This window comes from Anoplopoma fimbria, chromosome 21, assembly GCF_027596085.1.
Source record: "Anoplopoma fimbria isolate UVic2021 breed Golden Eagle Sablefish chromosome 21, Afim_UVic_2022, whole genome shotgun sequence".
NCBI classification, from domain to species: Eukaryota; Metazoa; Chordata; class Actinopteri; order Perciformes; family Anoplopomatidae; genus Anoplopoma; species Anoplopoma fimbria.
The window spans coordinates 20,942,714-21,064,609 of NC_072469.1; the positions used below are offsets into that span (position 1 = coordinate 20,942,714).

The 121,896-nt window shown below is 41.1% G+C and overlaps 3 protein-coding genes across 3 annotated transcripts; all 3 read left to right on the forward strand.

Moving 5' to 3' along the window:
- The first annotated feature begins 4,629 nt into the window (after positions 1-4,629).
- On the forward strand, positions 4,630-21,863 carry trpa1b (transient receptor potential cation channel, subfamily A, member 1b). The gene is made up of 27 exons (XM_054623418.1): positions 4,630-4,725; positions 5,181-5,343; positions 5,584-5,759; positions 6,704-6,811; positions 7,003-7,111; positions 7,680-7,825; positions 8,477-8,613; positions 9,714-9,762; positions 10,932-11,031; positions 11,120-11,220; positions 11,694-11,869; positions 13,014-13,178; positions 13,426-13,540; positions 13,740-13,906; positions 14,468-14,558; positions 14,698-14,757; positions 14,870-14,962; positions 16,592-16,662; positions 16,818-16,974; positions 17,120-17,209; positions 18,865-19,034; positions 19,118-19,247; positions 19,712-19,894; positions 20,026-20,094; positions 20,962-21,063; positions 21,148-21,266; positions 21,650-21,863. The coding sequence occupies exons 1-27, from the start codon at positions 4,630-4,632 to the stop codon at positions 21,861-21,863; spliced, it is 3,357 nt and encodes a 1,118-aa protein (XP_054479393.1).
- Positions 21,864-24,955: 3,092 nt separating this feature from the next.
- On the forward strand, positions 24,956-25,372 carry LOC129111045 (transcription factor 21). Its single transcript, XM_054623338.1, has one exon. The coding sequence runs from the start codon at positions 24,956-24,958 to the stop codon at positions 25,370-25,372; it is 417 nt and encodes a 138-aa protein (XP_054479313.1).
- A 26,719-nt stretch (positions 25,373-52,091) lies between these two features.
- On the forward strand, positions 52,092-111,565 carry eya1 (EYA transcriptional coactivator and phosphatase 1). The gene is made up of 18 exons (XM_054622587.1): positions 52,092-52,355; positions 56,430-56,492; positions 81,860-81,987; positions 84,072-84,149; positions 86,118-86,184; positions 86,564-86,709; positions 87,579-87,701; positions 92,095-92,177; positions 92,705-92,891; positions 93,606-93,748; positions 94,465-94,548; positions 97,963-98,052; positions 107,219-107,277; positions 107,397-107,557; positions 107,778-107,892; positions 108,177-108,298; positions 109,129-109,229; positions 111,379-111,565. Exons 3-18 carry the CDS (start codon positions 81,864-81,866, stop codon positions 111,457-111,459), a joined length of 1,764 nt encoding a protein of 587 aa, XP_054478562.1. The 5' UTR covers positions 52,092-52,355; positions 56,430-56,492; positions 81,860-81,863; the 3' UTR covers positions 111,460-111,565.
- The last annotated feature ends 10,331 nt before the right edge of the window (positions 111,566-121,896 follow it).

Below are 121,896 nucleotides of genomic sequence, written 5' to 3' on the forward strand. Positions count from 1 at the left end.
CGGTACAAGTGAAACGTCAAACATGCTGACTTTCTTTTTAGCAGGGGGAAAAATAAAGTGTGAAAAAGCAGGCAGGCCGTCTGCACAGTCCCCAAGGACAGCAGCACTCTTAAGAGGTAACCTCATTTATAAGTAATGGAACACCAACGCAGTGCCACATGTTGCCAGGACCACACACACCCATACACACCCACACCGACACCACTTAGGCTGTTGTGAACTTCTGATTGACAGCTCTACGGTTAAAGCACTCTGCATATTGCTGTTCTCAGCCACTTTTATGTACTGCAACACGTTCACCTGTCCGTTTCACACTTTGTAAACCAATAAGAGGCTTTTCTACTACAAGCAAGCTTTAAATAACTCTTACGGGTGACGTGCATCCACCAAAAAAACACTCAGTGTGTAAATCAGGACAAATGTGTACATTGGAAATAAAGTTTTTATGTGTATTTGTAATTGTACTATCAAGTGCAAGGGTGAAAATGTGAGGAAGCAAGTACGAAATTACATATTTTATGCAGTGTGCTCTCTGCATAATGTCATGGATGCATAATTTAAACTTTCAGCACCAGCGCTGTTGGTGACCGACTCGTCAGCAGTTGCGGCATCATTGGACAGGTGCAGTGGAACATTCCACTTCTCTGCAAAAAAAACATGTCCTCCTTCTGATCGAAGTATTCAAATCCTCTTGTCATAACATAGACATTACATACATAGGAACAGTGGTTAAGTCTGTCTCTGAAACAAATTCAGGCAAAACATACACATGCTACTCACTTCGTCTTCCTCACCCTCTCTTTCATATCCGCCTGAGTGCGTTAAATCATCATCCTACGCACATTTACAAAACAAACACGGCCATATTGTACTGGTTCTACTTGTGTTTATTTATCTAATACAACCTGATCCGGGCAATTCATCAAGCTCAGATAATACTTGCTTTGTGACACTGGCTCCGCTTCTGCTGCATGTGCATGGCTTTTCCGCAAATATTGCTTGGACAATAACACATCTCAAAGATAACCTGTGAGGACAATAACCGGGCAAATATTGGGTTTGAGCAATTAGATCTTTGCTAGGTTTGGATCTGAGTCAAGTATACCTCGTGCGTTTTTTGTTATGGACCATCAAAGATCTTCAGTAAAATTATAAAACGTTTTCTTGTTTGCGTATATATCGGTTCATTAATTATGGTGCAGCTGCTATAAACCAGACCTGAGTCATAAGTTGCAAGTCATGCTAGCAGCTCTGTGAGGCTGTAGCGAGCTAGGCACAGGAGAGCTGAATGCTAAAATCAACATGTTCACAATCACTATGCTGATACGCTGATGTTTAGCAGGTACAATGTTATCCGTATTCACCATCTTTGTTATTTACCAATTTTGCTCAACTAAGGTATTGGACATATTAAAATGTTGACCTGCTGATGGCGCTGCATGAAAGGTTAGGAAATCACCATAGTGGTTACAGCTCATCTGTAAATTTCACAGTAATCCATCCGCTTGTTGAGAGATTTCACCAAAATTTGAAAATAGTCAACCTAAAAATGCTGAGAAAAAAAGTCAAGGAACATCATGACATATCCCCTGTGGACACTGTATCCCTGTTCACATGTTCATTGCAATTCATTCACAATTTTAAAGTAATTTTCTTGCATGGTATTAACTTTCTTAAAAAAATGATGTGATGCAGGCATGGCAGCTAGAATACACATTTTGTGAAGTCAGAGACCAATCTACAATCTCAGATGATACTTATTCCCTTGATGATAATGCTGGTAGGAATACTAGTGTAATCCTTAGTTAATGATATACCTTATCTGATAATCCTCCTTGATAAAGATTCCCTGAGGAATATTACTTAATCCCTTAGCATCAACAATGAGGTCTTGATGGTCGTCTTTATTCTATCTTGTCACTTGCTTTAAGAGAAAAAAGCAGCAGAACGGGCCTCGTCACGGGCGGTAAACAAAATAGTTTTCCTCTACAGAGAAATGGTTTAATAAAGGATGTTCTGTGCAGGTGGGTGGTCAAGTTTGTTCTATGGTTTGATGAAATTGTCAGAGAGCCTTTGTAATACAAACATCAAGTTCAGCTCTGCAAACTTGAAATGTTGGCAGAGGCTGATTTGGACATGATCACTTGCTCAGGTTGCTCTAGTGGACAGAAATTGACACTTTTTCACCACGTGTAAAATCTTAAACAAATGAAATTATTTTCTCCAGATACTTATTGTGAGTGGTGCAGCAGTATGGTGTTTGGTGCGTAATGCATTGCTGGCAGTAAAATGTCCTCTCATATTACTGGACAACATGAGCTTGCCTTCTTCTCTGTGAAGAAATCAGGAGAGTCTTTTGGTCACAAGGGGCAGCGTCTATCCTGCAATAGGACTGGGAAAAAGCACGCTCACCACACTATTTAAAGCCCCATTGCAGTGGTGAGGAGAACATCCTGATTGCTCAGCTCATCACACAAATACAGTAAGTACATCATGTCTTCAACAATGTCTTTAATGTTTGGACTTTACTTCCATTTATCAGAAACTATGGGGGTAAATGAAAATATTGGGGATATTTTGGATGCTGTTGGATGTTTTCATTGTGGAAAATGTTTTTTTTTTAATTTAAAGTTTTAGGTGTTCTTTCACTTTAAAAAGTCAATTTAACTAAGTGTACTTGATGTAGTTGTATTAGAATCAGTTATTGTGCATTGTGAGTTACATCCAACAAGTGTTCGCACTGAGCGCAGCATAAACTTCCTCAATTAATATGCTATCTATTCATTTGAGTTCATCATTTATTTATCAGTTAATACCTAAAGTGTATCATCACTTTGTTTTTTTATGTTCAATGTTCATGTTCAATCATTATCTAATAGTCGGGTGAGAATTTTTTTTAACTCAATGTATTTCTTTTGCTGCAAAAATCTATTCATAATTAAGAATCCATCTATTATTAACCTCTGACTCATCATTATATGTAATTAAGTCTTTTTTTACTTAATGAGCACACATTTACCCCATATGTGTCAATAATAGTACTGTATACTGTTAAATATAAACATTTCGACACAAAACTGTGAAAGCATATCCTTTACATGCAGGGATGTCATAGTTAAATGCAATTATTTCTATGACTTGTTTGTCAGCGGTTTGGGAAATGTGCTCACTTGTGGCCATTAGTGCACTTCCTGTACACTCGGCTCCTGCAAACAAATGACTGGCAGTCTCAGTTACAAAAGACAACCACAACAACATTAATTTATTGCTGCTACTCGGAGACAATGACAAGGATTGCATATACAGTGGCTCATAATCAAATCAGAAGCAAATGAAGCTGCATTTTGGGAGCTATACTGTACTATGCAGTGAGCTACAGACTACTGGTGCAGTAGAGGCTTTCATTGTGAGTCATTATTTACTTTAGATTGGTCAAGATTTAAGAGAGCCTAATCAAGGTACAAGCAGCACTAAAATATTGATGGATCATAATGGAAACATCAATACTACATTGTATTGCATACCCGGGTCTTGAGCAGAAATGCTACATCTGTAACATCTTTATCACTAGTATATACAGTCTGGGAACATATGACGCTCATAATTGGTGGGAGTTCCCTGAAGCCAAGAACACATGTTCGAGAAAAAGCTTCAGCTCTACTTTATACTTCTTTTACCTTATTTACTAGTCAGAGGAATTTAATAATAATCTACACAGCTTCCTGAGGAGAAGTGAATTAAATTGATCGCCATGGTTACCGCAGCTCACAGAGGTTAGTTTGAGTTATTTATTGATCCCTCATCATTCTGCTCAGCTTAAGGGAGCCAGTAAAAGAGCAGGCCCTGTTACCGAAGAACCTCCATCCAGGTGAACTGACCCGTGCAATATTACTTAAAGGGTTGTTGTCAATAACAGAGATGTACTTTGAATCAAGTGTGCAATGGGAACAAATATACAATTTCCACGAAATGACTTTTATCCACGTGGGGTAAAGCTGCTGTTTTTGACCTGAGAAACAACTCTGATCAGTCACACTAAACACCAAAGGAATGCTGCTGCATAAGGTCGAGGGGATTTCTGATGAAAATACTCCATAGTAATTTGCCCACCAAAAATGTCATTTGTTGTTTGGCCTTTATGTCGACTGAGGGCCTCGTACGATACAATTACAAGGTCTCTCTCAATCCCCCGCTCGCCCAGGATCACCCAAGGACACCTGGGACTGACTCAAACAAGCAGCCCCCCAGCTGCGAAGAACATAATTGCTTTTTTCAACAGAAGGGCTTTAACCTCCAAACACTCGGCGGATCTGAATGTCCTTCCGGGTAAAGACAAAGTCATCTGTGCCCATATCCCTCATGGCGAGAGGAGCCAATGGCTTAAGGCGTTATCTGCCCCCTCGGTCACATAACACTCACATAACTCACATGCTTTACATAACACTCTGTGTTTGTAAAGCAGGTTTTTACGTACTCGGTTGTTCAAACTGCAGTGGATTTGTTTTCTTATTTTGCTGTTTTACTGTTGCATGCATACAGATATGTGCATCCTTGTGTGTGTGTGTTGTTATGTTTAGACACGTGTCATTGCCTCCACCCTTGATGCCTTCACTGAGTGTCAGTTAAGTGATGAACTTCGGCAGGGAAGTGGCCCGACAGACCAGTTGTTACACATACGTGGTAGAGGATGAGGATTCATCCCTGGCAAAACTAAATGTATTTGAGGTGAGGCTGTCACCAAATTTTATGAATTTCTTCATTTCTCCACAAGAAAAGCATTTTCAGCTGTAGGTTCTCTTCTCTGCAAGCATTTAAATTTGAGGAGTGTTTATGTAACACCCCATCAGTAATCCCAACCCTGTGTAACCTTAAAGAAAGTCAATGTGAGGAGCTGAATAGAGACTGAATGACAACTCAAGTGTTGTGTAACAATGTTATGTCAGCTGCAGTACTTAAACTGGCCTGAAAATTGAACAAATAGACATATCATATTTGAATTATTGCAGCAGTAACAAAAACCTGAAAGCTGTTAATGCCTATTAGCATCAATAACATGAATTCTCACTATCATGTTATCTGTGGTGAAATCAGACACAGACTAATGGAAACGTTCACATGGATTACGGGCTCTTCTCTTATCTTCACACTCCTATTGTATTACATTCTACATTACTGTGTAGCTAGCAGAGAAGGGTGACCTGGCTCTCCTGCAGAACCTGTTGAGGAAGAGCCCAGAGGTCCTGAGCGAGAAAGATGAATGTGGGGCGAGTCCCCTTCATCACGCCGCCGCAGGGGACCACGTCACCCTCATCCAATTCATCATCACTGCCATAAACTCACAGTGTAAGCATGCCTCCGTCATCCATCATAAATTGCTTTGCAGCAAAGGTGAAATATGTTTATTGTGAATCACAATAATTGTTTTTAAAGTTATAAAGTATATAAAGCAGTATGTTTGATAAGTAAGTTTCATTACAGAGTACTGTGTCTACGTTGACTGTATCTACATGCAGCCTTATGTGTTTACGTTTGTGTGTGTGTCCGTTGGTTTGTGTTTGTGCGTATTTTCATGTGCTCTCCCAGACCTGAACAGCTGTGATGAGCAGGGCAACACGCCGCTACACTGGGCAGTGGAGAAAAACATGGCAGGGAGCTGCACGGCTCTTCTGGACCTTGGTGCCGACCCCAACATCCTCAACACGGCCCTCCTCTCCCCTCTGCACCTGGCTGTCAGCCAGGGACACAACAACCTGGTGGAGGTGAGAAGGCCGAAAGTGCCTGGCTGAAGATATATGACTTGGTGGTTTGGTGCGTAACAGTAAACCCAGTGCAAAAGTGTAAAGACATTAGGTAAGATAAAACATTTTTTTATAGAATATGAAGAAATATTTGAATACTTAAAAATGAAATCTAAGTGTTTGTTTTTAAAGTGTGTAGGAATGTGCAACCGGTTGATGTAAAAACAGTAGAGTTGATAAAAAATTTTTATCATTGGAATGGTTAAAAAATTATTAATAAGAAGACCTTGTTTTTTACAAAATAAAAATAACAGTCACCAACCCTTCACTTTCAAATAATTGACATACAGTCCCCATTGGCGTCAACTGAATTACTCTTTTAAACAAAGCTTTATTTTGCTCTGATAGACCCAGTATGCCAACAGGAAGTACATTTGTTTCATCATCGAGACTTAATTATAGCAACTGCATGTTCACCCTGCTGCTGGCAACTTTACAGTATCCGCTGCTGTACCTCCAGACTACAGAGCAGCTTCTCACCTGAGTCTGCAAGACTACTCAACTCCACCTTATCCTCTACATTTCAACAAAAATGTTTTTGTTTTTTCTTATGTATGGGGACTACAACTGCATGTTGTTGTAGAACCCTGAACAAAAAACCTTGATAATAGAAATATGGTAGGCTTAAAAAAAGATAGTAGACAATCATATCATCACATCAAGTCTTTAGAGCTCAAGAACGTGCTACTTAGAGCAGCACTGCACTCGAAAGTCAACTGTTTATGTCGAGGTTTACTTGGAAAGACCTTGTCCCGTCACCCCCAGCATCCCCCTAGCATCTGGCTGCTGTCCACAAACTGACACAGTTGCGTTATGGTGGAGGATAAACGACGCAGGCTTATAGAGAGTTGAGGACAGAAACAGGATGGAGCTCCCTGTTAAGTTTTTATCTCTGCCCCCTGCAGCTGCTGCTATCCTACAGTTCTACAGATTGCAATCTTCAGGGGGACCTTGGGAACACCCCAGTGATACTTGCCTGCTCCATCAATAACTTTGTGGCTCTCAGCACATTGGTATGTACAAGAGTGATGCATTCAGGCTCATGTCTTCCTGCACTAACCCAGTAAATAATTACTTTCCATCTGCACAGAGCAGATTATGTAGCCGTCCTTTATGCTGACTGCCAGCCCTCTGCAGCTTTGTCTCTGACAAAGAATTGTCTCCTGTTTGTCTTCCTCTCCATCCATTCTCCTATCTGTCAAAGATAAAGCATGGAGCGCGGCTCTGCCAACAGAACAAGCTCGGCCATTTCCCGGTGCACGCAGCTGCCTTCGCAGGTGCAAAGAAAGCCATAGAAGTGATCCTGAAGGCCGGTATGACAAAAAGATTAATCTATCATCAGAAATTTAAAGTGCTGACAATAATGAAAAAGTTTTTACAAGGCCAAGCAACACATTAAACTGTGAGATAAGAGGAGAGTTCACCTCAGCCCCTGGAGACATTTACCAGAATGAGCTTCTTTGTACACAGGCCAGATGCCACAGTGTGTTTATTCGCACTGGGAGGTCTGCTTGACAAATCTTGTGTTGTTGGAGAAATATTTAGTTAGAGCACAAAATATTTACGACATTTCTGTGATTGCTCTGCAAAGGGAATTAATGGGTATTCACATTCTTGTGCTGTTTGGGAATTTACACTCACGGCACAACATGAATAGAAACAATAACTTATAAACTTCATTCCACTAAAAATGACAAAGAACCTAAAGATTAAAGTCAAAGAAGGATGGTATAAAATAAAGGCAATGCAAATGAAATTCCCTTGAAAGCTTGTCAGTGATAAAAACAAAGAAGCTTATACCAAAATGCATTAACTAATAAACCTTCATCGTGAGCCTTTTATGTATTCAGTGCATCTGTTGATTCGATTCTCTTCTGGCAGGAGAGAAGGTCGGCCACCAAATTGAAGCTCACATCAACTATTTAGATAAGTCCAGTAGCAGTCCCCTCCATCTGGCTGTACGTGGCGGGAATATCGAGGCCATCCGCCTCTGTATTGAGGTTGGGGCCAAAGTTGACCAGCAACAGGTAATTACATCCCCACTGTTTTTTCTTACAACTCTGAATCACATGGTCATGAACATGTCAAAACCCCACAGATAACAAACATTGCTTTCCATCTGTCCATTGCAAGCTTTATCTGATTTTTATTATGTGGTAATCCAGATCTCATTTGGCTACACCTGTGAGGCATTTCCCCGGCCAAGTATCGCTGCGATGTCAGAGCCTGTCAGTTGTAACACGCCCATCTGGGAATGATCGTTATGTCTAGCTCTGGGGTAGTGGCCAGAGCTACAGCCGAAATAGGGAGTACAGTAATAGCTTCGGTTGACTAAATTGATACAAATTACCTCCACTTACACTGTGGAGCTGAGTGGAGCGATCGCTGGCCTCCTCTTGCCAGTCCTAGTTATCTCATCAGTGTTCAGCCAGAAGGTCTGGGAGATATTTTGCTAATGTAACACTGAGGAAGTGTACAATATGTTTGTGTGTAAGTGAGTGCACGCATGCATACTAATTCCTGTGTGTGTGTGTTTTGTAATGTTCTGCTCTTACTCTGTAAGTCACGGCGTCTGTCTCTATGGAGCAGACATAATTCTGTTTGCTAAGCTTGTGAATATTCATTCTATTTATTCATAATTCATCACTCCTAATGAAACCATGTCTGATACTGTGCAGAATGACAGGTCCACACCGCTTCATTTGGCCTGCACCCAGGGTGCTATTGATGCAGTCAAACTGATGTTGTCCTCCTTTGACAAAGTGGAAGATATCATCAACCTAACGGATGGGGCTTTCCAGACCCCTCTGCACAGGTGAGCTTACACTCGTCGACTTTTTGTCCATTTTACTTTATATTAATCATGTTGGGGATGTTCATAGCTGGTCTGTATTGTTGAGCTTTGAGCTTTCCATTAGGACTTATAGGAATAGTTCGACATGTAACTGCTTATTTGCTTTATTGCCGATATGAGGGGTTGTTAAGTGTGGGACTATTTCTTGTACGGTTGCAGTAACTGCCTAGACTGCCATTATTGTAATGTTGCCAGGCAACCAATATAAATTCCAGTCAGTTACTGTGGCACATAATCACCCGTAAAACCACAAATTGACGCTAACACTTTTGTTCTTTGTATAGATTAAACAGACAGGATATAACATGTTAATTATTGAGCTTTAAAAGTGATGGTAGGTGGATTCTGTTACCTTTGGACAAAGCAAGGCTAGTTGTTTTCCCCTATTTCCAGTCTTTCTGCTAAGCTAAGCTATTCACAAGCTGGCTGTGCTGTGTTTATAAATTAATTATATTATATATTATAAAATGTGTTAATTCATGAATATATATTGTTTCAATTTAACTATTCATAGATGAGCCCCTTTGGAATGTATAATACTGTATTTATGCAAATGTTTTATATCTATGGTTACTATTTTAAATACTTAGTCATCCTGTGTACAGATCCATTTGACTGCACATTATCAAAACTATAACACTGAGAGAAAAAAAAGAGGAACAGATATGAAACTCTTGGGTATGGCTGACGGACTAATGAGCTTTAATTGTGGACAATAACAATGATATGAATGCATAATAAAGATATGCTTCCCACATTGATTTTTATCTAAAAAGCTATTTGTGTTGCCAGAGTAAGACCCGATACACGGACATGGGGAGCATACTGAGTACACTGTAGAAAAAAATCAGCCGAATACCAGGAAACAGTCATAAAAGTTCTTCATTTAAGTGAGCCATTACTATCCAGGAGATAAAAGATGTAACCACCAAGGAAAATCTAGGTTGCTATATCATGCTCTGACAAGGCAGAATTAGATTGAGATTATCCTTATTTCACATCTGACTCCCTAAGCCATGTGATGTGTGGCTGGTTTACAACAACTGTGTTTACTTTTCCAGGGCTACAATATTTGACCACACAGAGCTGGCAGAGTACCTAATTTCTTTGGTAAGTAAGGCACACACACACACACACACACACACACACGAGAACACACCCAACAGCTGTTACGCACAGGACACTCCCAACATCATTATCAGGGACTGTGTTATTAATCTCCTGCCATAAAGACAGCAAAACTGCATTTTGTTTCCATTTGTGCTGATTGTTTTCGCTGCTCCTTGAATTCCATTTCCATTTAGTTAGGTTCATTCTGCCATTGTACTAAATTTGCCTAATTTCAAACACATCTCTTGACTAAGTAAATGTTAAAGGTGCTACCCATTGCTTTTAGACAATCTCTCACCATCTGCTGACAGGATATAATAACCGATCTAACAGAACATAGTTCTGTTAGATCGTTTTAACAGAACTATGTTTCCAGGGAAAATATGGTCCAAGTCTAGCTCCTGTAAAATGTAAGCAAACACTGGCCGCAACAGGAGATTAAATTGTCCACACTAAGCGTGTTTACTTATTGAAATCTTGAATTGGTCTGCAGAGATTGACATCACTTGGCACCGAACACCAGCTAATTGCTTCGAGATGGTGGCTTGGCTTGTTGTTTGGTTTTAATATGCTAGAAAGACTAACAAATAAGGCCATGACAGCGATAACTGTGTGTTGTGTTTTTGTTTTTTTTAATTGTTGTGTATTTTAAAGCTTTTTCATATTTTACGTTCTTTTGAAAATACATGGTAAGTCTTACTTACTTTAGGGCAGATAAACACTGTTAATCAAGTCTTAACAGTTTTGCTCTTGTTTTTTTCCCATGCCTCGTTATGGCTGCTGACCTTAAAACTCTTCAAAATCAATATCTAAAATGTATTAAATGTACATTCCATTTAATTACCCATAAACCTGTGCCTGTGCCACACTACACATCTCATGTTACACATCTGAACTGGCATTATGAGAAATATAGGGAGCTTGATTTGTTCAGTAAAATAGCACCCTCCTCCTGGTTTACACAGTAAAACAATGCACACACATGCAAACTCCACTCTGGTTGAACAAACACATGAAATGCAGTGTATTTAATATAGATGCTGCTTGTTTTCCCATGGCCTCATTTGTTACTAGAGTAAAATCTAATTTGTAATTGCAACAATGTGTGTTAAATGTAATGTGGTAATTAATGAGGTAATTATAAGGTTTAAGTACATTCTCTTCCTAAGGGTGCAGACGTTAACAGCATTGATTGTAAAGGAAACTCTCCCCTGCTGCTGGCTACAAGCTGTGGAGCATGGAAAACTGTGGCTCTGCTACTGTCAAAAGGTGAGTTACTTTACTGTACTTCACCACCAGCAGTAATCATACCTGATGATGCAGCAGCACTCACATGCATATGTTTATGTGTTTTAAGGGGCAAATGTAAACGTGAAAGACAGATGGGGTTGTAACTTCCTTCACCTGGCCATTCTCCAGCCCAAGGGTCTGAAAAACCTCCCAGAAGAAGTACTGCAGGTCAATTAATGCAGCCTGTGTGTGACTCATCGAATGCACGGCACGCTGCTTGGACAAAGATGTCATTAAGATTGGAATTTCATTACTATAATCCCCTTAATCAATTTGCCTTGAGCCTGCATTCAAGGCCGGCTGATGAAGTGCATTATACTCTCACTAATCCAGATGATCCTTTAAAACATTGTAAGCTTTACCTAAAGCTACAATGATGCTTTCAAAATGAGCCACAGAGGGAGGTTGATATATTTACATTTGATGGTTGTTTACAGAAGGTGTATGAATGGGATCTCTCTGCATCTGTGTTCAAATATCACCACACTTAATTATTATTCATATGATATGTGCCCTTTATGAAGCATGACTGCAGTAGCATACTTAAGTATTCAGTGGTAATGCTTTTTTTAATACAAATGTTGTTGTACAAATAATAATGTATAAATATATAAATGTGTTTATAATGTGTCTAACTGTAGCTTGGCAGTGTGAAGGTGCTGCTGAGCTGTGAGGATAATGAGGGCTGCACCCCACTCCACTACGCTTGCAGACTGGGTATCCATGACTCAGTGAAGAACATGCTGGGCCTCTCGGGGCAGGTCGGCCTCGAATGCAAGTCGAAGGACAAGAAGTCTGTCCTGCACTTTGCTGCTCAGTGAGTTCGATTTGTCCCCGAGGGCATGACTTCCCATCCCATTGAGCTAAACAATACTGATTTGACCTGATTTTCCACTCAAAGTCGCACCAAGTTTGCAAATTTGATCAAAGAAGAGCCAGAAATGTCACTGCGGCTGACATTGGCCAGTGTGGGATGTGGTTCACATTCTTTTTTCCTTTTATTTTGTGTCTATTATGTTAATTTAAAGCTACAGCATTCAATTTGCAGAATGTGCACTCTGGAGCCATTACTTTCTACACAACAGATTTTAGATATTATTAGGAAGGAAAGGTACCTACACATACTCATTGTCTTAAACATTCCAGTAGTCCCTCTGTACTAAGTGTTATGTATTGATTAATGATACACATCAGTGTAAAACATTAATCAAAAATGGATCTCAAGGGGACTCTGACTTATGATCTTCCTCAGGCCAAGGCTTTTATCTCTGTAATTGAACAACAGTAGTCTGATGAAAAATGACCAATGTGCCTACATTTAAAACTGTCTCCTCACTGCTCAGTTGTTTAATCTTGTTAGCAATTTATGTGCTCAAAAGCCTTCCGCTTATCAATTGCGTAGCTATTACTCAGTGACCATAAAGGAACTTTCACAAGAAAAGATTTCAATTAGAGCAGCACGTATGAAGAAATGTCAATAATAGTGTGAAATGGGTGGACATTCAACTTTATTGTTATAGATTTCTCTATCATGTACACCAATTTCATTAGCACTAGAGGACAAATAAAGGCCATGCTATGATATCATACTTTAGCTCTTATAGACATCTCACTCGCTTTCCCCAGCGGTCCCACTGCACTGACACCGCTGACCTTCTTAAAAGGTTCGGAGACAAAGAAAGATCATAGCAGTATGTCACTTCTGTTTATGTCCTCTCACTCTTTGCAGCTGCCTTAGTCATTAACACTCCCCTACTCAGTTTCACCTGTATTTTACCTACAGGTTCATCTGTCTTTGGGCAAGATAGTCACACTCCCTAAGATGAACTGTGCTGTAACTGCCCCGAACCTCTGGCTTTGCTGTGCTGTGGTGCCTCTCATTTCAGAGATCAACAGATCTTAACAAGAAAATAAAATCTTCCACAACCTACTGCTTCTCCTCATCCCTTTCTTTTTCTAAGGTATGGGCGCATCAATACATGCCAGCGACTACTGGAGACCATCACAGACTCTCGTCTGCTAAATGAAGGTGACGAGCGAGGCCTGACACCTCTCCATTTGGCTTCAAAAGAGGGGCACACCAAGGTGGTACAGCTGCTGCTGCGCAAAGGAGCTCTCCTTCACAGGTAAAGTCATGTGCTTGTAGAGGAGCATGCACAAACATAAAAAGTACTTATACTGTACATGCAAAAGTACTATGTACTATGATTTTAGAAGTCAAATGTCCAGCAACACTTGTAGTACCAAGTGCAAGACTGTTGACAATAATTGTGTTGCTGGTGCTTTGATCTCTTAGCACTTTTTATCTACTCCATAGTCCTTATAAAAAGGGGAAGCAGTGCCAGAAATCCCTCCTCTGCTTCTTGTTTACAGTGATTACAAGGGCTGGACTTGTCTGCACCAGGCTGCATCTGCAGGATACACACAAACTATGGACATTCTCCTGTCAGCCAGTACCAAGTTACTGGATAAAATAGATGAGGATGGGGTATGAATTAATATAATTTCAAAAGGTTTATCATTTTTCCAATTCTGTATTAAATTTCCTCCTCTTTGTGATGACAATTTGGAGGCTATAGGCCCATTTTTTGCAAATTGTAAGATATTTATTATTAGTAAATACGTCAGACATCAGTGTTCAATGACAGATGCAAAGTACTGTCTCCTGTTATGTACTGATGTACTAGAACACTGCACTCCACATCGCAGCAAGAGAGGGACATGTGGCTGCAGTCAGTCTCCTGCTGTCTCGCGGAGCAGAGCTCATCTTAAACAAGAATGAAACTTCGTTCCTCCATGAGGCTGTGCAAAATGGGAGAAAAGATGTGGTCAATGCTATTATTGACAGTGACAGGTAATGTATGAATACAAACAGCTATTAAATTACGTAAAGGCACAACTTAAAACAATTTTAAAACTGCAGATGTTTTTATGTGCTTCCACTGTCATTCAATTCTGGGTGTATAGATTTCTGTTTGCAAAAAACTACCAATTAAGAACACTTAAATCCCAAATTCTTCTGAGCAAGTTGTAGTTACTTTGAAGCTGCAGTTAGTTACTCTAATCAAAAATATATTTTGTTATAATATATACTCAAACTGAAATGGTATATAACACAGATAATCTCTGAAATGTAGGTTTTTCTGACGAAGTGTCAACTACTGCTCATGAATTCCGATCAAAGTGTCAAACGTGCTGATTGATTAGGAATCAAGATAGTGTTAATCTAATGCCTTTTTCTCGCTAGGCAACTGTTTAGCTGGTAAATGAGAAAGTTTGTTCCGGTCGACTGGCAGTGCCTGGTTTTGGTGCAACAGTTTTCAACATTGAGACAGAGTCACGATCTTTTTACAGCTAAGCACTGTACTAAAATAAAAAGTAGCTTTCTGATTAATTTGTGTATTTCTTCTTCCAGATCTTCTGAGGCTTTAAAACTGTTCAAATCTGGTTCTGCCCAGCGAAGTCCCATTCTAGACATGATTGAGTTTCTGCCTGAGACCTACAAGGTTTGCCACTGGCAAAGAAAAGATGACCTTATAACTTGTCTCTTTCTGCACTTTCTAATGGTTCTAGTTGAGCATTTTTGTAAGAATGTGTAAAACACTTAGATACTCTGTCACTGTGTTTTTCTACTTTCTTCAATAGCACCTATTGGACCGCTGTGTGAGGGAATCTGATCATGATCACAACAGTCCTGACTATTATGTAACACACCTACAAAACACACAATAAAAACACCACAGCAGTCTATATTGTATGAAGCATATGATAGGCCAAAATGATCGCCAATTAATCAATTCTTTATACTTTTTTTTAGATTGAATACAACTTCAAATGGCTCCAAGCTCCCCTTGCAGCAAGGAAGATAATTGTCAAGGACATGAAAGTCCAGCCACTAGTTGCACTCAACGTAAGCAACTTTTGGTTCAGCAGAATGCACATGATCTACTACATGATTGATAAGAAGTAAAGCTGATTTGTAGTCACTGTGTTCACAGGCTCACATTTTGCACGTATAAGCTCATACTAGGGTCAGACAATTCATCCATAAGGGACAGTTGTGAATATTTCCTCTTTTCAAACCTTTGTCAAGTTTCCTCAGATTTCCATTACTCTAGCTAAAGGATAAGCAGTTAAAGATAATGGATGGATGATTGGATGGATGATGGATGGATGATTGGATGGATGGATGGATAGCTAAAGAGCATATACTGCTGCTGTCATAGTCCTCTATCTTTGCCTCCTTGGAGAGAGGCATAAAGGTGGCAGGCTAGCAGGGAACATACGTACAAATCTGGCTAGGATGCTATGAGTCAACTTAAAAAAAGGCAAGGCCCTGTGATCGCTGGTCAGTTATTCTCCGAGACCCCTACGAGGGTCCAGGTGGGAATAAACTGTGAGGTTAGTTACTGCTCTCCTCCTGTTATTGCTACCATGAGTTGGATAGGACAAGCTTCTAAATGTAGTTATTTGTAGTCAAGAGGTCTTATGATGCATTGCCATCATAGACTGTTCTTGATATTAACTATTTGCAGTGGATATATCAGGGGACAGCTCATTTGCGGGGCCACATCAACTCACCATTCACTGATTGCCATGTGGGACAGGTTATTTTGATTTCTGAAGAGGCTAAGCTGTGAGCAATGAACATCGTGATGTAAATCCATATTTTGATATTGTTGTGTTTTTTGGAGATACACCTAAACACAGACACAGACTCAGGAGTAGAAGATTATTAAAGAGATTTATTGTAGCAAAAGCTGAGGGCGGCGAATAATGATCAGGGAGACTTGAGCGAGGCGGATGAGTGAGAAGGGAATGGTGTGGATTGCTGGAGGTGGCTGGTGGAAAGCTGGTTGTATGCAGGCAGGAAGGTTTGCAGGCAGGTTGGCAGAAGAAGATGTTCCTGGAGCGCAAGAGAACAAGGTTAGACAAGGATATACACGAGGAACACTAGATAATCAAGAGATGCCTGAGGCTTTTACTAACACTGTAGCGGACTGAATAATATTGAGATGAGTGGATGAGCAACCAGGTTAGATAAACTGCAGTGTGATGAGCTTGATTGAAGGCAGGTGTTTGTAATCAGCAGGTAACCGTGAGGGAGCAGGTGAGGGAGCGCCATGCCCACACACAGCCACACACAGCGTTACAAAACTATGTAAAGCCCACTGCAGCTGACCTTACAAACTACCTACTGTTGAATGCAGTATGCATTCAATTGGGACATACTATTTCGTCATAACATTGCACTTTGAACTTTGATCCTCTTGTTCATGTACTGCTGTGAAAAGGATTGTGGGTCAGAATAGCCAAAAAAGCATGATGGCTTGCCTACTGCAAAATTGCAATCTCTTAGCGTACATTATGCAATATTTCACACAATCACCATCACTTGACTGACGTTGTTCTACATCATGCCTGTGATTCAAAACGATGCACATCATTTGAAATTGTTTGCTGCTATAGCTGTCAGGCTGTTATTTTCTGCTTGTAAAAATGTTGTGCCATTAACAGCAAGCTGTTACTTATTGTGCAGGCAATGGTGCAGTACAACCGCATCGAACTGCTCAACCATCCTGTCTGCAAAAAGTACCTGGCAATGAAGTGGTGTGTATGCACGAGTGAAACTTCTCATTCTGATATGTTGCAACTATACAGACCACATAAAAAAAAAATCTTCTGAATGCACCAAATACAAATGCATTATTAACTTTGAATGTTATACTTCTAGTGTTAAAACTGTCTTTTTTTAAAATCCACAGGTCTGCATATGGGAGCATAGCTCATGTGCTTAATATGTTCATGTACCTGTTAGGCCTGCTTCCCCTAACTCACCTGATGGTGACTCTGAGGCCAACTCTGAACAACACTGTCGCGGGCAAGCACAATATCATCATGGTGCAAGTGTCTTTCTTTGAGGTACTATTGACATTGATAATCATTATTAAAGAAGTTGAAGCTCTTACTTAGCTTATGTGTAATTCTGGTTCCAAATGCATCAACCTTTGTCATGATGATTCAATCTTTCTAGATAATGTCAATCTCAATATATTTCATTTCACAGCAAAATCTGTTCTTATCAATCTGTATGGCAATGGTCTTGGTCATGAACGTCTGCTCCATAGTGAAGGAATTGGTGCAGATGTCCCAACAGGTAATGTTACCCAAGTGTCGTTACCTAACATAAATCTGTCCAGCATCCGGTCTGTGTGGACACATTACCAATCAGGTGTGATGGATGAGCAGGGTCACTGAATCACCGCTGTCAGGATGTCACCTCCACACTAGTCATTTTGATCATAAAAAACGGAAACACTTCCACATCAGATGTTTAGGAATATAACGTGTTGTTTGCATGATTGTTTGAAGAGATCAACATAGACCAGATTTTTCCTTTTTAGGAGGGAGGACAGGCACTGTTTAGGGGGAGATAGCAGGTCAACAGTACATGTCACATTGAAGTGGCGTACACCATCTGAAGGTGTCAATTCTTTCTAGTTACAAATCTGCAATAAACATTGTGCTTTGGTTAGGCCCCTATTCAAATTTTAGAAAGGGCTTAGAACATTATGATGGAAGTGTAATAGGGCCATTCTCATGCTGAGGCTGTGAATATCCTAGATGTCACAACAGGTCACTTTATATAATGAGGTCAAGTTAAAGAAAAGCGTCTCAGTATGTGAAATGACTACTATGGGGACTAAACTTATCCCTAATAAATACAATTAGGCTTGTTGAATCCACAAGAGTGTTAACTTTCCAGTTATACCCAATTTATGCAATTCCAAGACTGTTAAGGGAACTGCTGCAGCCTCTTGAAGACAGTATTGTCCTACAGTTCTCACAAGGTTAAAGGCCCATTGTGTAAGATGTAATGGCATATAGTGGTGGTTTGCAGATTGCAACCAACTAAATACCCCTCTGCTCATCCCCTCCCTTTCCAAGCGTGTTAGGGATTTACTTTGGCCTTCAGGTATGGATACTTTTATTACATTTAGTAGCTACTCTTATCTTTTTAGTAGCTTACTCTGTTCTTCTACATTACTAAAAGATTGCTTTTAAAATAGAATTTTAAAAACAAACAAATTCAGAACAGGATTAGAATTTTTACTTTAAATATATCTAAATATTGGTATGGAGCAGCAACAGTTATGTTTACATCAACAAAGTAATTCATTCACATCTCACTGGAAACAAATGTAAAATTTCTGAGTGGATTTTATAAAGAATGAAGAACACAGACAACCACTAGTATCAGTCATTTCTCCTGTCTTTTACAAGAAATTTACAAGAACAAACTGAGACAAACAGTAAACTTAAGACAGACAGATTCTGTTTAAGTTTTTGGCCAATCGTGCTGTGCTTGTGTGAACATAGGGGCGGTGGGCGATTGAATTAGGTTTCACTTTTGTTTACATGTTGATGCTTGTTGCACAGATGTATAGATAAAGCATTGGGTTTTTTGTAGCGTGATAATAAATTACATTAAAGCACGTCACGTCAGTGTTCATCAATACACCAGTAACGGCACTGGGACCCGTTTCATACCCGTTTTTCAGAACCTATCCTTACCGAATTGTAGAAAACCTGAATCGCTCTCGCCAATGCCAGTGTCCCTTCTGTCCAAAAAGTCCAAATAATTTCCCCACACTGTTCATTTAAGTGAAATACTGGCGAGGCGAACATTTGGGTGCAAGTACATCAGGCAGTTATCTGTGCTGAATGAAATGTTGTGAAAAATCTGCAAGGTTGTTGGTCTGTCTAATTATTTTGTGTTTTTGGTGATTTTTCTTTTCTTGTCACTAAAAGCGCTGGAATTACTTCAAGGATTATTCAAACCAGAGTGACTGGATTTCCGCTGTCCTCGCTCTTCTGTTCATGATTCCCACCATCCTCAATGCAGAGGGTTCTTTACACTGGCAAGCAGGGGCCATGGCAGTTTTAAGCTCCTGGATTGGATTCCTCTTTTATCTCCAGAGGTACTGTTCACTCTGACTTAATAGCGCCACTTGGACATAATGTCTTTTTTAATGATGTATAAAGGTGACTCCTGTTTCTCCAGATTTGAGGGCATTGGCATCTATGTTGTGATGTTTTGGGAGATCATGAGGACCCTGGTCCGTATTGTGATGCTTTTCTTGTTCCTGGTGTTAGCCTTCGGTTTGGCGTTCCATGCTCTGATGCTAAACCAGGTAGGAGCAATTACTTATTTTTACCACACCTCTGCTTCATGCTTTAAACCTTAGTTCAAGCTATAGGCTTACTCTCATATCAAATAATACCGAAGGCTTTTCCTCTTGAAATGCACTATGTAAAGCTAAAGTAACTGGCTGCTGGCATTCATATTTACTGTACAGACATGAGAATGGTATCAATCTTGCAAAACTATTTCCTTTAAACTGATGTTGGCATTAGAAAAAAAAAATCCTCCTTTATGGATCATGAATATAAAAAGCACATATTAAGGGTAATTACCACAGTAGGTGACAAGGTATCTTGGCCTGGATCAAAGAGTTTGAGAGACTCACCAAAGGACAAAATAAACAACTCACTGTAATGGGTTGAACACATTTGTTAGCATTGTTTTGTCCCCAGCACATCACTTTTTAATTGACTGTGTGTTACATTCTCTTGATGCTATGTTTTTTACCTTTAGAAAGAGTTTGACAGCGTGCCGCTCTCTGTGATGCAAAGTTTTGTGATGATGGTCGGGGAGCTGAACTACCAAAATAACATCCTGGACACTTATCTGAAGCATGAACTTCCTTTTGGCCCCCTGACTTACTTCATTTTTGTGAACTTTGTTCTGCTCATGCCAATATTGCTGGTGAACCTGATGGTAAGTATGCTCTGACAGCCACTTTCATTGTGACCTTACAGACATCTACTGCTCACACAACTAATAGTAGTTGGTACTTTTAAATAAAGGAACAAATGGTATGGTTCTTATTAGTTTTTGTTGCGTTGTAGATTGGTCTAGCTGTTGGAGACATTGCTGAAGTACAAAGAAATGCAGCCCTGAAAAGAATTGGCATGCAGGTAAGTATTGAAATAGCTGATTTTTTGTTATGTATGTTGCATTTTCAAAACATAAAAGTTATCTTTTATCCTGTTTGTTTGTGCTTGCTCAGTCTGCCATGACTTAATGGACCAATAACTACACACAAGCCTAGTATAATGTTGTGGTATTTTGTCCTTAAAGCCATTTTACAAGTAGACCATTTAACACAGACATGAAAAATAAGATACTTTGGTAGACTGTATATAAGAAGTTTGTGGACTGGGGTTTTGAGGCCTCCAGTTAGTCAGAATATGATATTTTAGACAAGCAAACTATTTAACAAAAAAAAGTTTCTGCACACTCAAATCGATGCAAGAATTAAAACATTTTTAAATGTTACAAATAACTTTCACACATTTTGAAAGAGTTCTAAGAAAACCATAAACGAATGTTAACAATGTTCACTGAGGTGATAAATCAAGTGAGAAATAATTTTCTCATAGACTTCCAGACAATCAGACTGCTTTTTACAACAAGAGGAATTGCACCCTGGTGGCCAATAGAAAAAAGGTTTAAAAGTTTAAGCCATGTCATGTTATTGGCAGGAGACTACGTACTGTAATGTAATACTGTACTGTATACAGTACTGTAAAGAGTATATAGTATTACAGTATACAGTTCTTTTTCAAATAAGTAACAAAACCCAAATATAGCTATTACCTATATTTCATCACAAACACAGCCTGTATAGTTAAGGCAACATTTTTATGAAAAGTGCCTAATGTGACAGATGTACTTTAGAATATAAGTAATGATATTTGTTTAGTTTAAGAATGTGTCAACCTTAGGTTGAACATAACTTCAAAATTGCACCTCTGGTTTAAAATCTGAATTTCTGACCCCAGATTGATCTGCACACCGCTCTGGAAGACAAGCTGCCTTATTGGTTTATGAAACGAGTCGACAAACCCTCCCTCATCATCTACCCTAATCGCCACTGCTCCAGGGTAAATCAGATACTGTACATCATATTACTTAGTCTTTGTAACTAATGTCAGATCCCTTTCTTAAACCTTTCTACCTGTTAACAGAACTATATTAGGCAGATTTTCATCGGTGAGGAGGAGAAGAATGATGTCTGGAATCGACTGCAGGTCAAACCACCGGGCTGCACTGTGCTGGAGAACGAGCTCAAAAAGCAGAAGCTCAGGTAAACCACACCAGGTTGCTAATGAGATTTAACTAGAGTCAAATTTCTATTCCCTGGAATCATAAACTGTACTCACCCCTGAGATGATGGATATGTTTGTAATTATTACTCAAAATACATTCAACCACCATAAGGAATGCAACAATTGTGGTATATTCATAGGGTATGTTTAACAATTGTTGATGCATGAGCGGCCCCTAGTGGTTACATAGAAATATAGACTGTTACCAGGTCACAGAAAAATGTAGTTCACTGTATAACTTTCTATAATAAGCATAAGGAGCCACTCAGCAGTATCGCCCTCCAGAAAGCCTAATTATTATTCCATTGAAGTTTAAATGAAGACTATCTCTGAGCCACATCTCTGATGTTTTTCACCTCAGGCTTAAAGAGGTGTCAAGCACGATGGAGAAGCAGCACAACCTCCTGAAGCTAATCATCCAGAAGATGGAGATCACCTCGGAGGCAGACGAGTACGATGGCCCGGTTAACATCAGAGGCAACATGTGGCACAGCTTGAGTCAGGCTAAGCGAAGAGGACATGGCACGTCTCAGTGGGTCCCACTGATGAAGGCCATCAAGTCCAAAATAAACTGAAGAGGATGGGACACTTAAAACTCTCAACTATAACATTTAATGAAGTTATTTATCACAATATCATAAAAGTATAGGCATTAATGCTATAATTAAGTGACTACTTAGCTATTGTAACAGTCAATTGAATGAAGTGCTTTAAAGTTGAGTTGTCTTAACTATTGTGTGATTTGATACTGAAAAGTTTTGGTATGGTATTGTTGTAGACGTGTTAATTGTAGAGTTAAACAGTAAGTTTTACCACTGATGAACAAATGTATTTAGTTATTCTGTGGTGTGTGTATGCAATGTTGCCATATTTCTATTATGAACAAAGTGTAGCTGTTTTTGAAATGCCGTAATGTGTCTACATGTGCATGAAATGTTATATGTAAGTAAAAGTTCTCACTTTAAAAGTAAAATTGCTTTTTTTTTTTTTCATATTTTCGAGACACAATTTAAAGCTGCAATAAGAGCAGAGGGCACTTCCCATGTCTGGATGAATTTCTGTGGCATCTTAATTTCCTTAGTTTCCTTATTGCAGGAATGTTTCCTGTCTGGGCATGTTTTAATTAATGCACAACACAATAATAGAAAAAACGTCACAATGGTATATGGATCATTGCCTCTGATTTGTACACTGCCAACTTCACTATTGTCCCACACAAACCAGCTTAAGACTTCAGTGGCGAACATGGGAATCTTAGCAGGTTGGGAGAGAAAAGGAGGGTGGCCTCTGACATCATGAGCTTGCACCTGTCCCTCTGCTTCTCCAGCTCAGGGCCCAGATAGAGGTCACGACCCCTGAGAGTCTTTGCTGATGGACAAATGTTAGCTCCCCCTTCAAGTCAAGTTTTAAATGATATTTATTACTGTTGCCCCTGAATTTAATTATCCCCAGGGCAAATACAATAACCATGTAACCATCAATTACACAGATGTTTGGGACAATGTTTTCTGCTTTTAGTTGGGCAACTACATCTACAGGATGACTAATGAGCACAATAAGTTTTATCTCCACCTGCTACCCGCTGATAGTGAATGAAGCGGCAGGTTGAGATATGTGTCACATAGCCAATACCTTTTCATGTTATATATATATATAAAAAAAGATGACAGCTTATAAATGAGAAGTAAATCCAACAGAACATTCCCTTGCACTTTCATATTTGTCATTCGGGCAGTTCACCTGGCTGACGGACGCAGTGACAGAGGATGAGATGGCAGCTTGCCTGAAGCTCTGACCGTCTCAGCAGCACAAGTGGAACTCAATATCTCAGCCTCTTGACACAACCAAGGATAAGCTAGTTTTCATTCCAAGGCCCAGCTGATGTCAGGTCTTCTTGTGAAAACTTTATGGAATTGCGGGATTGGGTGAAGCATGGGAATGTGTCCTTGGATTAGGGAGCATTCTTGGTCTGTGAAAGAAGGAAATTTGAGCAGTGGAACATTGCAGAACACTTAAAAATCCCATTGACTTTGCATTTTCACACAAAAAAATGAATTTAGTACATCATTACAAACAAGTATAACAAGTTTTGCAAAGATTTAATGGATTAGTAGATTACTTAAATTAAATTGGAGCTAGCATGTTGGAAATATTTTTCCACACCAGTTTGGGAACAGTACAGCATTCAACCAGTGCAGAGTACAGTAGTGTTTTTTCTCTCTAGTGATCCTGGCATGGCCAACTACCAAAATCAAGCATGCATCTCAGCTGCAGTTAGGTAATTCTTGGCAGAGTCTTGCTATTGTCATAAAAAAAAAATCTCAGTTTCACACATATTATGTTGAGTAATAGTTTACAGGGACCTGGGATTTTCTGGGAATATTTGAGAGAGTGAAGGGGGGTTCCTGTAAGTACTGTATCTACACAGACCTTTCTATTTATTCATCTGCAAACACCTTCCACTTTACTCCAAGCTTGACTTGCATTTTTTGAGCGTAGTGTATAGTCTCTTCATCGTATTTTGGGGTGTTTGCAAATCCCAAAGATTACAACAGATAATATGTCTGAAGAGTAGAGTTGAGTACAAAAAAATACTTCTTTCTCATAAACCTCTCATGCAGTATCTTTGAGAAAACATTTAGCATTCTTTTAGCCTCAGAGGCCCAAAGCAATCTCAGTCTTCCCTTTCCCCCGCTGTTAGGGATGATCTTAATCCACACTGTTTTATCTCTATAGAAGGTTGCTCTGACTCTCAGAAAAGTTCGGGGAACATAAAAGAAAGGCAGAAACAGCCAAGTAAAAACTGTTTGGGATACTATGGGAATGAAGATGGTGCCTCCTCGCCTCTGCCACACCCTCGTCATGCCAACGCTCCAGATGTCATGGGAACCGATAACAGCTGGTGCTGGTGCACGCAGGCTGCGTGTGAAAGGCTGCTCCAGCTGCAGAAACCCAATCCCTCTGTGAAACCAGCAAAGGATTAGACACTTTTGATAAGGTCCTTAAGACATTTCTATTACCAAAACACATCTGTGGAACCGACAAAGTTGGGAAATGTTTACAATATATGTGCATTTTCAAAATGTTGTGCGTATTGTTATCAGGGAAGGTATTTATTTCTGAATTAGAAAATATTAGATGGATTATCTCTGTGTGGTGAAATCAATCCTGAAACATCCTCGTACATCCTCAGAGTCACTTTGCCATGTCATTCCATGTCCTAGTAGATTCCCCAATAATAAGCAGTTCATTTACAGGGTTTATTGTTATTATCAGGCTGCAAATGAGCTACTTTCTGTCTTTAACGGTATACAATAGGAGACAGAGTCGTGGTCTTACTGAGGTCATGGTGGCTTTGAGGAAAAGGGGAGGAGAAATGTTCAGAAAAAACTCTAGAGATGCCAAGTCCAGGACACTTAAATTAGAGGGGTAGCTACACAAGGAGGCATGTTTCAGTTTTAGAGAGATCTGCAATTTTCAGATTTGACCTCAAGTCTTTGTAACATTGTCAAGGGAGGACAAGTTGCAAGATGACCGAATGGGAATTTAAGTGGTGGTGCTAATTTTTTTTTTTTTTACTTCCAACCAAAATCTCATTAAGCTGAGAATCTACACTTTCAGTCACTGTTGCCCTTAAGGTGCCACTGGTGTCACAGGTGGAGCAGCCATGTCCACTGGCTCTGCTGCAAGTGATGCTGAGGACTATGAGACATGCACCAGGAGGACTGCCACCTCGTTGGACAGGAGCGGGCGGAAGATTTCCTGCTACAATCCCAACCGGTATTCAGATGAGGAGTTGGAAGAGGGGAGGACCAAACCCGAGAGCAAACTCTCCAGGACGCAGCAGAAGGAAGCACGACAGTCGCAGAGGAACGCGGCCAACGCCAGGGAGAGGGCTCGGATGAGAGTGCTGAGCAAGGCGTTCTCTAGACTGAAAACCAGCCTGCCCTGGGTACCAGCGGACACCAAACTGTCCAAATTGGACACGCTTCGACTCGCCTCCAGCTACATTTCTCACCTGAGACAGATCCTGCAGGACGACGCATTCGGGAACAGCTTTGTGCACCCAGTCAACCTGGTATGAAGATGTTAAGATGTGTTAAAGTGAAATATCTCAGTGTTTATGAACAACTTTAGAAAGGTTAAATAATACAAAATGTTTTATAGAGAACACCAATATGTTGGATGTGTTTCTTTATTGCTGAACCTGTTGTCTTTTGCTTTAACAGACCTGGCCATTTATGATGACAGGCCGATCTGAGGACAGCCAAGACATCTCATCCACTGTGAGACTATGTGGAGCAACAGCATAGGAGTCCCTCCTTCAAACACCAGCTCTGGTTCTTGCAGAGCCCGCAGACAATATGAAACCATCCTGTCCATCTTTGGAAAGCTGCCAGTGGCTCAATCTCCCCATGAATGTCCTAAACAATGACTTTGAACTCAAATCCAACTCAACTTTTAATACACTGAGGATCGTGTATTGCAGCATGTCAGAACAATAAAGATTACAAGTTGTTTTCAGATTTCTTGTGTGCATGATAATTAGTGTTATTGACTGGTCTTAGGGTGCCAAATCACCTCAAGACTCAACATGCTCTCCGTTACTTTGACCTGACTACATTGCAATCAGGGAGCTAAATTGTTCAACAGGATTCTTCTCTATTGTTTGTCTACAGTATTTATTGCAATTGTGATATGATTGTCCTTTTATATATTTGCATTTCAGATAATAAAAAAATACTCATAATGGCTGTCTTCTGTCTTTGCGATACATTAAATCATAGAATCTGCAGCACACTCATAAGCTGTGAGAGTAGATAAAACAGTCTGAAATTTGTTATTTATGCAAACTTGCATTTTGGAAAGGAGACCGTTTTGATATTTTATCAGAAAACTGTGTGGTTTGGTTTTATTGTGCTATAATCGACCAACACGTAAGACACAAAACAATGATTGTAGGTTATATAGAATCACATTTTTCATCTTTTAGTCATTTTTTCTAGCTGGAAAATACATACCATTATTAGTGTTGAATGTGCAAATCTCTAATACACTCATAAAAGGTTTGGCACCAACAAAATCTTGTGATGTTTCTGTAGTTTTTCTTTTTATTCAGATCAGATTTAACTACTGTACATTTGGATGACGTCTCTTATCTCCAGAGATCCAGAGATCATCAGATGGAATCCATTTGTTCATATTTAAGTCAAAATAAAAAACTTCACAAAGCATTGGTCAAAAGTTCAGGGAGAAACAGAAGTTCACTCACACCCCCAGTAATGCACACATACACAGCCAAATGCAGACAACACACACACACACACACACACACACACACACACACACACACACACACACACACACACACACACACACACACACACACACACACACACACACATACTCATATATATCTTCACTTAGTATAGACAGGGAATAATGGATGACAGTAATCTCTTGTTCTACGAGTCCTTTTATTCAGTTAAACCCCAAAACGATGTGAGTACAGATGGATAGAGATTCCAGGCCCTGGGGGGGCTGGTGATGGCACAAACTGACAAAGTGCTTGAGATGAATAAAGAGACGCAGAGAGTAGAAAGAGGAAGAGTTTTCATCAGGTCTGGGTAGAGTCGCAGCTGTTGCCGTGTTGGTAAGTTTCCCAGAACTCTGAACTGCTCTCCTGGGAGAAAACCAGCCCCTCTGCTGGACCCGGACAGCTAATGAGCTGCCTTCTCACACTCGGTCTGCCTCCGTTCTCGCTCCATCCACTCCAAATGTGGCATAGAGGGAAAGCAACTTATGCATGCCCGACGTGCATCTTGACTGCACTGAAAATGAGGTGCAATTAATCAAAAACATGGCATGTTAACAAAATGAGGATGTTTGGGGCTGGCCTACGCACATTCCACTGATCTCACTTCTCTATGAGTGAAGCTCTTGTATTTCACAAATCAAACAACAGAATGTGTGTGCCAAAATTATGGCAACGCTGGCTGGAGCACCAAAGACAGTCCTGCTAAGATGAAAATGTGTTTCTGCAGCAGGTTTTGTTGAAGCTCATGCAGTTTTTCATGTTACATGAGTGGCATCTAGTGGGGAGGAATGTGAACAGCAAACCCATGGTGCACCTCAAATTCAGCTCAGCACACAAAAAACATGATAAAAACAATGGTCAGTTAACCACTCCCCTAATGTTGAAATGACTTTCCAGAGTGGATGTCAATTACAGCCCTTTAATGGAGAAATGAAATCTTGTGTTGAAAGTCACATGCTGGTTATTTGAGTTACACATACAGCCGTCTCTGTGCAGAACTTGTTGTATAAATGCAAATGACGGTTTATTAAATTGAGTCTTTTACGCCTATAAAATACAAAGTTAGTGTCTTAAAAAAGTATTGTAAACAGTACTTCTATTATCCTTTTTTTTGCCATACAAAGTCTGCAAAGTATTTCCAATTGTTTTAACATTTCTCTTTGAGTCTCTTTTTCTTGATGCTATGCAGCAATCTGATTGTTCTGAAGTATGTCAAGATACTAACACTAATTACTAGAATGCTTCCAAATCAATACAATTTTATTGTTTTAAGAAATATGTTTTCTGGGTAAAATAGTAAACAGGGTGATAAGTAGTATGAGATGCAACATTTATAGAGACTTTTTGATATGTCGTGGTAGGAAAATCACAGGTGTAAGTGATAGCTGATTGTAGCAGAGCCATCGTTAGTGTTATTAGTAACACCTGTTAATAACTACTGTGACAAGTTTAAAGTGTCTAGTGTGAAAAAGTCCCAAGGATTTCTAAAGGTTTGGTTTTTAAATTACGTTGAGTACAAAACTGTTAATGTTTACAGGACAAGGACAATACTACGATTTTGTTTGTAGAAAAAGTAAATTACATACAAGTAAAATGAAGTGCATTTTACTTGTATGCTACCTACAGTAAGCAGGTTCAACGAAATACAAAGGTTTAAGTACAAATATGAGCTAGTATATGTCTCCTAGAGGACATGGTTACATTATGGCCTCAAACGAACACTACAGTATAGTTTATGTCCAGCAGAGGGTAGCATAGCTTCACACTGGTCAACATTTCCTAGCATTGTTCAGTATTTTTGGATTTGGGAGGCCTCACCTTTAAATTCATTTTTCCTGTTCTTTTAGTTGATGGTCACCGAACATCAATTGTTGGGTTACCTTCTTTCTTTTTTTAAATGGATGTTAATGAGAAGACAACAACAGTACCTTTTCCTTTTACTCCATTTGTACTTTTGTGCACACAGAAATGTTGCTTTGTTTATTATCATTACTCGTTTTTTTTTTTTTTAACGTTTTTAGATTAAATTCATTCAGGTGGAACATATTGCTTTGATACAAAATTGCAGCGTCAGCCATCAAGGCTCAGCATAATCCAACTTTTTTTTCCTCTTTTTTTGTACGACTGAACCATTTTTCGTTTGTAGAAGAATTTCCATGAACAGGAAGGAACTGTAGGTCCAAAGCCAACATCAGGGGGGTTCAGTGAGGCTGTCTGAAAAGCACCAACTTTAGGCCGTCCAGCCTGCAGGAATCCAGCCTGGACGCTTTGAGCTTTCCAAAACCCACTTTCAGCGTGTTTGTTATTCAATATCCAGTCACTCAATACCACTAATGAGAAAAGGGATATGTAAATCCTGAACTATTTCAATCACGTTTGCCTAATGTATACACTTCCTCCTGGGAAGATTAGTTCCTCTGCTACGTCCAGGCTTTGTTTAGAAAATACATTCTTTCCAGGTATGAACATTTTGACCCCTGAACCTGAACTGTCATCCTAAAACAGAAAATTAAGGTAACAGCTGGGCTGTTGATTTTCTACAAATTGCCATTAATAGAAATATTATAGTAGGATTATAGTGCACAGTGTTTTTCTGATAACCAGCTGTATCCACACTCACTTGTGTTGCAGAACATCTCCAGGAATCTGCCCATGAATTGCATCTGTTAGCATTACTTGATCATTTAATTTTTTTAAACACCTTCTTCTAATGTTATGACTGCTGAAACACAAACATTTGAACTTTTTGCTCTTATTGGGCGAGAAACTTTTTTCCAATTAATTAAATGAATATTCTCACTGATAAAACATATTAAATTATGCGATTTAAAAATAAGCCTGGCCACAACAAATCCCATGAAAAAACTTCCCAAGCCTGTGACACTTAACTCAAAGCCTTTTCCCTCTAAACCTCTAATCTTATATTTACACCTTCAGTTTACTTTCATTTCCTTAAACAGCTGTGCGTTGTGTTTTTTTGTCAATTGTCACTAACACTGGAGTTAACTTGTAGGAGACTTTTTTAAGCCACAGATTTGTTGCACTAGTGCATTTCTGGGCTCAGCACTAAATCAACTACAGTGCCCATGCTTATCTAATGAAGGAATATTTTACTGTGTGCAACAATGCAGGAAACAACAATGGAGGTCAATGGCACAGAGGAATAGACCGGATCAGACTTTGGCCGCACAGTCAATTCCTGTTAGTTTTGGTCTTTTTATTGGATTTCATGACAATAAAACAAATATAGAATATCAGCCTTATCTTTGGAGAATCAAATTATGTCATTTAAACCCACAAGTCAAGTATAAAAAAATACTCCAAATTCAAATGTCATGCTGTTTTGTCCAGGATATTGCTCATTTGCTGTTCATACAGGCATCATGTATGCATATGCCCTCTGGTGAGTAAGTGTGACTGAGAAGAAAAGAGAGGGAGAGAGAGGCAGAGGCAGGGAGACGGAGACGGAGATCTGACTTCCTGTTACTCTGTGGAGATGACACACTCTTCTGTTAGATAGGTGATTGGGTTACAGTGCGGGACTGGCAGCCTCCTCTCAGGAGAGAATGGAGGCTCTTTGTGGCTGGATGAGCTGGACACTGAAAGGGGAAGGTCGAGCCAAACGGGGGGGGAAAAAAGAAGAGAAGTAATAGACGTGAGGGAAGATGCATAAATTGGTGAGGAGGGGCAAGGCGGGCGCTAGGAGGGGGAAGGTTGACAAAACAACATCCACACATAGAGCCCTGCGGCCTTTTCTCGGCCTCGGCCTCCATTGTCTCTGTGCTGTTTGTCGGCTGAGACGGTCACCGAGCTGCTTGGGTGGTGTCCTGGTTCCAGAGCTGCTGCTGCCAATGGGAGCCCAGAAGAAACAGATATTTGTGTTTGTTCTCAGGCTATGTGGAGCTATCCCAGTCCTGTTTACAAGGGCTGGGCGTTGTCCCCCTGACCTATTATCTTGTCCTCGCCTTCCTGTCTCTCTCACAAAGAGATTAACACCGCCAGGTTCTTCCAATGGGCTTATTTTACACACACCGTTGTGTGTGAGTTTCTGGATATGTAAAGTGTGCTGCTCTGAGAAATGCTCCGGCAGGCATGCAAACAGGGTGATGCTGTTAAAATAAATGTAAAATCATATAATTTGTGAAAGATCTTTTTTTTATGCTCAAACTTGAATTTACACAGGGGGAAATTAAAGTCCACATACATTTTAAATTCCCTTCTTTGCTTTAATCTATTTTATTCAGGTGATGAGAACTAATAAATGGCACATTGCATCATTAATATTGTCTGGAAATTTGAAAAATCCAAAAATGTAAAACCTGAATATTAATTAAGTGATGAAAATATTTACATAAACACTTTTGTTATTTAACATTCCTTTGGGACCCTTATATATTTCAATGTGACAATAATGAGGTCAACAGAATTTGTTTTTGAGACAAGGTTTTACTCTAAAACCCTATTAAGCTGGCTGAATAGTGTTCACACAGTCTCAGTTGGCTCTATAGTCCCCCTCCGGTGGCATATTCTCCCCGAGTTCATCTTCTGACATTACAAAGACGGCCACAACCTGACAATGGAGATAATATTTTCCCTTCACAATGGCTCCCAGTCTCTGCTCTGGGCGAAGGCTCAGTGGCTGTAAGTAGCCTGGGTTTTCCCATCTCTGTCAGACAGCGGCCCAGCCCGGTGGAGAAATGAGTCCCCAGGTTGCTTAAAGGCCCAACCTGTCAGCGGTCCAGAGGGATTAGCCATTCACAGCCTCCATATTGTTCTCCAGGCCACAATAGGCTGCATGGGGCCCGGCCCTTTGTCATCAACTCTGTTGTGAACTTCTGCTGGGGCAACAAAAGTGTAACACACCTGCAACTATGGATTAGAACTTCTTTTTACCCTCTTTTTTTCTCCTCTCTTGTCCTTTTCTCTTTCTTTTCTGACACATTGCCCACGGCAGTGTTGGCCACATCAAACGTGAGCTTTTAGGAAAAAAACCCCAGTCTTTCTTGGTCAACACCCACAGAAAAGGTGGACAAGATATGTAGAGCATTATTTTCCATTTGTTAAAATGTATTATTGTTGTCATGTTTTTTTTTTTTACGCTTACGTGATTCTAACAAAAAGTATTTTTAGTTTTTTAGTTCCGTATTAGTATGTTGAAATAATTGTTTTCCAGGAGTCGATCACTCAATCAAGCTATGTAACAAATAAATGTCAGGAAGGATATCTATCAAGGCATCAGTCTTAATTAGACATGTCTGCATCACCTTTAACCTTTGGAGAAAAATGTTCTGTCGAAGTTCTCTGATGGCCAAAATCTGCAACTAAATCCCAAATCCAACCTTTTTTCTAAGAGGCTTGAACTTTTCGTGACCACATCAGAAATCAAAGTGATTTCACGGTCATCGTGTAGAACGTGATGTCCTAAAAAATCTCAGTGAAGGGGAGAAATTTATTGAGTTATGGTGCCTTTTCTTGTTTCTCTGAAGAACGTGCAGTCGGCACAGGTGCAACAAAAAAAACGTGGGTTTTGAAATTTTGAAAAGAGATTTAATGGTTTTGTGTTCTTGCAGTGATATTTGTCTGTTGCTTTACAAAGACCTCCTCGTCATTACAACATTTCCTGTTGTCACACATCAACCTTCTTTGATGACATAAAAAAAAAATGGTTATAATGGTTTTGTAACAGAGGTTAACCCTTGTATCTAATTTAAACTGCAGCATTACTGACTGAACACCACCATTCAGATATGGGAAAACACACCTAGTCCACATATTTCAAATACAATTTTAAATCAATCGGTATCCATAACAAAGACATTTTCATCTATTACATTTCATTTATTATCATGTCTTTTTGCTTCTAAAGGGATTAAACCATTTGCTAACAAGAACTAGTTAAGTTTTGGGGCAGTTTGACGGTTTACATTTTTTTCTCTCCACTCACCCAGAGTAAAACATGATTTTGATAAAGACAGTTTGTTCCTATAATTGTTAAGAAAGAAAAAAAAATGTCTCTATAGAAAGCATTTTTGTGTTTTGTGAATAAACATTTTGAATTAAAAAAGTTAACTTAATTAACAAAATGTAATAATAATAATAATTACTATTTTTTATTATTATTATTCTCAATAATAATAATAATGATAATTATAATGATACTACTACTACTACTACTACTACTACTAATAATAATAGTAATAATAATAATAACAACAATAATACGCTCAGCAACAGAATGGTTGTGTCTCATACTTTGAGCACTGAGGCTACTTGATCACAAACACATCTCACAAAGTTTGGCCAAGCACAACACATATTCAAAATTACATCCACCTGTTTGTGCGATTCTGAGTCAGTAGATTTCCCCTACACCAAACTATCCCTTCAGGGCAACAGTTAGAGACCTTCAATCAGGAATCATATCTTCAGGATAAATTTTATGGTGCATCCAATTGCAAATTGCTGAAGAGGGGATTGTCATTACGGCACATGATGGTCTCTTTGGGCTAACCTCAGGGTCACCATCATACAACGAGACACAGCTGACAGCGACACTCGGCCAGTTAACGCCGTTTGATGGATCACCTGTGCGTGTAAGCGTGCGAGTGTGCAGGCAGGTTTGTGTGTGAGATGTGTGTGAGATGTGTGTGTGTCCCCCCGGAGAGCCTCTATGGCCGGATGGTGTATCAGATGGCACGTTAATTACTCAGCCTTCAAAAGGGGGCTGTCCTGGGCAGAAGTGAGTGGTGGGCTGATGGCTGTGTGGTGGTCAGGGAGGCTTGCCCGTGGGGAAAAGGCGTGGAGATGAGTGGCACATGTGGAGCTCTACATGCATTCAGTGATCACACAGATATGCAACCACTCACACAGGTGAGCAGTCAGGTTCGACTCATAAAGAGATACAAGGCTGTGTATTTTCCTGGATGTTTCTTCTTCATATTTCTTAAACTTGACACATCAGTGGCACTATTAGCAAATGTTTCCTTATGGAATAAATTAAGATAAAACCAAGTGGAAGTCAATGTACACACCCAACAGATACTTAGCAATGTTAGCATTCAACTGGTTACAAATGTAACTCCAATATTCACTCTTCTTCCATGTTTTTGGTCTTCATCCTATGCCGAGGGAAATGTGTAACTCTTAAAATGCTAAAGGGTCCTCTAATGCTCATTGGTCGCTAACTTTGTCTGTTGTTTGGTGCTGGGCAGGTAGAGAAAAAGCTTTTAAAACTGAAAACAGCTGCTGTGCTGCCTGAGAATGACACTTTGAGGGCTGTGAGTGGATCAAAATAGGTAAGTTGAGGGCAAGGAAACCAAAACAATTGCTATTACAAATGCTATTAATTGAGCTCACTAATAATTATTTGTGGGCTCTTCACTACGAGTGGTACCTTTTTACATTGCACATAGTCATTTGATCCTTTGGTATTGTAAAAATATTGATGATAGCAGCTTTAAACTCTCAATTTTAGCATCTTTAAACTCCATATGTCTTTATATATCTGTTTGCGTGCGTGCTTGCTTGTTCAAATGTGTGGTAGCCGTTCTTCTGTAACAGGACAGTGTAGATGGACACCGGCCTTTGACCCCACCTGACCCTGACCATCCCCCTGCCTTTACCCCATCACACTCATACACACACACACACACACACACACACACACACACACACACACACACACACACACACACACACACACACACACACACACACACACACACACACACACACACACACAGAGGGCTGAGAGTTCCCAAAGCCCTCTCAGACCCCCTTCTTCTGTCCATGAGATCAAAGCTTGCCGGGGGTTGAGAGGGACCTGACCCGTGGGAGAGGCGGAGGAGCCTGCTGTTTGGCTAGTCGGCGGTGTGGAAAGAGACAAACAGGCAGCTCCAAGGACAGCCAGAGAGCCCTCCCCGGGCTGATGGAGTCCCAAATCCGTGGAGGTTTCTCAAGGCCATGCATGACAGAGGAGGTCGTTTGTTCTGTCATCATAGAAAGACATACTCACACACACTTGAAAGGACACACACGCACTGTGGTTCTCCCACTGTCTCTTCCTTCCTCTCTGAATCAGTGAGACACACACACACACACACACACACACACACACACACACACACACACACACACACACACACACACACACACACACACACACACACACACACACACACACACACTCTCCTCCTCTCACATCGCAGACACGCTCAGTCTCTTTCAGTGTCTTTCTCTCTTCCTTTATATGCGTCACATGCAGACATTTTTCGTCCATCATCTTTCTCCCACTGTCTCCCATTCGTGCCATACAACGTAGACACAACTGACACCTGAACGGTTCTGCAGTCCTTTACACATTGTGATGCAGCTGAAATACATTATAACACATGAAGAATACGTGAACTTTTCTCTGACTTTTATTAAAGCTTAAAAAAATAGACGCAATTCGAAACATTAATTTATTAAACATTAACCGTCTAATCTATCTATATTTAACTTTTCTGATCATCATAATTGATACAATAATCAGGCATTAGGAAGCATACCAGATGTAATAAAATACAGGCCAGTGAGCTGTGTGAGCCTCCACCAGATTTAGTGACCTGAAGTATTACATTTCATCACACTGAACAAAAGTTCATCAGCTAAACACCAGTAACTGCCTCACCTGCTTCCAGAGAGACCAGCCAAGCAGATTTTGTGGCAAACTATATAAATTCAATAATAAAAAATGTAAACATTTAAAATAATACTATTTGTTTAATGGATATTTTTAAGATTCCCTTCTATTTTTGTGTAGAAAATCTTGTATGATCTTGTTTTTCACCTCATTATGCAGCGTTCTTCCACTGTGAATATTCCCCCGGCCTGCTTCCTGAGCCTGCGGCGTTGATTAATCTGCGTGATAATGAAGACATGCCACAAACCCTGGTGGGTGTGTAATCACCATAATCATTTATTAATTATGTTGTATTCATAAAGAGCGGCTGTTTCATGATCTGTTTACTCGCTTTACCTCCACTTGATTAGATCTAATCACTCCTCGGTAATACAAAGTTGGTGTTTTTTTTATTTTTATAATAATTACTTGTAGATCTTGTTAATTTGTAATTTGCCCTTTCCTTTATGACGTGCCTTTATGGTGATGGCTCATTTGCATCTTTATTGCTAAAAAAGAAAACTAAATAATATCTAATGTCAACAATCATTAACTTGTATTTCACAATCTCACTTCTCTGAGAACCATAAAATACAGTTTTACGGCATGAAATTTCCTTTGAAATCCCAGAGACACCTGATGCTTGTTTGAGCTACTTCATGCGTCTCATACTAGCCTCCTCCGCGTTTTTATTAAGCACCGTGCAATTTCAGACCCCATGTTCCCCTTTCTGCTCCCTCTGCCTCTGGTGTGCAACAAAAAGACATACTGTAGTACCACTCATTGACTTCCCCGCACTTCCCTGTCTCTCCTCTTTCGTTTACAAGGTGACAAAGCTTGCCGTGGTGTCTCAGTGCAGCTGGCATCCCCAGTAAACGGAGGGCTCCCATGTGATCTATCTGCATGGCGCTCATGTTATCTCCAGTGAGGGTATTTAAAGCTCTATGTCTTTTCCACATGGCCCAGACTAGTTTAATTACCCCTGCCTCAGCTGTGGCTGTGAACGCCCACCACTCTGGTTTCCTATGTGGGAACCAGGATGGAGGAGGACAGGGGCCCTGCTGCATGTGCACTTTCACTAATATGAACTTAATTCACATTAATACAATATGTTGAAAGTACAAAAAAGTTTGGAGAGAATGGCAAATTGTATTGTATCATAATATATTCTATTGTATTAATTTAATATAGCCTACATATACATACCTCCATTTGTGTAGTGGACACTTATCTTTTTATATGATCTTTCAATAATTTTAGTTTTTTTTATATTTAATTGATTTTACTTTAAACATACAGTATCTCATCTTCTAGCAAATCACAAACAATGTATGGGAAAAAATAAATGATATGCATATATCTCCTTGCATACATCTGCTTTCAGATGTATGCATACTTAAATACATTATTGTGTTATTCTTTCAATATTATACACATATTATTTAACCTCTATAGTTTAAAATCTGTACAAAGTCCTACTGGTCCCCAGGTCTTTGTAGTTGCAGTAAAACCCTCAAAGAGACCTCTCCATTTGGTCACATAATGATCAGCCCTATCTCTCATTATGAATTAGATTTTTTCAAATGAGTCAAACGCGTTTTCTTTCTTTGTCTAAAACAATTACTTTAATTAATCTGCAATGATAAAAGCAATAATATTAGTCACTGGATCACAACCATTTTGGCTTGTGACTCTTTAAATCAAAAGAAAGTCAGTTCATGAATCTTTTTGAAGAGTTGCATATTTAAAGTAAGCAAAGAGAGATTTGTTTGAGTTTATTTTGAATAACTTTTGGAGGCCAGAGGTCAAACTATCAAGTATTTTACAACACAAAAAAACTAAGAGAACATCGTTAAAAATAACATAACTATATGGAGCAGAAAAAAGTTTTATTCTTTCTCCATAACTTTTGAATCACCTCATGACACAGATGTATCTATCTTTATTTAGTTTAGATGACTTTTGTATTTACTTAAAGTCAGGATTTTTGCATGCAACATGTAAACACACATGCATACATTTTATGTACAAAAGCAAGGGAATACATTTCAGAAAAAAAGAACGTTGTTTGCCTGAACAAGAACCACCCAGTGTTGTGTTCATACGATACTGCAGGCTTGGCTCTGCCTGTGTCAGGTCTTCTCTGGCTCTGAGCAGCATGAGAAGGTGAGACACTCTAATAGGATCAGCCAGTATGACCTTTTCACTCCTCGCCTCTGTCGCCCCCCCGCCCCTCCCCCTCCATTCCCTCTTGGCACCGTTGGCGCTGGGTGGCACCCAAGAGCCACTCGGCCGGCGGGTAGGGTTACAGCAGCAGAGGCCTCGGCTCACATGTTTTAACAATTTCCTCCGTACTCTGTGAAATTATGCAAATATTTTAGTCCAGTTTCCTTGAGTCTGGAACACCAATTAAGAGTGTCTGTTTGGTTTTCATGACAGCTGTAGAGGAGACAGTCGGGCCATGCGCTTGGGGTGAAGGGGCTCCCACCAAGCAGGCCTGGACCCAGATGTGCTGATATAAAGGAGAGCTGCAGTGCACACAGGGAAGCGCTACTGATGAGGTGAGATTGGTGCAAAAAAACAGGGGAAATGATGGGATAAAGAGGTTGAAAATGAAGTCTGTGAGATGGATAGGTGATGCTGACATTGGAAGGAGAAAAGAAAACGCAATGATGACAACAAGGACTGAAGGAGATGAAGATGTGGAGTGGAAAAAATAACAGACCCTTGACTGTGTTTATTTGAAGGAAACTTGTGGGTGGCTTCGAACGCAACGAGAGAGTAAAGGCTTATCAATCTGCCTTGATGATGTTCCAACACGGCTCCTCCAGCAGCAGGTAAGGTCATATCTGCTATTACTGCCATGTAAAAGCACTGAGGTCAAAAACGTTAACCGGGCCTGCTGCTGGGAGTACAGGGCTTCTTCTGCGTTTCTAATCAGTCCCCCACCAATGCTCTGTCTGACTTATTTTTATTCCATCTCTGTAAAGACTAACCACTGTTCATGTCCTTCACAGGAAAACGTGATATAAGGTCTAAAAGGCTATCAAATCGACTCTTCCTCCCTGGAAGTTCATCTTTGCTTTAAAGACTCGCCGACTCCAGAAATTCTCCATCATGCCGAAGAATTTGATCCAGGGGATTGAGCTGTCTGGATAAATGTTCAGTGAGCTCTTTAAGGGGAATGGATTGAGGTCACGGCACTAAAGCATCTTCATCAGTTCAAAGGTGGGCACGAATGCGAGTCCTGGAGACAGATTCATCTTGGTCAGCGGAAAACCTCTTGAAAGGAGGGCATGTAATCGCAATGTGGAGCGTGACAGACCCTATCGTTATTAAAAGGTATTGTTAAGGAAATAGGAGAGAGGTCAAATTTGATGTAAGCCGCCTTATTGTGACATTTGAGACAAGCCCTTCACTGATGGTGGTGAAAGACATAGGGTCAGCTTTGATGACTTATCCATCTCAATAAATAAAATGTCTTTTGGGGGTAAAAGGGTATTTTATATTATTCACGCTGACGTGACTTTTAAAAAATGTTCTCACTAAAATGTTCAAACTTAAACTCCTATTTTATTGTAATAACATATCTTAACTATATAGCCATGCTATTCAAAATGTTTTGCTTCTGGTATTATCCGATAGCTGTTAAAACTTTGGAGTTGCATACAATATTTTGGAAGCAAAATGCAAGGCAAGGTACCAAACCTGTTGGATTAAAGCAATATTGTAAAATTTGGGGAAAATTCACATTCTCTTTCTTGCTGACAGTTAGATGAGAAGATAAATACCTATCCCCTGTTTGCTGAGTTGGTTAGCCTAGCTTAGCACAAATACTTGGGCCAAGCTGGCAACAAAAATAAACACATTTTAAATGTATATGTAACAACCGAAGTGTAAAAACAACGTCTGTGACTCCAAGGGGACACTGCTCCTGGCAAGAAATAGTCCGGCACAAAATCACAAATTCTTATTTTTGCACACAAAGAACATATTGTGTGTCAAAGAGTGAGCTTCAGAGGTGCCAGTGGGCATATTTTGTTACCTTTGGACAGAGCAAAGCTAGCTGTGTCCCTCTTTCCAATTCTTAGTTAGGCTAACTGGCTGCCGCTGTAAATTTAAATACTGTACGAACACAAGAGTGATATTGATCTTCTATTAGTAACTCTCATTAAGCAAGCAAATGCATTTACCAAAATGTTTTTCTACTTCTTTATAGTTTTAACACATTTTTAGTTGTTAACTTAGAATAACAAATAACTTTCTTGAAGTTCCCCAAAGATGGCCTGCAACTTTCTGCAACTCTTTGTTTTTGTTTTCTGTCATTCAGTGCCTTTATTCCTATCCTTTGTTTGTCTGTTTCTTCATCCATCTCTTCACTCTGTCCCTCCCCTCACCGCCTCCATAATTTCTTCCCTCTCTTCCCCCACATTTCCAAACTGTCCTCTCTGCGGTGTCTCCTAGAGATCTTAGTGTGGCCCAGCTTTTCTGCTCCAGGTGGTCTGCAGCCAGCCACCTGTGTTGTCTTTGTGGCGCTGTCATCTGTCTCCGGGCAGGCTTTGTGGGGTTGCCAGTGTGAGGACAGGCCTGGTGAACGCCGATGATGGAGATAGTGCTCTCTGCTGCTGCTTCTCCCAGACTCTCACAGGACTCCGGTGTTGCCGGACACAAGGAGCAATGTTTACGCCCCCCCCATCCAGTCCCAGAGATAAATCCTGGGAAAATGTTTTACCGGTCTCCATACCTGATTGTTTGTGATGTCTTGTCTGTAATGTAAGGTGAAAAAAGGTTAACAGAGGTAGACTAGCTAGCAGAGAAGAGAGGAACCTTGACCAAGAGTAGAATGAATGTTCAACATCACTGTCAGACCATCCAATCGTTAAACTGTCACACTATCATACCTTCATACCAACATGCTATTGTAGCATAGCACCCAAACACAATGCATGTTAAGATAGAGACAATTTGAGGATCACAAATATGATCCCATTAATTCATATTCATGTATAAGTTATAAAAAAAAAAAAATCCATAAAGCAATAAAATCTGACTGTTCAGTGCATATATAGTTATAGACCCAATGCATTACATAAGGGACATTTGTCAGCCACAAACTAATGCATTTTTCTTAATATCCACTTGAGGGAAACATTATCCAACCTCTCTAACTCATCTGATAAGAAAAAGCTATTGCAGGGATAAAAAAGATGCCAAGAAACATATTTGAGGCATTATTGATTCATCTGTTGATTATTTCCTTGGTAATTCAATGATGATTTATTTGATCTATAAAATGTCAAATTCCCAATTTTCCCTAATGCCCAAGGGGATATATTTTTAAAAGATTGAACTAAATGTTGACAAATGTCAAAATGATTTAAATACAGTAAATGTTGAGTTAATTATCTTAATAGTTAAAAAGAAATCATCTTCCACCAACTGCCTATTAATTAACAGGTAATTAATGATTATTTCAGCTACGTAAATGTTTCTGCAGAAGTTATTTGTGGAGTTCCTATAGGTTAAAAAAATTTGAAGTAAAGTTGTGGTTAAACTCACTTGAGTAAAATCATTTATAGATTCAATGTACCATACATTATGTTACTTTTCTATAAGGTGAAAATAAAAGTAGGTCAGATATTTTAAGGGAGGATTTTTTTTTAAATCTCTTTTAAATAAACAAATTCAATTGATGACTGCTTGGAGGTCACAGTTTCTGCACTTCTTTATTTACCCTTACACCAGTGGATATGCTCAACATCCCAGGACACCGTTCCATATTCAGAGTTTTATTTACTCCTCATCCGGAGGGCAGCGTGTTGATAAATGACGGCGCTGCGCCCTGGGACTCTCCTGTTTAAGGAGCGGCGAGGCGATTTATGAGCGCGCTCTCGCAGGCTCCACTGTGATTAATTGACGCCGTCCTCCGCGGCCACAGGCGGGGCAGGGGCAGCCGGCCCTCCGCTGTTTGGATAGGCAGATAACATCAAAGCAGCCTGCTGCTTGTGTTAAGAAAATACTGCATTCTGGGTCAGCGCAAATGAATCCGGGAGGAGCTGGAAACTGTTTTTTAATGGCATTCCCATCGATATATTATCACTCTGCAGAACTTGAGCGTGGAGGTCACAAATGACATTTGCAAATGTCTTTGTTCTATAACCCCGGAGCTTCCTTGAGGCTGTGGTTGACGTTGATGATTTGTTTATGTTGGGCTACATTTATGAATGAGGGGGATCATAAGGTGAGTGTGTCGCCAGTGAGAGTTAACATGAATAACTGATATTAATTACCTTTAATTACTCAGACATAAGTAAGTGTTTTCCAGACTTAATCTCATAGTTGAAAGTTTAGACTTATACTCAAAAACCTCCAGATTTGTTCCCAGTAAGTAGATGAATGTGTTAGCCTCTGAGATATTTACCTTCTCCACACCTGCACCATTGATCACAGGTCACCCTGATGAGCTGGTTGCTTCGGGGCTGACACTGCTGCTCTTTTGATCTCTCTTCATGAATGACCTGCTAACCACCAGGCCCCAAGATCCCTCTTGTCTCATGTCAGACTAAAAAAACAAAGGTTGTCCTGAGGGATACAACACTCACATGTCGAGATGATTGTGAATGTGGCGACTGAATTTGTGTCCATACTGCAGTTTATGCAGTGCAAATTCACTAATAGTTTGAATTAACTGAAGGCACGATGGGTCTCTCTTCTATTAAAGCATGCAACAAAGTAAAGCAGTCATGGCCAAAGAGCCTTTATTCTTATCTCATTTACACATCAAAATAGTTTCTCTGCTTTCCCATTGTGAGAGCACCGTACTCCTCAAGCCAACTGGGAATCACCGGGCGAATTTCCGCTCTTTATTTCCTAGCTCCAACTGCTTCCCGTGGCTCCTAAAAGGATACCAATTTAGCTGAATTCAGGCTGAGTTGAAAGGCGCACTGTTACCTGTCCGCTGGGGTAGAACCTCTGCGGTGGCTGCCCTTTCCCATGCTTCCACCACGGGACCTCGACCACAGGCAGACAGAGGGGACACCTGTTCCCTCAGAGAGGTTGGCCAGCATCTGAAATCTTAGCGTCGGCCCTGCCTATTGAGAGCGGGCAGCACTATAAGGCCCCCGCGCCGTGATGGAGCGTAGGAAACCTGAGGAGAGAGCAGGAAAGGGGATGCCTATAGCCTGATGAATCTGGTGCAATTTGCCAAAACACAGTGCCTCCCTCCACAGGACGATTACCCACACTTGCAATAGAAAAGCCATTGTCTGGTGCGAGTCTCCACTTATCTGTGTATTCTTTATCGTAATGCAGAGATACAATGGTCTGCCTGTGCTGCACTAAAGGACAAAGTTTAGTGCTAAAGGGAAGAGGTGAAATTAAATGTTTCTGCAGCCATTGGTGTAAATCAGCACAATTATAGTCCGCTAGGAAAAGGTTTTGCTTCTTCTGGAAATACCTTTTCACAATCATAAATTATTGGTGCAAAAAAACATCAAACTTTATACGCTCTGAACTATTTGTGTGTTTTTGGCTCCACTCTGCCACTATTCATCTCCTAAAGAAACAAAAGACCAGTGAAGTTGATTTGAGACCCAAGAAGGGGTTCATGCCCCATTGAAGATGCTAACTTTTAAAACATGTGGTTTAACAGTGGCAGACTGAAAGATGAATGTGATCCTTGGCTGAGGTTTTCTAACCCTCATGCTTACAGTTTAACCCAAGGCTATTCCCGCAGCCTGACATTTTCCTGAGAATGGCTTCTGAGCCTCTTCTCTTCAAGAAAAAGCAAAATAACAAAATGCTGTGAGGAGCGTGGGTCACAAGGGCAAACACGGTGCAGTGAGAGTTTGTCCAAGAGGTTTCCGAATGAGCCCCTCAATGAGCCTCAAATCTCCCTCCTTACACCATATATCAGCCTTCCCCGCTGTGGGTGAGTCACCTTCCCCATACCACCTTTGATGTCCTGAAAAAACCTAAAGCAAAATTTGTGACCGCTGTTGGACCAAGCTGTGGTGCAGCCTCATTGAGGCCTGTAGCTGACTGTGATCTATAAGATTGTTTTAATCCTTCCAGCTTTTTATGGTTCACTCCTCACGTCCGTTATTGTAACATCTCACAAAGTGCCCCCTTGCTAGTTCGGTGGAGCTGCATAAGTTATGGCATAAAGATGTCAAGCGCCTCAGTCCTCAACTATGCAGAAGATGGACATTGGGAGACAGGATGGCCACCGAGGGGCCGTTACTGAGGCCTGGGTCAATGTGTTTGTGCTGCCTTCAGAAGCCAGGGGGAAATAACCAGCAGCTCTGCTGGAGGGAGGGAGCAGTCGGAGAGGAGCCAAGATGCAATCTTCAAAGTTTCCTTCCTTTGACTTTCACTATCAAACATGTGTGCAATAAGAATGCTTTATATGATGGTCAGATCAGTGAAGGAGGAAGAGTGATTTACACAACAGCAGGGTTTAAACAACAGGATGCCATTTCTTGAATGTGCATCTCTTGGATGACACTGTAGACCTACCAGTGGATGTTTCCTGTGGTGAAGTCTCTCCAGATGATGTGAGCAGAGATAGATGACAAAAATCACACTAAAGTAAATTCTTTTCTGAAGTTGACTTAATTTAGTCTGAAAACCACCATGTCCTGAAAAATAGTCATAAAAATCCTGTGCTTCAATTATTTTTTGTTTCAAGGCTTTTTATTTATGAATAAGGCTTCAAGTTGGACCACTTACTCAGTGTGGTCTCTGAAAAGCCTGCTCACATGTGGAAAGCTAGTCTGTGTTGTTCAAAGTCCTGGGTGACAGCTTAATGTGGCTTCCTAATTTATTCCTCCACTCATCCATTGACTTAGGGCCAAAGGAAAAAAAAATCTCTTTTAGAAGCAATAGAACAGGGCATGTTATTGGGGACAGTCCGTTAAGCTGTCCTCACCTTTCCACCTGACCTGCGCTTGCTTGGGATGTTTTCTAGCTGAGGCATCCTTCCTGCTGGAGAAGCTCAAGGAGTGATTAATGGCCCAACATGTCAAGAGGGAAATGTAAGGGCACCCTCCGAGAATTATCAATCCTGGGAATCAGCAGGGAGGGAGAAGTGGTGGAGAGGCACTGGAGGAGTGGAGCGAGAAGGTAAGAGAGAGACAGAGACAGAGACAGAGACAGACACTCAGACAGGAGAGACTGATACAGAAAGGGAAATCATTTTCAATATTATTTCCATGCATATGCATCTCGTGCCTTCAAACATAGCATGATTAAGTGTGCACAATACCAGAGTTTTAAAATATAGTATAAACTCTGCAGTGGTGGAGGAAGTATTTAGATCTTGTAATTTAAAAAATACCCCATTACAAGTAAAGTTAGTATTATCAGAAAAATGAACTTAAAGTGTCAAAAGTAAAAGTAGTCAAAATGCTAAATTGCTTAAAATAGTATTATACTGAATATAAGATTATTAGTTTATTCTACATACTTTTATGTATTTCGATCTATAAAAATGCATTATTTTTATAGGCCTTGCTTCGAATTTCAAATCTTATTTTGTTAAGCTGTCAAATAAATGCAGTGCAGTGAAAAGTTAAACTATTTCCGTCTGAATTGTATTGGAGTATAGGAGTCATGGTGAAGTGTAGAATTAAATGCATTAAATGTTAATTACCTAAAGTTTTAAGTTACGTACAGTAGCCGACTAGAATAAACAAAGTTACATTCCATTTCTGCAACTCAGGATGGAAGTTGTGATACGACTGCCCTCCTTTAAATGCCTGGCGCTCTGGGCCAATCAGCTGGTCTGGGATTCTCCCACTGCTCCCAATGGACAGTCCGGGCCGACATACTGTGTGCGGCGGAGGCCATTTAGTCTTCTCCTTTGTATACAGACCAGGCAATGATGGTCGCTCTCCGGCAGAAAGAGGAAGAGTGGAGCAGAGGAGGGGCTCTAATAGGATAACACCCCCATTAACCCAGGGGAGCCGCCTCTCAGAGATGCTATCAGTCCTAGCACACGTCTCCATCATGCCTACAACCCTGTCGCCATGCAACTGTGATACACAAACTCCAGGAGAGGCCGAATCTATCTATCATCCAATCAGACAACATGTACGTCAAATCTGCTGCACGGAGAGGACGCAGTATGATGGAATAGAATTATTTTTATTGTCAATCTTGAACATATATATAAATAAATAAAGAGGCAAAGTAGTAGAGGTGGCAATAGACTGCAGACCTTCTGGGTTTACATCATTCTAATATTCACTGTTTAGACTACAGACATATGCACCGAGCTGCCGAGCACTTAAGGAGTTGTGCCTCTAACAGGCAAAACGTACACTTGTTTTCCTAAAGTAAACATCATCTTCATGGTGAGTGTATTTTTTAAAAGGTAACTGACAGTGCCCATAAAACGTCATGTGATGCCATTCTAGCCCCCCCCGATTCAAATATGATGTAATCAGTGTCTAATTTGGTCTGTTTACTCTTCGCTCGCATACAGTGCAGCTCGTTTTTGCCAGACGTTTAACTGCAAAAAGGGGATATTTTGATTGCAGAGAGAGAGAGAGAAAAAAATATCCAATTTACTACTGAAATACTTTTAAATGCCAGATTTTCAGCAAAAAAATACTTTAAGAGATACATTTTATTTGAATGAAACTTCTTCACTGTTGTACCAACTTTGATTGTATAAACCCGTTACCCTTTTGTTTACTTGAAATGTATAAGAACGAGTGTCTCCGGACACCTTGAGTGGATAACCATATGCTGTCACAGTAGACCAGACGCGCCTCATATTGAGAGCTCTGTTGACCTGGGAATTGTGTGGGAGGTGGAGAGCGGGGGTGGAAGGGGCACGGGGGACTTGTGAGAGTTTCAAGAGGTACAAATCAAGGATTTAACTACTGCAGCCCTCTCTCCTACTCAAATGTATAGGCCAGTGTTCCAACTGTGTTTGTTATTGTGTGCTCTTTTGGCAGCTCACAAATAACATCTACAGCGCAGAAGTAATCAGAAAAGTGCTCGGTCGAGATGATGTTTTTTTGAATCGTGTTTGAGAAAAAAGAGTGAGAGACAGACAAATAACAATAGATAGAGACAGGGAGAAAGACAGATATTGCACCAGTGCCATTGGTCTTTATTGGGCCGCACATTAAATCCAAGGCAGATGTTCATTCTCTCTGACCAAAACCACATCAGCTGTCGCTCCCCTTGTTTCCTCCAGTCTCCCCAATTATTTCTCAAAAACCAAACCAACTATCAGTAAACATGCAGACTGCTCAACTGGGAAACCCCTTTCTGGTTCCGACAGAGAGCCACTGCTAGCACGCTACTTCGGGGGAAGTGTTATTATGGTTTAACGTGCCAGCAGTTCTCCCTCATCATGAAACAAACCCACCAGCCTGTCAAACAACTGTTGCCTTCGTAGGGAAGCACATTGTCATTTGCTCTGTTCAAGTCTTACTTGTGGTTGAATGTTGATACCGCAGAAAAGAGTCAGTTTGTGAATTAGCAATGCAACCGAACAAAATACAAATGTTCCTTTGTGGTTCAAAGTGGACTGAGAATATGCAGCGTTGAGGGGTCTGGGAGACTTTTACCTAACGTGCTCTTGCAGTGATCAAACATGCGTAACTTTGAAATGTGTTATCCTAAACTAAAACGAGTGTGTGTCGATAGCCCTCACATGGATTTGGCAACTAGCTGAAGCCGTTAGATTAGAGCTGAACCCCAAATTCATATAGAAAAACCTTCACAAATCCATTTTCCAATAAATTTTTCACGGGAGATAGAACTTGTTCTCCTCCATTACTGTGATTGCGTCTCTGGCCGTACGAAAATATAACATTTTGAGTGTGCTGCATATTTAGCTCTTGCTCGCCCTAATGGTGCCCAATCAGTTCCACCAGGTCCGTTCCAATGGGGTAGGCGGCCTCTACCCTGATTACGCTTGAATCGTGGGTATTTCCTGCCTCTAAGCCTAGCATATGGATTGAGTAAGGCAGTGGCTGAGGGACTACCGTTTCTCTCCACTACATCTTCATTTCTTTCTCCCTTGCTTTTTTTTCAACGGAAAAGCAAAACACTTTTGTTTTTTCTGGCTCTGCTGTCAAAATACTGAGCTGGGCCTTGGCTCAGTGTCTGCTTGCATGTAGCCAAGGAAAATCCCATGAGACAAGTGTGGCTAAATGCAGTTTAATCCACATGATCACAATCCGTCTGCGGACTCAACCACACCTATTGCTGACCTACTGCTACGAGGCAAACACATTTTCATTCAGTGTGTGTTTCCCACTCTAGGATATAGATGTTTTCAATACATTCAAGTCCTGGTAAAGGTATATGTGTTATGATTAAGTCAGTTCCACCAGATGGGCTGTGGCCTGTTTCTTATGGCAGCTGCCACTTTGTCTTCATTAAAAAACAGCAGGGTGGATCCTTTACAAATGCAATAAGTCTTTTTCCCTCTTAAAAGAAAATTATTTCATCATCATGAAATACAACCTTCTAGTAGAGAATGCTAGCACCTGTAAGTGACAACGCACACATAAGTGCTTTTAAAAAAAAAGTACCTAGTCTGCCAGCACTATTTTTTTACATGTATAATGTTTTTTTGAGCAAGTACTCTTGGCCTGAACATCTACCAGTAATTGTTTTATTATATAAAACCACAGATATGTAAGGCAAACCTGGCAGAAAATGGTGTCAGTGAGTGAGATTAAAGACGTTGGTTGCGTATGGCAGTTCAGTGGAATCATATTATATCCAAGAGGAGCCTCTCCAGTACTCCTCATGACATTTTTAACCTTCAAACAGATTATTTCCTCCAAAAGCAATTTTCTATTACGAACTAAAAGCATTCTGGTATGGTGATAATTCAAAAAAAGGTATCTCCCTGCAGTGGTTATCGACATGATAGAAATATCCCAATGCCAACTTTGGCAAAGTTTAGAAGATGCCTGATTTATTTAAAACAAATGATGTCCCATAAACCATCCTGACTGTGTGAAAGGTGAAGAAGAGCTTTCACATTCAGTGCCAGTTTTCTTCATGACATATTAAAAAGAATCCACACGTACTGAGTAATTGTACTGAGCAGTTTTGGAGGGCTAAAAATTTCCCATACTTTATGCTATCCCACAGGACCGGGGCTTCATAAGCTCTTTTTGTGGGGGATTTTGGCATTTGATGCCGGTGGTTGTATGTTTGTATTAAACATTTTTTGGAATAGGCGGCTCATTATTTTTCGCTCCATTCTCAAACACTGGCCATACTTCCTCTCCAATATAACCGCTGATAAAGGAAAGATTGAGCCGCATTTTTCAGGGTTTCACATACCTGCAGGGGTATTTGATTTGGCAACTGGTCAGCTGTCACCTCGAGGCCATATACCACCAGAGCAATGAATCAAAGTACTTTTGTTGTTATTGTATTTGTATGCTTTGGCAGATGTCCAGCCAGTCAAAAATAAAAATGCCCACAGATGGCAATTAATTACCACACTGGGTTTTATCAATTCATATTTTGTGTAATAATAAGCATAATTTCTTATCCATGATATCAGGGCTTGTGAAAACCCTTTGCTGGGTTGTCTTATAGATTAAAAAAAGGAACAATCTGTGATCTGAATGTAAATAAACGGGTGCTACCCCACCAAAATTAAAAGCAGGGTGCAAACAAGTTACTAACTTGGGAGGTTTTTGCGGCGGCTGTGGCTCATGGGGTAGAGCAGGTCGTACTGTGACCACAAGGTTGGCAGTACGATCCCTGGCCTCCTACAGTTCGCATGTAGAAGTGTCTTTGAGCGAGACATTGAACCCCAAGTTGCCCCCTGGGCGCCTTACAGCAGCCCACTTCTGCTAAAAAAAAATGCTTAGGATGGGTAAAATGTAGAGATCATATTTCATGCATGTAATGTAATGCAACATAAAAGACTACTGTAATTAAGTTTAAGTTTTTATACTTACCAACTTCAATACCTGAGTCTGGGGCACACACTTCAATGATGCTTCTCTAAAGGGGCCAATAGAGTATCACACTGTAATCATATAAAATATGTGTCAAATTCCTGTTTTTACTGCATATAAAATGCGTTGCTGTCTTAAATTGTGCGTGATTGTCATTCAGTGATTCATATAAACCACATAAAACGCTGCATATTGTGAAATAGGGAGGGAACTCATAATGCTTTTTATGTGCCCTTAGATCTTTGAAAAAGCATTTTGTTGTCTTCCTTCCCTCTCTGACTCCCACTGCTGTCCTGTGGCTAACAAAAGAGATAGTGTGACACCTCCCAAATTACTGGTGTACACTGATTGATTGACTTGTTGTTGGCCTGCCATGACCACTGGAATGCACCTCGTGTTAAAGGTGCCTCCAACAAATACACTGGTGCATACCTCCTCAGGTTACCTGCGCGGCACATCAGGTATTATAAATCTCATCGTGTGATGGAAAAAAAATAAACTGGGTAAAGAGAAAAAAACGTATATCTTAATAAAAATATTGCCTCCTTCCTTTCATATATCAAAGAAAATATGTGCTTTTCTCCAGGTGTGGGTTATTTCACATCGCGTGTAATGTGATATGAGACTAATACAAAACACCTGAAACTGAAATGAAATGCACCATATAATGTAATAAAGTGCATTGTCTGATTGGTTATGGTAATTTTTCATTTAGCCACAATAACCTTAAGCTCAGCTGCCTCAAATCCAGTAAAAGCACTTAAAACAGATGTGGCTCAGAGGTTCCAGATAGATCTATGAAAAAGAGGTACCACCAAAAACCTGGTCCTCAAAAGTGTAGTATCTTTAAGTGAAGAATCTTACTGGAGTGAAAGCATCGGTGCATTGTTATGTTTTACCGTATGGCATGAATCAAAAATTATAGAGGTGCTGAGAATAAAAAGCGTCTGACATTTTTAGCGTGACAGTTCCGCCCGTTCCCGTGTTTAAGTGGCGGTGGGAGCTTTGTGGCGCTAGGCCGAGATCTCCTCCTGTTAAGCACACATCCTGTAGGCTTTGTCCCCTGGCAGTGACCTGATCCAGCCGGGGGAAGCAACCAATCAGGAAAATATTAGATCACGCTCTGGGAAAAATTAATGAAAATTCTCTCAAGTCAGCCTCACCTACTGTACTGAACCATGAGATTCATACACAAGAGTGAAGGCGTGCACTTTATGTGCTTCATCAGAGCGACTCCATTAAACCCCCCCCCTCTCCAGGTTCAAATGATCTATGGGCATCATGATACGCTTGTGGAAGGTGTTGTGTTCCTTACTGCCGATGTCCAGACAAGGGTGGTCTGTGCAACCGGATCCTTTGACATCACGGAGAACATGAAAACATGAAACATAGTTATTGATCACAGCGTCCGCACTAATCAAATAGCACCCTGGTTTGTTTGAAGTTAAAAATGGTTACAGTGGGTGTTTACCGTTGCACTTCAGGACCCTCCAGCCGCACCCCTCTTCAACATACACAGACAGAAGTGTTATTTGTATTGTTAAATTTACATTAAGTCCATTTTAATTGCATCAAGCCACTAAGCAGATCTTACAATAATGGGCCTGACAGAGAAAATTGCAATCATCTGTGAAGAGCCTGCGGCAGTGTAATGGACAAACCTGATTAATTTAATCTTGTTGCACTCCATTATGGCTGCACTTTATCATTTCAACAGATGGAGCACCAAGAAATTAAAAAATGCTCTCAAGGATATGTGGCACTTTCCATCCACTCGAACCCCTTTATCGTAAGGTGTGTGGGCTGCTGTGTTGAAATGAAGGCCTCGACTGGAACCTTTGGATGAGTGCATTTTCCAACCCAAATGAGATTAGGTGAACAGTCAATTGATGCAACAAATCATCAGAATTGTCTTGTGATGTATTGCTGAAGGCTGTTAAGGGCTGTCCATCCAATCACGTTGTTCAATGAGTTGATATTATCAGAGGAGTAGAATGACAGATGCTTTACTATATGGAGGCCATTTGCGCAAGCATGAATGTAACATTCATTCAACTGATATATATATAAACTTCTATTTTCACACAGAAAACTGTTTTTCCAGCTCTGGAGGATCATTTTCTTGAGTTATTTCCGGTTGCGTTCTCCAAAGTGATCTGTAATTGTGTGTGTGTGTAATTTGTACTATGCTGTATGCAGGCCATAGATGAAGTTGTACCAGAAATCCCTATTCTATTCCCAACGTATTTTTTTATTTTTTGCCTGACCCCTTTCTATGAAGTAATATCTGCTTGTGACCCCTCAACACAGGTTACATGTCTATGACTTTTGAGCAGTTTAAAATTTCCACTTGCAGTTTGTTTAATTCTAATATGTCCAGAGGCCTGAAAGTGTACCGTATTTATCACAAAAAAAGCATAACCTACTTGGGAAATTATTTCACAACCCTTAGGGTCTAAACTTACCATTAAACATCTGATATATTAAGGAGTAAATACTCAATAAGAAGCATCATCATCATTCAACAATATTGATGGTTACATATGAACCTATAGGTGGCGCTCTAGTACATATACAGCTAGAAAGGAATATCTGTAGTTTACTTTAAACAAGCACCATAATATGGTGAACCACAGCAAACATACTTTTAATATATGGGCATCCTCAAAACATTTTAAGTGGTTATGAGTAATAAATGTAAATATTTAAAGCTTTATTTTTAAATTGTTCCAAAAACAAATAGCAGCTTTGACTAAACTAACCATATCCAGTTGAGTTTAAAACATATCATCAAAGTACACGTTGTCGACAGGTACAGTCAACCTGTGAGTGACCTGTGACCTGTGACCTGCAGACACTGAGCCTGCTGCATTGGACACCAGTGGTCAGCCAGCTCACAGACGCATGCAGATCCATGTTAAGTCACTGTAACTCTCCGACTTCCCCTTGCTTATTGAAAACAAAGATCCAGCTGTTAATGTCGGACATTGACAAGACATGTGTGCGGGTTTCCCTCCAGCACGTCTCGGACTAGTTTTCAAACAGGGGAAAAACAAAACAGAAACAGACGCAGACGGTAAACTTCATTATGGACGCAGAGACTTGTTGCATGTGGTGACAGCGGGGATTCAATAAGGTAGGAGACAAATGATGTGAGTTCTGATGACTTTTCTGTTACTTCTCTGTTAGTCTCTCACTTGAGGAACAATTGTTTTGCCATTTCTTTGTTGTTTGCCCTGTGTGGTGAATTGACAGCGAGGTATTTCCAGTATGGGCGTGGTCCCAGCCAGACAGTCATGCTGTGTGTTAATGTATCACTCCACATTAAAGCTTGGTAAATTAATGCTTTCAAAGGACAAACTTAACTGTAACTCGGTGTATTCATTTAAGTTAGTTCTTTTTCTTAAATATGTTTTTTTTTTCAATTGTAAGTTTGTAAAAACTTTCTTTTTCAGTTATTTTAAGTGTTTACTCTTCCTGAGGGTAATTAACCTCTGTGTATTCTGTGCATTAACAGTCTCACAAAGTAATCAAGACAAAATTGCATAATTCAGTTGTTGTTCCATCCAACAACAAAAAAAAAGCCATTGTTTACAATGCAGTAGACCAAACCGTGCATTTGCATAGTGCAGTAGTTGGTAACATGGATTGTCTGACATTTTCCTTCAATAGCAGAAGACTAACATGCTTTCACTGCCAGAAATAGGCTGGTGCAGGTAGTTCAAGTTGCATACAGGGCATTTATCAAAATATCATTTGCCTTAAGTTAACAGCAGTTGCACCTAGCTTTTACTCTCATTTATCCTGCCCCAGGCTGCAGTCATTTTTCTGTCTAATTATTTCCTTTTTAACTGTGCACCACACTTGACAGTGATGGATCGCAGGTTAAAAATGGACATTTTCTCCTCAGTTAGTGTATGTTGGATTGACTCAAGCATGCATGGTGTTCTTCCCTCAGACCGAAGGACCTTGGAAAGATTGTGTTCCCCTCTGCTTTTCCCATTCCAATGTGATACAGTTTGTCTTCATTTTCCTCTGACTTGGACTCATTTTCATGATATATAGCCGAAGCACATCATCAAGACAGAAGTGTAGGTTTTGTCAAAGTTATGTAGTCGTGATTACAGTGCAGGGTGCAGACGCAGGCCTTCTACCAGCGCAAAGGTACGGAGTAAGCAACAACTGTGTAAAGATGGTGGTTCTCTGATTGGATGTTTTTCTTTGTCTCACAGAACCAAGTTTTCAAATATCAGTAGTCCTTCAGTGTCTAAATGTCAATTCAAGAAGCTGCCATATTTATGCACCTGATTAAATGTTATGATGAAGTTGCTGCTGATTATTGGCTCCCTTCTGACTAGAGGTCATGCATGGGTCCATAGTAGCACAAACCATGTGGTGCTGTAATCACAATGGTAGAAAAGTGGAACACAGGTGATGTTTGCTTTGTCTGTCCCTTCTCCATCCTTTAAATGTAATATTTGCTACTACTTGAGTGTCCGGTTTACTGAGTCGTGATGTTGGCAATCAGACTGCTGTTCATGATACATAAGCCAAATGTGTATTATATTTAGCAACACAGATATTCAGTTTATGATCAGCAAAAACAAAGAAAAGCGAGCGAATCCTCACGTTTGAAAGTCTGGACATCTTTATTGACACTGTGGAATATCTAGATTTATTTTTCGCTGCATTTCGTATTTTCAGTCACCGACCTGAGATGGAGCAGCTGTGACCCAATGATTCGAGTTCAGAAATTCATTCCGTTTTTTAAAAAGTGTGGTAGCACAGCAGGAGTGCTGCAATGTATCATGTCTGCAGCAATGAGCAGAACAAGTTTTATTCACACATGTACCAGATTCCCCATACACTGTACATGTGCTTCACGTTTTCTTTAAGACTTGACTTCAGAGGAGAGTTCTTCAGTCTGTTCTCCTCACTTTTGAAGTTACATGCTCCTCCAATTACTGGGGCCATGCAGTCTCCCCTATGGTGTCCTTGGACAGCTCTTTGAGTGCCTGAAAATGTTGCGGACCATTAATTCTGGATTGTCTTCATCTGTTTGCATAATTTTCCCTCCCGTAACCATTGTCCTCCCCCATTTTCACAGTCTGTGTGAAATGTTTTTGTTTTTTTCGCTTTTATGAACGTTTGAGTCTACAAGAGATTTCAATTGTATATATATATTTTTTCAATACCACTGACAGTTGTTAAACTTTTACATCAGCATGTTTTATAGCACACTGCCTGTCAGCCATGTACTGTACACAGCATGTGTGTTTTACAGCCTGTGTGCTGATGTTGCCTATTGAAACTCTTCACCTGCCAGCAGATAGGTTTACAGATGTATTCAACAATATTTTTTATGCTTTTATTAAACTTTCTAAAGATATGTAAAGACATAAACAAAACAGAGCAGTCAGTAAACAGAAAATCTTTTTTTGTGGAGAAAAAAAGAGAAAAAAGCGTATGTTTTCTTTAACCTTATGCATTTTCTTCGTTTTTCAGTTAGACTAATTTGCTGTCAGGCAGGAGGTTGTTTTTGCAACTCAGGCAGACTCCAGAAATTAATTTATCCAAATAACCAAGTCCTCCTGGGCCATGGAGGTTGGGACACCGAAATGGCCCTGGTAGGCAAAGCTGCCTTTTGATGTCTGGAATGTTTTGGCTGACTTAGAGCAGGGGACTGGAGTGGAGGGATCATTTTCACTGACCCATGGGATTTTTAACCATTTTCATATACTGAGAACAAAACAAAGTGAGGAAAAATGCCTGAGCTGATTTGCATTGACTTTGCTATCAAAAACTGAGGGGGGGGGGAATGATTTAGGAGTTCTTTAATTTTTTTAGGATACAAAGTGTGACCTATGATGTTGTCATGACATCATGCATGCTTAAAATGTATTTGTAAGAGTTTCCGAATTGTTGCTATAAGGCTTGGCTCTTTGGCCTAACTTAAAAAAAATCAGCAATATAATAAAATGTCCTTCATTAATTCACTGAGTGCTAATCAGGTGGTCATTTGGACTGCAGGCAAAGTAAATACAAGGCCCATCCTAATAATACAAACACTCTGATTGTACACTTTGATTGTATAAAAGACCTCATTAGTTGCACGCACTGTTGGTGTATAATTTGTTATATCCAATATAAAAGAATTACCACAGTAGTTGCATTAATTAAATTAATTCCTATACGACCAAATGCTTTTATTAAACAAGCCTGAGGAAAGGGAAGTGAAGAAAACCAGGCGGTCTTGAGTAACGGGGCACTTGAGTTTCCAGCGTAATAAATAATTCACAGGTCCTGTGTGATGAGCTGCTGAGGACAGAAATCCCTAATGACAGCTTTTTATAACCTATGACTCAGCTGGCCATTATGCTTCTGACATCCTTACACAGACCACATTCCCTCTGCATGCTCAGTGCTCACTCTTCTCTCACTCTGCACCGCTTCGCCTACCGCACTGACAAAAAGGAGTTATATTACAAAGTACTATATACAGTCTCTTAATGAAGAAAATTGAATAGAAAACATATTAAAGCTAAATTATTGCATGTTTAGTGTATTCTTTTGAAATTGCTTGTTAAGGCTGCAAAAAAACAATTCTTTTTACTATCGATTAATCTGCTACATTTTTTTTGATTAATCGTTTGGTCTATAAAATGTAAGAAATGACTAAAAATGTCCATCCCATTTTTTCAAAGTTCCAGATGATGTCTTTAAATGTCTTATTTTGTCCGTCCAAAACTCAAAGATATTCACTTTTATATGATACAAAACAAAGAAAAGCAGGTAATCTCCACCTTTGAGAGGCATTTTTGCATTAAAAAAATATTATTCTTTTATTATTTGTAGATCGACTAATCGATTAGTCAACTAATCTTTGCAGCTCTACAGCTCATCCATGCAGTGAAAATATTAAGTTTGTTGCTTAACAAAGCCTATTTAACTGGTCAAAGCTGTTATAATTTTTTTTTTTTGCCGTTTCTTTGTCTTTTCTTTCTTCCTACACAATATCTTTTCACCGAATTGATTTATCATCAATCCCCATGTATTTTTTAGTAGTTTGTGGAAGTAGTTTGTCAAGTGTTTTAAAGAATGCGAAAAAATTGCAATGACTTTGTTTGTAAGCATGACAAAAGTTTGCTTTCAAAATGTGTTATAGTTGAACTGTGGTTATTAATTTCTCTCTTGTCATTTCCTGCTTTAGGGTCCATTCAGGAGGGATTGTGCTAACCTTAAAGCCTGTTGCTACTGCAGCGTATGCTGTGAGGTAAGAGACTGAATATTTGAGCTTCTCCAGTCGGCTTAAGGCCTGTGACTGATCAAGTGTTACAGTGTTTGATTGGCATAATGGCACCATACCCCCCCAGGTAAGGTCAGCCCGAGCAACATCTGGGTCTATTACGCATTATGCAACTCCCAGTATGAAAGGCAAGGCCTCATATGGTATTGGTTGATATCATTATTGTTATCATTTCCAAACCCCAGCTCTCACTAAGAATAGGTGGTTAATTTTAGATGCAAAAAAAGATCCAATTACTCAGGCCTCTGCTTGTGGTTGTCCCCAGAGTTAGTGCAGGGAAATAAATCTGGTGGCCTTGATTAAGTACCTGACAATAGAGTTAGCACAGCACTAGTGGTTTATAGTAATACAGCGGACATGGGCAATTAGGCCCACCAAGTAATTTACAGTACCGCTTGCAGGTGGTGACCTGGTATGAGCTTGGGACCACCTCGGTAACAAATTAGATCCTATAGGCAAGCAGAGTAGCAGCTCTGTAGGACTTCCAAATACAGCAAGGCAATCAAAGATTATAAAAAGCTTGACGTGTATTTCAAATTTGTTATGATTTTGTTCTCGTGAAAGGAATAACATATGGCTCTGTGTTTTTCATCCGTAATTTTCTGGAGAATGAATGATCACTTTTATACGTTGTTGATCTTTTTACGTCAGCGTGGACCGTTCTTCTCTCCCTGCTACCTATTAATTATGAAATACTGTAGGTCTTGGCCATTTCATTTTTACTACTTCTTCCTGCTGAACTTGGTGTGAAAGGCTGCTGTTCTTAAAGAGGTGTATTAAAGTAAGAGTGGGGAACGTTCCCCCAGCACCCACTCTCTCCTGCATTATGTCATCAGAGTCAAAAAGGCACGGCTGAAGAGAAATAGCTTGTTTCACACGTGATAGACACCTTAACACATGAAGCAAATGGAGCAAGGCATACGGCTTCTTCTCTACACACAGCTCCGGCCTTCATACACACAAATTCATACATTCATATAGTAGGTGCATTATGATCCTTGAATGGACCTAATGTCGTATTTAACATTTTAGAGAAATTTGTCTGTTATACTTAAATTAAATTTGTCAATATTCACTCTTTTCAAATAATATTTAACACTCAAAATACTTTCAAAGAGTATTTCAATGCCATTTATTTGAAAAAACTGTAATCATTGTATTGTAATGTGTGTAACAGTGAAGAACAGTGCCCTCTTCTGCCTGCACGCCTGTCTCTGCTGTCTTGCTCCCTGATTGAAACATTACTTCAGGTTTTGCTGTAGTTTACACTGTGTGGACAGTGGCACTCTGTGTCTGTGGCTTATCAGCCTCTTGTACAGGTCATCTACTGGACTGAGTGGCAGGACCCCTGGAATAACTCTGACCACCATCATCCCCACTGTCAGCACATAGGCCTTAGTGTGAGCTGATTTCATCAAGACCACCACAGTACGGTGGTTGCCCTGCTCCCCTTGATGGACCACTGCTGGGCCGGTTTCCTCAGGAAGCCTCTTTAGTTTAACATGAGCCTGTCCTGTACAGTCAATGCATTCTCTTCCCGTGGAGCCTCTTATTTGTGTTTCTGGTCCTACAACAAATTTAAAGTAGTTTTATCTAAATAAAAAAACAAATATAATATTGACAAATAAGTAGTGACATTTAAAAAATGAATAGTCCATTATTATTTCTATTTTTTTAAAGGGCAAGTGTTTATCATTTCGGGGGATCTCATAGCAGAAGTGGAATATATGTTTTCATTAGTGTATAACCACCATGAAACTAGTCAAGGAGCAGGTTCTCTTCACGGAGTCCGCTGTGTTGCTCAGCAATGCCTTTTAGATTTTTTTTCTTGACCTGAAGGCCACCGTAGTTCTCAAATGCGCATGTGAAGTTGCTGGATCATGACCCCGTGGAGTAGAAAATCATGCTAACACCAGCTGATTTCAATGTTCCTAAAGTAGTGTCAGTATGGTAAGGACTCGCACTCGGCGGCTTATGTTACCGAAGTCTTGGAAAGGGAAGAATGAGTGGAGGGGTTTTCAAGTGGTTGCAATCTGCAACCAAACTTCAAGATGCCAACAATCCTACACACTGTCCCTTTAAATATTTATTGCTATTTTTACTCTTTTATTGTCAGTCAGAGTAAGCAAACTGCTACGTGGCTGTGGAGGCAGTTCCATCTATTTTTATGTGTGTCATCCATTCATGACAAACACCCTGCAAATAGGGAGAACGGCTAATTGGCATAAACTCCAATGATGTAAGCAGCACCAGACCGCAGCTGTGTGTGATCCAGCAATGCTTGCACAGCTATTTTGGAGCTCCGGTCCAAAAGAAATACTGTTGTGCTACACCTGCAATGCAACTTGGTCTTGAAGACAGACAGCATAAGCAGTAGAACATTCTGTTTTTTTCCCTTGACAGAGAAAGGAATCGTTTTGTTGAGTTCAGATATTATTTCTGTAACCCCCCCCCCCGTCTAAATTATTGTCAACATGAGAAATAATTAATGTATGAAACCTGACTTTCCTGAGATGATTGCAATTTCTATTTTGATAGATCGTGTCAGTGATCATTCACTCCTGTTTTTTTTATGTATTTTTACAGCTGCTTTGTATAAGACTAGAGAGAAAATCCTTGAATAAGCTTCTAATTATGAGTGCTATTGCCATTCACCCAATAAGGAAACGTTCTCCCGGTTATTTCTACAGATGCAAGTGTGAACTCCTTGCTGGACTACTGGAACAATATTTTGTTCATTGCTGCTACCGATGTTTAATCTCTCATTAGCCTTTAGGTGACACGAAACAGCATCAGCCTCAATCTTGTGTTTGCCAATCAGAGGCGGGTTGAGTGACAGGCACAGAACAGCACATCCCTTATGTAAACCCTTCCTCTACCGCCACGAAATTAGAGTGGCTGTTGCTACACGCCGGCACCTCCTGCTTCTACACAAATGAGAAAGTAAGCACTCCGGTTCAGAAGTTCACATTTTGGATGCGTGCCGGAAACTACTTAAGGCCGGTGACGTTTTTTTCAGAGGAACAGGTGGTCAGAGTGACATAATTCTGGCTCACTGTTAAGATCCTTAGAAATTAGGCCCTGTTGCTCTGCCAGAAGTGTTATTACTCTGTCAATATGTATAAGCACAAGTTCATCTGACTTCTGACTAATGTAATCTGATAAAAAATGGAGAGCCAAAATGAAGATACTGACATGAATACTTCTTTTCACCTGCTCCTATACTTGATATATTAAGTAAACTGTTCTAAAAACAAACAAATCACAAACATATGCGCCCATCTTTGACATGTCTCGAGGCTTGGCTGAGAAAGCTATTTATTCTTATACGCTGTTAACTACTGACACGTATGCGTTCGAGTGGAATGCCATTCAGAATGCAGAAAATATATTTAGTTCTCGCCAACAGACAGCAAAAGGCACCAGTGGGTCTAGCCCCTGTGTGAGAACAGTTATTTCTGTCGCTGTATGGACTTTCAATTACAGTAATCCGCTGCTTGACTCTTTCAAGAACATCAGGGCCGATTAACTATGTAGATACATCAAATGTGACACCTACAGTACATATCACAAATGATCATAGCTTAATCTTTGCCACAATTTTTTTTTGTGTGTTCTTTTCTCTAGAAAGTGCCAAACTAGTGTGTTAGTTTGGGATATTACAAATAAGGAATTTACGGTTGCCTTGTTTTCTGCCTTCACCCATAGCTGAGTTGTTATCTCTTATACTGTATATAGCAAGGAAATGTCTCCTTGCATTTAGTTTGAAAATACATAATTGCATGTAAGAGTTACTAAATGAGCAGTAACAGTTTGTCAGATTTTAGTCAATATGAGAAACTTTAAGCCCATTAGTAGGTAGGTGCTTATGGACGGTGGAAATACCCCACAGCTGCAGTCAGGCTGTTGCACCATGTGTGATCCTCCTGTCAGACCCGCAGAAAACACTCAGACTTCACTACCATATAGACACCGTCTCAATTGCAGCCAACCACACATGTGTCCAGCAAACATTCTGGGTCCATAATTAATCCAATATTCTGCTTTTCCTCTCAAGTATATAAATCAAAAAATATTGTTGACAGTCCATTAAATTTAGATAAGTTTACCTTGCAGTTATGTAGTGCTGCATTTTGTGAACAATGCATTTCTTTAAGCTATTTCTACTATTATCAACATTTAGGGTCTCTAAACATCCTGCATGGTTTTATTTTTGGGAAACCCTGTGAGGTCTGTGCTTATATTTGGTGCGGGTTTTACCTAAAGCTGGGCAAATCTCACGGCAAAGCCATGTGATTGAAAAGGGATAAAAAGAGAACAATGGCCAGATAAGTGAATTACCTACCTGGTAGGAACACACAAGGGCTGTGTCCTGAAGCTAGGCAACTGGCAGGCCCTCTGTTTGTATTAGGAAACAGTTGAGCAGCTCCTGCAAACACTACTTATCCTGTTTAATTGGTGCGTAATTCCTGCAAAGTTGTCATACATGTCTGTTTTTCTTGACCTATACAAACAGTAGAGGGTATTGTGAATTGTCATTGAGTGGTTAAGTGGAGGCTTCTCTAGAGGGGCAAATAATAGGTGGCAAGAATAGTGTCAACACTTGAAAACCTTAAGTTGACAAAGTTGTATTGTTTATTTCAGAGCAATCTGAATGACAGCGTCAGACTTGACATGTGAAGACATACTCTGTCTCCATCTACCAGATTGTATTGTTTAATGCCAATATTCTGTATTTCAGACTATTTAGAATGTTTGAATTGTAAAATTGTACCTACAATTGTACTACAAGTCACCCAATTTTATTTCACTGATTAGGCATTAAGTTTATTATGATTTAGAAAATAATTGTACAAATGAAATGCAAATAGGTTAGTTAATGAAACACAGAAACAAAAGACCTGTTAAAAGCTTAAAATGAAAATGTATGCACTTAATGGTTAATGTGACTGCTATTATGTATCAGACTTTCATTCATTTAATTAACTTTATTGGATATCTGTCACTCAGACCCTAAATATCTTTCTGTTTTGCTGCCTTTATGAATTGATCCACTGAAGTATATAGTATATCTGAGAATGCTGTTTTTCAGAAATTGTACATTGAAGTTGCTGAAATATATTGAGCACAAATGGATTCCAAGCTAAACACAAAAACATAGATGACACTGACGACATTTTTACACACTCCATATTTGTGTCTCATAGCATCTACCTCAGCTTAAGAACTCCATCTGGTTTAAAAAAAAAAAGTCATATTGCTGATCTGCTGCCATGAATGAACAATACCTTTACCATCCCTCAGCACTCAAACTTTTTAAATGTCCTGGAGGAGTTCTTGTTCGAGTCCCAAACCCACTGAGATCTCTAATGAAGGCTTTACCTTCCAGGCAAGCATATTTCTCCGAATGACAGTAATTTACATATGATGTATTTAGAGAAGAAGAGGGCAGGCTAATTCTATTTAGAGATTTTCCTTTGTTTTAGGAGTCATTAGCAGCTAGCTCAAATCTAATTTTTACAATTTCATCAGGCCATCTTGGAAAGCCTCTGTGAGCTCATCAGAGAGGAGCATTTATTGCTAAGTGTTCTCTATTGCATTAGCACACAATAAAGCGGCCAGGGACTGCTACAGACGTTTATGTGGAATCCAGTTAACACTCCGCCAATTCGTTTTTTATTGGGACACAATCAATTTTTATTCATTTTAAAGCCAGAATGCTTTCTTACATTGTGTGCCTACCCCCAGCTTATTACGCTCTAAACTAATTACTCAGTTGTTTTCACAAAATGCTAATGTTTATGTTAAAGATTTCCTCTTTGAAATGAAGGCTCGACGTGCATATACATAATGAGAGACTTTGTACATTCTAATGCAAGTCCGTCACATGTGTTCTTCATTATCACACGCTTCCCACAATGTTTTTAAAGCATAATAATGGCATTCATTTAATTTGTAGAAGTCTAGCAATAACAGCGAGTCTGAGTAATAACACATAATGTGGCATATTGTAGAGAGGGCTAAACATAATGCAGCTCTTGAGAGTTTGTTAAGTCAGTTAACTCAGTAGATGCATAGAATGGTAAAGTATCTATTACTGACATGTACATTTTATATATTATTGTATTGAAAATCCTAAGCCACTATTTATTTTGGTGCTTGTGTGAATAGCCAAGAACTCGATCCCCGTGTGGTGGGGAAAAAAGCTCAAGACCTCTCGATGTGAGCTTGATGTGTGCATCTTCACTGCTGTGTGATAATTAGAGTGCTTAAGTGCTCCTGGAGACAAGACAAACCCAGATACTCTCTCTTCCTCTTCAGCCCCTCCTCTCATTCACCAATAAGTCTTTAATGGCTCCCATTTGACTCCGATATCATTTATTGTTTGGTATCAGATGTACACCTTGTACCCCTTCACCATTTGCAGAAGCATGTTTGCCATGAACTGGAATGTAGGCAACAGACGAGAAGTCTAACTCTTTCCCCACCAGCCCACCGCTGCTTTCCCGTCAGTCAAATGCACAGGCATCCTCTATTTGGTATTGCATTTCAATATGCACAAACAAAGAATATTCATAGCTGCATCCTCAAATGACAGCCAGTGACATTGCTCGGCGTACAGTTAACGTGCATGTGACTTCATGTGTGTGGGCTCTCCGTTTGTGCGTGCAGATATTTTTCTATTCCAGTTTTGGGATTTGTCCTGCAGTGGGCTCTGGAATGCTTTCAACACATTGATGAGATGACAAGTTATCATTGATCTGTTCTTACTTAGTGGGATCCATTAAATAATGTATGGGCTCCTGTGCATTACCAGTGCACTCTCCTGTCCTCGACCCATTAGAGGAGGAGGGCTTGGGGCCCTAGTGGCTCCAGGCCCTCTGAGGTCCTTGGGCTTTCATTTAATTAAATTATCCTATAATGAAAACTCCCATAATGAGATTAATTTTAATTATTTATCGTAGGGCCGATTTGAGGGAGAGGCTGCATTAATAATGCACGAAAGGGCTAAACATTTTTTCAATTCATCACCTTTTACTTTTGTTAAAGGTGCAATTTATTAAGTGCTCTGCAGCTGCTAGAGGTGATGTGGTGGAGATATGGACGACTGGGCCCAGAGGTCATTCTGAAGGGCTGCTGGAGTGCTTGACTGTCATATGATAATGTGCATTATTTTGCTAAATTAGCATCACCACAAACCATTTGGGTTTTATGCATTCCCTGGTGTGCTTACATACATCCATTCACGCTTCAGTTTCCATAGAGGAATTGTCCACTTTGTTAAGAGAGAGCGTGTCACAGTTTTGGCATTCCTTCAATAATGTTCTCTCCAGTTTCTCAAAGCTTGATGGATTTTATATTAATACCTAAAGGCAGAGAAGTAATCAAAATTCTGCCTGTAATTCTCTGCTGATATTTGCATACCTCCATCAGGTTGGCATGTTGATTCCCCTTGTGTGAGCACATTAGAAGACTTTGGTGGCTGGCCAACAGAATAGGGGAAGATTGTCGAATGTCACACAGTGTGAAACTGTAATTAGCTGGCATGGAAATGTGCTTATTTGAGTTCCCGGGCAAGAGAGATAGCAGAACAGTTGAGATATGTAAGCTGATACATTGTTGGAAACAATTACCTTTTGTGATTTAAATGAGCACTCTTCACATCTTCTAAACTTTTGTATCAACTGACAGAAACATATAGGCACGCAGAGAAGTGGCCGAGGGCAGGAGTTAAGAATGTCATTGGGATGGTGAGCCGAGTGCATTTATCAGGCCTTCATCAATAGTTGATTAATAATTCAGGTAGAGTCTGGGGCTTCTTTAGGGCAGGGTTTCAGCTAGCTTGTAATTTTGTAAATTGCATAGTCATCATGCAATGGATGGGCCATGATACTCTGAGAGTCACAGCTGTGGATGTAGGTTGGTCTATGGGATTGTAAGGAACAGGTACAGGAAGAGTTTGATCCAGATGTGGTGGAGTTGTAGTCTGGTATCCACAAATAAAGGACCTCCAAAAATGCTGGAAATAAACAATGTACAAAGTCAGGTAGAAGCACCTCGCTTGACAAAAACCCCCGAATATTAAAGCTTTTAATGTGCACAAAGCTGCCACTGAGCACGAGATGAACAGAATTTTTCCACCTCAGAGTTTTGGACACAATTGTTGTCAAACCGATCGTTATGTTTCCACTTTAGTTTGGCTGCAGAATTAACAATATTATCCAGGTCAAAATGGAAATCAATAGTCAGATAGTGGCTTTCTGTTAAACCACCAGTCCCGTCCTTTGGCAGATTTCCACCAGATACTTCCCCCTGGCTAACAGAAAACAAAAAGGCATTTCTTTCCATTGTGAGGAGTTCAAGGTGCCTTGGCCCAGGTGCAGCATTAGCAGAACAGTCCGTGGCCAGTGAATGAGCAAACCCCTCAATTAACCCAAGCCAGCTCCCAGATAACTCCTATTCAACTAAATGGGCCCTCTAATTGCCCTGACCTGTATTACCTGTTCTGTGTCCAAAAGCGCACTATTCTTCCACATTGTTTCCAAGGCAACTGGAAGTTTTTGTGACCTATAAAAAGTTTCTAGTCCTGTAACTGATCCGAGGCTAGGCGGTTGTTTGTTTCCATGGCAGGCTGCTGAGCTATTTATAGGTCTATCTAGCTGGTACGAGTAGGCACAGAAAGCATTACCAACAATTTTATTCACACGTTCAGAAGAGAGATAACCTCTTGTGTTTTTGATGGACTGAAAGTCAGTTAGAGAGTTGTCTGGATGTTTTGAGAACTAAAAAAACACCTGGGGCTTCAGCGATTGAGTCACAAAGTCAAGAGGAAGAAGGCTTCACTCTTCTCTCCTGTTTATGCACTGTCTGCTCCCAATGCAGAAGCAGATCCTAGTAACAAAAAGTAATGTTTATTTTGGAGTCAGAGGCAATGCCCCGGATCACCGGAATTTCTTTGTTGTGGTTTCGTTTGTGTTTTTAGCGAAGCCTTACGGAGCTGCTGGTATTGATGATTCATATGTTCATCATCGAGGTCCTTGGCAGTTCATCACGTCTTCCCTCACTGTGTGCGTCTTTAGACAAAAGGTTAATCAGGAAACCCTCCATATTAAAGTGATAATTTATCTCTGATTCACAGGGTTAAAAAGACATATTCATTATCAAAGGTGTCAAGAACAGAGTTCAAGAAAAGATCTCCCTTTAGGCACTTGGCAACTTGGCATCAAACTTGCCTCCAATTTCAAAATCTGTCTCTACCTTTTGATCACATACAGTATATTGTAATGTCATTAGCTCTATTTTCTCTCTTCCACTGTTACCTTTACATACATGTGGTTACAATTGTTTCATATTAACCTCAAGAACATTATCAAGGTTCAGTTCTAGACCTGTAGTTGTTTGCCGGATTAAAAGTAAATGTAAAAATGTAAAACAGTATTGCTTCTTGATAACAAAATGTAGATACATTGAGACACTTTCATGTCCACAGAATAGATTTAAAGAGGCTAGACAATAGATGGAATGAGATGGACTTTTAAAAGAGGTGAGATATCAATAGGAATCCATTTAGTTTATGGACGAGATACATTAACTTAACTAACAATCAATCACTTCTGTCTTTAAAGCTTTTAAATGCACGTAAATCTGACCTGTCAATACATTTCCAGCCCAATGCTCACTCTTAACGCCGCTGTTGTGGTTATTCACCTACCTAAGCCTGTTTGTTACTTCCTCCTTGAATAGCACCTTTTACTGTAAAGTTCTCCTCGTGAGCACTTCTAAATTCCAGTAATGCTGCTTTGCAACAAATACTAAGATAAAAGAAGATGAAACATTTACAGGAAAAATGTATAGAAAAGCCACAAAGTTATTTTTGCACTTAGACCTTATTCTCTAATGGACATTAGACTTGTCAGTGTCCTGGAGGAGGTCATGTTTTTTGTCCCTCACATTCTGCTTTTGTTGCTGGTAATCTCTCTTTTTTTGCAAAAAAGGACATTTGAGTTGAATTATTCAGTAGCACAATGCATTAGTCTGTCACTAACAACTGTTGTGTGTTCTATAGCACTAGGTCTTACATTGAAACAGAAATATGTGTGGTTACTGCTATAGAAAACTGTAAACTATTAGACTGTTCTCCCTCAAATTGCTTCAGCAGTTCTAGCTAGATGAGATGCAACGTATTTTCACTCACAAAGGGAGAGTGTGCTGTAAGGAGTGCATTGCAAATTCCATTTCCGCGTAGAGGAAGTCACCTTTTACCAGGGCCACTGCTGTTCCAAACACATCAAGAGGAAACAAACATGAAAGTTAGCATATCATTTAGTCCACTCTGCTCTACTGATGTATTTCACAATGATATGTTTGTCCAAATGGACGGCATTGGGAAGCTGCAAAGTCTGAGGTCTCAAGAAAGTGGACTGACATTACAATTAGACTGGATTGGACAGAGAGAATGATTACTCTCAATGAATTACTGTTGTATTTGTTATTTCCTACAGGTTTATAACCCACTGTTAGAGGCTTCCTCACTTGGACGATGCAGTCTTTGTTTTTCTAAATTTGTAAAATAATTTGGACAGCTCTTCCTGCTCATTGGATATTGATAGTGTAGCAGTAGTGCTCTAGTAAAAACAAGAAATGAAAGGCTGTCTCCGTTGCTCATGGAGACTGCAGCGACAAGTACCAGACACATGCACAGAAGTCACTAGGAGGTACTTTGGGGTTAAGTATTAGCATATACGTCAGCGCTCTCCTCGCATAGTCTTAAACTGTGATTAGCCCATTGGTTATTTTGGAGCTCCTTGTCATGCTTCTAGTCCATCTGATATGATTGGAGGCACCCACTGGTTGGGCAACCTGCTAATAGTTCACCCTGTCCTCAAGGCTGTGAAAAATTGTGCAGCTCAGCATGTTTCCGGCCGTTCTATAAAATGAGTGACATTTGGTGCCTAGTTAATCCGAGCGTCGGTGCACATGCAGAGGGAGGCCGGGGAGACAGATAAACCCAGCTGTTAAGTCTGCCCAGGAGTTTAAAATTACCGAAAACTGGTGTCCAATGGGAATGCCCATTCATCGCTGCAAATAACCCTGCTGTGTAAGCTCGCACTTGCCTCTTAGTGAACAAATGCGGATGTAGGTTAAATATAAGTTATTTTCCGGTGTGTAGTATTTGTTTTTTATTTATGTAGGGATAGATAGCTGATTGGTAATACCTCCGGTTTAAATAGCCTTGTCCAAGCCCTTTTAGCGTCCTTTGGCACACACGGTATCAGAACTTGAATGTGGAAGCATATTCTGTCAGTGAGACAAACCACTGGCTCGCATAGCACTGCCTCTTTTGTAACTGCATTTAGTCTCCAAGCAGAATGGCACAGACCCAATCTAAGTGGCTTTCATCTGGCCAATTCAAACAGACGTTTGACCCCAGACATTTGCCTAATGTGTTTTTGTTACGTGGACTCCTGGCTTCACAAATGTCACAGTGGCTGGACTAGTGGGGGTTTGGTGAGTGAGTCAGGGGGCTGGCAGTTAGGGGGGGTTACAGGAACAGGGAGTCAGCCTGAGGGGGTGGTGTTGGAAGGCAGAAGTTAAGTCTATAACCTCTGCATTTGTACTCTAACCCGTTGGGAGTTGGTTTTGTGGAGATCATAAGTTCCCAGTGATGACCAGCCCCTCCTTCCTCATGGGCCAGACCCACTACAAGCCTGCTGACGAGCGCCACGGCCCCCAGCACTCTGCTGACCTGGGCCCAACTGGACAGGCAGCTGTGGAGGAGACGGGGAGTGCCACATTTCTGGCCGCCCGGGTTGCGCAAGTCAGAAGCCGTCCCAGACAGTTGGGGCAGCTCTGACAAATGCTGCCATTAGAGGGGTGCTGAAAATTTATTACCAAACATATTGGTATTTTAGGGTGCAGCTGACTTAGATTTAGTGGCGTTGCTGACGAGGCTCGTCTTTAAACCAGAATACCAGATTACTACCAGAAAGTCACACCCTCCACCACTTATACCACCTGTAACAATCCCTGATATCTGATGAACTTGATTCCTCAGCAGTTGTATTTGCAATCAAAGTAAGCCTCAAGTTTTCCGCTATGAATCTAGAGACAGGAGGCAAAAGATGACTTGTTTGAATTTAAAGGAATCTACTGCAACTGATATTTAAATCTAAATGTTTTTTGTTTGTTTGCAATTTGCCAAATTACAGGGCAGCTTTGAGGAAAAAGAGCAGGACAATATGTACACTGTATTATGATCTATCCACTGAACCTGTCTGTTTATTTTCCACATTGCAAACATCTATTTGTATCATCTTAAATGCGCCAGGGAAGTGAAGCTTCATCCAACACTGAATTCAATGTACTTTAGGGAAAAGGCATATGAGAGCATTTATCCCTGTGTGTGTTATGCGGTGAACCATACAATATGAAATCTTTGCTACTTTGTTTAAAAAAAAAAGGTCCATCCAACATTCAATTCGGTTGCACACTACTGAGACTGACAAAAGCAGCTTCACATAAAAGAATGAAGAAAACCAAAAACTACCCTCCTTTCTAATATGTTTTTTGTTTAGAAAGGAGGGTAGGGCATTTCTAATTAACAAAGATAAGTCAAATTAATTCATAGAAAGTCCATATGTAATTGATAATCATCTCTGGTGTAAATCTAGTAATTCAGCACAATGATAATTTGCATAGGTAAAATCTGGTCTGTTTATTGAGTTTCAATTTTTTTTCTTAAATGTCTCACTAAGCTCAGTTTTTTTGACCTACTTTTTGCCTCAAAGAATTTGATAAGAGAGTTTAGGAGGAATTTTTCGGTTCAACTCCAATGCCAGTAACAGCTTAGGATGTGACGTGGTTCTTCACTTATATAGAAATTGTACCTACGTGTATAGGCTTGTGTTGAAGTCTGAATCGGGAGAGACCTTTCTTTCATATAAAGATTTCTGCCCCTATGGAAGTGCGTATTTTGCCTTTCTTAAATCTCTCATTGATAACTAAAATCATATTATATGGAAGACGTACATCTTAAAATATATTGGACAAACCTTGTTTATGTGCCTTATTAAGCTGAATTTACTCTTATTATTCTCTTTATCTTTTAACAGGCTATATATTTTAAGTGTAATGCCCGCGGTGATACTTCCAGCCGTAGTGATGTCTCATTCTGAGTAATAGGTCTCCAAAGTGTGCTTGTTTGGCTTGTTTGGGGCCATTGGAGAGCAATAAAGTGTCTGTCTGAGGATTTTCGGGGTCCTCATAGAATTTCTCCAGGTGTGCCTCACCAGTCATAAAGTACAACTTGTCTCTCATGGTATATGCTTGGATAAATGTGTCCGCTGAGTGTTCTTTAATCAAATACTGCTCAGCATGCACTGGGGTTTCTTTGTACAACAATACAAGAAATGACTTGTGTAAATTCTTGGAAGTTCTGTTCTAAAATGTGCTTTCTATGTTTTATACAAACAGATATTTTGCTTAGTTCAAAGAATGTTTTTTTCCATGGAGCCAATAGCCACAAAACAAAAAGGTCACTTTTTTTTAAGTTTATGACGTCCACTGAGGTTAACCGTTTCATTTGTTCCTCGCTTTTTGTGGAGGATACTCCACTGTATTTTCATGTTGAGGTATGCTATGTTTACTTTTATCGCTGCTCCTCGGTGAGGCGGGCCAACCTGATGTTTGTTTATAAGGAATTCTGGCTTCACTCGAAACTTTCATTCACCACTTGAAAGCACTTGTCTTGCTACTAATTTACCTTGAGGGACTTCAAAATTATCTGTCTGCACTGTCAAAACCTTTTTTGTGGTGGCAACTTGTCATCATCAAAGTTTCCCTTTAGATTTTAATGAAAGCCTGGTAGATAGATGGGTTAATGTTATATTGTTTATACTTGAATACTGCATGTAGAAAGACATCTTAAACTCTTAAAGGTAACATGTTTTTTTGGGCCTCAAAATTATGTTGCTTGCTTTTTGTTTTTGCTTTGATTGCTCCGCTCTGGTTATTGTTGCTATGCGAGTTGCTTTTAAGTTAGTGTTATGGAGTTCACATGAAAACACAAGCAGTGGGAACAGAGGAGGAATGGAATAGTATTGAGAATGATCTTGACTTTCCCTTGGTCATCAGTGCTGCTTTGCTTTACCAAGGATATGTCACTCTGTGCAGCTCGGTTATTTTCGACAGGAAACTATGCACATTGAATAACTCGGGAATATCCAGTACCTAGCACTTACAGAGCTACTTGACAAATTGCCATCCAGCAAACTTAATGTCCCACTTGTGTCAGGGGCAAGGCTGGAGGATGGGAGGTTTGTGTAGTTAAGAGTTTTTTTGTATTTTCTTCTTAGTCAATAGGTGAACACTTCACCTAGTAATGCCTGTGTAAATATATAAAAACTGTTATTTTATCCAAAGTTATCCCAAGTTCAGATTTCCCTTCTTGGGGGAAGGTTTGGAGTGTAACGCTCTGCTGAGACTTGTCAAAAAAGGAACTTGATCCCCCTCAATGTATGACGTTGTAAAAACACTGTAGTAGCTCTACCTAAACAAATTTGCAGCATATGCATATGAAAATATTGCAACTGTGTCACCAGGGTGTTAGCATTTTGTTTCATCCGTACCATTTGATCCCCTGTCACACCGCTCCTGGACCTTTCACTCTGTTTATGTATTCCCTCGTCAAGATAAGCAAACTCGCTTTATCGAGATGTTCCCCTTCGTGGACCAGCAGAGGAAAAACTCACAGCAGTTTAGGATCTAAAACTTTCCAAGCACTTAGACTCCAGTTAGATGTACATTAACCGTCCATTCCTTATCTCAAAAATAGAATCAGCCATTTGGAAGTGAGTCTATTTTCATGTGTGTGAGAAGCTGAGTGGATAACCTGTTGGCAGTGGAGGACAGTGCCGATCTCTCTTCACTCTAAATTGCAGGCAGGCATCCCTGCAACCCCACATGAGGACCATTGAGTCCCATCAAGATAATCCTCAATAAAGAACGGCTTCACATTAAATCTTAGCCCACTTCTCAAATTTCTCACTTGATGATAAAGTTTTTGGCAAGTGACGTTTTAGAGCCGATGTCAGACGGACAGTATCAGTGCATCTTTTGTTAAGCTTCCATTTGGCAGATGTAGAACGGCTTCATTAGGCTGTATACACGTTTTTATAGTGGCAGAAAATATTATTATATTGTTCTAATGTATCTAATGAAGTTTTTACATGTTGAATTTATCTTAGTGCTTCTTAAAATGTAATATTTTTTTAATTTTGTGACTGTTTACTTACTGCAGAAAAAGCTTAATGACACGTGCAGATGCGTCATTCTCTACCACCAACAACTCAACATCTTGACAAATTAAAAGTTGAACCTTCATTTTACAAGGCATTGTTTGCATTGTACAGCCTTTCATTGAATACTGTGGAACATGGAAATAGTAATCACCAAACATCACCAGTCAAACTGCTATGTTGATTGGAGCCTTGATTCAAAACGCACCGTACAGCACTGCAGGCAGGAGAGTACAAGGAAAATCTGAGTTCAGTCGTTGAGACATAAACATCTCTGGGTAATTATACCGTGCAATTTGAAAATAACTCACTTGCAAAATTACATCTCAAACTAATTTTGTACAGCTGCTTATTGAAATAGAGAGTGACAGAGTAAAAAGCAGTAACTCGATTGGCATGTGTACCCCTCCGCTATTAGAAATAGTTACTTGAGAGTCCCCAAGCATCTATTAGTCAATCGAGTTATCAAGAACCTGCTCAATATGCAATATATTTCATGCTTGGATGTTGAAACGTGAGCCTGTGTATTTACCTGTGGGCAGTTGGTTTGGCAAAGGAAGTAGCACTTGCATATCCAGCACGTCCACATCATTACTGCCGTGTATTTAAATCAGGAGCAGTGCAGCTCGAATCTATTTCTGTCAGCTCCTTGTTGACGACTGCTGCAGAGGTTGGCGTTGACCTGCTTTCAGTGTGGGTTGTGAACTCCTGAGATCATGTAGAAAACTGACTGTTTTATCAGTTCTTTTTATGTAAAATAAAATTCCATTTAATAAAAAAATTTGCTCTTTTAGCAGTAGGCCACCTTTCTTGAATTTTTATTATCACCCACTGACTAGTAGGTAACGTACAAGCGGCGCATACATAGATCAACCGCTAACACAGTGTACTATTCTTCTAGCCGTGGGTGTTCTTCCTCTGTCACCACCTCTTTACCATAGTAAATGTATGATTTCCTCTTTCTTGGTAATCATTTTTCAGTATTACAGTTGGTATTTCAGCCACAGTTTTACTATGTGGGAATTAAACAACATTTAAATGGTCCATTGACCTCTCAACCATTCATTACACAGAACTGATATTCTTGGGAAAAAAGCAGTCAAGACATATTGAAGCGAAAGCCGTGCGAGCCTCATCACCAGCTTGAATAAATCACCAGTTTGAGCTCATCAGTAGCAGCACGGCCTTGTGTATTACAGCAGCTTCGCACAGTTGAAATAATAACCTGGAGCAGACAGAAGGCAGTCATTACCTTGCACACAGACGCGGCGTGTATGTGTTGACGGAGGACTTCCACTAGACTGCCGTGGAGACGGACAGAGCCGAGCCGCTCGGCCGCCGCTAAAACCTCCGGCTTCCCATCACCTAAGCTAATGAACCTAAGCCCTTTGTTTATCCTCAGAAGTCCCTCTATGACAAAGAGAGAAATCCTGCAGCGACCTAAGACTCACAAGAGAGAGCAAATAAAAAATGTGGTTTGTGGTGAAAAAAAAAAAAAAAGAGCATAACAAAAACAAGAGAGAAAAGAGGGGGGGATAAAAAAAGTGTGGGCCCCTTGGGGTGTGTGAGCGGAGCCTGGTGTTCCAGTGGACAGGCAGGACAGTGGAGAGATCTGCCGTTTCATTGTCTTGGTCTCCACTGATACGATCTGCAGAGGGCCGTATTGCTTAGAGCTGTGAGTGAATGACATATGGGGAGCTGGTGTGAGGCTCAGCTCCCCCGTGCCTCCTCCAGACCCAAAGTCTTCCTGTGAGAGAGCACCGAGCAACTTTTCCTGCTTTTTCAAACGGCAGCAGCCTCCCTCTCCCTCCCTCATTCACTGCCTTTCTCCCTCCCTCCCTCCCTCCCTCTCCCTCGCTCTCGCACTCTCTCTCTCTCTCTCTCTCTTTTTTTCCCTCTTCCTCAGACACTCACTAGTCACTGCCTGAAGCAGTAATCGGACAACTCTCTTTCTCACTAGGACCGGGTCTCCTGAGATACGGCGCGGGGCTCCATGGGTTCCAACAACTAAAATGAAAAAGAAAAAAGTAGTCTTGTAGTTTACATTTATTGTGCTACAGATTCTACCAGCACGCTTTCAGAAAGTTTGCTGGCTGCTCTTCTGGACTGAACGATCTCTCTGTAGAAGATTTTTTTTTTTCTAAAGAAGCCGTAAGAAGGGATAAACACACAGGGATTCAACCATAATTGTAGTGAGTATGGCTTTAATTTGTATGTGATGTTTGGTATGTCAGTTTTCTAACTGTCTTGTCTATTCTTCTCAAATTTTGGGGGTATTTCAAGAGTGTGTGTGTGTGTGTGTGTTTGTGTATGTAAATGGGATTATCTCCTTTATTTGGAACATTTGCATCAGCATTTAATTTAAGATATAAATGTCAATTAAAGTATTCATATCAACAGAGCAGCAGGAGTAACCATTTAATTTCTGCACTTATCTTGTCCTTAATTGTTGTGGTACAGCACCTACGACACCTTTTATTATTCTAAGAATTGTAATACTGTTAAGCTATTCAAAAATGCCTATTGATGGTAATAATATCAAGCAAAGAGGAAGCCTTTAATCTTCACAGGTCAGCTGTAATTCATTGACAATGATAGATAAAAAAACTACAAAAATTGCTCTTGATAAATTCTTAATTTTCATTTAAGTGAACATAAATGCAACTCACATCAAGATGAAGAAGTCAATTTAAAAATGTAATATGATGTAATTTAAATAACAATTCATGCTATAATACAGTGTATTATAATAATTGCTTAAAAATCTCACTATAAATTCTATTTTTTATAATACATACAGTATTAGTACAATAGTTTTAGAAATTGAACAGTCCAATTTTTCTGTAATTATAAATAACATATGTACAAAAATGTCCCCTAACATTGCAAACCCTAAACATAACAACTTAATTTCTTTCTCCATGCATAATAAAAAAATAGCAAATACAGTATACTTTTTAGCATGAGAGTAATAAACTAGTTTGCAAATGTATCCGAACTCGCCCCTTTGAAATATGGGATGTTCTTCTGCTTGGCCCAGTTTACATTTTTGATCGGGCTAGGAAAACATGCTGGTCCCTGCAGGAGTCCCTTTTTGACTGGCAGAACAAACAAAACCAACACAGTTAAAGCAGTTGACATCCAATGCCATCTGCTGAGGCCAGGAATGCTGCGAGGAGACCTGAGAGGCTCTCGGCGTCTGACCGAGACAACAGGCCTCGGCTCCCGGCCGTGCTGCTTCTCCTCTCGCCAGCATTTCGCATGTAGTAAAGATGACTCACCCGCTGTAATCACTAGCCTCTCTAATTGAAGGATGTTCTGGTTTAATCTTCTACGTATGATCACAGGCTTACATCACAAGTCAGGGAATTATTGTGTGTGTGAAGAGGTATTTCATCTCTCTCAAATTGTGATTTTTCTTTTTTCAACTCGCCTTTCCTTTTTCCATCCTGTAATTCCTGTCATTTTCAAACGCCTGTTTTAAAAAAAAAAAAAAAAAAAAAAAAAAAAAAAAAGAAAAGGTGTGTGTCAGTAGATGAAAGAGAGGAAATAGAGAGGTTAGCCTGGTGAGCCCGACTGCTTGCAGAGTGGCCTCGGCTCCGTGCAGACAAACATGACAGCGTGTGTGATCGCCTGCTGCAACCATTCACTCACACAATAACCTTATTTATCCAATTAACAGATAATGAGCCGGCTGATTCGGGGCTGTTTACACTGTGTATTTGCTCTACGCAGGGAGAGATCAGGGTCTCTCCAGCCTGCCTGTGGAGCTCCATGCATGTGTAGCAGCAGTGTGTACAAGCAGGAGTGGTCGGCGGTGACGGTGGCATTGTTTGCCCAAGGCCTGATGCCGGCCGCATAGATGTGTCTAGCCTGCCGAGCCCTCTTCCTCTTCTCTCAGGGAGGAGATTGAAAATGGTGAAAGACACAGAGGGCTAATTGATCGAGCCTCACTGATAGAGCTATTAGTGAGGAAGAGGGAGAGGCAGCGCGAGAGAGAGAGAGAGAGAGAGAGAGAAGAAGGAAATAGGGGACCTCCTATTAAGTGACCCATTCTGGGTGATTAGTGGCCAGGGGTTGTTTACTAAATACTGTGGGGTGTGATTTTGTTAACACAGCCACTGTTTGGATCTGGAATATGTGGCTGAAAGAACAGGAAATGAGCTTTAAAGATTTCTGTCTCTTTCACTGATGTCCATTTGTGTGTTTGTTTGTAAACTGCAATAAGTTTACGTTGCGCGAGATAACAAGGAAGCCGCTGAGTTGAACATAAATTGTATTCAAAGAATTTGTACTGAAAATATAGCTATAGAAGAACGTTCCTCTGATCATAAATCATTTAATTCCTCTTTAAAATTAAAAAAAAGTGCAACTTTATTTCCTTCTGCAATGTTGATATGACCTAAGCAATTTTAAAATCCCCCCTTCCCTCCTTACCTGCGTAGATGATAATTAACATTAACACCATCGATCACTGCTTCAGATTTAGGAGAATAAGAAGAACAAGCCACAAGCATTCAAGTGATAAAATCGTTAAGATTTGTCACTGGAGTTTCTTTCATCTTTGTGTTGTAAAGCCTCTCGCGTCCTGCGGTGGTCACGGTGGTAGGCAGGTTGTGCTAAAATGTGCACCTTAAATCTTGTTTGATGGCCCCTCAAAGGCGAACTGGCCTTCTGGAAATCATTTTGGAGGTTGAAGAGCACAGTATTAACAGATTTAACGTAGCTATTCAGTGGATTGCTGGAGCAGCATGTCAGATTGAACCAAATGAGGGGGACAAATTGCATATCAACACACAGCACATCTGTTAATAATTATGATTTTAATTACAAGTAAAACATTTTAAATAATGTGTGAAACACTGTGTGCTTTTATAATTTGTTTGCCGCAAGTCTAATCCTTGTACCAAGTACAGACCAGTACAGTCCATCCGCATAAATATGTTTACAGAATACAAAAAAAAAAAAAAAAAAAAAATTAATTTAATTTTTTATCTAACAATAATAGATTTTAAAATGTTTTATTTGATTTTAAAAATTACTTTTATTTTGCTTTTCAGAAAACATGTTTAGAAAATTGCCCTCATTGTTCAAAATCATACCACCATGAAATTTCAGATTTCTGTCCTTTTTAATAAAATGTGCAAAATATGTCTTATCTTAAATACTTTACTTTTAAGGATGAAAAAATTACCAAGCTATTTAATGTTGCATTTGCTGGCAGCCGTCATTTTTTCGGCCACGTATAGAGACACAAGTGAAGTGTAGCATTTTGTAAACTGTGCCTAATTCCACTCACATCTGTGTTCAATTGTTGTCTGCATCTACATTCTTTGAGAGTGGATTTATTTTTCCTGGGCCACCATGTGGATTCAGCTGACCAGCTTAAGTGGGGATTAGTTGTTTTAAAGTTAGATTATGATTAAAGCATTGTTTTTCAAAAGTTGTAACTCACAACACATGGCTTACATAGACTGTAAAATTCAAAGGACTATAGACTATGCCCTATCAAAATTAATATCAAGTAAGGATGACACAGGGAGAGGAGAACGGAAATAAACTAAGCATATTCACTCGTTTTTCTTTTTCAACGTCATGTTTGGTTTGATTATTTTTATTTGCAATCGTAAACTTAAGTATATGAAAATAAATGTAAGTGATATAACTCTTTGCGGGAATAGTAACAAAATATGTAGCAAAGGTGAATTTACAATTGGTGCCGGGTCAGACAGCCTGCTTGCTGAGATGATCTATGCTAAAAGCTTGGCTGTGGCTTTGTTTACCTTTGGAGACGCATGTCTTGAAATAAGTAAAGTGAAACAAAAGGGCCAGCAAACAACTGTGAGTGAAGCGTGTTGTGGCACTTCTTCTTCTTCTTCTTCTTCCTTTTTTTCCTTTTTTTTTTTACCTCTTGATGACACTTCCAGCGCTTCATCTAGTCTGGCTTTGTTCTTGTGGGCTTCAAAGACCTGGCAGTTCAGGTTGAGCTAAGAAGCACATCAAAGATGCTGATGCAGACCTTTTTTTTTTTTTTTTTTTTTTTTTTTTTAAAACAATAAATATTTAGCGGCGCAGAAGAAAGGCTAGTGCTTTTAAATCCTTATCCCCCCCCCTCCCTTCTCCTCTCCCGTCCTCCCCCTCTGTCTATTCACCTGGCCGGTTTCACCTGCTGGCAATGGCTTAGACACCAGCATGGTAATGGCTTCATTGGCCTGGACTGCTGAACAGAGAAACCAGCCACCACACACACACACACACACACACACACACACACACACACACACACACACACACACACACACACACACACACACACACACACACACACACACACACACACACACACACACCATACCACATCTCTCCACCACAACGCGCTCTCTCTCCACAACTCTGTGATCGCTGTTAATGTGCTGTGGCAAAATGTGTTTCTCTTTCGTCTTTATGGCTTTTACCTCCGTGGACTTTTCTTTTCCAATAATACTTTAGTGTTCTTTACATCCCCTCTGCATATTTTAGTATTGGGAAATGTCAAGAGGAGGAACTGCTGTTGTCAGTATTAAGAATTGAATGTAATGGTTATTTTTCGCAATGAAGCCTGTACCATTAGCAGTGGGAGCGTAGGCATATTGTAAAGTTGGAATGGTATTCATGAAGGCTTTGCTTTGGTGTGAAGAGCAAAGCCTGTTGAAAAAAAGAAGGAAAAAAAAAAACCTCATGCAGCTCAGGTTACCCTGGCTCATGTAAACAGGCAACCATTAAAAAAATCATGCTAGAATTTTTTTTATTTTTTTTTTAAAGACCATTTCTCCTTTTTCCTGACCATTCTAATACCTTTGACCTTTTTTGGACCCTGTATTCCCATGGTGGGCTGGAGTCAAGGCTAATATAGTGTTATAGTCATGCGAGTATATGGCTCCGCTTGATGTTTGGAGAGAGACGAGCAGAGCGGGAGTGGACGGAGCAAAATGTAACTGTCAGCTAAAGGAGAGTAATAGAGGCATTCGTAGCGTCATAGGAAACATATGTGGCTCCATATGCTCTCCGTGTTCTTGTTTCCAGGCTCCTTCATTGTCTGAGATGCACCACTGATCTGGGGGCCTCTAAAGTGCCCTGTGTGTGTGTGTGTGATTGTGTGCATTTGTGTTTGTGTGTATGTGCACCGCTGATCTTGGGGCCTCTGAAGTGGCCTGTGCATAAGTGTGTGTGTGTGTGTGTGTGTGTGTGTGTGTGTGTGTGTGTGTGTGTGTGTGTGTGTGTGTGTGTGTGTGTGTGTGTGTGTGTGTGTGTGTGTGTGTGTGTGTGTGTGTGTGTGTGTGCATGCAGACATACAGACATGAGTTATGTGTCTCTGTGTGCTAAAAAAAAATACATAAAAAAAAGAATGATTTTGGATTTTTTTGTGTTTGCCACAGAAAAAGACAGGATTTCTATAATGTCTGGTGTGAGGGTTTATATATATATATATTGTTCTGTTCCTGCCTTTCGGTCCATTGGACAGGCTGTGAAGTTAGGAAGTGGAGTATGTCTGTGCTGTGCCATGGCCCCAGGCTGAGGCAGGCCCGCGGGAAGCAGCCCTGACGGTCATTAGGACCTGTCAGTATGCCGGGAGGGGAGTGCTGATAAATTTCAGATAGTGTCAATTGCAGATGAAAGATCTGCTGAAGATGCTAGGGGTGTCACGCTTGACTCGTCTCTGCTCAACAAGTCCCGTCTTCCCTCCAGCAGCAGACTACCTCAAGCAGGAAAGCGGGCAGGCCTTCTCCCAGCCTCTGCCGCCCCTCAGCCCCTGCTCTCCCTCGCCCCTCACCCTTCTGCCTACCTTCGCCCCCACAACCCCCACCCCCCCAACCCCACACCCCACACCCCTTCCTGCTTACCTTGGCTAAGCCGCTTTGCATGTTGATTGGGGGAGGGCTAATCCAGTTTGCAGCTGTCGTAGACCAATGATGAATCACCTTTCCGTCATTTGGCTGTGCTCCCTCGCTCAGGGAGGAGGGAGGACCTGGAGGAGGAAACAACAGCGGAGTAGGACTGCGGCTCGGAGAGAGAGAGAGACAATGTGCGCCTCTGTTCCCCCCCCTCTCCCCTCCGCCAGCCCTTCTCTTCCCATTCTGCTCCAGAATAACAATAATGTTTTCTAAGACAAGCCTTTTTTGTGTCATGGATGGCTCTGGACTGTGACATCGAGCTGCAATAACAAGGAGTGACATTGTTTCTGCTGCGGCAGGTGGAGGCAGGAGAAAGAAAGGGAGTGTGGTTTGGGAGGACTCAAAGCCATCTAGGTCCAGGTAAGAGCACAGTTGAGCCAGTGCCAGCAGCATCAGAGACATGTAGCTCTCGGAGATTGACTTAGACACTCTGCTAAACAACTGTCAACTTCTCTCAGCCTGCTGTGTTGTCTGATTGGAGATACTAAAGACTTTCTAGCTATCATCTAATGAGAAAAAAGTTTTAGCAAAGGAGGAGAAAACAGGATTAAGTAGTGTGAGATGTAGAAATAGTGGGGGTCCTTAATGTGCCTTAAACTTTAATTGTACTTTTATGGCGTTGTATGCTTGGAGTGTGTGTTATTTTTTGGGGAGATGTAAATTAATATATTTCTGGCAAAAGGACAATGCACCTTCCATAATAGTAGTATGTGTAAAAAAGACAGATTTACCATTTTTGTTATTGTTTATTTTTATTATTAATGTTTTTTCCACTTGAAATGTGGTCTATTTGATTTGTAATATAATGCTGAAAAATATATATATATATATATATAATATATTTTCCATTAATTAAATTGGACTTTAACCACAAGAAAGGACTACATTTGCCATGCTGTACTGCAATGTATCATAATATCATAACATTATAATATCATCTTAAATAGAGTAAATGCACATAATCAAATTTCAGTATTTCATCTTTTTATCAGATAAATCTGGTAAATTTGTGCCATCTGATAGCACTCAGAATAGTCAGAGTTTCTTGAGCGTTTATCTTTGTGGCCTCGTGTAAAAGGCTAATGTTTATCGATAGCAGAGATACCCAGAACTCCGGGATATAATTTAAAATGTACAAAACATTTTGTCTTAATTCCATTAACTTATTGTTGCAATGAAAACTGTGGCAGAGACAAATGGGGTCTTCAGTTTGTGGCCGTACTTTTCAAATCACTCGTGCCTTCTTTATTCTACATTTTCTTTACTTGATTAAAATCCTTTGAGTGCACAAATGAGAAGATAGAATAATGTTTTAAGTGGCGTGGTCTTTTGTATAAACACAGAAACAATTAAGGAGCTTGCCAGAGCAAACACATGCTTCATGAGCTTCTCATCTGCCTATCACTGAGGCATGGACTCTTACAATCAAGCAGAGTGCTGCACTTTTAACAGGCACATTAACCGTAGCCTCAAACCAGCAAACATCTGTTAACAGTCTTCAATACCACACAAAACGATAAACACTTAAGGCAATTTTTGCTTAAAGATACATCGGAGTAAATTGACAGTAAACACTTTGCGTTCGCTTCATGTTAAACGGTGACTTGCAGTGAGATTGTTGTAATGAGAGAAATCAGAATCTTCCATGTCAAGATGTTTACTATTCATTTCATAGCTCACTATTCCAATCTGTTTTTGCTTGTGCATATGTGAGTGTGTGTGTGTCACATTTTGGCTTGTATATATCTTTCATCTTCAAATGTTAATTTGTCATTGTCATATGGCATCACTCAAAAACATCAGTATTTAAAATTCCGTTGAATACATCACGTGCCAGGTAGTCATTTGTAAAATTGCAGTGAATAATGATTTTTTTTAAACGTATTTCTACTGGAATATTTTTTTTACTCACAATATTACCTATATTACCTATATATTTTTTTTACTTAGTAATATCACCACCTTTTTATTCATATAAATCTGGACAACTGAATTAGGCATATTGTGCACACTGCATTGTGCACCCGAGCTGCGTGTCTTCCCTGAAACCAGAGTGATATGTGTAATTTGATTTGGTGTGTGCACGTGTGCGTGTGTGTCTCGTCAGGTCTATGGAAATGCAGGATCTAGCCAGTCCTCACAGCCGAGTAAGTGGAAGCAGTGAATCTCCTAATGGTCCCAACCTCGACAACTCCCACATCAATAACAATTCCATGACACCCAATGGCACTGAAGGTATGTCCGCGGTGCAGTTGCTCTTTAGTTGCTCTCTCTGTGTCTGGTATGCTATTGTAAATTTGAAAAAGGGCCGTAAATGGTGGCAGAAGCTTAATTGTAACATTCAATTTGAAACTGACTTTTTGATATGAAAGTAGTTCAGTGTAGCAAAAAAAGGGTTGTTGCAAAAAAAAAAATGTAATTCTTTTGGGGTGAATTACAAATACTTTTTTGCAGTAGTATAGTATGAAACAGCCAGTAAAAAAAAAAAAGTAGAGCATGCACTTCATATTTGCTGATTTGCAATGTAGATTCTAGCTTCAACAATTCAGTGCTACCAGAAGTTGTCTTCCAGTGAGTATTAGCTGTTTATTTAAGTAGCCATGTAATTATTCAAAGCCCACAGCATGGAAATGACGGAGTTTTGCATGAGGTCTCCACTGTACATAGTTATTTACTCAGGTGATTCACCTGTGTTTAAATCTGAGCCTTTGTTTAGTGAAGCAGTCATGCCCATGTCACAAACCAACACATCCTGACTGTCACGTAAGCTTCGGGTTAGTCTGTGCCTTGAGCTCAGGCTTTACTTACTTTGTGTATTCATGACACAGGGCCCGTGGACATGGTGCAGACTGTCATGTGTCTCTTTGCCATTCTTTCTTTCCCCTAGGTGATAACATCACAATGCTTACCACTGCAGACTGGTTGTTAGGTTCTAACTCACAGTCCGCTGCAGGTTCGTCCACTCTTAGTGACACAATGAAAGGACAATACTTGGTGTTTTCAACTGAGAGCGAGAATGAAACCACTCTTTGTAGTTCACCTCTTTGAACCACCTAATTCACTTATAAAGACATTTAATTTATGTTTTTTTAAACGTCAGCTGCTAAATTTTAAAGTTGCCTCAAGTATTGTGCCTTTCATTCAGAAACTCTTTGGTATTTGCTGTTGTGGTATTCTGTTCAAGCATGATTTGACACCGAGTGGATTTGATTCCATTGTTAATGAATGGTCAGATTGCATACTGTGCATTTTGTTTTCATTTGGTCGTTCCATGCCGTTTCCTGAATACAGTGGTTATTGTGTGCTCTGTGACCTGAGTGTGTCCTAGTTTATGCATGCAACCGTATCACTATTTTTTGGTCTGTGAATTTTTCAAAAGAATTTTGCCCCATCGTAAACATATGTTTCTGCACTGAATGAGCATAGCGGAAACATGTAAAACATGACAGCTAATAGCTTCTTCAACCATGAGGGATTCCACTGAGCATGACTCCCTTGCCCACATTGTCAATTTGTTTTGCCAAAAAGGGGAGGAAAAAAAGAAAAAGAAAAAGTCCTCCAGCCCGCCTGAAGTGAAATGGATTGATTTCAAAGATTCCTGAGCTGTCAGAAAGCTGTGAAATTGTCTTTGCAGATCTATCGCTGAGCTGTATAATGGAGTCAAGGTCAAACAGCGTTCGCTACACTCTTAAAAAGATTTTATACACCATACATTTCCTTGACATTTCAATTGTAGTCGTACATCCCTGCGGAGCTCTTTTTTATCTGTGACTCTAACACACATCTTCAGTCATTTTTATTTCATGCTACATTATTGATAAGCCAGTAATTTATAAATAAATGTAGATTATAATGTCATTCTTTTTGCCAAGTAGAATGTTCTGTCAAATTAAAGTTTGATTTATAATGTGCTTGGAAAGAAGTTAAAATACAAATCTAAGATAAATTCATGCGCTTTACATTTGGAAACGCCTCAAGCGCAATTCTTAATTTAAAAGATGAACCTAACTCTATTGCACCATCAGACAAATCCCATCAAAAATTATTTAATATAATGATAAAATAGAAAAATATATCTGTAAACCATTTGAACAGATACAAATGTAAGAGTTAATGTAACTGTTGGAATGTTGTTTGACTACACCCTCCTCCCTTTTGCAGTTCTGTTTTTATTTTAGCATTGAGTTATTTTTGTTATATTTTTAAAAGATAGTCTAAAATCCTGAGATCTTAAATCTGATCTTTTTTTATTTTTATTTTCTTATTCTTTCAGACTTGATTTGGTGCATTTGGTGACAATGTGGCTTCTTTGTTCGCAGTTAAAACCGAGCCAATGAGCAGCAGCGAAATCGTCACCTCAGTAGCAGACACCTCTCTAGACAGCTTCTCAGGATCAGGTGAGGCTGGAGGACTGTTGAGTTTTGTGTGTGTGTCTGTGCGTGTGTGTGTTTCTGGCTGCCTCCCTCATAAACACACACACACACACACACACACACACACACACACAGCTGTAGAATTGATTAGTGAGAGATGAGCCTAGAGATGGGTGACCTATGCGCTGGGCCCCAGGAACAGTCCCTACAGCTAAAACACCAATATGTGTGTCCGTGTCCGTGTGAGTGTTTAAGCACAGGCAACTCTACCTTACCTTTGTCAGCATATTTATATGCTGTGCTTGCTTGCACATGTGTGTGTTTTGTATGCGCGTGTGTGTGTTAACACTGCTGGTTCCCATGCCAGTGAGGACTGAATTATGACCTGTAATGCACTGAGCCTGTCTGTCCACGGCATCCCAGTGGCCTTCACTCTCCACGGGCTGTTACTCTATCGGCCCGTCAGAGACAGGGGTTTCACACCGTCCTCTCAGCACGGGAACATCACACACACACACACACGCACACACACACATAAACACACACACACAGAGGGACATCGCTTCATAAATACCTCAGAGCATAATACGCATTTTAGGAATTGAAAGAAAGAAATAATCACTAATGCGATAACTTTTCAGCTTATTTCTTTTTCCATCCTCACCAGTATCTATGTCAACCTACGGCACTCTCTTCTATTTTCTATAAACATTTATTAATAGTACCGCATCCGAACATGCACGGTTTCATCTTGCTGCTAATTTTCCTGTATTTCCTTAACTGTTTAACTAAGTACTCGATACTTAACTCTAGAAGTGCATAAATCACTGCCATGACTTTTGTCTCTGACAATATTAATGAAATTTAGTAATCTTATACCCTGATATCCTCCACGGGGAAATCCAAAGCTCCGTTCAGAAGAGCAGGTTTTGTCCGGTGGCAGGTGCTGCTGATGTGGGAAAAGTGTTCAATATTAATAACGTGTGTGAGGGGTTACAGCATACAGTTACATACAGTTAGCGCTCCCCCGCAACCAAATCCCTTATTTTACATGTCACGACCAATTAGACAGATGTTTCTTTAACAACTGCATCGCTACGCTGCTGGTTAAATGCGAGTAATACGGCAGAACTGTGATTGTTGCATGAATATGATTAAATGTGGATTTATTATAAAACTTTCATTTATTAATGTATTGTTATATAATTTGAAGTTCACCTTTTGTGTTTTATTTCAAATGAAGATATAAATGTGTTATGCCTGCTTTAAAAAAAAAATGGATTCAGTTTAAACAAATAAAACCTTTTTAAGTCTTGCAGGCTGGATATTTTGTGTGTCAGCAAAATAATATTTTTTTTAGATCTATTTAACTTTTTTAACCTAAATTAATATTTTAAAATTAGGAACTGAAGCTTGCAGACATGATTATGAACACAAATATAAAGTGAGTCGTTACTTTAGAAAAAAATTACGAGCACTGTGTTCCTAATATAACTCCTAATGCAGATTTAAGACAAGCGTACTGCTGTGAGTTACTTGTGGCTGAACTTTCTCAAGTTAACAGCACCGTGGAATCAAATAGTCGTACGCTTAATGAAGGAATGATTATGCAGTAGCACTCATTACCTGCAATCAGTGATGTCACTTCCAATGTGGTTGTGGCTTGAAAGGACCAAGGCAACTGAAGCCAGAGGCCGAGACTGATTCAGACCATCCTGTGTGTGTTTACACCAGCGGTCGTCATAGCAGCCCAGAAGTCTCTCAGAGATACGCGGTTCAGCAGAAAAACCTGATGTTTCTTACCTGATTATTTTTGCTTCGTTATTGCTCTCCGGTTGTCAACCTTAAATGAGGTTACTGAAATAAATACAGTAATGCAGTGTAATTACTGTTTCCTTGGAATCCAGAAGTTCTGTTGGCAAAAGATAATATTTACCTTATTTCTTAATGTTTAAATATGTGCTTGCCTCTTTTCTTTTTAACTTTCCTCAGCTATTGGAAGCAGTGGCTTCAGCCCAAGACAAACTCACCAGTTCTCTCCACAGATATACCCTTCCAAGTAAGGCTTCTTTTATTTTTCTTTAAAAAATAAGCAGCATCCAACTTGATTTGGCTCTTTAATTAGATCCTTGTGCTAGATCGGGAGTTTTCGACTGGCTTTGTTTGCCTGGATGTCTGCAGCTTGCGCACTCTGAAATCTGTTGTAATTATTATCTTTCAAAAATTTCCTTTGCCATTTATTGTTCTTCCACTATGTCTATGAGCTGTGCGATGCTATCGGTCCTACAGCTTGGCTCAGTGTTTGAAATGAAGTAGCGCAATCACAAGGAATTTGTCAGTTAGCAAAGTTTGTGTTATGGTTTCAGGGGTAAAACATGGTCGCTATTCTTCCTGCCTTCCTTTTCTCACTTTTGTCTTTTGTTTCTTTTCTCAAATAGCAGAACATATCCGCATATTCTTCCTACCCCTTCATCCCAAAATATGGCTGCGTATGGGCAGACGCAGTACACCACAGGAATGCAGCAGGCCGCAGCTTATGCTAGCTACCCCCAGCCTGGCCAGCCCTATGGTATCCCAGCCTATGGTAAGATTTCTCAACACACATCAAAACCTCCTCATGTCTTGCGAAAAGATGCATGTTGACTACAACTAAATATTTTTCCTTCCTGAAGGTCGGATCCAAGACCTTGCTCATAACAAACCTTGTTCCCACAATTCCTCCAGTAAAGCAGGAGCAGCAGAGATGCTGACTTGTTGTTTAGTTTCTGCATACTCTCACTCTTCATCGCAATAAAACAGAATTTGCTCGTCAGGCTGTTCCGATAGATCTGAAAGATTAATGATACAAATCTGAAAACAAAAACTGGTTTCCTCTGGCATCGCAAGGGAAAGCACACAGTACATGGCTTGCTGTAGGCTTTATTTGTCCAAAGTCTTTGGAGTGTTTTGACCCCAAAAGACTCTCCAATATGTGGAGGAATTTACACTGTTTATTTGAATGGAGTCCTGCAACCTACCGCTGCATAGAAACTGCATCGTGACTGATTGAATGTAAGCAGTGGCCAGTTTAACTCGGAAACACAAGCAGGATGTTTGATTACTTGTGCATCTTTTCACAGATGACCTATATTAGATGATAATAATAATAACACTAATGATAACATAAAATCAAACAATCATAAGCCTAACACGCTTTTTGGTTTTACAGCCAAGTTGACAACTCCTTTGCAGTAAGACTGAACCCAGTGTGAGATAATATATCTAAACAACTTAGTAGTAGTAAATATTCTGTGATAGTAAAGCTCCCCGTCCTTTGTGATAAGTGTGTTATGCTAACACGCAGCGGCTGTGTCCATTGGCTTTGTCCAGTGTTATTTAAACCTGTGTGTTGACGGTTGTTTGTGCATCAAACCGATCTGGTGTCACTAACTGATTTAGGTCCATTGTGGGCAGGCATAAAGACGGAGGGGGGTCTGACCCAGTCCCAATCCCCGGGACAGACCGGCTTCCTAAGCTACAGCTCTGGCTTCACCACACCGCAGACAGGACAGGCCCCCTACAGTTACCAGATGCAGGGTGAGGACATCTTTGTGAATGCTTTGTCTTTTTCTCTGTGCATCTTCACATATCTATTACGGTATTTGAAAGGTGTCAAACTGCGGCGTGAGATGCCATCACTCTCTCTTAAAGCTGGCAGCAATTTTACGCTTGTAACATGTTTGCAGCAAATTAGCTGAAATGACTAACATTATGAGTGGTTAAGAAAACAACAGAGCAGACTTTGGTTCAACGACTATATATGGTTGTTGGTACGCGTTGTTTCTGCTTCGTTCTATCTGTGTATCCTTTATTTGTCCTTTGTCCTCATCTTTGTGGTCTCTTTTACATTATTTTGCCACTATCACTTTTTTCCGATATGTTTCTGCCATGTGTTCCCTCTGCTTTGACCATCCAAATAAGGTTCAGTGTTCTTTTTTTTGTTTGAAGTTTAGAGAAAGACGTTTCTGTCCTTGATTTAATAGCATGCAGAGCCAGACGGATTCACAACACGGCCCTCACACTCCCCAAAAAGATTGTTACATCCCGGCGGTCGTTATTTACAGCCACGACGGCTGCCTCCCTCTCCTCTCCTCCTAAAATAATCAACACAGATGGAAAAATGGCAGGCACTTAGGAGGCACCAACCATGTCCTCCGCACTCCCCAGCATTTGTTTTTTCTCTCCCTGTGATCATATTTGTATTTGTTTTAGAGCTGAGACCATAGAGATTTATGGCCTTGAAACCTTAGAAAGATGTTTGAATGTAGATCGGGCCTTCTGCCATATAGTGTTTCTATTATTCCCTTATTGTGTTGGTTCATAAAGCCTCTGTTCCACCTGCAAGGACAGTTAGCAAACAGCTACAAAGCCTTTGTCTTCTCTGCTGTAATATCTAATGTTTGACAGTAAAAAGAAATCTCCACATGTTGTTGAGAAGCCTCCAGAGCATCTCACAATAAATAACGCCAGCTCAGCAGCAGATGTGGCACGGGGAAGCCTCTTTTCCACGCCTCTTAACCAAATACAGTCGGCCACAGCCAGAGTTTTTACAGCGTGCAGCCCAGCGCCCTGAAAAAGAAGAGAGAGAGAGAGAAGAGGAAGAAAGGGAACGAGAGACGGACCATGTACAGCAGAATGTTCAAGCTGCTATCCTGCCCTTAGTGGTTTAACTCACGATGACAGTATTATGTGCCCATTCATCTTCTTAGTATTATGCTCTTACTGAAGTCTTTCTCTTTCCCTCCGTCTAACTCTGTCTCTCCCTCACTGTCTCCTGCTATCTCTGGCTATCGGATGCCCCACGTAGCGTTAAGTGCGTTAGTATTTGACAGCCATGTTAGATGACAGATTGACCATTATTCTGGCCTTGAGTTCTCTAACTGTGGCTCTGGCCCTCTGCCACACCATCATCATTACTCTCTCTGGCCTATTGATCCGCCTGGGTGAGGTGCCTCGGGCCTGGGTGTCCCCCACCAAAAGACTCTACACTAACCCTTCACATCTGACACCCCCCCTTCTCTGTCAGTGTTCCCGCCACCAGCCTGTGGCCAGCTGTCAAGGCGGAGGACGATTAGATTAATGGTTTCACTTCTTACTTTCTAGTCTGATGCCATTAAGTTTTTCGTAGGAGCTAAAGTCGGGGCACCAAATCGTCAAAGAGACCTGCGTTTTTATGCGCTTCGGTTTTGCAGCGCCCTGTGGCAGTTTGTGTAATGCATCTCATGGATTGTCACAAATAAGGTGTGTGATGAGACAGGGAGATTGTGCTGATGGTGGGACTGAGCAGATGCTAATTAGGTGAATAATTGGATTCCAGCATTCTGTCCCAGTGGCAGTGCGCGCTGAAGAAGCTGAAGCCTCGTCTGCCTTTTTTAAAAGGAGAGCCCCATCTGGACTTGATAGCCTATTCCCAAGTGGGGCATACGAACTTCTGCTACAAATATTGTGCACTGATGATAGACATAGCCCATGGCAAGGGGACTGATCAAGCAAAGCAAATGGACTTCCAATTGTGGAGCCAGAAGGCAAGAGGGGAGGTGGAGAGGAGGGTGGGGGGGATGATGTCTGGTCTTGAGTGAGTGAACTAACTGGAGCAGGACAGGGGGAGGGAGAGAAAACATGCCCCCCGGGGAACCACAAGACCCCCTCTTTCTCCCCTCTTTCTCCCCCTACTATAACCAGCACCACCACCACCAACAGCATGGGCTCATTCTCACTGCAAGCAGGGGTCCCCCTCGGCTTTTATGTGGCTCCTTGTTCTCCACAGAGCAACCCTCAAACCCTGCCAATAAGAGCTTTATGGCCGTTTGAACCGCGCATTAGGCTTAGTTGTTGTCCTCCACGGCCGTACTCCTCCTTGTCTCTGTCACATTGTTCTGTTAGACTTTCACTTGATGTTGAACCTTCTGCGGAGAACTCACAAGTTTTGAAATTCCACCACGCAGGCATTGAAATATCAAACCAACAAAGGGAAAGATCAGTTCTGATTAAAATAACCGGTAGAGGCCAGGATGAGGAACAAGGTAAAAATCTGCTGTGTGTGTAATTGCTGGAAGCAGAGAATGAGAAACTGCACAAATAACTAGTGGATCCTGGTAATCTTGGGAGCTTTGGGAGGTATTTGTTTCTCTTTTTGGGCCGCAGCGCTGGGTACTTAGCTAACTGACAAGGCCAAACATTGCACTACGTCTTTTCTTTTCGTGGTTTCCATACGGTACCCGTCATGCCCCCCCGCCCGCACTTCCCTGATCCTTTCCCCCTGATCTAAAAGCTGCTTCACGTTTGTCACGGTGTGGGAGGGCCCTCCTGATGGGGCCAATGACCAGAGGATGAAAGGAACTCCCTCTGTTTGTCTCTGGGAACAAAGGTGTAATTACGCCCCCATTTAGAAACAGCAAATTTATCTCCCCCCTTCCGTTTTCACTCAAACTACGGGATATTTTTTGGCTTCAGGAGGATCACCGCGGTGATAATTTAAGGCGCTTTTTAAATAATGCAATGGTAGTGCTAATTCGTGTCCCCTGTGGATGTATGGAGAAGTGATTTGTCTCTTTATGAACAGAAGCGTGTCATAATGCCCATGGGTTTTATTTGTAAAGGTTTGACTAACTGCAATGACAATTTGGTGCAATTTTCTTTAAAACTTAACCCTCTGTTACTTGGCAGCAAAAGTCAACAACTGCCCAAAACCTAACTATTGTTATTGTTTTATATATAGGAGTGTGTGCTAACAAATATTGTTAAAATGCAGAATAATGCACATATACCAAGTTGCATAAACAATCCTATAACAATTGCGAGTTTTGGCCGTCACAATGAATTAAACTTAAGTGAATGCAATATTTATGCTTTGTATTTAAAATGCCTACTCTAAGCATCAAACAAGATGCTTCTTACTCTCAGCTGACCAATCACAAGCTTGTGCTTTGAGCACTTTGTGATTAACTGCTCGTTATAAACAACATGGTTGTGGCTGCAGGCAAAATAATATCTAGCTAATAAATCAGCTTTATTTGGTTGTATGTTGTGGTGTTTTAAAAAATATTTAAGTGCAATAAAACAATTTTGCTCACACAGATCATTGAGTGATCTCGATCAAACAGTGGGATCATATAAGCTTTAATACACACAGCTCTCTCATGCTCTCCCTGTCACCCTGATTTCTCCCTACCGGTCTGAGATCCTCCTTTAAGCTGCTCCTCCTGACATGACAGTACAGGTGGATGTCCGCTGAAGGGAGAAGTCGTACCCCGGGGGCCCGCCGCTGCTCCTCTCCTCTATTACTCATGTCATGTATATTATTAAGCCATTAGATGCTATCAACACTTTTGAATGATTTAATTACCCAGGAGGACCATCCTTAGAGGAACATACATATTCATTGGGGCTGCATGTCAGCAGGAAACCCCCTTCTGTGCTACTCACTGCGACCTCAGCCCTCCAACCCAATACATCTCTGTCTCACTACACTGCCCATGCACACCCCCCCCCGGCACCCTCATGCTCCATCCATCGTTCCTAACCCCCCCCCCCCCACCCCTTACCTTCACCCCACGCCATCCTTCAGTAGCTCACACACAAAAGTCTCTTGTCTTCCTCACATTGTGCGGGCTTGGACGGCTGTGGGAGCAGGTTCTGTCCTCCCCTCACCCCCTCTCTGCCCCCCCTCTGTCATTCATCAGGCCTGATCCAATCACTGATAAGGGAGGAAGAGGAGAAAGATAAGGCCACTTTTGGGAGCGCTCCCTCAGGCCTCCCTCTGTTCACCACCTCAAATAGTTGTTTCACAAAAGAAAATCCTTTTTACCCCTCTAACAATGTGCCATTTCATTTCTTCACTGCACTGCCTGAGGTACTGCAGATTTTTTATAGGTGTTGTTGGATAAAATGTTTTTTATATATCACTCAAAAGTATTATTTTTCCCTAAAGGTGGTACTTTCACAACAACGTCAGGATTGTATCCAGGAAACAACTCCCTGACAAACTCCACTGGCTTCAACAGCACACAACAGGTAGCTGTGCACTTCCTTCAGCTCATTCCATTTCTGTGATCTGGTATCAGTAGGCAGCTATGAGTTTATGCGAGTTGGAATCCCAGACTTCTTTCCAACCTGGAAATCTTTATGAAACATGCATACTCAATATGTTACATTTCATCCATGACACATTCAAACATAAATCACTCAGGATGTCAAAAGATTTGTACGCAGGATTATCTACTGCACTTCCTCCAACACAAATGTATTATGCCACAGAGAAAAGGGAGAGGTAGAAAAAAACCAAGACAGATCGTTGTCCAGATGTCGGACGGAACAGACATGTGTTTGCATTTATGTTTTGGAATCTGCACTGTAAAGTAGCAACACTGGTGCAGGGCATATCTCACATTACTCTGCCAAACCTCCTACTTCTCTCCCTCAGCTCTGCTACCTTTTGTCTCTCTCTCCACCTTTTTGATCTAGATATTCTGTTTTTCTTTACTCGCCTTATCTTTATATGTAACCCACCATTTGGCTTCTCTGTCTGTCTTTCTCCACAGGACTACGCCAGTTATCCCGCCTTTGGCCAGGGGCAGTATGCTCAGTATTACAACAACTCACCCTACACTTCACCCTACATGACAAGTAACAACACCAGCCCAAGCACGCCCTCCACCACCACCACCTACACCCTCCAGGAGCCCCCCACTGGCATCACCAGTCAGGCCATCACGGAGAACCCTGCAGGTAAGAATCAAACCTCAGGGTCACGAGGATGCCTTGTGTAACCTGAATATCAGGAGTATTGATGCTGCTAAGAGCCATGTTTCTTTTTCAAACAAGCGGGCCACTGAACCCCCTTTTTCTCACTGACTGGAAGTTGCTGCTGATAAGAAAACATGAGCTAAAGGCCAACAAACTGTATTTGTCCTAACCCAAATGCACAAAGGGAGGAGTAGGAATTGGTTTGGGGAAGAAAAAAAGTTCAAACTGAAATCGGATGTAGCGTTTTCCATAATTTCATGTGACATTAATGTATCATCTGGCAATCAAGCACTGATTGTATCTTTACAAGTCAGTTAAAATGTTATGACTACATTTGAAATTGTCATCAATCAACACCAAAGACATCAGGCTTTAACTAAACGTAATTTCATACACAGTCGTCCAATTTATATAAATTACATCTCTGATATATATAGTTGACATGTTCTCCATTACCGTTTCTTTATTAAATCAGTATGCAGCACAATAGCTTTTAGTATCTGTGTTCTGCAGCTGATTTATGATATGTTTGTTACCTGTAGGCTTGCATAAACACTAAAAATGTCCCAGGAAGCTGTCTGTCCCGCATCAAGACAAATGGTCACTCGCACTTCTTTGCTAAAAGCAAATAACAGCTCATCTTCGATACGCTCTTTTTATTTACGCTCTCCTCCTTCCTTCTTTCCTTCCTCTCAGCAGAGTACAGTACCATCCACAGTCCATCAACCCCCATTAAAGATTCAGATTCGGATCGATTGCGCCGGGCCTCGGATGGAAAGTCACGTGGCCGGGGAAGAAGGAACAACAACCCATCACCGCCGCCTGACTCCGACCTTGAGGTAGGGTGAGCCCGCTACCTTGGCGACAGAAAGCCTCGCCCTGTCTGAGGCCCATGGACACTAATCCACTTATACGGCTGCCACAGCAGCTTTAACACTTGATGGGCATTCATTCTTAAATATTTGATTCCTTAACTATAAATGCATTATTGATGCATTGTGGAATATATGACATCACTGAACACATATATAAAGTTCTCATGTATACCTCGTAAATAAACAATGAGGCATGTGATTAAGTGAGTCATCGTTGAAGTGAATAATGTATATATTCTAGTCATCAAAGACTGGACACGAGCTTAGACTAACAACGGTAGAGTCGCACCATGAGCCATTAAACACTTTGATAGTGACCATATGTCATAATAAACTCAGAGGGCTCTTCATTAATATGATGTGAATTTAAACGAAGTTAATAGCACCCATTATAGCACTGACATCATGGCGTGTTAACATATCTAGTTAATTAGTTTGTCGCTATTGATTACGCTAATGTAAAGGGCAGAGAGGATGGAAAGCGTGCGGTGGGGTTGATGGGAGGAGTGTTGCGGTGACCATCCCAAGCAAATGGATCCTGGTCCCTGTGGCGCACAAATACACGCTCCCGGCCTATTGACCAGGAGGATCACCTTGCAGCCCTACAGAGTGCACCATTGATTTTGCCTCTTTTCTCTCTCTTTTTTTTGTTGTGTTTTTTTCGTCCCCCATCTCTCCAGCGAGTTTTCATCTGGGACCTGGATGAAACAATCATCGTTTTCCATTCCTTGCTTACGGGTTCTTATGCCAACAGATATGGACGGGTGAGTGACATCAGACTGTGGCAGTAGCGCTGCACTTTATCAGCAAAACACATAAATATTAAAAGAAAGGGGGGGGAAAAAAGATTTGGAGAGTTGGAAATGGCCAATGAGCAGGGGATAGATTTCACTGAGTCAATAGTGAGAAGATAGAGCAAAACTCAGAGTACAGATAATTGTTTCTTTTTTTAATAGGCCCAATGAGGCTTGACAAGTATTTGACTGCTCTTTGCAGCTGTTGGAGTTATGCATGGCTGGTCGGGGCTCAGCTGTAGGGGCTCACAACAGTTGCACTCTGGATGTCTATTGACACATCTTAAGTGTTCCTTTCTCCTTCAGAAATGCCACATTGTTAGTTTAATTAAGTGCTTCTCAATCCATCCTTTTCAGAGAGGGATCTCCCCGGAGACCCTGGCAGGAAACCGAGTCCACCGAATGTAATTCAGTCAAAAACTCAAACTAGAACACAGAGATTCTCTCAAACCTGCCTTAATTAGGATTCAAATAAGAAAAACATTACATATGTGTATATATAAATCTTAACAAACTTTTTTATTACTTTACTGGAAGGTTATTTTCCATCCCATGTCACTATGCATGCTTAAAAGATGAAGAGTTTACTTTTCCAGGCTTTGCTATTTGTTTTTCCATGTAAATTGCTTCTCTAAATTTAAACTTTCAAAACAAACAATTTGGGAAATAAAGCAAAATCGTATTCTCATGGTTTTGTTGAGGTCATAGGTTTTATATAGCATTGAAAGTGCTTCAAATCCCTGGTTCTTATTTTCTCATTTAAATATAAATACAATTGTATCAATTCATCTCTTTCACACTTTTTTCAAATAATAAATAAATCTCTCATTCTTTTTTTGTGGGGGAGCAACATTTCTAATCACCGGTTGTTTTGGCTATGGAGGTGTCTGGTTTTGAAGTCAAAAATGACATATTGCTCCTCATATGTCAGAGAGCTTAGCGTCTGTGACCGCTGCTCTGTGCCTTTGTTCTGGTATGAGGGGTGTTTGATGGGGGCAGTGTTTTGTTTTTGGGGTGAAAGAGGGCTGCCCCACGACCCTCCACTGTTTATTTACTTTGTCCCTCGGCCCTGCATGCTGGGTAAAGAGAGAGCTAAGGCTTAGGGAGCTGTGGCTCGGTGATGAGGGACTCTCCAACCACACACACACACACACACACACACACACACACACACACACACACACACACACACACACACACACACACACACACATACATGAACTCACACACACATGAACACACACACACACACACACACACACACACACGAGCATACACAGGGTCTCCAGTGTGCTCCTCTGAAACAGGAAACACTCCTGACTCCATAAGGGCCCGTTTCATCAGAACTCATATAGGATGTGACAGCCGCTAGAATCCCTCTCACTCTCTGTTTTCTCTTTTGTTCCCTCTTTTTCTCCTTCTCTGCACATTTCAGTCCCTTTTTTTTTTTTTTTTTTTTTTTTTTTTTACAAAGGTTTCTCTCATGCTCCAACTTGCTGACACTATCACATTAAAACAGCATTATAAGATGGAGACATGCTTATTCACAGCAACCACAAAGCACGCTACCTCAAAGCCTATCAGACACGCAGATCTGTAAACTACCTCAGAACAGAAAGTGAAGCAGACCAACATCCACCACAACAACCAGCCCTTCTCTTCCCTCCCGTCCGTCAGTCATGTCATCCCCATCTTAGTGGCATAAACAAAAAAGTTACTAAACAGTTTCCCCCCCTTTAGCTGCTCTGAGCCTACTATAAATAGATGTGTATCTGAGTGAGCACACATCCACACTTTCTCTCACTCACTGTGACCTCCCACCCACTCTCTCTCTCTGACTTTTTTTTTTTTTTTTTCTGTTTCTCATACACGCATAAACACACTGTTGCTCTTATCAGCTCTTTTAATTGGCATCAAGGCAGCTCACCCCCATAAAGCTGATGGCTGAGGCCAGCTGTGCTGCTATTGGGCTGGCCAGAGCTGGAGCTTAAAGTGGGTGGGGATGGATGGGGGGTTGTTATTGGTAAGGGGCTCAGAGAGAGGGGGGACTTGGCGCCCCAGCGGATGGCACTGACATCTCGGGACAGGTGGCACTGGAGCAATGACAGCAGCAGCACTTTGGCCTTCTGGCCTGCTTGTATTCTTAACTCCCTCACTGAGTGATTGTTTAGATTTAATTGGAAGGGATTCACCCGCGCTGGAGAGGACTGCCTTTTCCCACCAAACCAGCCCTTTATGCTAAATCACCCAACAGCGGCGGCGTTTGGGGAGACAGAGCTGGTTGTCGTGGGAGGCTAATTATTTTTGATGAATTCAGACTGAAAGATTGATTTGAAACTGGGAGGTTAAGAAGAAGAAGAAAGCCTCTAGAAGTGGGGATTGAGCTCTACTTGTGTGGTTTGTCTTCTGTCATTTTAGTGAAAACATAAGCATTGTGGTGGGTGACAGCTAATCAGCAGAAAGCTCAGGTGGGTCTTCAGGTGATTTATCTCTGTAATCCCTGCTTCTGGTCCCGTCTTTAATGCGGTCTCACCCAGCTGCAGACAATCCTCCTCCAAAGCCGGCTATTGTCTCCCTTTATCCTTTGCCAGCTGAAGACAATCTGTTGATTAAATATTTAAAATAAAAAAGGTATTCAATTTGTGCAACAACAAAATTATCAAGTCAGTTAATTAATTATATATGTTTTGTATGCTGTTTATGATCATAATGGTATGTGGTAGTGGATTTTCTTAATAAATGTATTTGAGCAATTTTATTCAAAATGATCACACAAGGTTTATATATTTATGTTAATGCTGAAAAGCACTAAAATTGCACACATTGTCACAGGCTCATTAACTATTTACAATGTAGTTCAGTCTTCTCTAGGTTTTATCTTACAGACAGTGCAACCCATCACCATTACAGCACGTGTCACATTACTGACAGAGATCAGGATTTAAGGAGAAATTGCCGTTGTGGATTCAGGGGGAATTGTTTTAATCACCTAGAGGGCAATCAGATGACGCATCAGCACAAGTATGTGGAGAATGGGCTATTTACGATGAGACTGTGACCCCCAACTCTTCTAAATCGACCGCCCCTCCTGAGAAGAGACATGCTTTTACTGCATTCGTTCAAGTCTGTGGCATTTCTGATGACTATTCTGGTCGCTTTCGGAGAGTCGTAAACGGACGCTGAAACTTTCAAGTCCCTCTAATGTCTTTTTTTTATGGGAATAGCCTGCTGAGGAATTTAAAGGGATTCTGTGTTAATTGAGTGATTTACAGGGAACAGAGTTATTTATCCTTTTACATTTACCACTTCAAATGGAACAAATTTACCTCAATTTTCAAAGGAAAATATTCTAATTTGATTTAATTGTTTTTGTCTTTTTTCCAGGATCCTCCGACATCTGTATCATTAGGCCTGAGGATGGAAGAAATGATCTTCAACTTGGCCGACACACACCTATTCTTTAACGACTTGGAGGTGCGTCTATTTTAATGTGTTTTCTCTTCTTTAAGCTCACTTTAGCTCCACTATGTTCTTGATCTTCACAAATGCCTTTTGTTCACCTTGTGATGGTCTTAGTGGTCAGAGGAATGTATAGCAGGAGCGTAGGAACAGTCCATCAAAATGTTAGTAAATGCAGCAACAACTGTCTCCTAGCGCGGAGCCTCTTTTTCAGTGAGCAGTCCCATAGATGTGAAGTATTACCTCGGAGCCCAAGGGATACCATTCATTTTACATGTGCCGTCAGTCTCTGTCATTCCTGGGTCACCAGGCCGGGCCCCCGACCTCCACCTCCTTCCCACTCCCATAGCGGCCAGCTCAATTTGTCAAGCTCTAGTGTTTCTGTGGCCGCTCTGTCTGTCTGTGTCATGCTGTGTGCTCTGTGTCGCAGTCCATCTACACCCCAGACCCTAGCGTCACAGTATGAAACCCCCCCACTGCCGCCACCTCCCCTCCCACGCCTCTTTGCCCTCCTGATTCATGTACGGCGAGTGTAAAATCTGCCTCTGGGGCTCAGGAATAGAGGGATCAAGGGTAGGGAGGTGTGCGTGGTTGGATGTTAGAGTGTCTGCTACACCCTGGGGAGAGGTAAAAAGACCAGAGGGTCAGGGATGCTTATAGGCTCAGACTGTATGTACAGAAAAGTGTGTGTGCCACATTTGTCCGTACATTACACATGCACAGACATGAAGTGCAGCCCGCTATCCTCCCTTCAGATCCAGATGTCTTACCCAGCTAACTATCAGCGCTCATCACATTTTAACAATAAACAAAGCAATTTATCTCAATGTTATATCCCTTAACACTATCGCTCTGTCCAATTCTCTGTCTATGATTTATATTTTTGCGATTTCTTTTTTTTTTTTTGTCCCTGCCTCCTGTCTCTTTCTCCCAGTGAATCTGATCACACTGACCCAGCACTTTCCCTCAGTGTCCTGCTTTATGCTGACCTCACAGTAGAGGAAATGTTTTGTTTGATACTTAAGTGTGAAGAGATCTGCGGCCAGTCTGCCAAGTCTCATTACTCACCACCATGTTCGGCGGTGTTACATGAAGCAAACCCAAGAAGGAGGAAAAAAAAAAAAAAGAGAGAGAGAGAAACACAGGGAAAGAAAACGTTCATACTCTCCCAGACAGACGAGTGACTAAGAGTCCAAACGCAGTCATTGTGATCAAAGTTAATTGGCTGCAATTGACTGGTTAAATATTTCCTTATGCCCTGGCCGTATAGAATCCATTGTAGCTGCACTTTATTTAATAGATGTGCCCCAATCATTTGAAAAGAAAAATGGCAGTTTGTGACAATGCTTAAATGTGGTTTTTGCTCAACATCTGTCCTGTGTTTTGATTTCTTTTCATGTGTGATAAAACCGTTCACAGACGAATTGGCAGCTCAGTCCGCTTATAAAATGATTGTAAAATGCGACGCGTATATTTCTTCTGCTCTATCTCAGCAACAAAATTATTAGATTTTGTTTTGACACTTTAAAGCTTTAGAGATTTTCCAGCTAAAACTAGAGTAGTATTATGACTGAAATAGCAACGTGTGGTCCGCTGCAAGAATGCTTTTTAGACAACCAAATTAAAGACCTCTCTGCAAACGCTGCAGTGATTGTCATTAACAACCATACCAGAGGAGGAGTGACATTCTCTTGAGGGCATATTGATCTCTCCTCTTAAACTGACCTGGGACAATCTGAGTGTTAAGTGCCAGTTCTCAGCAATGCCTAACCAGTTGTGTTTCCTCTCTGCTGATTTACAGCCCTCCATCTCAGATAAAGCTAAATAGAGTCCAACTATAAATACCACAGCCAGCAGCAGTTATGTATTTAAGCATGTGCAGAAATGCATATGGTCCATCTAATTTAGTCTAAGCCATAAAGGGAGACCCCAGAGGCTGTGCAGAAACACAGGTGCAGAGTTAGTGGCCTAACGGTGTGTGTGTGTGTGTGTGTGTGTGCGAGTGTGAGTGGTCCATCTAAGACTTAACACTGTTGTCCTGCCCCCCTCTGCACATGAACATTAAATATGGACTCAGTGTACCCATTTTATCACTATATGCGCAGTCACAGATCATTTTGCTTTTTTTTAAATGTTAGCTTTTAAGATCATGAATCAGTTTTAAATTCACAAGCGTTGTTAACAATCCTCCAAACATCACAATTAGTCATATTATGTGCTCAGCCTTCTGAAGCCACAGCTAACTTTCTATTCTTCTGTATTATGGTTCAAGTGTGTGTAAGAGTGTGTATGTGTGTGAATGGAGGCTGGAGAGCGTTGATAGAGCTGATGAGTGACAATTCTGAGGAAAGTCATAAAAAGAAAGAGGGCATGCCGAAGGGGTCAACAGGGATCAGTTTCACTCTTACGTCTCTCTCTCCCTCTTCCTCTTTTAACCTTTTTCTGGATCAGTGCTCTCTTTTTTTTTTTTCACCGTTAAATAGAATTGAAGGTGCGTCACAGAAATACTGCACCTCCCCAAAAGACTTCCCCTCCCAGCCCACACACTCAAATCTCTCTATCGATCGTTCCGCACAAAGCATCTGCTGCTCAGCCCTTTAAAAGACGGGTGTAGTGTTGTATGAACAGCACAGTCTGTTTTTATCCTCAAAAAATGCTCTCACTGAAGGAAGTTTAAGAAAAGTAATTCAAGGCAATATGATCTCTATTGATTTGATCTCCGCGGTATTAATTTTCCTTGTAGAAGAAGTTGTTTTTCAATAACTACAGAGATAAACATATAATCAATGTTACATCGAAAACAACATTTTATTCAAAATCTGAATTTTTTGTAAATTGTTAATAAACACCCTAATGGGCTAGGTAATCTCAATGTTTTCATTAATTATGTATTTATTTGAATAATTATAATATTATATTATATAATATATATATCATATTTTTTTCAAAATAATATACTAGTAATACTAGTAAATTACTTACAACATTTGTTGTTTGTATATCTTATTTTTTAAATATAATACATTTCCCTCACCATTTTCTCGCTAGTGGAGCTAATTGATGGGCTAAAGTGATGTGTATAATGAAGCCCACTGAGGCTGAGCTCACCAGGAAGACTGACAGCTCCGCTGTGACTCCGGGTGTGAGTTTACTGTAGGTGCGCTAACGCCGAGCAGTATGTGGGAACCAGGGGCCTCTCTCTATCGCTGGCCGAGCCCCCTGTGCTCCCCTCTCAGTGGGGTACGGGGGGCAGCCGTCTCCCCCTTCCCTGGGTGAGAAAACAACCCTCCCCGTCTGGAGGATAAAGGGCATGGGGGCAAACCACTCACAGAGAGAGAGAGAGAGAGAGAGAGAGAGAGAGAGAGAGAGAGAAGGGGAAAGGTCTCTAAAGGTGGGAACATTTTAAATTAGTCCACTGTTGCCTCCATGCCGTGTGCAGCCCTCTCTCACACACTTATGCACATGCAAGCTAAAAATGTTGTGCTCCAAATTCTTAAGACACACATGTGTATATATAATGTATGAATACTCATGGAAGTACCAACAGACTCTCAAACTCACACACACATACACATACCTGTGGAGCAAGGAGGTTTCAACCCTGGGACCGAGGCTGGGAGCTATAAAAGGCAGCTCACAGTGTCACAGGGTTGAAACCTCCTCTGTCACTCTCACCCAGGGGCTGCCTGTTAATGAGAGATGCTGTGAAACGCATGGTTACCTTTTCCTAGTGGCTGAAATGGCCCTCCAGAGCCTCTTAGTGTGGAGCCATTCTGTTTGTTTTATGTCCCACTGCAGAGAGTCAGATCCCAGTACTCGCCATCCATATGACTGGTAGCTTTATGGTGTTTTCCTTGATAGTATTTTTTTAAGGTTTTACTCACAGTAAGGAGGAACATAATGCTAACTGTGCTTTTCATTTGAATCATGAAGTCATTCAGTTGACCGGTCACCAACTGTACACTGTAGATTTGTTGCACAGGTTTTTATTCAGATTTCAATAACACTATCAGAACACATAAAACTGAACAACCAATCAAGATCTGCACCAGTGAAAAAAATGTGGATGCTGTTGAAACCAAATTGCTACAGTGAACTAAAAAAAGGCCATATTTATGTGTTGTATATTTTCTCAGATGTGCTTCTTTAGTTCTGATCACACTGATGTGGGTATTTCATCATGTGCCTGGCCACCGATGCAGCAGTTCTGTCATGCTCCTCGACATAACTCCATCACGTCTCGAGGCGGGGCCACTGATGTGTTTTGGAAAGACTACAGAGAGAAAGTGGAGGTTTCAAAGCCACCCTGTCAATCTTCGCTCCGCAGAGCTCCACTTCACCCCCGCCCTCTACCCGCTATCCTCAGACAGCCGACTCATGCACCAATAGGGGTTGAGGCTGCATGGAAAATATAACATTACTTTTTGTTGACAAATGATGTGTTTTTTAAGAATAGATTTCTTGTCCTGAATTAAACAGCACCTGCCCAGCATGGTCTGTGAAGGAATTGAGGAGAAACTTGCATAGATTTGTCCAAACAACAGTCATTTTGGCAACAATAAACAGTTTTTCTATGGATTACATTTGTTGCTAAGGGAAAATGCTGAAACGACTGAGATTTAATATTACATTTAGTGTCGCTCTCCTTGAGCTGTGGTTTGGACTGTAAACGCGCAAAATTGGAAATAATGAGAAGCAACTCATCCATCAAACATAACTTATTTATACTTTTCACTCACTACCTATGGGGTGATTCTTTTTTTTTTTTCAACTTTTCCAGTCATTATACTTCAAAAATTCAGTCTGCTCCGAGCAAAACGTACGTGTGCTCCCTCTTCCTGATCGTGTGAATTTTCGTCAAACCAGCATATACTTCTCTGTACCTGTGCTTTGTTTGGCGCCGCTGTTTGAATTCCGTGGCTGTTCAAGCACAGATTGTGGATTGGAATGAAGTGGGTTTGAAAGAACTCTCCCTTTGTTACCCGCATCCTGTGTTTGACCCCCAGGTAATCGCAGCCCCCCCTCCTACCTCCTTTCCTCCCCCCCCCAGACAGGGGTGCCTGTGGTGGGAACGGAGAAGGAAGTTGCTGGGGGTCACAGACCGCGGGGGGGATGACAGCCACTGCCGGTGGAGTGGCGGTATTGAGAACCTGCGAACCATGGATGAGCCTTTTTCACATGGCATTAGCCTGTAGGGTCACAAGGAATGCTGTGATGACGGCTGTTATCGCTCACACGGCGGTTGTGACCACCCACCCCCGCCCCAACAGCTCACCTGAGAGAGAGGGATGAGAGAGATGGGGCGAGTCTGGCAGCTTGTACCCAATAAGTGGACACTGACCTAGACCGTCATGGCAAAAACAAGGTCTTAAGAGTTAGTTTAGATAGCATGGTCCTTTCTGTGTTGTGGTAACAAGCATTGCAGACTTGGCCCGTCTTTCTTCTCCCTGCCTCTGACTGTTGCAGTCACCACTCTGAGCTCTCTCTCTCTCCAGGGCTGCAGGAAGACTCAGGCCGTCATCGCTGATTGCTTAATGACAGATGCCAGGGGAACAAAGAGGGCTCTGATAGCTTCCTCCGCAGTGAAGAGATTTCAGCAGACCGGTGGAAAGACAGAGAGACAGGGAAAGGAAGAGAGAGTGAATGATGTAGAGATGGAAGCGTCCCGAGACGGAAGCATCCTGTCTTCAATTGGGCATCTTTTTGGCATCCATTCCTGTATAGATGAAGACTGTTTTGGTAGCTCGGATAAAAGAGAAGAATGTGGCTGATACAACAGAAAGACATAGTGTTTGCTTAAGGAGTAATTGCGATTGGCTTCTGGTGGAGGGTCTTCACTCCTGAGTACAGTAGGAACATCTGGTGTGAGTTAGTGGTGATGTAGGTTTTAGAGAGACCAGTGTTTGCTTGGTGTGGGGAGGATGGGGGGGATTTGATGGACAAGACGTATTCAAAAGGTTCCAAGAAATTCTCTGCCTGCCCCTCAAAGTGCCACTATCTTGAAGCCCTGTCATTCTATTGTTAATGTAATACAAACAAAAAAATAGCAGCATGTTATTTTTCCTATCCACTCCAGCTATACGACTGTACTTAACTGACTTCAACCTGCACCATCCATGGCTCTGTGGTGTTTACGAGGCCTTCAAGTGCCTCCTAATGAGTACGTGTAAGGGTTACTGTACAACATTACCCACAGCCACCTCCTCTATTAGCTTTCCCAGTCCTCCCAGGAAGCCAGTGCAGAGGTTTATGCCAGCCCCAGCTGGGAATAGTAATTGTTGGAGTCTGCGCATTCTTCCAACAACTCCCTTCCTTTTTTTTTTTTACACACACACACACACACACACACACACACACACACACACACACACACACACACACACACACACACACACACACACACACACACACACACACACACAGAAAAACTTGTATCTGGACGTCTCAAGCTCAGTCCAGCTGTTAATTAAGCATTATTATATCCACAGAATTAAAAAACTATGTAAACACACAGAAACAGAGAAATGTAAGGGGTACAGTGTATTTTTCTTGGCCGTTTGAATTTTGATTTAACACTTAACATTTGTTGAGGTTTGATGTGTTTATTAGCTTTGAGGATTTGGGAAAAAGTCCATGAAAAATCATTCATAATCAGGCAGCAATTATAATGGCCACAGTTAGGCCTAATTACTGAGACATATTTATGTGTTTCAAGTCATGTTGGAGTTCTGCCTTTGGCCCCTAAAGTAGGCCCATAATTAACATGCTGAGTAATACGGTTCTCACAAAGCTGTTTTGATCCATGCTGGCTGTCAGAATCTGAAAGAAACACATCACAGGGGAAGAACAAACATGAGGAACTATTGTCAGAAAACAAGGTACCAGGAGACGGCATACAATTAGGCAACGATGTACCAAACAAGTGTTTTGCCGTCGGCTGATTGTGTCTGATTCATCAACAAGTAATCACTGGATAATAGAAGCATTCCAGTCACTTGCACCAGAATGCTTTGAAAGGAAGCTTTACGAGGCGCTTAACCGAGGGTGCAGTTTTTTGTTTTCCTGAACAAACAGACATACCTCTACTATTTAAGAAATCAAGCACACCAATTCTTCTGGCTTGGGTTTTCGCTCTGAGAAAAACATTTTGGGGAAAAGTTTGTTGGTGGCAGATCTCCAAGCTAGGACAAATTGCTGCTTTCTTCAACTATCAAAGATCTGCTGGTGATTGGCTAGAAACAGATTTAGGCCACACACACACACACACACACACACCACACACACACACACACAACCATTACCCCATCTCCAACTGGCAGTCCATCTTCTGGAACGTGGAGCTCAGAGCTCGCTCCATGTGAGGTCACTTTGGATTCTCTCCCCCAGCCTTTACCCGCCACTCTCCTCCATCTCCACCTCTCTACCCTTCCACCCCCTTATCGGGGTGCCAGAGCCCCGGAGAGGAGGGGAGGAGGGGTCACGGGGTCAAAGTCTTTTCCTCTTTGGATCTGGGGCTTGCTGGGAGAGGCTTGGCGAGAGAATGGCTGCATTAGAGCAGGGGTTGGGGGTCAAGATTTTAATTCTGTTAAAGAACAGCTGGTTTGAGTTTCTCCTCACGTCGCTCTTCCCTCCCTTTCCCCACAAATCCAGGGAGATGAAAAATTTGTTCAGAGGGGAACCAGTAAAATAAAAAAGGTTTACAGTCCAAAGCCCTTACCCTTACCCTGCTCCAGCATTAGAGAGGAATGCAATAACGTCAGCATTTGGCCTCACTTAGATTGACTTAAAACAAGGAAGTCCTTTCTGTGTTTTGGTGTCTTAACAGCCGGATGAAACTTAATTAAAAAGCTTAAAAAATAGGGAGGGACTTTTCATACTTGAGACCGGAGGAATTTTCTCGCTTAAGTTTCAATTTCCATGAGAAATTATTATTTCACATTTAACTTTAAACAGGTGAGGCTTACAATTGTTGGCCACTTCACAACACATTTAAAACTTTTAACGTTCCAGAAAAATTCTTTAAACTTCTACATAGAGATATCAAATATGCTGTCTGTTATTCATTCTAGACGAGGGCTGACTGAAACAAATTGAGAATCTGATGTCACATTCAATTTCAAAGCCGTTTTGCTTTTAACAAGGCTATTGCTCAAACTCTTGTTGGCTAAATTGCTAGCCACCGCACATTTTAGCAAAAAAGAAGCTTTGCTAGTCTCTCTCTTTGCTCTGCCCGGAGTGAAATATGTTGATCTCAATGCCAAGGCAGGACTCCCTCACATTTTAGCTGGCTGAGGGGGGCGGAGAGAGGCGATGAAGGGGGAGGCACCAGAGCTCTCCTATAAATGGAAAACTAATAACAGATTTTTAGTCTGCTCTCTGCTGCGCTCTTTTGCCGGCTGACTGGCCCCCGGGCTGTGTTGGTGTGTGGCGCAGCAGCAATCAGAGGTCATAATTTCATTGGCGGTTAGCATCAGGTTCAATTTTTCTAGTGGGTTACATTTGCCAGAAAGTCTGGATTGTGTTACTGTGTACAGGCGGAATCAGTGCAGAGCTGCAGAATCCCTCTACCTTTCCAAGAGGAGCCGGGCACCCCCAAAGGGGAAGAGGAGTGTGCACATATGTTTAGAGATGCACACACAGATGCACACACAGACGCATACACATGCACAGACCATTAGTGCTTAAATGCACTTTATACATACATCTAGCCTACATACATCCCTCTACTGTATGTGTATATATATATATATATCAGTACTCGCAGACATATCTGTTCAAATGCCAACCTAGGGAGTGTTTGGAGTTGCTGGATTGACATTTAATTGGTTATGTCTGTGCGTGTGCATATCTTTGGACCCCTCTAGTGGTCGCAGTCCATTCTGACTAATGATGAGGTGGGTTTTTTGTCTGGACAGAGCTGGTGGGGGCGCAAGGAAAGAAAAATGTTGAGGACTTATTCAAAAGGATATAAAGAGAAAGTCAAGGCGAATGGGATTAGGAGTGAGGTGTCCAGCCAAAGCACAAATTCCTGAATGAATATGTTGTTTCTCGTGAGAAATTATGAGGAACATGTGGGGAGAATCCCTTCCCAAGAAAGAAATCTTCTCTAAAAGAGGACGGCATTTCTTGTAAGAGTGTGTGAATACTACATTAACCAAAGCATTTGTTTTGTGCCTTCCAGGAATGTGATCAGGTACATATCGACGATGTGTCCTCCGATGACAACGGCCAGGATCTGAGGTACAACACTAGAACACTTTGATTCTTGGTCAAAAAGTCAGAATGACCTGTGCCGTTTGCTTGCATCAATGTCCACACAGACTGTGCTGACAGACACTATATTTTTTTCTTTATCTCAGCACGTATAACTTCGGCGCTGATGGTTTCCACGCAGCGGCCACCAGTGCCAATCTATGTCTGGCCACAGGCGTGCGGGGAGGCGTGGACTGGATGAGAAAACTGGCCTTCCGCTACAGACGAGTAAAAGAAATCTACACCACCTACAAAAATAACGTCGGAGGTAATCCCCAACAAGCAGCGCGGTCCCTTAACAGATCTGTCAAGTAGAAATGAGTTTGCAAATGTATGTGCCCTCATTTGCGTGGGCGTTTGTGTGAGTGCCTGCGCGTGTGTTCTAAAAGCACACATGCCACACCACTTGGTCAGGGGTAAATTTTGAAAATTTTCAGTGGTATTTCTGAGGGCTGGTCCAACCTAAACAATGTTACCCTGCGTTTCAGGTCTGCTGGGCCCAGCCAAAAGGGAAGCCTGGTTGCAATTGCGAGCAGAAATTGAAGCCTTGACGGACTCCTGGTTAACACTGGCACTGAAAGCACTAACATTAATCCACTCAAGGTAGGACTCCAGTGAGGAAAATTGTACCCAGTCCCATACCGCACATATATATAAACTCTCATGTGGTGTAAATAAGTCAACATGTTCCCAAGCTATTGAAGAAAAATGGCAATGCTCTTCTGGATAGACTTTGTCTTCTGATATCTGAAAGTACGCTTAGAGATCCAACTTTAAAAGGAAGCTAAGATTTAATCCTTCAATGCAGGACATGTTTGAAGCCAATGATACATTGCGGTGTCTTTATTTTTTGTGTTTTCTTTTGTCCTCTTGTCTCTCTATTGCAGGTCAAACTGTGTGAACATCCTCGTGACCACCACGCAGCTCATCCCTGCCCTGGCTAAGGTCCTGCTCTACGGCTTGGGGATAGTCTTTCCTATCGAGAATATTTATAGTGCAACCAAAATAGGTAAATGTGTGATGTAAATCCTCTTTTGTTTTGCCCGCTGTGATCAATCTAACACTTTTGGGGACATAAATGCTTGTTGTTTTAGCTTGGGGAGTGTAAAAAAAGTTATGACACACGTGCTACCTAAGTGATAGGACGGAGGCGTGGATGGGGTGGGAGATTCAGTCACCGGAGAGCGTTGATGTTCTTCTATGAAGGAATAGGCCTAATCAGCCTGGGATTATTTTCCTGGAGCTGGGCCTGCGCTGGGCCTCCCCAGGCCTCTCCTGTTCAGTCTCTGCATATGAAACCACTTCTGCACATTTATGTCATTCCACAGCAAAAAGACCCCCGCTCTTCCTCCTCCTTCTTTCAGTCTCCCCCCTTCCCCCCCTATTGCTTCTCCTTCTTCACTGTTTCAAATGCAAAATAAACATCACGCTTCACTCCCGCACTCACGTTTTCAGGCCCTTCAGTGCAGAGTTGGAGCGGAGTGTAGCTCAGGGCTCCTCGGAGCGTTAAGCGCACCAGTCCTCCTAACCAGACCCTGTGGCATGCAAGAGTGATTTTGGCTGATTTAAGTCCATTTGTCCCATGGTTGAGGAGCAGAAGGGCAGACTTAATGCTTTTCAGATTGCCTTTATCTGAGGCCTGATCTTATCACATCCCCTTGCTGAGCTCAAAGTGTTTACACTCTGCCCTATTTTGTACGTGTGGTGTTTTTAAAGGGGCTCTTGTCACCCTGTGCCTCTGAATCAACTTGACGGCGTTTAGTGTGGGTCCATGTGCCTTTGTATCTGTTTGCCTCCACTCAACGCTCCACTAACATCCTACTGTCGACTCCCCCACAGGGAAGGAGAGCTGCTTCGAGAGAGTAATTCAAAGGTTCGGGAGGAAAGTTGTTTACATTGTTGTTGGAGATGGTGTGGAAGAGGAGCAAGGCTCAAAAAAGGTAAGAAGTCTTGGAATAATAGACACCACACACTGTATACACATTGAGTCCTCTGGTGAAAAACATTCATCAGAAATACACGGAGCTAGGAGAAAAGACAATGTTTGGACTTGCCGTAAGGTCAGGAGTTCATTATGAATGCTTACAGAACACAAAACATACCTGCCATACTTTTCCAAAGAAAGGAATCAGCGCTGTAGCTCTCCTCCTCAACAGTCTTACTTTACATTTTTATTCGTTTATCCTCTTATAGGGCGTCCAAGTACAAGAGAGAAAGTCTGTAGTGTGTAATCAGTGCTCTTCCTCCGCCATCTCAGGTTTACAGAGCAGGGGAGGGTGGATGGCATAATTATATATTCCTGCTCGGTGCCCTGAGCAGCGTGAATGCTGCGTGTGTAATGCTAGCCCTTCTAGGCTTGTTGAAGGCACATTGTAAATAGAGCGCGCATAAAGGAGACTTAAATCATTGTTGATGAATTTAGAATATTTACTGCAATGCCAAGCCTGTTGGCGGATCAAGAAAGCTGACGGTATCTGTTCAGATGAATGTTCTGTTGCCCTTACCTGTCGGATCTTGCTCCACAAAAATCGTGCATTCAGCGTTTCTGCCAAGTTTGGATGCACACCAAATGCCACATGCAAGCCGCACACAGCACAGATATTCATTAGCAAATTAATCAGCGGTTCCAAGAGCATATTTCCCTGACGGTTACGGTGAGCCACAGTGTCAGGGTGTAGACATGAAGTTTCCCTTTGAAAAGCGTCCAGCTCCCTTTTCACCTGTTTCTCAGTAAACAACGAGGAGAAGCGTGAGGACAGATGAAGAGCGATTAGGAAGAAGTAGCAGCCTTTACCCTGGAGAAGAGTGTAAAGCAATAGCTCTGTATTATGGAAAGCGAACACGCCCTGGGAATATGGACTTGAGGGATAGTTGTGGAAAAAAGATGCAAATATTTTCACTCTGTCTTGAGTTGTTGGAGTGTGACATTGATGGAAGGATAAGGCGTTTTTTTTTATTTTTTTCCCCGTCTGAGTGGTGTGAGTCCCACGAAACGCCGTGCGGTAAAAGGTTTCTGTGTCAACATCAGAGAGGACGTGAAATAACACAACAATTTCACCCGTCAGGAGGCACACATCAGACGTGACACTGTGTGAAACTACAAAAGAAAATGTCTAAAAGTTCTCTCGGACCTCATCCCTCCACCTACAAAAAAAAAAAAAAGAATCCACAAACCCTGACACAATTCTGCCTTCAGTTATTACCATCACCTGGGAGAGAGGGCAGAGATAGCATCTGCAGCTTTTAAACTTAAAAGCAAAGACAATTTACAAAACAAAAAGCAAAGAGCTTTTTAAGGGTCAGTGCAGGCTCTCCTAAGCGGAACATATGCCTGGGAGAGGCCATACCTTTGATAAGGGGAGTGTAATGGGCTCCACACACTGAGGAGCTGAGGACTCTACCTGACAAGCTCCTTTCATTCTCTGCGACTCGGGTTTCTCCCCCCATCCACTGCTTGGGAACAACAGCTCATTTGCACTGTCCCAAACACACACTGACGGGCAGGAGGTTCATTTAAAAGACCCTGTAGGGAGTTCATTTCTGTTGAGGTTGGAGACAGATACTGGATTGGTTTAGTGGTATAAAACTACATGTTAATGCAGGAGAGAAATTAGGTAGAGGTACAGATGTAGAGATGTACTCTTTGGCCGCATAGACATATGCACAAGGGAGCAAGAGGTGCAGTTGGCGTGTGTTATTGATATGATTGCTTTGCCTGGTGAAAGGACCAGCATTTCTACATTCATTGAATGTATTAGCTGTAGTGTAAAGAGTCAAATCTTCTTAGCACTTCTTGCAATACTTAGATGGGCTGCGAGGTGGGTTGTTTTTCAATATCGATGGATATTTCCATTATTTTATGACAATAACTCAAAAGAAACTTGCTTGAAAATCCCCCGACATTTATTCATTTGTTTTTCCTTTCTGACCTGAAGAAACAAAGAAAAAAAACGTTTTGTTAAATGTCTGAAAGGATTAATTAAATCTTGTAGATTTCTTATCAATACATTGTCTAATTTAACAAGCCATAAAATGTATAGATTTTATTTTTCCAGTGTTTTAAATAAAACGTTTTTATTCTTCTCTCAGCACAACATGCCCTTCTGGAGGATCTCCAGCCATTCAGACCTCATGGCCCTCCACCACGCTCTGGACCTGGAGTACTTGTAGCACTACACCACCATCGTACACCCTGCTCCGCCTCAGCACACCCTGCAACCTTTGACCTTCGCCCTCCGTCCCCCGTCCCACGCTTTGCCACAGACCCTACAGCTCAGAAAAGACCCCCCCTGTGCTGCCTGGCGTCTGTCTTCCACTACACAGGAAGAAAAAGAAGAGGAGAATGGAGGAGAAAAAAAATGCTGAGCACACGGTTAATGTGCTGACATATGGTCACACTTCGTCTTAACCCTAAACTTTTTTTTTTTTTTTTTTTTTTTTTCTCTCTCTGGAAGCGAAGGAGAGAGGTGAATTTACGGCGCTGCAGCTGCTTGCCCTGGTTACTGTGAATTGGCCGTTTTTTTCTGAAGCTGTCAAAGTGTTTTACGGCCCCCTGTTTGTGCCGGGACTCTGTCAGGGTTCACACCTGTGAGGAGAGCAGAGCTACTGATGGCCTCGCCCGCCTCGCCTCACCTCGCCACAAAACTCAGCTACAGCAAAAACAACAGGCCCACGACTACTGGTGGTGACATTTCTCCGTCCTTCTAGCTCTTCACCTCCCGTCTCTTGCTGTTCCTTATCTGTCCACCTACTTTGTAGTCTCTCTTCCGTCACGGGACAGACAGACAAAGCGACTGCTTCTCTGTTAACCGTCGGCCCGGGAGTCCTGTACTTGTTATTTATGAACGGAGACTTTGTGAGTGGCGCCGTGCCACCGAGAAGGTACCTCGACGACAAAAGACTCGTGCCTTTTACAAAGTACTATTGATTTACACCACAGCGAGAGGAAGACGTTTATGGAAGAAACAAAAAAAAAAGGGGAGTTTTCTAATAATTTAAGGAAAAATTACAAAAAACTTTATTTACAATGCTGAGACAATCGTGTATAGAGGAAATCTTTTTTTTGTGTGTGTAAGTTTGTAATCACTGGACTATTCCTTCCTATATTCATTTAGGTACGTGCTCTTGAAAGGTGGCAATGCTTTTTCATTGAAGTAAAAAAAAATAATAATTAAAGGCATCCCATCGCACATGAGCTTGTGCGACGCCTGAAAGTGTTGATGTGTTCAAGTTTTGTTCAGTAAACAAATATGTAGATAATGGGATTTTGTGATAAATTGTTTTTGTCAAGACCAAAAGCATGGATGTCAAGTGTCAATGACCTTTCATTTGATTCTGTGATGTTTCTCGTCCTTACAGGAAACTTCGGTCACATCTTTATACAGCATAACAGGTCTCCTCTACTGCAAGTCCTTTTAGACTCATATTTTAAAGGGAAAGAGGTATTTGGTTTTAGGGGTTTTCTTTTATTCAGAAAGGTAGCTCACAACTTTTGTCCTTATGGCATTTCACCAGCTTGCAGCCCTGACCCCATATATTTGGAAGCAAACTTAATTCTAAGAGTTTTTCGGTTATGGTAAGGAAGTGAGAAAACTCACAAGTTCCCGCCTCCTGAGAGCCATTTTAACAATAAATTTGAAAAAATCTGAGTTTTGACAAGCAGGCTTGAATAGGTTTTATTATCTTTTATACAAGCGCTATAACAACTTGTACAGCTAGCGTTATTTTGTATGATGTAGTGTTTTTATTTCGACTTTTAAAATACATTGTGTGTCCCACTTTGAAATAGTTGAAAGACATAAAGCCCTTTTCATAATGCTTCTACATCTGTGGATGGGGAAACCATTATTAGCATTGAGAGAAAAGCCACTAACTACGAGGGGTTGGTGAACATACAGGACATGTGCTATCGACTGTGAATTTCTTAAACAGAAACCCAATCATTGTGTTTCTAATTTTCCCTCCTTTGCACATGATCACTGTTGGCCTTTGCATTTCAATTTGGACCCCTCTCTCCCCTAACAATCCCCAGCCCCCTCCCCCCATCTTCTCAAAACAACTTCTTCCCCCGCTCTCCGGGGGTATCTACATATTGCTGCTAGATCAAGGTAATGGTAGGTAACCAGAGGAAATGTTTTATAGATTCATACAGCACGCTTTTTTTATTATGTTGCAAACATAAATGCAAACTGGAAATACTTTACACTACATGGGCCTCATTGTGAAATGCAAAAGATTGTTGTGTCTGCAAAATATGTGTACAGATGTTTTTGACATTATTATTTGATTGTGTTTAAATTAATAAAACTGATTTGTGAACTGTTACATGTTGCACTCTGATTTTTTTTTTTAATTTAAATCTACAACTTCAAACGTAAACTTATTTCCATGGTGTGTTCAAAGTACTGGAATGATATTACTATCTGCCCCAAGTGTCCAGAGACACAGTGATGTCACAGGCCTCAGCCGCTAATCCTACCAGAAAGCAAACAGAAACTGGAGCTGGTGCAATTCTAGACCAAACAACATCACACCCCCACATGCTAATGACATCCTTTAAATCTGCACAATGGCTGATAAAAATAAACTACCTCATGCAACAAGGATAAATCCTAATGAGTAACGTGACTTAAAGATGACCCTTAAAATATCTGTGATTGCATTTCTATTCATAATATATTATTTAAAATTCCTGAGACAATGATAGATTTTCTTGATAGCCTCAACATTGTAAAACCTGCGTCACACATTTTTTAGGCTCCAGAACCCAAAGCCAATATTTCAACCCAGTATTTATAATAGTTCAATCCCCATAGTGTACGCCTGTAGGAGCCTCCATGTGTAATTAACATAAATCAGAAAACTCAAAGTCATAGAGAGCTGAGTTAGTTTAAATTACACATGAAGAATATTTATGAGGCTGATTTTATGAGGTGGTCACGGCTAAGACAGTCCAGCATGTAACGCTAGCCTGGACAGCGAAGAAATAACCGGCCTCCAAAACCACGTTGGAGAATTAAGCATGCATGGAATTTTATTTAGAGCCGCACGTCCCCTTTTAATATCCAGATCAATTATGTTCTCAGATGGAGTGGGAGTGATTGCCGGGCTGAGGCGTGTATGTCTGCCAGGCTGGACAAAGCAAGTCGGGCTGCTACCGCCGGAATGTACCGGCACAATGCCCCCTAATGTGCTTTTTTCCACATCCGAACAGCTGAAAGACTGAGTAGTGTCTGTGGTTCTGACTGGCTGTCTTTCTAGGAGAGGAGAGCAGCACAGAATAGAGGTCTGTTCTCTTTGATAAGTTTTCCCGATGCTCAGAGACCTGGCAGAAAAACTCAGACACAACCAGACCAGACATTTTGTGAAAGGAAAAGTGGGTGTTGCGGCATGTCGGCCAGCCGCTCTGGCTGCTCGCGCAAAACAGAAATGGGGAACAAAAAAATAAGAGCTCGATCTTGTCTGTTTGGCTTGTACCTGACTTACAATCATCTAGCAGAACTTTGATCTTCTGTGAGATTTATCATCCTTTGATGTCGTTGTAGATCCACTGAACATGTCATGTGCTTGCTTTGGTTAGATATTAGTGTTCCTATGCTTTAATCAGGCTTTACAGTAACCATGTAATTCTTAGGAGGCCTGATCTCCACTGGACTCCCATCAACCCCCCTTTGTGGAAATAAAGGGGCCATTACCTAGCAGGTCCTCTGTTGGGCATTCCTCTCCGGGACGTCCCAGCAAAGCGCCCGCCCTCCATAAAACTGTACTGCAATAATAAACAACGCCATTGGTGATTTACGACCTTGCCCAGACAGTGATTTCATGCAGATTCCCATGGAGGGGGCCTCTGACGGTGCATCACAATTCAACTAATATTGTATTACATGCATATCAAACTCCCCCCCCAAAAAAACCTGATCTGCCACATCTCTTTTATGAGCAGGAAGCCTATTAATAGGCCTGTGTTCTGCTCTTGGTGGCTAGTGTGTCAAAAGTTAGGGGAATTTGTCTCTTAAGCAAGCAGATGTCTACAGATTAAGACAAGAAGAGAAAGAAGTGGACACACACACACACACACACACACACACACACACACACACACACACACACACACACACACACACACACACACACACACATAAAAAGCCTCCATCCTTAGCAGAACAGCAAATAGTTTCCGCTCAATCTAAGAACCAAAAGGACACACTATTAGGTTGTTTCAGTCTTTATTTCTTTATTTCTGGTTCGGCTGATGCTGTTTGTCTGGAGGCCGAATAGACAAAACCCGCTGTCACTGACTGCAGCTCCTCCTTCGGTGGTTTTCGGACGAAGGCTTTCACTCCTCTCCAGAGTGCAAGGCTCATTTAGCCCTGGCAGGCAGCGAGAGTGACAAACCTGTTGTCGTGCTTTGGCGGGCGGTGGTGCTAAACTAGGCCCCTTTGTTTACTGTTTGTTTATTTCTCAGTTACTGGGATTTGACAGGCAGAGTGGGGCAGAGACAGCTGGTAATCAGGAAGCTGTGGATGCCAGGGATCCCAGCCAGGAGTGTCAACTCCGAAGGGGCCAGGCGTCCATAGCTATGCCTGTCCCACACAGACGAGGCATTCCCAAGGGAGTCTAGACTGCGACAAAGTTATGCATATACGTTGGTGGAGAGTTTGAGTCTGATTGGTGTAGAAAAGATTTGGTTTTAATGGACTTGCAGAGTGGTTTATGACTCAAAGAGGTCACACATACACACACATACACACATTCAGGCACCCACTGATGAGGGAAACTATATTTGCAATGTATTAGGGTTTTCTGGAATCCAGCATTGCAAATGATGTGTTATTCTACTATAAGCAGCTGTTTTGACAAATCACATGATGTTTCAATAAAGCATTGAGATACATTGGTAGCCTTTCTCTCCTATCATGCATGCACCCTACACTAGCACAGCAGGAGTGGCTGCAAATATTGTAAATCCGAAACATGACGACATGTTACTCTTCTGTCTGCCAGTCATCAAGATGCCTGAATTAGTCTTTTTTGCAGAGTGTGTATTTTAATATTCACTCAATTTTCTTTGGAAGTTGGAGCATGAACTCCCGCTGCGTGCCTCATGCACAAAATAATTACTTTTTCAACAACTGCCGTAGCTTCAGCAGCTACTGAAGTTCGTTCACTGAGCACATTCACCAACAAAGGCACACTTTCACATAACCTCTCACCACGGCTCATAACCACCATGAGGTCGTAGTGTTGCGTTGCCAGGGCCCGGGGCCCGGAGCGATGCTCACTGTCTGCCCGACCACACCACAGCTCCACCTGCGTCTGCGGTCAAACACACACACACACTCCCTCGTATTTACTAGGCCCACCGCGCCACTCCATTTGAAGGTGAGTGGCAGGGATTTATATGGCAAGCTAAGGCCACCCTACAACTGTGAGCGTGGTGGTAAATATGCACGTGCATGACTTCTTCGCTAACTCTGAGCTACCAGGTCCCTGAGGGTTTATTTGGCTGCTGCTGCCCCTCCAGACCTCCCTGTATGCTCTGTGTGTGAGCATGTGCAGCGTGTTTATGTGTGTTTGTGCGTGCTCAGAAAGTGTACTTGTGTGTTTGCATGGACCTCCCTCTTGGGTGTTAATTGGGCTGACTCTCCCAAGTCGGGTCTCGGACCTGGGCCAAGCTCCCTCTCGTCTGGCGGCAGAGGGAGCCTCTCGGCAAGTTTAATAAACTCGATGTCATCCGGTTAATAAAACAGCCCTGCGTCCCACCTTGGCTTGTTTTTGCTCAATAAGTCACGGGTGATGTTATTTTTTCTATAAGTAGAAATGAAGGAAAGGTGAACCCTGTTTCATAGGTAGTTTCCTGTTCGTCATGCTGCTGTTTTATGTCCTGAAATTCTACTGCAGAAATAATTGATTTCATTATTTTACACTTACAAGAAGCTACAACAACACGGATATATTATTATATTATGTTACCTTTCTTAAGGAACAAAATACATTTGAGAAGAAAAAGATGTTTTAATATTGTGTCATCGCTTTATGTCTAGGTGCTCTTATGCAAATGACATGTGGTGTCCACCAGTGACATGTTTCCTATATATCTAAAGGGTCAGTTCCTCTGATTACTAAAATCCAGAGTGATCACTGTACGTCTGGAGTTAGCTAACGTTAAACTAGCTAATGATGGTCAGTAAATCCCAGCAAACCCCAGGCTGGCTGCTTGCTACACCAGAATGTCTGTTTTCTATTTCTACACATATTAAATACCAAAGATGTGAAGAGTTGCTATTGAGGCTTTGGAGTTGTTTCAATGAATCTGCTGGCTGAGCGTTGAAAGTAATGTACAAGTAAGTACTGTTGCAATTTACTTGCAATTTAGCCAATATTACTTGCACAACACTGTCCTCACTAACCCCTACTGCCACCCTCAATACCATGCGGGCTATAGGGTTAGCGGCATCTCTGGATAATCCCCAGAACTCGCTGTCAACAGCCAGTTTTTTGTTTGTAGGTAGTTCCAATGAAAACTGTCAACAACAAGGTCTGTGAATTATCCAGAGTAACCATGACATGTTGTTGTTGTTGTTGTTGACATTTTAAAACATATTTCTGAATCTGTGAGCTGCACAAATTCAATTTTATTGCATTGTGGTGATCTCCAAATATTTAAAAACCTGGTCACACATAACTACAGCTATTAGAATATCTAGATACCACTGAGGATAAGTGAAAAAAAATCTGTTTTTTGTAATTTGGGTAAACAACCTTAAAAAAAAATCAGAGTGACACCTATTTTTTAAATAGAAAACAGCGAAATGGGAGTTGTTTTATGCCACATTTCTGTCTCTAGGTATCTTTTCCTCAGTCTGTCTCTTTCTCTTGGTCCCATTCTGCCCCGGTAGGAATGTTAATGTTACGTTCCAGTTGGCTGAAATGGTTTCTTTGCTCTGCCGCTGTCTGAGCTAGTGGACACAGAGGGGATAGAGGGGCAGCATGGTGGCGTGGTGGCGTGGAGCCACTGGGACAGGAGAAAATATTCTATATCCTGGGTGACTCCGCTCTTCTGGGGGATTACAAAGGGTTTAACTGGTGGATGAAGGCGAGCAAAGTGGTACGTGACATTTCTGGTCGGGGAATATGGCAATCAGCAGCATGGAGCCACGCCAAGTCTCCCGGCCTGGCCAGAAAATGGTAAAAAGGCTTTGGGACAGTGTAAACAAACGGGGGTTGCTGGCTAGCGGTGCAGGAGGGGGGAAAGAGGGAAGGGAGGAGGGGTGTGGCGTCCAGGGGGACAGATCTGTTAACCATCAGTGGCTGCGTTTCATCCTGCCGCCCCTCTCCGAACCCTTCAAGGGAAGCTTTGTGTACCTGCTCCGCAGACAGGAGCTGGGAATTTGGGGAACAGGAAACCAAGGCTTCCCCCCCTTCCCTTCTTCCCCACGCTTCACCCATTCCCCTTCCCCTGTGCCCCCCCCCCCCCAATAAAAAAAACACCCCCCCACGTTCACCCCCTGCTATGCCCTCTCTTGTACACCATCTCTGCCCTCTGATCGCTCATACCTACCTCCTGAATGGACATGTTGTACAGTATGTCATTTGAAACACACACTCACTGGCAGGTAGAGTTGATAAGAGGACACTGGCTTGTCCCACTGCTCTCCTCCGTCAGCCAACAGCAGTCATCACTCAGCACAGGTATGAATCTACAAAGATTGCTATGCATATTCCAAAGGCCTGCAACCTAGAGGTCAAAATAAAACGAGGTTGTGGGTATTTAAACCGCAATACATAATTCATGATTCTCCCTCTGAACCACCAGCCAAGAGAATCAGAGCATTGACAGAGTTCACTATGTTAATTGTTCCAGTTAGTTCATGAGCTGCTCAGGACTGTTCAGCCACACAGCCCACGCCAATTCACATCAGCACTTAGCCTGCTAGAAGGATATTATTCCTGACAAAAAGCTGCTAGTCCTATTACTGTTACACCATAAAGGTTAGCATGGGAGAGCAAGGGAGAGTTCAGAAGAGCGATGCATGTATGGATCACAAAAAAGCGATTGTACAATCATAGCTTAGCAACCGTTAATCGGCACAGCAGGTCTGTCAAGCTTTTGATTTCCCAACATGCTGTCAGTATGCATGAAAGTGAAGTAGGAGATACTTCTATAAAACTTTATGAAGAGTTTGAAGGGTCAAATATAACTTTGAGTCCTTTTTTCCATTTAAACAAGGTTAAAGTGAGGGAAATAGCTTAACTGTGTGCGAAATGTTAGAATGAGCGGCTTATGATCTACAGTTATAAAGCAAATAAAGCATTTTTTTACACTTAAGAGAACTCTATCTAATCCATTTCTCTTAGAAAAACAGTGGTACAGTTATTACAGATGTTATGAGTTAATGAAAAAGAACAGGACTTTGTTGTGCAGAAACTATTGAAGTAGATCTGAATGGAAATTTATGATGAGCTTTTATTGACTAACTGTCCTGTTCATGTGTCTAGGTGGGTTTGAAGATGAATCATCACACCTTCATCCAAGAAATGACTCCGTCTCCACTCGACCAGCATCTCCGTCATCACCTGGGACCATCCGGACAATCATTGAAAAAGAGAGCGGTAGGACTTTTGAATGCACTTATTTTATTTTACTTTAATTTTATCTCATTTATTTGCTTATTTTTGAAAGCTGTTTTTTTGTGTGGTTCACCTTTTACCTTTTTTGGCTAAAAAAAAGAAACATTCAATGTGTTTAATGATTTTTGTTAATCAACTTTGCATAATTATAATACAATTAAGACTATCGTCAACATACCCATTTCATTGCTTGGTTGCTTTTACATCATTCAACATACTTATTGTTGACTTTTGCACTTCGAGACACTGCAACTTCTGCGTGAATCATTGGTTAGAATATTATTTCCCTATGCATGGACTGTTGTCGTGGGCTTTATTTTGGGAGGATGTTTTATGTCTATTTCATCAGTCAGACAGTGAGTTACAGCCACAGTCCTCACTGAACCTAGATTGACCCGTGTTCCCTAATCTTTAGAGTGACAGGTGTAGGGAGTCATACCATTATTCTTAACATTGTTGGTCATCATTTAACCCTAAACCCTAATCTGCAGGTGTGTTATCAACACCCGTCCGACATATTCTCATCATAAATGTAACATCACTAGCTTCAAAAATAGCTTCTTTTTTTTGCAGGGCTTTTCTAATGTCCTGATTAGTCAAAGCTGAGGAGTTGGACTGCTTTGTGTTTGTTAATACGCAGGGCAATGTAGAGAAATAATCAGCCCTTGCACTGAGTTGACACAGATCATAAAGGCTTCATTGTGAATGCTGACTTGTCTCCCAGTATGCTAAATTAAAAAATGGATGTAACCTAACACGGGATGGTAGCGGCGATAAGATCTGGAGTCAGCCGTGTCCCTGCAGGCCCTTCTCCTCCTCGATACACCACAAGGGAAGGCAGCGCGGTGACAAGAGGTGTTCAGGAAGCAGTGAACACCCTGCAGATCAGCAGATAATATATATTTCTGGCAAATAAAGCCATTCCTGAACCTTAAATTACATTTTCACCTCCCCAAAAAAATGTCTACTTTCCAAGCCTGAGGCAGTGTCTGTCTGACACGGAGGGAGGGGGAAAAGAGGAAGTGCAAGGTGTTTGCTGATGGCAGTGTGTGTGTGTGTGTGTGTGTGTGTGTGTGTGTGTGTGTGTGTGTGTGTATGGATGTGTTTCTGTGTGATTAAAAAATGTGTGAGGGTTATATATGCCTGTCAATGTGTATGTTTCATGTAATGTATCAGTGAACGTATGTGTGCACGTGTTTGTGTAGAGAGAGAGAGAGAGAGAGAGAGTCCCTCTGCAGCACCATGACAACAGTGGGGCCGTCTGATCCTCTCTCTCTAATTGTCTGTGACCTCGTAACTGGAGACGCACTCTCAAGGCAGGAGGAGGGCCTTTCACACGGCAATCACTTTTGGATTTGTCCTTTATGCAACTCCTGAATACCACTGCCAAAAAGGTGTGTGTGTGCTTCTGTGTGCGTGTGTGTGTGTGTGTGTGTGTGTGTGTGTGTGTGTGTGTGTGTGTGTGTGTATGTGTGCAGGTGTGACCGTTCTTTAAATCCAAACCCTGTGCTGATTGGCAGTGAGGTATAATAAATGTGAGGTGGACAAGTATGTGTGGATTAGACACCCAGGTCACATGATTGGTTAGCTTTTTGAGCTCTAAAAGAAGGGCAATGCACTGGGATCCTAACACCTGTGACCTAAGTGGTAATTACTACATAACATGTTTTTATGACACCTTTATTTTACACACAACATGAGCAACTACAATAAACATTACATCAAAATTAAAGACAATATTGAAATAGAGTTACCAAGTCAACTTCTTTGACTGTTTATTTTGAATTTGATTCTCTTTTCTGTGGAGACCTTAGACAGGACGGAAGATAAAAGATGTAAAAATGATACTTTCTGTATTATAAAATTATTCCTGTCAATGGATAATACAGAAGACTAAATTGCCTCATTCAAGAGGTAGGTTGATCAGGTGAATACTGAAAAAAAAAAGCTGCCGTCCTTTCACCTTAAAAATATTGT

Bases quoted from the DNA above. Each gene is read 5' to 3' on its own strand.
- trpa1b (XM_054623418.1), top strand. From the start codon at position 4,630: ATGAACTTCGGCAGGGAAGTGGCCCGACAGACCAGTTGTTACACATAC. The intron at 11,870-13,013 runs GTGAGTTCGATT...TCTTTTTCTAAG, and splicing joins GTCCTGCACTTTGCTGCTCA to GTATGGGCGCATCAATACAT. The intron at 20,095-20,961 runs GTAAGTATTGAA...TTCTGACCCCAG, and splicing joins TGAAAAGAATTGGCATGCAG to ATTGATCTGCACACCGCTCT.
- LOC129111045 (XM_054623338.1), top strand. From the start codon at position 24,956: ATGTCCACTGGCTCTGCTGCAAGTGATGCTGAGGACTATGAGACATGC.
- eya1 (XM_054622587.1), top strand. From the start codon at position 81,864: ATGGAAATGCAGGATCTAGCCAGTCCTCACAGCCGAGTAAGTGGAAGC. The intron at 81,988-84,071 runs GTATGTCCGCGG...CTTTGTTCGCAG, and splicing joins GACACCCAATGGCACTGAAG to TTAAAACCGAGCCAATGAGC. The intron at 86,710-87,578 runs GTAAGATTTCTC...CATTGTGGGCAG, and splicing joins CTATGGTATCCCAGCCTATG to GCATAAAGACGGAGGGGGGT.